Genomic DNA, 144,179 nt, shown 5'->3' with positions numbered 1-144,179 from the left:
CATCAGTACATTAGTACCGCATAACAAAATTGTATTAATTCATTCTGAAGCTAAATACGAAAACTACATAAACGGTACTTTTTTTGCGATCAACCTATCACCGAGCGCTCTAAACTCGTTTTCGGAGATACGCGAACACAAATAACTGTACTTTATAAATCGTTTAGCACTGTCCTGTTTTCGATGTTATGTTCAAGTTTAACAAATGTTATTGTTTGCCTTCTTCACTGGTGCGTCAGATATTTGGCACCTGCGTATTGGGTCTTGTAAGGCCCTCGACATATAAGTTGTAGTAGGTACGTAGAGATAATGCAATCGTATCCGTAACGACTTACGTCTGTAGTTGGTAACATTAAAACGTACTAGCGACATGGTGTTCAACTTGACAGTAGGTACAACGTTGTAAAGTTAAACTGTTTTGATAATAATACGACTAGATAGAACCGCTTGCTGTTAGACAACGCATGAGCATATATGTCACTTTGTTTTAGTGTTTGTGCGCATTGCTGAAAATAGAGGTTAACAGTTCGCCGCTATTTTATTTCGACGTGTTAACAGCTGTTATAGTCTATCTAGACCTATAAATGATCTAAGTTTTCATTCTTATTCTCACAAAATTCATAATTTTGTGAACTAAGTCACAGTTGTCGCTGTAACCATAGACCTCGAATATACTAGCGTATAGATAAACGAAGCGTCCGAGAGAGAGAGTAACATAATGACGAACAGAAAAAGAAAGCGAATATATTGTTACTGTAACCGATTTTATTTGACACACAATCCTCAGAGATGAGAACCGACCCCAGGGAGAGATAGCTCTAGACTCCTCGCCAGTGGGAATAGTCAGCATTCATCTACTAATATGTGTCTCTTTTATTCACAAGAAATCTACTGAACGTGTTTTGAGCGAGGAAATAGTACCTTACCGCTAGCCGGAGATGGGACAAGTGGCTTAGCTGGTTTTGTTAATATACATATTTTACTTATAACTATTTCCATAATCTTTAACTCATTTAATTATGAAAAGTTGCTGTATTATATTATGATAGGCATATTTTAACGTTAGATAAATATTATTTAGTTTTATTACATTCATTATTGATCGGTAATATAATAATTTCTGTCGTGAAGCGGTAATGTGTAAGCATTACTGTTTTTCGGTCTGAAGGGCGCCGTAGCTACTGAAATTGCTGGGCAAATGAGACTTATCATCTTGTCTCAAGGTGACAAGCGCAGTTGTAGTGCCGTTAAGAATGTTTGGGGTTTTTCAAGAATACTGAGCTGTAATGTAATGGGCAGGGCGTATCAATTACCACCAGCTAAATGTCCTGCTCGTCCCCTGTGTTCATTAAAAAAAATCAGGATGTTGGATGTAGATCCGTAATGTCTACTCCGCGTGGTTATAATAATGATGATGATACGCACGTCGATTCATCACAATTGTTGGTGGTAGCCAGTGTTATGAAACGCGTTATTCAATCATTCAGTTCCGCTTTCAGAGCTCTTTCTTCATCGTCTCTGGGCATTACGAAGTTGTTTTGTTACTTCTGAACAAGCATTTTCGACATAAATTCGGTATATCTTATAAACTTCGGGTATTGTGTCTGTTAGTCTGTTTATACATAAATATTCTCGTATTGTTTTATAAACTCTTTCAAAAATATTATTATAACTATCGTTTTGCATTTATCGCACAATTATTGTTAACGTCTATTCTATAAGTTCGTCCAATCCATTTTTTATTCCTCGTCCCTATAACAAGTTCTTAATTCCCCGTCTCGCCTGCATTTAGTCTCCTAACTGATCGATATTAGCGTACCTTCTCGCGAATTGAGTCTCTCCGTTATCAGATAAGTAGTTCAGTGACCTTAAACGATTGTTTATGTTCATTAGGTGTAAACATTAGCAGACATACAATTCTTGTTGTACGATAAACACTATCTTGAAATCTATAAAATATGTTCCTCATATCAAATTCACTAATTTACTCAAGTACATATAGGTATAATATATTGAGATGCAACAGTTAAAATATTTATTTCTTTACATTTTTCTCTAAATGATTGCTCAGGGGCTATAAAATGCGCGAATAGCCGTCTTCTGCAATACAAAGATGGTATTAGTATCGGCTGCACAGCCCCATAACAATATACCATAGGACATAGTATGTTAAGTCTGAATAGCCCACAAATAGTGCTTATAAAAGACGCAATCTTACCAAAAAATATCTCTAACTATAAACGCAGTATAATAATTTTAGCCGTATAGCTAACTGTATCAAAGAAACTAAATAATGATACATTTAATATATCGCGCACCGAATGAGTAGTTAACAGGTTGAAACAGAGTAGCGAATGATTACAGTTAAAAATAATGCAACGTCGAGAGCAAATCGTGGAGCTATGTGTAATGTGATGATAGCGAATGACGTCACCAGATGCAGATGCCTGCCGAAATATACCTACGCAGAATTAATCCGTTTAGCCACTTATTTATCGTGTAGAATACGAACTTAAATGAAAATTAATATTTATTTATTTTGTGTCGGTGCCGCAATAAGTACAATCTTTGACTCTGACCACGGTGCTGCCGGTTCGATCATCACCCGCCACGTACCAATGTCTTTTCGGATTTTGTTGTTTTCTCCTCTGGTGTTACAAGAATGTATGGGCTGCGGTGATCACAAACCATATGTATGCTCGTTTGTCCTCCTGTTCCATTAACAGTCATCTCATCATTTGTGGCGTTCGTCACAGTGCGGATTCAAGGAACTTTCGTCCATATTCACCCAATCTTTGTGCAGTATTTTCAAAAAACGCGTAGTCCTCTATATAATGTTAGTAACGCTTGAGATTCGACGATTCAACGATAGTCATTCTTTCAAACTTCTTTCTATCTGATGTTCCATGTAAAACTAACATTGCAAAAACCGAATTCCTATGTAAACCATCGCATACACGTCATGCGATAGTTTGTGTAAAGTAGGAGGTGAGTGTGTGTGCGTGCGTGCGAGCGTGTACTTATGGAACACGTCGGCCGTTCTGACTGTTTCATCGTCTCAATTTACTCCTTTGATGTTTCATTCTAAACTCTAATTACGGTTCTCTTCTTGTTTCAGAACTGCCCGCCGAAGAAGGTAAGCTATGGACATTCATACAATTTCATCATATGTAGAGATATTAAATAATTATGCAAATGATGTTATATTATATTAACATCTTATTATATTAGTAGGTAACGCTTTGGATAAGCACTTTTTAAAATATTCAAATAAGATTTGTAACATTGCAATTGATGACACAGAAACTGTGTCACGGACGTGCGCTATTTATCTAATTGTTATCACGTAGCTGGAAATAAATGTTAATCTTTGTTTACCTATTTTAAGATATTTACTCATGATTATTTTTGTTCTTATTCTCCCATAGGCAAAAGTATATGGCAGTTAGTTCTGGAACAATTCGATGATCTGTTAGTCAAGATTTTGCTGTTAGCCGCTATTATTTCGTTCGTAAGTAATGACTATAAAATGTCATATATGTATCTATGTATCATAATCAAGCAATGAGAGGTATAGTAATATATTTTTTTCTTTACAGGTTTTAGCTTTATTTGAGGAACACGAAGATGCCTTCTCAGCATTCGTCGAACCTTTTGTTATTTTACTAATTCTTATTGCTAACGCTGTAGTAGGAGTATGGCAGGTAAGTGTACAATTTTTCACACTTAATTCATTTATTTAAAATTTGATTATAAATTAACCTATTGTATTGACATTTTTAGGAAAGAAATGCAGAATCCGCCATCGAAGCTTTAAAAGAATACGAACCCGAAATGGGAAAAGTTGTGAGAGGAGATAAGGCCGGTGTACAGAAAGTTCGGGCGAAAGAGATTGTCCCCGGTGACATTGTTGAAGTGTCCGTCGGTGACAAAATTCCCGCCGATATCCGCCTTATTAAGATATTCTCTACAACCATCCGTATTGACCAATCTATCTTGACTGGTGAGTCGGTGTCTGTCATCAAACACACTGACCCAATCCCCGACCCCCGTGCTGTTAACCAAGACAAGAAGAACATCCTATTCTCCGGTACCAATGTTGCCGCTGGTAAAGCCCGTGGTATTGTTATCGGCACTGGTCTTAATACGGCCATTGGTAAGATCCGTACTGAAATGTCTGAGACTGAAGAAATTAAGACTCCCCTGCAACAGAAATTGGACGAGTTTGGTGAACAATTGTCTAAGGTTATCTCGGTCATCTGTGTTGCCGTATGGGCCATCAACATTGGACACTTCAACGACCCTGCTCACGGTGGCAGCTGGATCAAAGGTGCCGTGTACTACTTCAAGATTGCTGTGGCTCTAGCCGTCGCTGCCATTCCAGAAGGTTTACCCGCTGTCATTACCACTTGTCTCGCTCTCGGAACCAGGAGGATGGCTAAAAAGAACGCCATTGTTAGGTCACTGCCATCTGTAGAGACCCTTGGTTGCACATCTGTTATCTGCTCGGACAAGACTGGCACACTGACCACCAACCAAATGTCCGTCTCACGTATGTTTATCTTCGAAAAGATTGAGGGCGGAGACAGCAGCTTCTTGGAGTTCGAAATTACTGGTTCGACATACGAGCCTATTGGTGATGTTTACTTGAAGGGACAGAAAGTTAAGGCTGCCGAATTCGATGCTCTTCACGAGCTGGCAACTATCTGCGTTATGTGCAACGACTCCGCTATTGACTTTAACGAATTCAAGCAGGCTTTCGAGAAGGTTGGTGAAGCGACTGAGACGGCTCTTATCGTCCTCGCTGAGAAAATGAATCCCTTCAACGTACCAAAAACTGGCCTCGACCGCCGTTCATCCGCTATTGTCGTTCGCCAAGAAATTGAGACTAAGTGGAAGAAAGAGTTCACTCTTGAATTCTCCCGTGACAGGAAGTCCATGTCAACCTACTGTACTCCACTTAAGCCATCTCGTCTTGGAAACGGACCTAAGCTCTTCGTTAAGGGTGCACCAGAAGGTGTTCTGGACCGTTGTAGCCACGCCCGTGTCGGAACAAGCAAAGTTGCTCTCAACTCCACTCTTAAATCTCGCATCTTGGACCTCACTCGCCAATATGGTACCGGCCGTGACACACTTCGTTGCTTAGCCTTGGCGACTGCCGACAACCCAATGAAGCCTGATGAAATGGACCTCGGAGACTCCACCAAGTTCTACACTTATGAAGTCAACCTTACATTCGTCGGTGTCGTCGGAATGTTGGACCCGCCCCGTAAAGAAGTGTTCGACTCTATCGTCCGCTGCCGTGCCGCTGGTATCCGCGTCATTGTCATCACCGGCGACAACAAGGCCACTGCTGAAGCCATCTGCAGGTAAGTGGGGCTTCTATTTTACAGGATATTATCGTTCTTTTCTTACCGATTCATAAGATACCACCATATTAAACCATTTAAATATACATTCACGATTTAAAAGCCTACTTATTTAAATTTCAGACGTATCGGCGTGTTCACTGAAGACGAAGACACAACCGGAAAGTCTTACTCAGGTCGCGAGTTCGACGACCTGCCCGTGTCGGAACAGCGCGCCGCTTGCGCCAAGGCTCGTCTCTTCTCGCGTGTGGAACCCGCCCACAAATCCAAGATTGTTGAATACTTGCAGAGCATGAACGAGATCTCCGCTATGGTAACACAGATACATAATCTATTATTTACGGATGTTATTTTAAGTCCCTTTTATGGTTTTTTAACTGGGAGAGTATGGAGAAATCCTAATCCAGAAGTGTGATACAGAAAAATTGTCTAAGAAACCATTTGCTCTTTTGCTATGAAAACATTTTCGTCAAGCGAGAGTTGTCCATAAAAATGAGACAATTTGATGATGTTTTTTTTAATGCGGTTCGCCTCAATTTCATGTGAGGATCATTTCATTGTATGTATATGAATAAAATATTATCTCATAAATAATATAAGCCAGTTTGTGCAAAGTAACTGAATCACAGTCGATACTTATTGAGGAAGTCACCGTTATGAATATGTATTGTAACCATAATCATGGTGGTAATAATAGATAATAGCTGAAAAGGTACCAAACTGTTTTTGTTTTTTACAAAATCGTTGGTCACTGTGCGAAATTATTCGATGATGGACTATACGTAATATAATAAAGGCAGTTTCTAACTCAAGACTAAATCAAAAGTTTTCAAGATTACATATTATTAGTTAAGCTATTACAAGATCTAAATTAGTTACGGCTTGCGGCTATTGTATTCCAATTTAATTTATGAGCTAAACAATCGTGGAACAGTCCATGGAACTTTATTATTTATTACTCCACAAATAAAGCAATAAATTGTGAATTAATGTTTACAATTGTAATGGTAGAAGTGCCCACTGTTTACATAAACCATTTGCTATTTGTATAAACATTGATTCCAAGGGAGATATTACATTATAATAATCTCAATTAGATAAATGAAAAACACGCTTTACTATCGATTGTAATCGTTCTGTTTTTATACAATAGGCTCTTTGAAGTTTTAATACAGATTATTTATTAGTTTTGCTTGTTTTTCAAAGTGCCAAGAAAATGTATTTCTGGCCATTGAAGTAAAAATATACCTTTGTATTGTATTCGTTGAAATCTAAATAAGAAGGTAACAGAATTAATTTTATAAGTGATTAATATAGTCGTCGGATGCTGATGCGGAGCTGGATGACTCGCCTCTATATTGCTACGTACGCTTGTAACATGGCTCTTAAATCTTGGTATGTCTTCTTCAGCTCTAGGGTTGTGGCTCCATTTACAAGATCTACTTGACAGTTGATAACCCCAACTCCAAGATAGCATACTAGGAAATTGAGTTGAGATGTCGTTCTTTCCCTTATTTAGATTTGATGACAGGATGGTATGTTTGTTTAAAGACTGGTGATGGTGTGAACGACGCGCCAGCTTTGAAAAAGGCTGAGATCGGTATCGCTATGGGATCTGGTACCGCTGTAGCCAAATCTGCAGCTGAGATGGTACTGGCCGATGACAACTTCTCCTCCATTGTAGCCGCCGTTGAGGAAGGTTAGTACTACTAGTTTCCTGTGAAATTTATTACCTGTCTTGGGCACGTTTTACACTGAACCCAGAGGCAATTTGAGAGTGACAGGATATTTCTAACTAATTAAGGCTGCATTGCATCATATGAGCTGTTATAGTTAAGGTTTAAGATTAATGTTTAAGGTTAAAAGTAACACTGACTTTAACATAGTGTGCGAAATGTGTTGCACCATCGTTTTCCCCAACATAGTTAAAGTTAAAAAGCGAAACATCAAGTTAATATCGAATACTTCTTTGAAACTTTTAAAAGGTCGATTTTTAGCGATTTAACACAAGGTTGTACGGTTACAGATAACAGATAAAGTTATGAAGTCTTTTAAAAATTGTCAAACGGTGCTACACATTATTTGCTTAACCGGTACTTTAACATTTTTGTTATTGCTAAAGTTAGTTGGTGCAACCTAGTCATATATATTCTATTTCTAATTGTTTGTCATAATTTAAATGTACATCTTTATGCTATTATGGATTGGTACTCTGACAACAAAAATGTCAACTTAAATAAGTTATAGTGACCCTCTAATAAAATACTTAATAGAATGAGTTTAAATTCCAGGTCGTGCTATTTACAACAACATGAAACAATTCATCCGTTACTTGATCTCCTCCAACATCGGAGAGGTGGTTTCCATCTTCCTGACAGCCGCCCTGGGTCTGCCCGAGGCTCTGATCCCCGTCCAACTTCTCTGGGTCAACCTGGTCACTGACGGTCTCCCAGCCACTGCCCTCGGTTTCAACCCACCGGATCTCGACATCATGGACAAACCACCCCGCAAGGCTGATGAAGGTCTTATCTCTGGATGGCTATTCTTTAGGTGAGTTTTAATGACGAACGTATCATTCTATTGGCCATTGTTATTGAAGTAAAACTACTTTATCCACGCTTGAACTAGGGAGTAAGCTGGTGAATGCGTAACGAGAGCGTTACGAAGTGGCATAGTTACGGGAGAGGCGACCAGAAGTTGAGAGGGAGATATAAGTTAGTGAAGTTAGAAAGAGAGAGAGAGAGTTACGATTCGTATTTTATAGAATAAGATAAATATAACATTATTATTATTATTTGTTAAATATATGATATAATATTATTATTAAGTTAAATCGTTTCAGTGATCAGTGTCGCGATTTAAGTAAAACTTTTTGGAAGTTCAGGCCAAGAAGTATTACTTCAATCGCGCGTCAATATTACGCGCACACACATTTTATTAAATGAAGTATTGACACGTGCCGCGCTAGCTCCTTGAACTATGTATTAATATAGGCAGTATGGGGCGGGAGTTCTAGAAATTTATGTAATAGGTCAATTTAAATTATTGGTTGTATTAACCCAGATACATGGCTATCGGAGGCTACGTCGGTATGGCCACAGTGGGCGCCGCTTCATGGTGGTTCATGTACTCGCCCTACGGACCCCAGATGACCTATTGGCAGCTCACCCACCATCTGCAGTGCCTCGGAGGTGGAGATGACTTCAAGGTAACATGAACTTGTAGCAATTTGTAACACACTTGCAATTTTAGGATAAACAGATTTTTTTTTAAATAAAAGCTTCAAGGCAAAAACCTGGTAAACCAAAGAGACAATCTTTATTTATAGTGTTTCATCAGTTCAAGAGTTAAATAACGCATCGTACAGGCAGCTGTTTATTTGGTTTGGTTAATCACAATCTAACCTTCATCAATTTCAGGGTATTGACTGCAAGATCTTCACAGACCCCCACCCGATGACCATGGCTCTCTCTGTGCTTGTCACCATTGAGATGTTGAACGCTATGAACAGTCTGTCAGAAAACCAGTCTCTGGTCTCCATGCCTCCATGGTCTAACATGTGGCTCGTCGGATCCATGGCTCTCTCCTTCACACTCCACTTTGTCATCTTATATGTAGAGGTCCTGTCGGTAAGTACTTTTGACATGTTTGTTTTATGTATAAATGAATACCTAATTTTCTACAAGAGATTTTAATGAATTACACACAAGATATATTATATTCATTTGAAGTATAAAAATATGGATTGCTTTCTAAAATAATCACTAATTGTATTCATCATAATGACATGTCTCTTAACTTTTTAATTAATGTATTACACACATTGTCCAGGCTGTGTTCCAAGTGACCCCACTGTCTGTGGATGAATGGATGACTGTGATGAAGTTCTCGATCCCAGTGGTGTTGCTGGATGAAGTGCTCAAGTTCGTGGCGCGCAAGATCTCCGACGGTGAGAGCATCCTGAACGGCATGCAGTGGATTGTGCTCATGTGGGCCGTTTTCTTCGGTCTCATCCTCTACGGACCGATATAAGACGGCTTTCCCCCAACCATTCTAATACCCCCAGCAAATGTGATGCACACGATCAACTTTAGTAGACCAATAACAATTATTATATTTATTGTAAGTGTTATATACACAATTATTACTATAGATTGCTTTGAGTTGCACCATACTGGTATGACGGAGTGTTCCATTTTCCACTCTTGGACTCCCAATTGGCTGTTTGTGAGAGATTATATTGGTCTCACAGAAGACTGCACTCAGCAAAGATAACAAGCATTAGACCAAGCAAACATTCAAAGCAATCTATATCAACATAGCTCTCATAAATGTCAGTGTGACTGCTATATATTATCAGATCGTGTGTGTCTCACATTCCACTGTGGAAATAAATGGAACTATGAGCATTTGCTCACCACAGTACCTAACCATTTGGAATGCTAATCCAAGAGTGAAGTGCACGTGTGACTTTGAACCCCTTTGAGAATAATCTGCGGTGCTGCACGGTTAGAGTTCATCTCACGGTTTTAATGATGTGAAGTGATGTAGCCAACATCAATTGTAAACTGTTCAATATACATGACTATAATATATAAAAAATGTTTAGTCGTAATTAATACTATTTATAGAACTTACCATCCATTTTATCAATTGTTGCAAGAGGAAACACAAAATAATGTATTTAAGAATGTTCCAGTTTGCTGTAAAAATATCATCGGAATATAAAGGACTATCAGAATATTGAAATTACCACCAGCATTATTAATATTGTTTTTCAATTACGACGAATAATATATTACGGGTTAAAATGGATTAATATTAAAATTTCTGCGAGTGCTTTATTGGTTAAACATTGTATTTTTTGTGTAGGTGAATTATTATTGGAAGTTAAGTAGTCAGGACACAATATACTTATATAATGATAGTGAAACGTTTGATGCAAACTCATAATAAAATTATTATATTACTTAGGCTTTGTGTGGAATACTTGAGGGGTATCGAAATAAATTAATTATGCTGACGTCTGGGGTAACTAAAATCTATTGAGTCTGATGCTCGTCTTTAGATAAATAAAATTAAGTAGCTTCAAAACTGAGTGATTCTAAACACAGAAATGGTTATATTTGGTTGGCAGTTTGTAGGATTTCTTAAGATTAGTTATAGATTTAGGCCGCGTCAGATGAGTATTTCTCTAATATTTTCATGTGTATATTATAACATATACGTATCAGTGTATTTATACTTTTCAATACTAAATCAGAGCTGTAAGTCATTGTTGCACAGGCAAAAAAAAATCTAAATTTAAAGAAGAGTGTCACAAAATATGACCGGTTCTTTTTCCAACTTGTGGTACTGAGGAAAAAATGTTAACATTTGCTTTCTCTAGTTTTATTAATGAAGCAGACATTTGACGCGGCCCGACTACGAAGAGCGGCGGCCAAGCGCGCTCCTGTGATTGCGTTTCGCGTGCGAGACAATAAATATTTTAGCCCACTGCGGAGTCTCAAATAACAGTTTACAATAATTTTAGTCTAGTGGCTGTGAACATCCTAAATTCTACCCAATTAAATGATTTTCTACATGAATTTATAATGGTTGTACGTTTCGATTTTATAGCGATTTATTAAATAGTGTGTTAGAGCTCCGTTTTAATATCACATAACTCGCACAGCTTGATATCCGGACAGACATAGTGTACTTTTGAAGGTAAAGTGGATAGCATAGGATAATTTATTGTAAGTTAGGCTCGTCGTGATGTCGATATTGTTTACTCGATGTATTTGAAACTCTTCCTTCGTCTCACTTATGCTGCTTGCTAACAAACAAGCCCAATATTTAAGAGTTGAGGAGATGATGTACTTCCAGTCCAGGGGATGAAAATGTCCGATTGTTTATATTTTAACCAATCTTTTTTATTATGACATAGATTTACTTTACATACTATGTGGGTACATTGTATTGGATGTATATTGTCTGCTCAGCTCCTGACAGTAACTGACCAATAACCTGTACCTATGTTGTTGACAATTTCAAAGTACCCTCTTCGACTAATTTAAGTTATGGTTGTTTATTGATCAGTTATCCCTCCGTTATGTGTGTTTGTAACCCGAATAATATCATTTTACTAATTTATAGGTGTGTTTGATTTAACAATTGACCTTTATGTTTTAACCATCCAGTGTCTAGAATTTTGTTGATGGACTGTTAAAGTAACTTCTGATTTACCAAGCAATATTTTGTTTAATATTTAATTCATTTTATTAATTATTTATCGTAAGTATAATAATAATTAATTTGGTTTCGGTAATTACAATGTGTAATTCGTTAGTAAATAGATATTAGTTGTCAAGTTTATAACTTTTTGTGTTTATTAACTAAGAGACATAATACATTTGTTAATATATACATATATATAATTAAAAAGGGTTTACTAATGAAAATCTCTAGAAAATTCTAGGCCTAGATTTAGTGAATTTATTAATAATGTGTAATAATAAAATTGCATGGATGCATCGCATGTCTTTATTGAGTACAGTGTGTTGTGATTTTGCCTATTGCTGCATTTTAATTTGTAAAAACAACTGTTCAAATAAATTGTTAAAAATACGAGTCGTCCAATCTTCAAACTACACACAACTTCACACATTACTATACATATTGTGTGAGCGTAATCCACACACATACCCTTAACAACTACAACCTAAGCCCAACCTATAATGACTCCGGTATCATAACATCATTATAACGAGCACTGTCACAATCCTTCATACTTGCAACACAACTCCTTAGAAGTTAAAAATGAACTGTTGACGCCTCACTAACTAAATGTGCCTTGCGTGTCATACTCGAGTTTTGCAAGCTTCCAAAACCAATTGCTATTGGCTATTACAGTAAAATTATTGCTATCCGAAACCCCCTTGCGAAACGGACGTCACTTGGAAGTGACCGTTTCGCGTTTTACCAACGCTATTCCGGCGGACACTTAAATTCTTACGCGCTCAGTGCTCGCTCGATTTCGAACTTGTCTGATATATTTGAATAGAGCGATTGAACTCACATATATCTGACGTGTTCGTAACGAACGAGCGCGACAAGCGAGTGGGTTTGTGAGGCCTGCCAGGGCTGGCACCGGTGATCCTTCCCGCATGCACTAACGCAGTGTTGTCTTCCCCCAGCCCAACTGTCGTGGAAGGTGTAGCGCCGAGAGCAGCAGCCCTACTGCACGCTATTCCATGAACACTCATTGTTTGTTGTGATCCCGCAGTGAAACTACACATTAACCAGGACATGATGATCTCCGCACACACAGTAAGTTGGGACGGCCCTCGCACCTCTGCCACCAATTAACGCTACCGTTGTTTTGCAGTGAACGAGGTGGTCGTTGACAAGTGGTAATCTCCACCGACCCATAGTTCCCCACTCGCTTCTCTGCCTCCACCGCTCTGGTCTCAGTGTCCTAACCGATGCTATTAGATTTAGTCGCCGAATAGACCCGCGGGCCGTCGGATCGCCGAGGGCGCAGAGCTGTCTCCCACGTCCACTTAGCTACCAGAGAGGAAATGTTCATAATGTGTATATACAATAATGTTAGGAAGATTAATCAATTTGTTATATTATATACGTTATTATTATTATTAAAAAGACTACATGGTGCCCGTCGAATTAGCAGTGCGACAGATTTTGTGTACTTAAGTTGACCGCATGCTATTAATTTATTGTTATATTTCAATTGTATTTGTCTAGTTCGCTTCTCTAGAGCCTATGTCTTTGATTCTATTAGTACTGACACCTCGACGAGCAATATGGTGTCCGTAAGTGAAGGGTATAACATTATCCAGTTTGGGACCGAATCGTGTCCATTAATTTAAACATACCTGTACATTTTAATGTATTATTGTTTTGTACAATAAATCGTTATAAAATTATAACTGTTTCATTTCTAGTGCCATAGTTATCGATAGTAACGGTCAGGTAGTCTGGGCCCTAAACAAATATACTTATTAATAACATATTTAGTGGTTCAAGTACTTATGATATTATGTAAGGAGTTAGATGTTGCGGTTATTTTGAATAAAAAAAAAACATGGCGCGTGTCTCACAGTGAAACTCAATGACGTTCTATACATATGGACATATCATTCGCAGTCTGGCAATGGAACGGCAAAAGTGTGCTTAAAGACAATGTAAGCAAGTGTGCTATAAAAAGTGCATAAATAATACATTAACGACTCAAAAAAAGATTGTGTGACGTATCACCGGTAAGTGGATTTTATTTATATAAGATTGATATGCGTAAGTAATTAAATAAAAACGAATATTTTTTCATTAAATATGGTACAATATTATTGACAAGTCCCCAGACAAGACCCGCTTGTCAGAATGAGACAGATGAAAGGACACAGTCAGAAATAAAAACAAGTCTTTTTTTTTTAACCGACTTCAAAAAAGGTGGAGGTTCTCAATTCGGCGGTATGTTTTTTTATGTTTGACTTTCGACTGGGTGAACCGGTTTTGATAATTATTTTTTTATTTGAAAGCTGGCGCTTCCATGTTCTATATTAATAGTATTAGATCTATTAATTCGATTGTATAAAAATACGCAATTATTTTTATACTTTTAGTGTATATTATAATATCTATTGGTTTGGAATAAGTAGTGATTTTCAAGTCGGTTGTTTATTTGTAATTTTTTTTAAAGGCCTAGTGAACAGTGATTAGCAATTTTTAATTTTGTGTAATGTGAACGGCTTACAAGAACGTGAACGCTTACATGCTAGTGCTATTTACACATTATCACGGAAGTATCGTTACCTAGTGATAATTGATACATGTTTACATCGTAAATATGTAAAAGCTAATATTTTTCAGCTTACCTTTACACGAGATAATGAAAAAAAATTGGCACCAGTTGGTAGCAAGAGAGAGCTTTGAAGAAATTTATAAACTTATATTATAAATAAGCATATTTATATATCACCACTACGGGATTTAAGTTTTTTTGATTTAACTACATTTAAAATTTGACAAAATCTGTCATACAAACAAATGTTGATGTCCGCTTACGCTACATATACCAAAAAGATACCCTGGAAAAGATATCTAAGTCTAAACGACAAATTTAATTCAAGGAACTCTTCATTTAAATAACCAGTTTAAATAATTATTTTATGGAAATAAAAATATTATATTTGAGTATTAGTTTCTCTCATTAAACCTTACCTTAACTTATTAAATCCAAATCCCTTTAGAACGTAAAGAAGTAACAAAATATATAAACTCAAGCCAATAAATAAATACACAAACTTTCCCCTTATATATGAGTGTTATTTTTGATTAAAAACGTAAAAAACCTCCGAAAGATCAGATCTTGATCGGAAAATGAGACAGACTGACGAACGTAAAATCCACGTTTTTTGTCTGGGTTTAAAAAAAATACCAAACTGCTACTCCACATATGTCACTGTCCAAATCGGGTTCTAAATTCAAAATACGCAGCTGCAACTGAAATAGTGTTTACATTCCTGCCTATTGACCAATTATATTTTAAACAACTGGAGTAAGCGAAATGTATAGACATAGCAGGCGAAGGTTATTATGGTGTCTTTTGTGGCATGTGTCATATTTCAGCTCTGATTTTTTAAGAGGTGCATTGTCTATATATATAGAACGTCATTGGTGCTACTACTAACTACTCAAATGAGAGCTTCCAATATCCTACATACGAGAATTTAAAATACATACAGAATTGAATTGTTTGACTTTAACTTGTCGTTTCATTCGGCTTCAAATGTAAAGGATAGTATGGATATATTGAATACGACTTGCAGCTAACACAGCAGAAACAGCACACAGTATCTATGGTTGAGAGAGGATACGGTTTGAACACACCGTGCTTTTTTGCTTTAATCGCTTCCGTAAAGGAAACATCACAATGGCTGTCTCCAGATCAGACGCCATAATAATGCCCTAAAGGCTAAAGGGAAGCTTATCTACCATAATAATAAGCGATGCTAACAGCACTGCATGCTCTAATTAATGCACTAGAGGTTCCACAGATAAGGTCTAGCAAAAATAGCTTGTCCATGACAAAACTACCGATGAGATAGCCCCCATTCAACCTATATCTTTACCGTTATGACTCGTCCTTGAGTCCAAAATTAATATTTTTAGAAGAGGGTGCAAAAGGCTCACCTTATGGAACGTGGTGAGGCAACCGCCCATGGACATCTGCAACACCATATCACATAGAGTCATCAGACCATACGTTACCGACCTTTAAGTTGGGAGTATGGACTTTGCTTGAAGGTCCCTAAATTGTATCGATTAAAATTGCAGCCAGTAATTGATTCCACAAAATGGCTGAAACTTCTCGCAAAACGCGCGGTTGAAGAATGCTGTACGTCAACACTATGCGTGTGGAATTCGGCTGCTTGGCCTGCTGATTAACCAGAACAACTCTTCTGAGCACTCCCCGTGATGAACGAGGTAGAAGATGCAGAGAGAACGCACGTCTCTACAAAATACCAGAATCAAGCCGACCGGTAATGATCCGAACCGCTCTGCGTTGTATGCGATTAAATGGAAAAAGCTGGTGCTCCATGCGAGGCCGAATTTGCGCCTTATATAGTTGCAGACAGTAGTTTGTAGAGAAGTACCGTAGAAGAACTGTCTCGCCTTATTGAGCACACCAAGCTTTTTAGTGGCCAACTTGGCCTTCTCTTCCAAGTGGGCTTTGTAAAAATTTATTCTAATAGTTGGTACGGAACTGGTATTGAGTACTGGAAGCTCATAAAATTATTATATTTTATATAATAGCCAATAAAAGGCTCGCAAAATGTCTATTGCCTTTATTTACTTACAGTATGTCTCGATTGATGCATCTACTTTACTCAATAACTCTTGTGTATTTACGTATTAATTTGCATTTTTTTTGGTTACTCATGTAACGCATTTATTATTTGATGTTTGAGTATTTTATTGCATCACTTTGCATATTACACTGGCCTTCAAAAGTAAGTATCACACTTTTAAAATTGGGATAACGTTTTAAGTTCACAAGATATACTTTCGAAATAAAAAGGACTCCAAAGAGAATTTAATTTTGTACATAAAAACTTTATAGTCGGTAACCTTCTTGTAAGAATTGGCTGAAAAAAAAACTTCAAAAACAAAACCATTCCTTTTTCAAAGTGGACGTTTCCGAATTACAATTTTACCATCCACATTTTTCTTTCTGTTTTAAATTTTTTTCAAGATTGATGGGTCTTGTTTTAAAAATTTATGCTAAAAAGCACATAACATTTATTTATCATGCCTCTTTCAGTTAAAGAATGTGCTAGGATCATGGCTTTTCTGGAACTAGGCATCAGTATGCGTCGCACTGCAAGAATGGTGGGTGTGACGGTACGAACGGTCCAGAAGGTAAAGCGAAGGTACGAAGAGACTGGACGTGATCTGAGGAGACCTTGTAATGGCAGACGCAGGTGTACCAGTGCCCGAGAAGATCGTTATATTATTTCCACTGTGTTAAGAAATCGCCACCAAAATGCAGTTGAAGTCCAGCAACAGCTACTTCAGACCCGGAGGGACTACATTAGTGACAGTACAGTGAGAAGAAGACTTGCTGAAGCAAATTTGAAACCCCGAAGACCAGCGAGTTGCCCAAAACTCGAGAGACAGCATCGAGTAGCGAGACTGCGATACGCCTGTGAACACATGTAGTGGGATGAAGAAGAATGGTCAAGAATTTTGTTTGCAAATGAGTCTCGATTCTCCCTTTACACTTCTGATGGAAGGCGAAGTATTTACAGGTGACCTGGTGAGCGATACCTTCAAGCCTGCATCTCAGAAAGAGTCCAATACGGTGGAGGCAGTGTACATGTATGGGCTGGCATATCTTCAGAAGGTCGCACAGAGCTAGTAGCCATAGAAAATGGCACCCTCACTGGGCAAAGGTATGCTCAAGAGATTCTCAATGAGAATGCAGGGCCGTATTTAGCAAATATGGGTGATGGATCGATAGTGATGCATGATAATGCCCGGCCACACACGGCTCATATCGTACAAGAGTATATTCAGGAGGTCGGTATCAGCGTGATGGCTTGGCCATCAAGAAGTCCTGATCTCAACCCGATTGAACACGCCCAAGCTCATGCTTGGGAGGCTAGTCAGAAATCGCAGACCACCACTTACTACCCTCAGGGCACTAAAGCAGGCCCTGGTAGAAGAATGGGAGAATATTCCCCAACATCGACTCCGAAGCTGTAATCAGAGCTCGAGGAGGCTAACTAAGGAAACTAAAAATGACTATTTTCATTGTTTTATCTTTTTTAAGATAAAAATGTAACTAATGTATAATTTTAGTTTCTAAGAATTAAAGCCTATAAAATTTGCAACAAAACGTTTTTAATCTTAAATCTCTACCTTATATAGTTAAGAAAAAAAATTAATTTGAAAAGTGTGATACTTACTTTTGCAGGCCAGTGTATATTGTAATTTAAATGATTTGAAGGGTACAGGGGAAAAGTGATGAACGTCAATTCTACATTAATTAGAGAAAATTAAATTCTTAGGTTCATAGACTCACTGTATCTCTTTTACACAAATCTCGCACGAAATAAAATTCATGTTTATAGGTTTACATTTATTGGAATGGTTGAAATTGAAGGCAAATTTATTTCGATATAAAATTTATTTATAAAAAAAATGAAAAATTATTACCAATTATTAAATGGGAAAAATGATGAATGTCAATCAAAAAGTGATGAATGTCTCCAAAGAAACTGAAGTGGCAAGGCTCTAACTATGCTTGATTAATCATCATCTTCAATTATATTAGTATTAAGTAGGGCAAGAAAAAATTTTTTGCCTTCTGTGAGCAGAATTTTGACAAGTGCACTCAGTCATTGTATTTGGCTGCGGATATTTTTTTTTTACTTTATTCGACAAACCATCAATATTTATGCACAAATGTAAAAATATCAACAAGGAGACTTTAAACGAAAAGACACATAGAAAAAATATCAATAACTGGCATGTACAAAAGATTTAGAGACATACAGATTATTTAAAGTAGTGTAACAAAAATAATAGTAATTTCTACAAAGCTCCCTTACGCAGGGAGTCAATGACATTATGACGAAAGCAGGTTGATGTGGAATTAAATAAATTGAGTTGCTGATTATTTTGAGAAACTGTATTAAATTGGCGACAAATACGATTGATGCAGGAGTGATATGCTAGGTTAGTACGGCAACGATTATCTTTAAATATGTTGTTGGTACAAACTGTACGTTTAGGGATTTTACAATTGAAATTTATTTTTGGTAATAATGAAGTAACCGTTTGATTATTAACTATTTTATGAAGTAGCATCGTGTCAAGCAGCACACGACGCAAGCATAGAGGATCAAGTTTAAAATATTTAAGTTTATCTTCATAAGAGAAATTGACAAGTTTTCTGTTAAATTTCAATAAAAGTCTTCGCAGGAATCGTCTTTGGATAGACTCGATGGTGTCAGCGTAAGTTTTTTGGTAAGGGGACCAAACAGGAGAACCATATTCTAAGACGCTGTGAATAAGATATGTGTAAAGATGCATAAGGCTGAAAGGGTTCTTGAACCCTTTTGTAATACTGAAAATAAAACCCATTATCTGATTAGCTTTCGCAATAATGTTATTTATATGTGGAAACTTGTAATTGGCATTTAGAATTAAGTTTACTTGACCGATTTGTAAATGTTGCTGTAAGCTCCCCAAATAAAATAATAAAAAAATGTAAATTAAATGACAAGGATGTATAAAAAGTTATTCCAAGGTCTTTAGCATTAGTTTTACTTGCAAGTTTGTAATTATTGATTGTGTAGTCAAATTTAACTTTATTGCGCTTTTTAGTGAAAGTAAGCACAAAATATTTTCTCACATTTAAAAACATTGCATTTTCTTCACACCACAGTTGAACTGAGTTTAAATCTGTCTGAAGAGATACGCAATCTTCAACACTATTCATTTCGCAAAAGATTTTTAAGTCGTCTGCATAAAGGAGGCACTTATTTTTTATGACTGATATGATGTCATTAATAAAAATGACAAAGAGCAATGGACCAAGGTGTGATCCCTGAGGTACTCCCGATGGAACAGTTATAGGCTTAGAATAAAAACCATTAACAGCAACTATTTGAGATCTATTGGTAACATATGATATGACCCATCTTAATAAATCCCCATGAATTCCATACTTCTCTAGTTTCTGGAAAAGTAATTGATGATTCACTTTATCGAACGCCTTCTGGAAATCGGTATAAACCGCATCAACTTGCTTCTTATTGTCAAGACAGGTCACTATAAAATCTGAATATTCTATTAAATTTGTGACAGTTGATTTGTTTTTAACCAAACCATGTTGTTGTGAAGAGATTAATGGTTTAAATAAAAAGTAAATATGATCATAAACAATACTCTCAAATATCTTGGCAAAACAATTCAGTATACATATTGGGCGATAATTACTACATTCAGTTTTTGTACCTGCTTTGAATATGGGAAATACATTAGCTATTTTCCACAACTCTGGAAAGCACCCAGTGACTAGAGATTTATTGAATATCAACATCAAAGGCAGTGTAAGTTCTTTACCACAAAATTTAATAAAAAATGAGGGTATCCCATCTGGTCCAGGGCCTTTGTTCGAATCTAGATTCTTGATCTTTTTCAAAATGTCGTTTTCAGACAGTGTTAACTTGCTTAAAACTGTTTGAGGAACCATCTGGAAAGCAAGACTTTGATGATGTATTTTGGTTATCCAGAACGTACACCGATGCAAAATAATCAGAAAATAGCTGGCAAATTTCAAACCCAGATATTGCAACTTGATTATTATAACTTACGGTCAGTGGCATTTCATTACATTTTCGTTTTGATTTGGTGAAATTCCAAAACAATTTATTGCTACAAGCCATGAGAGACATTTCGACATTGTTAGTATAACCATTGTAACATTCATCCATCAATCTCCTGGCTCTAGATCTAAGGAGAGAAAAAGTGTCGTAATCTCTAGGATTATGATACATTTTATATTTAGTGTGCATTTTCTGCTTTTCTTTTAAACATTTAACTAATGACTGACCAAGCAGGTTGTTTTTCGTTATTAATTTTTTTGTATGGTGTATCGTTTTTTATAATTAAAAAGAGGTTATCATAGAAGATATTAAGAATTTCATTTACATTAACTGATGGAAGTAATGTATACCAATTAGTATTCTTTAATTCTCTCTTGGTTGATATAAAATCGCATTTTTTAAAATTAAAAACCGGATTAGAATTGTTTTTTTTTTTTCAAGTAATTAGTGACGCTAAGTTTAATATCGACTTCGAAAGGGGGATGATATTTATCCTCCTTATATAATGCTAGGGCTGGTACAAGTTTCACACCCGAGATGTTAGTAAGGAAAATATCAAGAGTTCTTTTGTTATTATTTTTTAAATAATTGTACTGACTCACTCCACCTAGATTTATGAGCTGCAGCAATAACCGTGATTTCAGATCATAAGAAACACAATAAGGAGTCACTGCTTTCGTCATATCACCATTTCAGTTAATTGAGGGTGTATTAAAATCACCAAGTATAATAACAGATCCATCATGTTCAGAAATAAAATCATTAGACTTATCATAGAATCTATGTAACCGATCAATAGCAATGTCTGGAGGTAAGTATACTAAGCACAGGGTTATGCGTTTTCCTGGGTTCAAAGACAACCATATACATTCGGAGTCGCTCTCCAAATGAAAAAGTCTAAGTGCTGAAATATTTTTCCTAACCGCCACTAGGATGCCACCCCCATATTGTTTATGACTATTTACAGAATCCCTATCAGGTCTAAAAATGATATAGCGACTATCTAAGAATTCAGTATCGCTAACTGAGCTATCTAAGTTAATCTCAGTTAGACAAATAATATCGTAATCACAGTTTAATACATTAAGGTAAAATTCACTTAATTTGGTACGAAATCTATTAACATTTTGATAAAAAAGCAACATTTAAAATTCACTAAAATTATTTACAATATATATCTCATATTTGTAAATAATTGGTGATAACATTGTATACCCATGCACCATTATGAGTCTCGGTGAAAAATCAATTTTGGTTTTTCTATGCATACTCTAATCTCTTTGATAGTGCATGTTGGGATGGGACATTTTGGTTTAAACATGGGCTTTAAATAATCTGCCCAATTCCTGAAGAGGTCCTGTTTACATTGTTTAACAATGAACGGAGATGGCTTAGACCTAGCCACTGCTATCTGTTCTGCCCATTCGGAGGGTAGCTCAATATTAGCCTTTTGATTTATTAAAGCCATGTTTCTATCGCATTCCATGTAAGAATGCCCTCTGACAGGGAACACAAATTTTATTTCATCTAATTTTTGCCGAATGTGCACAATGTAAAAAATAAATCTGATTATCAGATAGTTTTTATTTTGGCCCCCACATGAATCACAAAAAATTGTTAATTAACTTCTTATTAACATCGGTAACTCTTCGGTGTGTAGGTCTTTTCTTGGTTTGTTTTTTTAGCAAATTAGTGTAGGATTCATCTTCATTGCAAGAAACTTCCATTTTAGCAACTAAAAAACACAGGTTGCTAGAAAATAAAATCGCTTTGTCGAACTTTGACACAGACAGTGACAGTTAAAAGGACCATAAACACCTCCATCATTTTTTTACTGACATCCAGTATTTTTCGCCAGAAATCGAAAACTTTCATCGTATAGGCTAAAAGCCTGCACCTAAATTTTTAACGGATTATTTGATGACAACTAGCATTACTTGCCTGTATTTCGATGAAAACGAAACTGTTTTCGAAGGACTTTCATATGTTGCCAATATAAAAAAAAAATTACATCCATCATTATCCCTGTACCCTTCATTTGTTAACTCAATAGGAAATAAGAACTTATAATAACTAGTCTGTTTGGAAAAGAGCAACCTAAGAGTTTCTTGCTCGTTCTTCTCTAACTCCTCGTTTACACCAAGGTACATTACTGATGTTTGCGGTAGAATATAAAAGTATTTAAAGAATTTCTTAATATAAGCCAATTTAAAAAGCTAATAACGTTCTTTGACCACACCATTCTTCTTCTTTTCCACTAGTAAAAAAAAATGCGGTCCGTCCGTTGAAAGTTTACAACTTTATCCATCATGCATTGATAGAGTATAAAACTTGTTTGAAATAAATTTTATACATAAATTTCAATAAAATGTAGAATAGGTACTTGTTAAAATCACGTATGTTTTGTTGGTTTGTACGCTGTGCATGTATCAGTTTCTCTGATCTCTATGTGATATATTTATTCATTCAGGTCAGGTCAGGTCAGACTGGATCAAAGCATGTCATAGCCCTGTACTTTCCCCGCGGCGTAAAAAGAATAGGGGAGTCCCAGGCCCATGGGTGTCGGAAGAGGCGACTAAGGGCTTTTTAGAAGCGGGAGAGTCACGCTGCCGTCTTTTGACGTCAGCACAATCGGGCCAGACTCGTCCGGATAATTACCACACTCGCACAGAATACCGGCGTGAAGTAGCGGCCTAGTGCCGCTATGTTAAGTTTTATTAATTTTTTTACGAAATATGTTTTTCAATGATAGTATTGTTATAACTTTATTTGTTCATTACTCTGTCGCATTAGGTTAAACCTGTAATGATGGATGTAGTGTGGTTATAGAAATAAATAAATAAATGTTTCGCATAGGTTAGTGTCGACGACCGGTGGCCATAATCCTAGTGGCCATAGACCTATCCACTCTCTGGCTCCACGTAGATTTAGAGGACCGCGTCCGAATCTATGCGTGTGTCTACAGGTCCCATAGTGGTAACGCAGAAACCGATCATCTCATGGGCTGCGTTCAAGCGTCAATTGACGACGTGCGTGCAAAGATCCCCTCCGCTGAAATTGTAGTCTTGGATGATTTCAACGGGCACAATGCCGAATGGCTTGGATCACGTACCACAGACTACGCAGGGCGATCTGTGCATAATTTTGCATTGGCGTATGGTCTGTCCCAATTGGTTGAGTCGCCAACGCGGCTCCCGGATGTGGATAGCCACATGCCGTCCTTATTGGATCTTCTGCTGACTACACATCCCGATGGTTACCAGGTCTTTGTCGACGCCCCTCTCGGAACCATTGCCTGGTCAGGAGTGTAGTGCCTATCCGACGCCAACGTCGCAGACCACCAGCGCGTTTGGCACTACAAGTCAGCAGATCGGGATAGGATGCGTTCCTTTTTTGCATCCTACCCTTGGGGCAGGGTTTGTTTCCCTTCGGATGATCCTAGTGCCTGCGCCGTTGCAGTAGCCGATGTGATACTGCAGGGCATGGATATTTTTATACCAAGCTCTGTAGTACCGATCGGTGGCAGATCACAGCCCTGGTTCGATGCGTCAGTTAAAGCAGCATCTGCCTGCAAAAAACAGGCGTATCGAACTTGGGTTGCGGCGCTGGGCACAAAGGATCTGAACTGCATAGTTCTTAAGAGGAAATACAACCGTGCCTCCAGATTTTTCAAGCGGTGAATCGCCGGTGCAAAGTCAAAACTCGTCGTCAAAATCGGCGAGCAGCTTTCCAGTTACCCGACCGGAACACAAAACTTATGGTCGTCAGCTCGAATTATCGACAAAGCTGCTCTTGGTAACTTCAGCCAGCCGTCCATGCTGCCGTTGCACATGAGGAATGACACCCTGGCCCATACAGCAAAAGAGAAAGCCGATCTCTTGTACGCTCTTTTCGCCTCCAACTCGACTCTTGACGACAACGGAAAAACACCGCCGAGCATCCCGCGGTGTCAGAGCTCTATGCCTGAAGTACAGTTCAGACAGAAAACTGTTAGGCGAGCTCTGTTTTCGTTGGACGTCAGGAAGTCAAGCGGGCCGGATGGCATTTCTCCAATCGTGCTTAGAACGTGTGCCCCTGAGTTGACGCCGGTGCTAACGCGTTTACTCCGGCACTCTTATTCAAAAGGCGTAGTCCCTGACTCATGGAAGTCAGCCCTTGTCCATCCGATCCAAAAAAAAGGAGACAGTTCGGATCCGGCAAACTACAGGCCTATTGCTATTACCTCCCTGCTCTCCAAAATCATGGAGAGCATAATTAGCCGTTAGCTCTTGGTATACCTAGAGGGTCACCAGTTGATCAACGACCGACAATACGGGTTTCGCCATGGTCGGTCGGCAGGTGATCTTCTGGTATACCTAACACATAGATGGGCTGCGGCTATTGAAAGCAAGGGGGAAGGCCTGGCAGTTAGCCTGGATATAGCGAAGGCCTTTGATCTTGTATGGCACAAGGCGCTCGTCTCAAAACTTCCAATATTTGGGCTCCCCGAGAGCTTGTGCAAGTGGACCTTCAGCTTCCTCACTGGGCGCAGCATTCAGGTCATTGTCGACGGATATTGCTCGAACTCTCGCTCGAACTCGCTGTGTGCTATCTCCATCATTCATTGCTATGCAGACGACAGCACTGGTGATGTACCGTATACATGGACCATGCAGGTCTCTCTCGGGAAATCGTCGACCAGTGCCGGGAGAAACTTGTGTTTTCTATCGAGTCCTCTCTTGACAAGGTCGCGAAATGGGGTAAATTGAACTTTGTCCAATTTAACCCCCAGAAGACTCAAGTTTGCGCGTTTACCACTAAAAAAAACCCCATTTGTCGTATCACCGCTCTTCAAATCTTCTTCGCTTTTCTTCTGGGTCTCGAAATCTCGAGCTATTGCCAATTTCGTGGTCATCTGGAGGGCAAAGCCAAATTGGCTTCAAAGAAACTGGGCGTCATTAATAGAGCACGGCAATACTTCAAGCCGGCCCACATACTAGCGCTCTACAAAGCGCAGGTCCGGCCACACATGGAGTATTGCTGTCATCTCTGGTCTGGCGCACCCCCAGTATCAGCTCGATGAACGGCTGGATCACTTGGCGTTGCGTAGAGACGTCGCTTCATTGTGTGTCTTCTACCGCATTTATCACGGGGAGTGTTCCGAAGAGCTGTTTAACCTGATTCCTGCCGCCGAATTCCACCTTCGCAAGACACGCCACAAGTTCGGTTATCATAATCACCATCTGGATGTGTGGCGGTCCTCCACAGTGCGGTATTCAAGGAGCTTTCTTCCACGTACTACAAAGCTGTGGAATGAACTTCCTTGTGCGGTGTTTCCGTGACGATACGACATGGGTACCTTCAAAAAAAGCGCGTACACCTTCCTTAAAGGCCGGCAACGCTCCTGTGATTCCTTGGTGTTGCAAGAGATTGTGGGCGGCGGTGATCACTTAACAAAAGGTGACCTGTACGCTCGTTTGTCCTCCGATTCCATAAAAAAAATGTAAACGCTATGTTACGAGGACGGCACTGAAAATTTCGGGAATCAAGGAAGTGACACAACATTACTATTTAAAAATGTATTTATTGCTTTTCGAAGTATTCTCCGCGAAATTCGACACATTTTTCAATACTATGGAACCAATCATTGAAACAACCATTCCATTCGGAAGTTGGGGTCTCCAAAATGGCCGTTTTGTAGGCGTCCACAGCTTCTTCAGGTGATGAAATCTCTGACCACGCAATTTATTCTTTATTTTAGGGAAAGTATAGAAATCATTAGGGCTTAGTTCGGGGCTGTACGGCGGATGTTCTAATAATTCTATGTTTTCGTGCTCTAAAAACTTTTTTGTTCTGTGCGCGGTGTGAGAACTCGCATTGTCGTGATGGAGGATGATGCGGCGGTTGAAGTTCTCTTACCGGAACTTCAGAAACGACCTGTGGCAAAAAAATGCTAGTATACCATTCTGCATTAACCATTCTTTGTCCCTCAAGAGGAATAGTCGCAACATGGCCGGTTTTGGAGACAAACGTGGCCACCATTTTTTTTGCAACACACCGTGAACGAACAATTTTTGTTGGCTTTAACTCATTTTCGAACACCCAAACTCGTGACTGGTTTTTTGATTCGGGTTCGTACGCGTATATCCAGGATTCGTCACCTGATATATCGACGTTGTATTACAGCATTTGAGGATCCTGCGTGGAATCTTTCGAGAGTTCTGACGCACCAAGTAACGCGAGCCGCTTTTTGCTCTTCACAGAGCAAATGCGGTATCCATCGGGAAAAAAAAACTTTTTTCACCTGATTGTTCGTGCAAGATTATTTGTATTTGACTCATGCCAATGTCAAAAGTTGCCTGAATTTGGCGGTATGTCACATGTCGATCTTCCTCAATCAGCCGACTGATGTTTTGACTGCAGTTTTTGGACGACCTTGACGGGGATCATCACTGAGCTTGACACGTCCACGTTGAAATTCAGCAAACCAGCGATAAATTGTGGTTTTGGATGGGCCTTCATCACCAAATGCAGAAATCATCCGGTCAACACTGTTTTTGTGTTAAACCATAATCGAAAGTCATAATAAATCATCGCTCTAGAATTTTCTCGAGTCAATTCCATTTTCTCAACGACTAAACAAGTTTGAGAAGACCTTGTGACAAGACCGCGAATCTTTTTTTAAATAAATAATAATAAAATGGTATTCGATTTTAAAAGTTTTTAATTAAAAAAATTTTAATATGACAGGAACAGTGGAAATATTCCATTCCCGATTCTTTTAGTGCAGCCCTCGTATGCTGGTCTAAAGACTTGTCGGCAACACTGTGTGAAAGAAAGTACCTACGTACCAAACAATTACACTAAGAGGATGTTTAGAAGAAATATTATGTTTTGACAAGTATTCTACAAGTTTTGTATAAAACTAGTATGTTACTTGTTTCTTGGTGTAAAAGAGGGTTAAGGAATTCTGCCTTCCGAATGAGCTGTATGAAAAAATTACATATTTCAACTGTAATGTTATTTACCTTTATTTTTTGATTTGAATCATAATTTTAAGTATTAAAAATTGACTTGTCGTATTTCGAAGCGCAAACTCATCGAGCACTTGATTCTTTGGAACTTATGAAAATCGGAAAACATAAGAATTGCATTATGTACTTCTTACGGTAAAATTTCGTAATTTTTAAATTGACTTTTGAAAATCGGAACATCGAAATTCAGAATAAAAATTTCGGAGTATTTGGGTGTTCCCAAAAATTTTAGTACCTATCAACTTCGTTTATTCAGTGGATAGCCAGTGCAGCTGCAGATTTTTTTAATTGCTGCCTTTTCTCATTATAAGGTACATAAAAGCCAGACCCTTCTTCTGAAGCTATAGTTAGACGACGTAGCTTAGCCTAAGTACCTACCTCTTTCAGTTTGTGACGTTATGTAGTTTACTAGTTTGAAGCTTCTAACTTCAAACAGCAGTCAGCACTACATTCGACCAAAGAGAATTTAAACACAACGTTCACATTCGAAAGTGACTACTCTTTAGGACTATAGTATTTACCAAAGAGAATTTAAACACTACGTTCCGTATTTATTTCACACAGCAGTCAGCACTACACACACACTAATCATTAGTGAAGTGATACTAGTCTGTAGAACCATAGTAGTTACAATTTACATCCTCTTTGTGTAGAACTAGAAATAGGGTTGGTAGTTGGTACTTACGTAGATGGGTAGGTTTGTGTAAACACTACAGTGTAACTTAAAAAATTGATTTTGAAGAAACTTCAACGGACTCTTCGAAATAGATTACATTCAAAGAAACATTGTAGAATAAATATGAATGAAAATATAAATTTGCAGTGAAAGGGAAATATAATAATTTGAATCTCTAGGTTTTGGTCACCAAACTAGTCAAATGGAGCCTGAAAAGTGAGTTGGATATCAGTTTTTTTTTACATTAATTTTAATATAATTTTTTTATTGTTTTGTTACAATATAACTAACTAAAATTACAGAACTGATACTGATTTGCCAGTAAAATTCGCAAACCTAGATTTAATGGAGACTGGCGACTCAATCGCTAAAAAAAACGTGACCGAATTAAACTCCAGGGTATTAAGAAAAAGAAAGCAATCATCACCTGAAGCCAATAAAACAATGAATCGTAGAGTTAGCATGCGACCGCGCAAAAATAATATCCTCACAGAAAATACAAATCCAAAGCAAATTGAAGCATTATACCTCAATAAGAAAATTAAAAATGTAAGTCAAACCTTAGAAACTATATATGAGGAACCTAAATCAAGCAGTTCTAACTCAAAGAACACTGGAAGGAAAGTGAAAAGACTGCTAACATTTCAAAGCCAATACTCAAAAGAGAAGATTAAGAAGCGAAGAGCTAAAATAAAGAAGTTATTGGGTAATAAAACATTCCTTAATAGAAAGAAGATTTCTATGAAAGTTTTCCTAAAAAATATTGAATGTTTGGAACTTGATGAAGTTACACATTCAGAAAATCAGGTCTTAGAAAATGGTGCAGTATGATACATAATTGTATTCACATGTTTAAGAAAATAAGCCATATATATTTTATTGATTTATTAACTGATGCTCAAATTGGCAATACACATAATATCAAGTTAGCATTCTATCCCAATTAATGAAGTATTAAGTAATTTATTATTATTCTAGACATTCCGAAACAAGTATTTTAGTATAATTAATTTTTATTTGTAGTTTAAGTAATAACTTAGACTAAAAATCCATTATTTGATTATAGCTTATAAATATAATTGAAAGAATTTTTAAACATTCTTTGAGATTCCCTACTACAAAATTTATTTTAAAATGCAACACTGCTTACATAATTTTAATACTTATCTATGTGTAGAATTAAAAAAATCCAATTTGACAAGGTAAAGCTTAAATAATAAATACAATTCTAAACTAAACATCAAGTAATATGCATTGATGTGAGTCTGCTTGGCATTTATTATATTGTTTTATCATGTTTGTGTTCTGATCTTCCTTGACACATATACATTTTGGCTTAGAAGAACCTGGAGTATACAACTGTCGTGGATAGCCAACCCACTCCCGGGAAACACCTCCACTAAAAAAAGTTTTTAATTTTAATGAGAACAAATGAAAGTGAGGTTGAAGCAGGGCTCATAAATCAAATTTAGGATGCTAACTTGGAAGAAATAGAGTAGGTATATCTGATTTCAAAGGAGGTAAGTTCAGAGTATGGGCTTTGAAAAAAGAGTATCACTTATTTTTAAAAAGCTTTAGTTACTTTATGCCTTGCCATAACAACTTTTCATGGTTTTTAAAAGAATTATGTAAAATGAGTACTTTGGCATACTCTATTAGTGTTCTAGATTAATACTCTATTGTTTCTACTTCTTCTTATGTAGTTCATAATTGTATGTAATATTCATTTTATATAATTATTGTTTTACACAAACCTTAACTTTGAACACCACACTCTTGTACCCTCTGTTTCACTCCAACCCACATTACAGGGCGGGTAAAGAATATCTTGTTGTTTGGATTTTTCCTTCTCTATCCTGCAATCTTTGAGTCTGGTTTTAAATTTTAACATATACTGTGTCTCTGTCCCATCCTTATTATAATACCTTCCCTCTAACTTTCCTGAAATAAAATAAAACAATTTTGGACTGGAGAATCAAAAATCATAAGACAAAAATAAGATTGAGATGTTTGCAACTTCTGAAACAAAAACACAACATAAGAATTTATTTGTAGGTGTGTGAAGGTTTTCTCACTTCCTTTAACACAAGGGTATCAAATTAATGTACCTACATTTTATTTATGTACGAGGAGGACAACTGATGTTAGGTGATCACACCACTCACATTCTCAGGCAATTCCAGAGGAATCACAGAAGCATTGTTGGTCTTCTAAAAAGCTGTACTTGCTGGCTGTAAATAATGTCACTGCAAAAGACCATTATGGAGTCTATATATATATATATAGGGTTACAGTGGCTTTGGCAGGTTAACGGTACTATAATAACAGTAAAATACCAAACTAACTACATCAAATAATAATAAAAGTGTGATTTTTCGGTAGTTATTGTTCCTTCAGAATATTATTAAAAATCACATTATTAATTGCCAGACATCCTTAATGGTCATAAAATTTTAATTTTACTTAGTTTCATCATAGTATATAAGCTGATTTATATACATAATACTTGGGTAATAAGTAAATTGTGTTTCGTCATTAGCCAGACACTTTTGTTACTTCCAACCCCTTGGCAGACAAGCATGTAGGGTGTAATGGATGTAGGAGAGCGGAGGCAGTATGCATATTTATTTATTTATTTATTAAAGATACAATGTAACATTACAGATTAAATATAAAGCGTTACAAAGATATAATACTAAAGAAAAAACAAACAATGAAAATTATAAACTAGTTATCTTATTTTATAGAGCTTACAGGCATCATACTCTCAAATTGTTTCTTACATTCTTTGACTAAACATTCCATCGAGCTGGCAAATAGATCACACTGTGGTGCTACCTCAAGTACAGAATTTAGAAGACAGATGGCTCGTATTACAGGCGGGTGCTTATGCGCTTGAGTGCGTGCAGGTGGCTGCGCTAATAGTGCGTGTCGCCGCGCGCGTACGGGACGAGGTCGGTACATAGAAACGCAACAAACGTTGTAATAGGTATATGCAGTCCACTCTGCCCCGAATTATTTTGAGAACAAACTTAGTAAGAGCTATGTACCTATGTAACTGCAGTGAATCAAAGATCCTTGTAAAAAGAGTGTTGGGTACATAAATGGATAGTATCCATATTGCCTCTTATACAAATGTCTAAGGAATTGTTTTTGGACTAAAGTATATTTGCTCTCATGTGGGTTCCAAACAACTGAGTTGCACTCAAGAATACTACGGACTAGCGCCATATAAAGGATACAAAGTGCTTGGTTTGTCAAATGAGATGCATTAGTAGAACAAATTCAAGCCGTCGGTTAACAGCCTCAACAATAGTCTCCACATGTGAGTGAAACATGAGTTTAGGATCGAATATAACCCCAAGATCTCGTACTTCCTGTACTCACATCACCAATTAAATAATTGAACTCTTGCACGACAGAGGAGCGTGAGAATGTCATGAATTCACATTTTGACAGGTTAAAAAACAGCTTATTATCAACACTCCACTTGTAAACCCGATCTAAGTTGTTTTATAGAGATAAGGATGGATCATATGGGTGAGTGCGAGTGAGTTGGCGAGTTAAGTCTACCGTGGTTCCTTACTGCGCAGTTATTTCTACTGTGCATGTACTGTTTAGTACTGAGTACTTATCTACATCAGCTAAAATAATATAATATACTATGTTCCAGTAATATTAATTTAATATTCATTATTAATTAACAATAGATTATATGTTTACAATTTGCTTAGTAAATAAAATTGATTTTGTTTTAAAATACAAGTCATGGATGATACATTAATTTGTGTTATTTTCAACAAAAGCAGTGATAAAATAACATTATTTTCTGATGAAACAATAAAAAAAATTTGAATTAATTTTAAAATAATATCTAATGTCATCAATCTATTTTTTTATCCTTAATAATGTATTACATATCAACTTGCACCATAAACAAATTTTTAATAAATTTTTTGAGGAATATTTTGCTTTTTTTTTATTTATTGACAGAATAAATTAACAATTTAAGGTAGTTGTAGCATCAAATGTCTCTTCTTAGAATGTTTTCAAAATTTACATAGACTATCAGTTATATAAGTCTGTGCCAAAAAGTTTATTTGCATAAGTCATTTTTATCACAAATCTTACAATTTACAATGTTTGTCTGGCAAGGGGTTAGAACTATCAAAAGTGTCAAGCACATGAGGAAACATCATCTACATATTACCAAGTATTATATATAAAAATCAGCTTTTATACTATAACATAAGTTAAATAATAATTTCATGAACATTAAGGGTCTGGCAAGGGGTTGCAACGATGTTAAGTGTCTGGCAATGAATAACGTGATTTTTTTTGCATCCGCAATACAATCTTACAAATTCACAGACAAATTCAGATCCATCTTGGTCAATCGCATCAACATCAGCTGTCACCGCTAAGGATATAGCTGAATTTGATGATGACGATAATGAACCTCTTTCATCATTTCATCTATTTCTGAGACAAGCAAGAGTATTTCGCTGCAAGACGAACTTCAGGCAACACTGACTGCTGTGTTCAAAGAACCTAAAGGTTAAGGCAGAAAACTTAACTACGAATTCTCTGGAGGCATTAATCAAGGAAATGAATTTATATGAGTCCGGGGGGTCTAAAGGCGAACTTTTACAGTTTGTGGATAACTGCCTGAGATCTGTGGTTCCAACTAGTGTTGAATCCAAAAGGGCCTTCTCAGTGGCTGGTTATCTGGCCAACAAAATAAGAAGCCGTTAAGCAGACAATTCTTTGGACATTTTGTGCTTCTTAAGGAGCTACTTCCAAAATAATTCGTAATAATGGCTTGTGATTTAAACTGAACAAATCTTTCATTTGATTGGTATATTTTGTTAATTAATCTGTAATATCTAATAATAATCTACCAAGTAGATATAGTTTTATTAAATTGATAATAATATTTAAGTTTTATAGTCAACTCAACTTAGATAATAAGTTTCATTATTTTTACTTCTCGTTCTTTTGTTTGTTACAAAAAGTCTCCCATTCTCATAATTGGGGGATGACACCAAGTTCTTTGGGAACCCTATACATCAACAGGGTGAAATACAACAAAATTTAAAATCTATTGAATACTGGACAAAGGAATGGTTACTTTCACTCTATGTCAACAAATCCACTGTTCTACATATTGGCAAAAAGAATCCCCGAGTATCATATTGGTTAGACAATCAGCAACTAAAAGCGGTAGATACACAAAAAGACCTAGGAGTGATCATAAGCAATGATCTGAAATGGGAAGCACACATTGTGGCTACTGTGAACAAAGCCAACTCAATCCTGTACCTAATCAGAAAAGGATTCTTCAACATCACCAAGAAAACATTTTAAAAAATCTATAAAACTTATGTCAGACCATTACTGGAGTATTCGTTTCAGGTCTGGAATCCATATTTTGGTAATAAATAAATATCTAATAGTTGGAAAGGGTACAGAGTGGAGCCACTAAGTTGCCTAGGGAACTGAAAAATCTTACATATGAACAAAGACTTACAAAGCTTCGACTCAACAGAATCAAAAGCAGGCGAGAAAAAGATGATCTAATTGAAACATACAAAATACTAAACAATTAAGTATTATAATGTCCCAAATTTTGAGAGCATGTTTCCAAGAAGGAGCAATCAAGACTAAGGGGACATGATACGAAGCTAGAATATCAATTAGCATCATCAAATCCATTAAAACACTTCCTGAACAACAGAGTTGTTCATATATGGAATAGATTGCCCAAAGATGTGGTTATATCAAAATCTATTGATCAGTTTAAGAATAGCCTGGACAAAATTTGAATAGATATGCCAAATGATATAGAATCATGAGCGAAAGCTACTTAGTCTATGATAAATAATAATATTCTCATAAACAGCTCACAGCTGGTGTTACACAATTTCTCACCTCACTCACAGGGAGTTTGATGTATTAGGTGTGATCAAACAGCAAGTGAGGCCCTTGCTGTTACAACTTAAACTGTTAAACTTACCCACATACAGATATTTTTTTCGGAATGTCTGTTTCCAATTAATGATTGCAAATAAATCATCACATTTTAAATCAAGAATATGGTCTCTTTTTTCACTTGAATCCTGGAAATCACCAGTAACAAGAGACCTAGTTGCATCTTTACCTAACAAAAAAAAACAAAGACATTGTCAGTTTTTTAATATTATACATATTAAATGTACAATTCTATAATGTTCGCAGATTTAATCTTCTATTTACCTACAAAGAAGTGGTACGAACGTCCTTTTTCATAATGACTTTTGCTTTTTGTAACGTTAAAAATTGAACCAATTACAGCTAAATACAATTCTTTGTTTTGAATACCATTAAACTGAGATAGTTTAGTCTGAGGTATCGTTCTTACATTATGATTTTGTGTAAAATAATATTCTACTAGATATGACGACACAAGCACTGAAACAGGCGCAGCAGCTATAAGTACGCATTTTACATAAACGAATAATGTTGGTTGTGACATTTTCAGCACTGAAAAACGTATTTAAATTTTACATTGTAAATATTAAATAAAAAACAATATTTTTGTAATTACTGTTGGACAGTGGACTAATGAGTAATCACCACAGAACACTATTATGACTATTGCGTATTGACTATTGACTAATTCAATTCAATTTTTGTGATATGGCGTGTGGCTGCACTAGTCGGGCGCAAATTATTTCGCCAATGTCGAATGGAATTGAAGAGACACGTTATGAATGGAAATTTTGTATGAATTTAATTTGGATAATTTATATGTGGCAGGTTTTTTGAGTATAGCGTTATTTTATATGGTTAGTTTCTAGCCCGGAACAACACAATATTATACAAAATACACTCTACATATTTACAGCTTAATATTATTATATTTAATCACATATTTACCTAAAAAATTACAATATGGACTAAATACAGACGTTAACAAACATTCAACGTTTACTGGACGGGGAAATTTCGGTGGAAGAACGCCATAAAGGGGATGAAGAAGTTTAGGACAGGAAAATACTATATGAGATACAGTACCGTCGTCCAAACCACATTAACACAAGGAGTGATCTCTAACTCTGATCTTGTGCAGGTGGACAGGTGTGCTGGAATGACCAAAACGTAGGCGACATATTGTGGAGGTAACCCATCTGTCTGCATATGTAATAGAAAAAAACCACGCCTTGGTATATCTGGTTGGACCGAGGCATAGAATTTACCTTAAACCAATTTTGATTCATTCTAGTATGTATTCCAGGACTTGTCGAGATAAGTTTTAGAAAGTGCACTCAAATCTTGGGAACTACTTTTAAAATGTTCATAAGAACCCATTTGTATAGCAGATTTAGCACAAGAGTCTGCTGTTTCATTGCCTGCAATGCCAGAATGACCTGGAATCCAGACAACTGTTAAGTCTATTCCATTTTGATGACAGGAAAATAGAGCCTCCCTAATCTGAAGAATAATTGGATGTCTTGACCTAATCCGGAATGGGTTTTCCTTGATGGATGATAAACAACTAAGGGAGTCAGTAAAAACAACAGTTTGATTCAGGTTATGGGAGTGGGTAAACAGGATTGCTTCTAATAAGGCAACGGCCTCCCCTGTAAACACTGAAGACTCAGGAGGACATTTGAAATGTAAAATGACTTTAAAGCTGCGCCAACACAACTATGCTGAGATATCTTTGAAGCATCAGGGTATATAAGAAGGTGATTTGACCAATTCTGATGAACTAAGCATTGAAATTTCGAATTAGTATCGGGGGCTCCTTTGACCAAACCAAGATCAGTAATGACGGAGGAATTGAAAACCAGGACTTTACATGATGTGGAGAATAGAGGAGTCATCGATAAAGATAACAAGGGATGAGGTAGATTGGTAAACTTACGGAAACTATCCAATAGATAAGAAGAGGGATTGCGTGTGCTAAGGACTTGAGATAGCTGGTCCAATTTGGTCCACAATGGGTGGGAGGAAAGCTGTAACATTTTGCTGACAAACCGGTCACATAGGTATTGCTGTCGGAGATGTAAAGGAGGATCAACACATTCGACTTGTAGAGCGTTAGTGGGGGAAGACTTCATTGGACCCAGAATAATTCTGAGGCAACGATATTGAATTTTATTTAGCTTCTCAGACACTGTTTTTTTTAAAACAAATGAACAGTAATAATAATATAGCTACGAACTAAAGCATTATATAAGAGTTTGAGGGAGTAGGCATGAGCACCCCACCAGACTCCTGCTACTGCGCGTAGAACATTGATGCCCTTTTCACATATTTTATTAATTACATATTCGGTATGAGCCAATCCATTCAGTCGGTAATCAAGGATAACTCCAAGAAACTTTGCCTTATCTTCCAAGTTGATGAGTTGGTCCCCACAGTAAAATCTAAAGGTAGGGATAGATCTCTTCCTCGTAAACACAACTGCCTGACAAAGATAGGCCGTGGTCGGAGAGCCATTGCCCTAAATAGTACAAAGCAGAGTTGAGGCATTGGGATATTTCCTCTACAGAGCCTTAGCTATGATAAAGGACAATATCATCAGCATACTTCAAGATGTTACAAAAATTATTAACGGACAATTCCAGATCCTGAGTATATTTGCTGTATAGCAAAGGACTGAGAACAGAGCCTTGGGAAGACCTTTCCTAGTGGATCTGGGTGGGATACTGGAAGACTGGTGTTTTAGTATAGCTGACCTGCCACAAAGCAGGTTACATATGAAATGTGTTATCCTCGGCGGTACACTCAGCTGGTGCAGTTTTTTCACGAGCAACGGAAGAAGTACATTATCATATACAGAGGCTACATCGATAAAAACAACCACAAGGTATTCACCCTTACCAAAGGCAGTTCGAATGTCTGTCGGAAACTGAACTGCGAAGGGGCTAGCAGTCCTCTCTCTTCCATAATCCACTCTAGTCGGTTCTTGAGGAGTATCTCCGTAACTTTTGCTAAGGTGGACGACAGTGCAATAGGTCTGTATGCATTGGGATCTGATGCTTTTTTTCCAGGCTTGAGAAGAGGGATCACTTGAGACTTCCAGGAATCTGGAATTATTCCTTTTTCAAAAAAAATCATTAATCAAATTAAGAAAGGAATATTTAGATTTGTTATTTAAATTTACCAAGAAAGAGCAGGGCACACCATCTTCTCCAGGGGATGAATCTTTTAGACCTCCAAGAGCAATCTGAAGATCAGAAAAAGAAAAGGGAGCATCCATTTCGCACATTATGGGTTCTGGCGTAGAAATAGGGAAATCGTCCGGATGGGGAACATACGGTGGAGCAAGTTTGTCAGCAAAAGTACTAAGCCACTCAGATGGATTGTTGGAGTTTGGATCGAAGTAGTTAAGGGTTCTGCGAAATCTTTTTATGTTTAGCCAAACAATAGAAGAAGGCGATCTGGGGTTAATTGATTCACAGAACTTAGTCCAGCCAAGCTTTTTCTTTTTTGATAACATCCTTTTAGTTTTAGCATCAATACGTTTATATTTCATGAAGTTCTCTTCTGTCATTTGGGCTGCGTACTCTTATTCTGCTGCCACTCTTCTTCTTTCTTTTTCTTCATGTATGTTTTCCTGGTAATGGGAAAGGTTTTTCTTTACAATAACGGCACTACCACCTCTTGCTATATTATCGGGATGGTAGGCATGGTAGATTTTGTAGCCTATGAATTTAATCAATGAGTGCGTCGTAAAATGTGTTTCGGATATTAGACACACATCAATATTTTCCATATCGAGGATTACCTGCAATTCATTTTGATGTTTAAGTAATCCATTTGCATTCCACACCATTATTTTAAGCGGCGTATTCATTTGTTTTGCTTGAGTATAGCTTTCATAGTGCTATTTTAATTTTTTTTCAGCCTTTTATTAACGATAACATAAGTTTTAATATGTTATCAAGTTTATCATCTGATTTAGGAGATGGGTGGGGTACCTCGGGTTTTTTTATTATATTTGCAGTAACCTTGGCATACGTCTAATTCATACTGTATTCATATTTATTGTAGCCTTATAATTAGACTTTTGCACTTCACTCCTGTCGTTTTGTTGTCTAGCCATAGAAGGTCTTTGAGTATTTTTTGTTTCCTAGCTGCTAGATTTCCTTAGCAATTGCACATCCTCTTTGGTTTCTCAGTCTTGGGTGCGATGTTTTCCAGTGCATTTAACACACCTAGGCTCTTTAGAGCAGTATTTTTGAGTATGTCCATATGCCTGACGTCTTTTGCACTGTGGGATTAATTTAGTGCTCTTTAATGGCTGTATTTCAATAGCACAACCCAAAATAATTTTTATATTCTAAATTTTATTTATGTCTTCGCTATTGGCGAATGTTAGCATGAACATGTTTAGTGGCTCTTTCGTTTTCCAACTAAGCTTATTCACTGCTTCAGTGATTTTAAAACCTTTTATTTGTAGCTCCTCGACTATTCTAGCTGGCTTGCACGTATGATGCAACTTTTTCGCCATTACCTACTCTTACTGGCCTCTCTTGTTTGTTTTTATAAGAATGCCAAAGACAAGTATTTGCAGCAAGCTGTTGGTTAGTAATCAGCATGACTCACCATCTACAGCATTAATCTTTACTGCACATGATCTTGATGCTAAATTTGTCAACGTTCGGACTTTCTGACAAAAATCAAAGGTTATAAGGTGGCTGTGGTGTTTTCTTTGGTCTTTCTGAAGTGTTTTTGTTTTTTTCTTTGTTGAGCTTGACTTGATCGGGTGATTAGTTTAATTTTTCTTAAAGTCTTCTTCATCCGTACTATTGTAGTACATCATATTTCTATTTGCCTTTGTAAGTCATTAACAAGACTCTGGATTTTTTCTCGCCGGGCTCACTCTTCGGTAAAACTTCTGTAGAGTAAATGTTTTGTCTCAGTAGTGAGCCTTATACTAGAGCTCGTAGAATCTTTCTTTGATCTCGAATTCATTATTTTAATATAATTCAATAACCAACTTCACCTTAATAAAGTTGATAGCTCGTCATAAATTATTATATTGCATAGTCAATTAACTGGGTCATAGCGTGAAGGCCGTCGCCGGGCTGCGGCAGTGTTGTGATTGCGTTTGCACTTTACACTTCGCATTGTCGTGCGTGATCGCGAGCAACGCAACTGCTCTCAGAAGTCTCAAAAATTGAACGAAAACTACGTAGGTAATGAGATTTAAAAATCATAGAGACATACATACTTATACTAGCTTATAGACAAACAAAGCGTGCGAAAGAGAAGAACATTATAAACCTTAGAATATTAACGCTACAGAAGTAGCATCGGTAACTTCATTACAAATACAAAGGACAAGCGATATACAACTAAGGCTGAGATAGAACGGGACAAACTTATTGATCTTGCATCAATGCAGTCAACTTTGGGGCAAACAAAAAGAATACTAAATGAAGAAAAGGAATGTATTTTTTTTTAACTTATTGACATAAAGGTCTATCTTACCAGGTCATAAAATTAAAAAAATATACTAACTAACAGTGTTACAGTCCGTTCACAGTTATTTTACCTCTGACAGAAGTCATTATATGTTTTCTTTATGTTGGTGTTCCTGTCGAGTCGTTTTGTGAAGTTCCTAGCGTTTTTCTTTCATATTTGTGATATTTCATCTGTTAGCATGCCGAAAAGAATTCAAAGTAGCGGAAGAAATATTATACTATCGGTGCGTGATTTCTGTCAAAGAGAAAAAGAAAATAATGCTCCTTTAATTCCATTTGGAAATGTTAGTCAATGAGTTGCCGCTATGACGGGTATGTAAATTAGGGTTACCCATCTTTAGTATTTTTCCCAATTTTAGTGGAAACTTGATGTCCTAGCGTTATCGCCATCAGTGCATAATTTCTGTCGCGTCAACTTTGATTTTCTCTCACCATAAATGTTAGACTGCTTGTTGTTGTTCTTGCGAGTACAGTAACTATCTTGTGATGTTTTTTGTATGTTTTATTTTTATAGTAATATAATCAATCATTTGCTTCAATTTGATATATGTACAAGTTCAATGTCCTTTATATATGGCTTTTTAATATATTATATGATGTCATAATTTAATAGAGTAATCATTGTCAATTAGTATAAGTCGCCTTGTGTGGTTTTAATTTGAATAAATAAATAATATAAATGCCAAGTTGACCTCTATTTTTTTAGTTAGAACTATAATTTTCGTTTGGTAGCATTTAATACGATTAGATAAATGTGAATAGGAACATTATTGGTAAGAAATAGCTCTCTACATATATACACAGCTATTTTTAATTTAAAATAAAATAGGCTTTATATAATAAAACTATTTTCCTGTTTCAGGAATATCGGAAAAAACCGTAAGCACCATAACTAAAGAAGGCGAAGTTGCTGCGTCCACTTCTCAAAAAAATTCTAAGCCCAGAAAAAAACGCATCCAAGAAAAAAATATTGATCTTGTAATACTTGAAATGTATACCGTCAGAAAGGAGGTACCTACTTTGGGGAAACTCTTAGCAGAGTTAAAAATTGATATAAATTTTCGTGGAGGTCGTACTACATTATGGAAAATTATATCTACCTACGAAAAAATGCTGTGCGAAATTCTATTTTACTATTTCTTGTGAGAAAGTGATAGTCGTTTGATAGCTATGAATGACAGGTAGCCTAAAACGCAAATAGATTACTTTATTTCCGATTAAGATAATTATCCGGATGAATATATTGTGGTTATTACTGTGTAACTAACTAATACAATAACAAATGACAGCTTACAATTAATACACTAAACGTGCTTTCTTAAGATACAAAGTAGCAACTCATAAATGGGTTGGTAATTCTTTGGTACTAGTTAAATACTTTATTATGTTTTTTATTTTAAAATAATATTATTAGATAGGCATATTTTAAAATAATATTGTTAAAGATATATAAAGGTATAGTCTTACATTAAATAACAAAGCGAACGGAAATTAATATAATAAGATAGGTATAAATAATATTATAGGTATATTTTTATCATCGGAATCCGAATAATGAAACGATTATAATAACTTGTCGTATTATCTCTACTCTTCCACCCGATACTATTCATCCACTGCATAAAAACCATTAAGTTCAATCGTTCATGCGTACGATGATCCCCATCTGTACGAATTATCTCTTGGTACGAGCTGGTTCTCTGTACGCCACATTTGTTATCAAGTTAGGAAAAATAGACTATAATAATAAATATATCACACTGATGTAATTCTTATTGAATATTAACCTTTCCATAACAAAAATTAAAATTTGGTAAGCAAATTTCTGACTCCAAATATAAATTTAAATACGTTCAACCGTCCCGATAACAAAAGATCTTATTACAAACTTTACGTTCAAATCATTATGTTGTAAGAAAAAAAATATCATCAATACCGTAAAATTTTATTTGTCGTTTCAGGGAGGCATAGAAGCTAAATATGGCAATATAACGCTCAGTTAGCTAACCTAACGGCTAGAGGTAAAATAACTGTGAACGCACTGTACGTGTCCTTTTTAGTTTTAGTAGTGCGTAAATCAAAGAGTATAATAATATATAGGGAAAAGAGAGCCCTCTCTACGCATAATGACCTGTCTATTTGAAAACTAGCGCCATCTGGAGATTGGCCCCGAAAATAACTATATATAAGCTCAAAATTATAAAATTCATTTTTAATGTTCTGACGCAATTATATAATTAACTCTACTTTTTAATGAAGGTATTGCAGTTTTTTACCGTGTTGAAATTGCGCGTAGAGTTAATTAAACGTAAACAACATAGAACATAAAGTATAGATTTAGTAGTGTAAATATGCAAAATGGAACACGAGAGCTACATACATGCGCAAGTGCTAGACGTAGCCGCCATGTTATGACCAGTGGGCAGTTACACAATTAAAGAAAAGTTGAAAGGTTGTTTCAAAGCGAGTGACAGCTGCCAAAGCTTTCATTTTTGGGCCAACTAACAGATGGCACTACAGTCTTCTGAAAACGTCACTATAAGGCGTCTGTCCCACCCCTGGCTTAAATTCTCTTTGGTACTTGTCTAACACTAAACGACAAACGTAAACAAAGGCAATTAATAAAAATTATTTAGGGTTTAAGTTTATATATTTGTATTTAAAATGAGAAACGTAATTTCCAATGCATTATCCAGAAGAGTTGTCGTAACAGGCCTTGGCATAGTTTCGCCTTTAGGTGTAGGAAAAGAGATTGCTTGGAATAAATTAATACAGGGTCAATCTGGTATTGTTTCTTTGGGAGATGAATATTCCAAATTGCCTTGTAGAATAGCTGGTGTAATCCCTAAAAATGACAGTGTAGAAAAGTTTTTGTCAAAAGCAAACTTAAAACAAATGGCCCCTGCAACGTGCTTAGCTCTTAAGGCCACATCTGAGGCATTATCTGATGCAAAATGGTTACCACAGTCAGATTTAGACAGAGAAAATACAGGCGTTGCTCTTGGAATGGGAATGATTGATCTTAAAGATGTGTGTGATACAAATGTAGCCTTACAACTTGGATATAACAAAGTGAGCCCATTCTTTGTACCAAGAATATTACCAAATATGGCTGCAGGTCATATTAGTATAAAATATGGATTGAGAGGTCCTAATCATTCTGTATCTACTGCTTGTGCAACAGGTGCCCATTCAATAGGTGATGCATTTAGGTTTATAAGAAATGGAGATGCTGATGTTATGGTTTGTGGAGGTGCAGAGTCTTGCATTAGTCCATTAGCAATAGCTGGTTTTTGTCGACTAAGAGCTTTAAGTACATCTTTCAATGATAAACCTAGTAAAGCATCTAGACCATTTGACAAAAATAGAGATGGATTTGTTATGGGTGAAGGTTCTGCAGTGTTAGTTTTAGAAGAATATGAGCATGCACAAAGAAGAAATGCAAAAATATATGCTGAAATATTGGGATATGGCTTATCAGGTGATGCTTCTCACATAACAACACCTAGAGAAGATGGAAGTGGAGCAATTTTGTCAATGAGTAGAGCTTTAAAGGATGCAAATGTAGATAAAGATGTAATAACATATGTAAATGCCCATGCAACATCTACTCCAGTTGGAGATAATATTGAATCAACTGCTATAAGAACTTTGTTCAAAAAACATTGTGCGGAAGTAAATGTATCATCCACTAAAGGTGCCCACGGCCACTTACTAGGAGCTGCTGGGAATTTAGAAGTCGTATTTACAGTTTTATCAATATATCATGGCATATTACCTCCTACAATCAATTTAGAACATCCAATTGATGATTTAAATTATGTTGCAAATACACAGAGGATATGGAATAACACTAAGAGAGTGGCCTTAAAAAACTCATTTGGGTTTGGAGGAACAAACGCAACATTATGTATAGCTAACATAGAGGTTAAGAAATAAAATATTTTATTTGCATCATATTATATTTAAAACTGAATTACAAATGTATTTTCCTGATTTATAACAAAGGCAAAATGGCCAATTATTCAACATGCTATAAGCCTTTCTTAATGAAATTAAATCAGGGTTAACCACATCAAGTAAAAGCAATTAAAATAATATATTTTGATCAAAAATTGCTACTATATTTTATTACAAAGCTGTCTATTAATTTAATAGTAAATATTTGATAAATGCTGGTTTTTATCCAGTTAAGTTATGAGTAATATGATATAAACAATAATTGGAATCATTCAAACATGCACATGACTTAAAATAGCCATTTCAGTTCATATAATATGTATTTCACATTAGCCATTCTAGAAGCACCTTTGTCTTAACTATTAAACATCTCTATCAATTATTGTTCTCTAACAATTGTCAAATGTGATCAGGGTGTAAACACATAAAAAATTATATAAATGTTAAAAATAAATAAATATTGACAATAATGTTCTAATAATCACATTCATAGATATTTTCCATTGCATTACTCTCTCCTAGATGTGTTAGCTAGGAAAGCTTTTACCCAATTTTTAACCTCTTTTTCCACTTCCTTATCCATGTCCAATTTTTATACTTTGACACTGTTTACATTAGTTACAATTCTATGTATAATCTATCCATTTGGGCAACTTCTGACTGCACAGATTTACTAATAAGAATAGTTATGTTCTTTTTATAAATCATTCTTTCCTAATTTTGGTAACAAACTGAAGACAAATGTGTAATTTCAAAAAATGTCTGAGTAAATAAAATTTAAGATGGAATTTACTCTAATTGAAATAGCAACACTTGTTGGCAGTTTAGTAAACAGACATGCACCTATTAACACAATATGAAAAATTCTTGAAATCTAGGGTTGTATAGCATAAACTACTGAAGTGCTTATGATGAAACTTGGTGTGTAGATAACAGAAGATCCAGGGGCCACAATGAGTTGTATGGCCAAGGCGAACTGACAAAGTACCTATGATCCCAATCAACATCGGGTACAGTGGGCTCTTGGTGTCATTACTCAATAATACTACTTTCTCAATATCCTATTTAAAAGATTGGCACACACTTAAATTCTTTCACACACAAAATAAAATTTTACAAAATATAATGATGTAATCGAATTTTGATGACTAAAAAAAATACGAATAGTGCAGTTTGAATGTTCTTGTAAACTCTTATTATAATAACAGTTAATCTACTTTTTTTCCTGCTTTTGCAGTGTTTGAGGAGTATTAACACATAACTGAGCAAACTTTTGACGTAAATTTTGTCTCAACTCCTGCCTTTTCTCTGTTATATTTCTCCTTGATTTGAATTCCAATACTTCTTCTATTGGAATATAACTTGTGTCTTGTTCTTCATCTGTAGAACAGGTGTCCTGTAATATTAAGAAATAATTATTTTATTGGACAGACTTATGTCTAGTACAATCATGGCACCATGTGCCAATAAGTGTACAAACACATATAATGCTGTATTTTCATACTTTTATATATATACCCATAATGTTTGAAATAAAAAAAAAACTATTCAAGTGGGATATGATCCCACATACACAAGAGTGCCATTTTTGTTTCCTTTCATAATGTGGTAATAATGAGCTGTGCTCTTAATGGCTCTGAAAAAGCTTAGCTTTAGCATAGACCTGTTGTCATATAACTATTTTAATAATATTATATATTATGATATACTATTCTATCTAATATTGTTATTAAGGACTTTGACTAGTACAGAAAAGGAAAAGAATATATATTATTGATATGCTGCAACAAAATTCAATTATAAGAGATGCCACATTCAGCTGTCAATTTACATAAATTGAAATGTAATTGATTAATTAAGGACTCACCAGCATTTCTTGAAGCGATAATGTAAACCCAGTACATAACAGTTTGTCATTCTTGCTCAAATCTATGCAATCTCCTCCCTCATGGTTACAGAAACCTTCTGAACAAGCTACTTCTGAGCCTTCCGGAGAACTCAATAGCGATGATGCACCTGACATTGTCTCACAACATCCTCCATTGTTTCCTGAAGAGTATCCACAGTCTTGTGAGTGATCATTTGGTGACTGATTGCCTTTTTTCGATCGTTTTTTAACAGTTTTCTTAGGCGAGTGTTCAATGAAATCATCTTGGCATGAATCACAACCATTGGCATTTGTTTGCATTACTTCGTAACAATGGCTATAGGTTGATGGTGCTAGTAAGTTGGTAGGTATATCCAAATCTTCTTGTAAACATTCATCACATTGGCACTTCTCTTCTGGTTCTTCAGAATCAACCTCCTGTAAAATATAAGCATTATTTCCTTTGAATCATTTAAATACACATTTATAATACAGCCAACCAAATATATAAAGTAACACATTATCTGAAAAATTGGTTTATAGGAAAGATCATGCCTGTCATCCAGAGAGGTAGGCAGAGTAGGATTATGGAAACCCTGCACCATCATTGTAGCATAGTCGCCTGGCTTTTTCCACCTCTTCAAACCTTTGCCCATTTTCCTCTACATGACCAAAACACAACAACATTTTCATATCAATAGCAGTCACAAACTCTTTAAGTCCAAATCACACTTTAATGTAACTGTTTTGTACAATTTGTAATTACATAAGTTTTTATTTTAAAATATTTGTTCTTGTATTCTCATCAGTACTGATCAGCTTTTTTCAAAGGAGACTGCTAGCACCTGATGGTAAGATAAACGTGGAGAGCTTTTGATGCATGATGATGTAGCCTGATACTTGGAAAAATAAATGATAAATTGGTAAAAATTCACAGAACACATATTATATAACCAATGCAGAGCAACACTTCATATAGAACCAAGGGCCTGGTAATTAATATGACTAGCTGCATGTGGGTGTACACCAATGGTTCTCGGGTCCGAAATCCAGGGTTCACCAGACCCGAGATGTTTATATGAGAATAAACTCAAAAATGTGAGCCAATTTTGCCTTCCTGCCAAAGTATCACAGTACCGACTTAAGAGAAATCTCAAGATGGGGGATGATGGTGGGGCACAGATGAAAGGATACTCAAAGAATGGTGATGTGATTACTGCCGTAATATTAGTCATTTAAAATATCTTAGTTACTCTTAGTCATTTAAAATATCTTAGTTACATGAGTAACTAGGATTGCATGCATATTTTAAATGCATGGAGGCAAAAGAAATGCCACAGCGCGTTAGACTTCATGAGCGATGCCGAAAAACGGACACAAATCCTCCGATCTCCGGCATCACTCCCTTAGTAAGCCCAAGTTTGAAAAGCCTGCTGGAACAGCCTGGTCTGATTAATGTAAGAAGATTGACTGACACGCACAATTACCCAATGACCTCTTCATTCAGTGCGTAAAAAGCGCAGTCAAACTACTATACAATGAGTAGGTACTTACTTTACACTTGTTTTCTATTGACTGCCTCTCTTTCTTCTTGCGCCGTTTCAGTTTCTTCTGCTCTTTCCTTTGCTGTCTAGATAGTTCTTCTTGGGTTATCTCGTCATACAATAATTGTAATTTAGAAACACCACTTTTAAGTTCAACAGCTGTTTCAAATTTTCGATACAGTGCTTCAACACTTATAGCGGCTAATGTTTGACACATGCCTTCTTCTTCGCGTAACCTTAGTGAAATGCGTTGTAATCTTTCGTATATACATATACCAAGGCAAATAAGGACCTGAAAGAGAACAACATTTTAAAGTATTGTTTTTTATTACGATTTTCTTATATTAAGAGAGCCCTTCCAGTTCACCTATTGTCAACACAAACATGGTCTAAAAGCATGTTGTTAATGTGATCACTAATTATCAGGTGATCTGAATTGTTCTAATTAAAAATATGATTTATAACAAAACTAAAAGTACAAATTACCTCTTCCTGTGCAATTTCTAGTGTTTTAGCATGTCTCTCACGATGGTTGCCCATTAGTTCAGGTTCAGCTCTAGCTATTAGATGTGCAATGTAATCTGTCTTGGCTTGGAGATGGAGATGTTTATCAAGTAGACATCTTTTAATACCGCCATATAATGCACCTACATAACCCTTTTCCTTTTGGGGTTCTTTTTCTTCAACAAGCAGTTGGTAGGCCCTCAGGACCTGAATGAAACAAAATAAAAAAAACTAAAGATTTTTCTAAAAACAATATCATATCATAGTTATACATGCATAAGTACATACATCTATTTTTTTATAGATCTATGGATCTCTTTGGTATAAAATCTTAGATAATTTATATGTCCAGATAGATTATATGTATCATAGGTACCGGATTTGAATCATGGTACCTATCGTTTACAATCATTTATATGATGAAAATTTCATGTTTGTTTCCTGAGTCATGGATGTTTATATGTATTTATGTAACACCTGGTTTTATCTTGTGGCATAATCTTACCCCAAAATTTTCATCTGAGCAGAAATTTAGGCTAATCATTAGCAACAAGACAACTGTGATACCATTATAAACCAAGATAGTCATACAATAAAGTGGTACACGGATGCCTCCAGGACTGAAGCTGATACCGGTGTTGGAGTTTTCGGCCCAGCAATCAATTACCATGAAGCCTTAGGTAAGGCAGCAACGATATACCAAGCGGAAGTATATGCACTAGACAGCTGCCTACAAATGAACCTTGACAGGAATTACCAGAGAAGGAACATTGCTATAATGTCAGATGGTCAAGCAACTGTCAAGGCATTGACATCCTACACAATAACTTCACGGTTAATATGGGAATGCAGAAGAAAACGGAATATCTTCTGCCAGAGCAACAAAGTTATACTGAATTCCGGGGCACAAAGGTATGGTAGGTAATGAGATAGCTGACCGGCTAGCTAAGAATGGAGCCTCATCTCCTTTTATAGGTTTTGAACCCTTTTGTGGAACTGGAAAATCTCTTATCCGCAATGTCCTAAGGAATCAAGAAATGCTGGAAGCAGCCAGTCTCTGGTCCTCGATACTAGGCCATCGGCAAGGTAAGCTGCTCCTAGGCAACTATCAACATAAGCATGCCAAACAATGCACAAGCTTGGACATTAGACAACTGAGAGCCCTCAAAGGGGTTCCTCTCCAGCCATTGCAAGCTGAATCCTAGCCAGAATAGGTCTCAGTGAATAAAACCTGTGCAGATTCTGTTGCGAAGCCGCTGAAGACTCCAAACACATACTTCTGAAATGCGAAACCAGAATTGCCAGAATCAGGCTGGGGTGTCTAAAAATACCTTCACTCAAAGCAGAGGATGAGCCCTGCCTAAACACTCTGAGGATCCTATGCCTCTTAAAAGTAAGTCATGAAGATATAATTTAAATTTCGACACAGTAACACTTTTCCTAGTTACTAGCCTCAATTCTTTTCCTAATCTCAATGTTAGACACAGGAGTTGAAGGCAGGTGCGCTAGCGCAATCAGGGGGCACAATAGATCCTAAGATTTAAGTGTATTTTGATCCCCAAATTATAATAATAATAAACTATCGCGAGTACACACTCATGTAATAAACCTGGCCTGTTGTCAGGGGTAGCCTAACAGATTCTATCTAGAAATATTAATAGGTAAAAATGATCTATAGGTAAAACATTTATTTCCGAGAAAACATACCTTTGTTTTACAATCAGCACAGAAGCGATGTTTTCTAAGATAGTTATGGAGTGTATCATGAAGTGTGGTAAAGTGGACTAGTGTGACATGTTCTCTGGCAGAGGTCCTCATGGCATCCCAAGCGGCCCTCCACGCGGCTCGGCCGCCCCACCCACATGATCCCCAACCCCAGGCAAAGCCTGGAGACACGGCCCAACCTCTCGCAGATCCTGCTTCCAGAGAATGAAGTGCACACCTTTGAGACTTCTTCCAACGAGGCTGACTGAGAATTAGACACTCTAATCCTGTACTGCAATATAATAAGATTGGTAAAATAATTGTAATAAGTATATAAAGTTTGAAAGCAACTGTTTTGAGTTTGTTTGTACAAATATTATATAATTAATTCTGTTTAATGTCATATTGATAAATAAATTTCCTAAGTAAATGTGAATTCACTTGATTTTGTGTGTATTCAAAATGTCATGGATGTTAGGTTTCTTATAAATAAATAAATGTTTACATCAGAAGTATCCATCCATAGATTGTATCTTAGTAATAAAATTATGTTTAAAGTATTTGTGGCACATGACATGGGCTTTGTTTCGTTGCCTTAAATATTAGTATTTTAGTGATATTAATATGCAGTGATGTTTCACTTCACTCTAGAGAATTGAATTGCTGCAATAGTACTACACAAAATAGACATGGAGCAATTCCAGTTTTTGAAACGCTGCAATCTCTCATTTCAACAAACCTTTCAGTTCCTGCTATTGCTATATATATATTTTATACAATTTTGTTATGTTTTTAATGTGATAACCCTCACTTGGGGGATTAATTTGTTTTATATATATATATAAGAGGAGGCAAACGGGATGGGGAGAGTTGAGGCAACCGCCTAGGAGATCCGATCAGGTGTCAAGAGATGTGCTGCCGGCCTTTACGGTGGTTGTGGAATGTCAGACGTCAACATGATGCGGGTGGTACTATGCACGTAATATGCGGTGGTGAAATTCAGCCACTGGAATCCGAACAGCTCCTCTGAGCACTCCCAGTGATAAATGCGGTAGAAGATGCAGAGAGAACCCGAATCTTTACGCTACGCCAAAGAATTAAGCCCATCGGAGATGACTTGAACGTCGATGATTCGAGCCGCTCTTCGTTGTATGCGGTCAAATGGAAGAGAGAACGCACGTCTCTATAAAATGCCAGAATCAAGGCGACCGGGATTGATCCCAACCGCTCTGCGTTGTATGCGATTAAATGAAAAAAGCTGGTACTCCATGTGAGGGCGAATTTGCGCCTTATATAGTTGCAGGTGTTGGCTTATAGTGAAGTATTGTCTCGCCTTACTGAGTACACCAAGCTTTTTAGAGGCCAGTTTGGCCTGCTCTTCCAAGAGACCACGGAACTGAACGTCGCTCGATATATAGACGCCTAGTATGCCAATACAGGCTGTGGCAGTTAGAGGAGTGATCTCGAATCGAGGAGGTGCGACGAAGGGAGACTTTTTAGCGGTGAACGCACAAACGTCTTCTTAGGGTTGAATTGGATTAAGTTATGTCGGCCCCATTCCGAGACTTTGCAAAGCATAGTCTCGATTTCAGACACAAGTTTGTTTGATGAGAACCATCGACGTTGTGCTGATGTCTGCATAGCAATGAATACTGCTTATTTGCAGCATATCATTGATATGCAGTAGAAACAGTGTACGGGATAGCACGCAGCTTTGTGGGCGTTAATGGGTTTTAAGTCGCAGCATGCACCGTTGATAACAACCTTGATGCTGCGATCGGCCAAAATAATAATGACCCAGTTGCACAAGCTCTCGGGCTCGAAGGCTTTCGCTATGTCCAAATTTACCGCCAACGCCTCTCCCTTCGACTCAACCGCTTGCGCCCATTTATGGGTGAGGTTTGCAAGAAGATCACCGCAGAGCGACCCTGACGGAAACCGTGCACCAGCTGATCAGTAACTGATCTACTGACTAGGTATCCCAAGAGCTGGCGGTTGATGATCGACTCCATTACTTTGGAGAAAATGGAGGTAATGGCAATAGGTCGGTAGTTGGACAGATCCGAGCGTACACCTTTCTTAGCGATCGGGTATACTAAAGCCACCTTCCATAATTTCGGCACTACGCCTGATGATTAGCAGAGACGGAAGAGACGGGTAAGGACCGGTGCCAGTTCCGCAACACATGTCCGCAGCACTATCGGGGTTTACGCCATCGGGCCCACTCGATTTATGAATGTTCAAGGTGAGAAGCGCCTTAATCACGGCGCCATTCCGGATTTTTACCTATGATACGATACTCGAACGGTTGGCTCAGTTCGAGTCAAATCAAATCAAAATATTTTATTGCAAGTCACATTTTACAGCAGAGGTGGTAGGTACATTAATGGGTAGACAATATGTCCCACCCACATTGTTCATAAAATTTTGTTTTCAGTTTTATTTGTATTGCTATATATGTTCAATAAACTAGGTAAAATAGGCACTTTCCTCAAAAAGATCTAGCTGTCAACCTAGTTATGAGTACTAAAAAGGTGATCAAAGGAGTGAAGATAGAATACAAAGCAACTCTGTCCTTTTGGACCACCAAGACCCATATAACAAAATGTTAAAAAATGACTTAGGACATAGTCTTATAAGAGGGCAGTGGTCATTATTTAACCATAAATTTGAAAATGAAAAGTTTGGGCAAATCAAAACAACCTTTTAAGCTGTATTTAAAGTGAGCTCTCAGCCCACAAATTATTTTACAGTTACCTACTGTAAGCTCTTTAGCTTCTGAATTTGTCAGTAAACTAAAATATGTGTATATTGACATGATGGTGTGGTGTAGTGTTGGCTATCAAGGAGTTTTTTTTAAAAAGCGGTCACAATATATTAGCGCAGGTGTATGAAGATACATGAAGTTTGAGAAGGTTTGTTAAGCTTCAATACAATATAATGTTAGGTAGTAATAGTAGGATAATCAGAATGATTCTATCAGCAAGACTCAGTGGGGTCAAAACTTAATCCAAACAAGCATGATTCAAAACAAATATTTTTGACTGACATCACAGCTGACGACTGGCTGTCATCTAGTTAGTGCGGAAAACGGAGCAAAGTGTAGTGCAGTCACCTTTCATCAAGGAGGTACCCGGTTTGATCAATAACTGCCATGTACACTTGGTCAGTTTTCAAATTTAATATTTCTCAATTAAATAATTAATAAATTAATTATAATTGTATGTTAATATGTATGTTTATTTTTTATAAGGATATTAAAGGGTGTCTGTAAAATTTACCAACTTTCACTGGGACTACATGGTCTTGAACCTAGGGTGTTTTCATTGTAAGACATTGTGGACAATACAGCAATAAATATTTTAAGAAAAAAAAATTACTTCTAAACAACAATATGTATCATAAGACTAGGTATATTTTATACAACCCAACTTAATATTAACACCCTTATTCATAATGGTCTGCTAACTTTAAACAGCCGCTAAGGAGTGTTTTTTCTCATTCTTAGATCAAGGAAGGTCTTAGGTCAATAGAAGAAGGCAGAATGAGAGTTAGCAATGCTTTAAGTTAGCAGACTATTATGAATAATGGGGTAAATGTATAATATGTCAGATAAATTGTGGAGCATTGTAATATTATGAAACAAACCTAGCTATGCTATAACATAATATGTTAAGAATGTTGGTGTTACTTTTTTAAAGGATGTGTAGTAAGTGTGGATTTTATATTAACAAAAATATATTTACAAAAAAACTGTATTTAAATTATTTAAACCCATCTAAAAATATTTCTGTCGTAAAGCAGTAATGTGCAAGCATTTTTGTGTTTCAGTCTGGAAGGGCACAGTAGCTAGTGAAATTACTGAGCAAATGAGCTTAACATCTTATTTCTCAAGGTGATGAGCTCAAGAGTACCACTCAGCATTTTTGGGTTTTTCAAGAATCCTAAGTGGTACTTCATTATAATTGGCAGGGTGTATCTATAACCATCAGCTGAATGTCCTACTCATGTTGTCCCTTACTATCATAAAAAAATGCACAAATGCAGATTTTAATCTACTTGTACAAATAATAATTTATAAATATTATGTTGCACAATTATACATTATGAACCAATTAGAAAAAAGATAATGATAGAACTCAATATACCTGTGACCATTCAGTAAAGTTGCAAGTGACTGTGGATGCATTATTTTATCTTCCCTTATTGTCATAATTTCACTTGGAGTTAGGATTAATGGATCTAATGTCGGGTGTCCTGACTTACACAACTGGTAAAATAATCTTTCAACACTAAAACAAAATAATTATTGTAAGAAATAAAAACAAGAAGAATTAATTTTTTTTTGCTCCGATAATTGTGGTATATTATGTTGGTGCTATTGATAAGGAACTTTCTTGTACGTACAATTAATAGAACAAAATACTAATAATACCTTCTTCTACAGCCAACACAAGGAATGCTTTGATTTAAAACATTAAATATGTCTGAAGCATCTACTCTTAATGCCGACTTAAGCTCTTCAGTTGTGAGAATTCTATATTTTCGCATAAATTCTTCATATTCGCGACCTTTTACTTGCGGATTATCACATATCAATCCCATTATATTTAAATCCATAATCATCTGAAAAATAATATATGACATTTTTAACAAAGCAATACATATATAAATAATAATAAGGTCAACAAAAAGACGTCATTCTGAGGTCTACAAACATACAAACTATGCTTTATTTACAGAAGATACTAATTAGTAGGTAAGTTATAAGGCCTTTAATTGGTCTGTAAGTCTATTAAATATGTAATTTTAGGAGTTATTTATAAAAAGCACATGACTATATTACTATAACTGATATTAAAACTTATCTCCGTTAGAGGTAATGTCAACGATGAAAAAACACACTTACGGTTAGATTATCATAGATTGTTAAAGGTAATTGCCGCCTTTTTATTGTTGGTTCCTTTTCACTGTTATAAACATCGATCAATTGCGCCATTTTTTCTAATATTCACTTAAATCATCGACAAATTAAACAAATTATATTGGAAAATGCAATGACGACAGTTCACATCACAAAATACGGAAATCAGAATCACTCAAGTCAAATTAAATCAAAATACACGTCGTGACAAGTGACATCTGACTTAAGCTTCTGCCCAAGGAATATATATTTTGCTATATTCTGACTTTTTACCAAATCAATCTGCTGTCATCATTAGGGTACGTTAAGATGACAAGCGTTCAACGCGCGCAAATTTTTTGTATAGTGTTCACATGACACGCGCTTGCCAGGCGTTGAACGCGCGTTGCCGCGACCGCCATGGTTCAGTCAGTCGAGTTCTTAATTTGTCGAAGATGGACGTAGAAACAGTTTTAACGGTGATATTATACCGACGGTTGAAACGACGCGACAGAAGACGGAGATATTGGGTCCATCCAATTTTGTCAACCAGGCTGACTGAAAGCCAGTACATAATCTTGTATCCTAAATTAAGGCAATTCGGACCCAAATTTTTCAACTAATTCAGAATGTCCATCAAGTCATTTGATGACTTACTGGCTCTCACACACGACGAACTCGTAGCAGATGAAAACGCTGTGCGATATAGCATTTCACCAAAAGAAAAAGTCATAATTACATTGAGCTTACCTCTTTTTTATTAATCAACATATCTATATAGGAACTTTTTCTTAATGAACATATCTCTAAATCAATCAAATCAAATCAACTTGTTTAGGAAAGATTTTTTTTAAAGAATAAACAATAAGTTGTTACTCGCAGAATAAATCTAACTCCGATTCGTTGCTGGTATTAGTTGGTGCTGGCGATGGAGTGTGTGTTACTGGCGATTGAGAACCCATTTTTTTTTTATGGAATAGGAGGACAAACGAGCGTACGGGTCACCTGGTGTTAAGTGATCACCGCCGCCCACACTCTCTTGCAACACCAGAGGAATCACAGGAGCGTTGCCGGCCTTTAAGGAAGGTGTACGCGCTTTTTTTGAAGGTACCCATATCGTATCGTCCCGGAAACACCGCACAAGGAAGTTCATTCCACAGCTTTGTAGTACGTGGAAGAAAGCTCCTTGAATACCGCACTGTGGAGGACCGCCACACATCCAGATGGTGATTATGATAACCTAACTTGTGGCGTGTCGTGCGAAGGTGGAATTCGGCGGCAGGAATTAGGTAAAACAGCTCTTCGGAACACTCCCCGTGATAAATGCGGTAGAAGACACACAATGAAGCGACGTCTCTACGCAACGCCAAGTGATCCAGCCGTTCACAGAGTACTGGGTCCCCGACAATTCGAGCTGCTCTGCGTTGCACGCGGTCAAATGGATCGAGCTATTACTAGAGTGCGCCAGACCAGAGATGACAGCAATACTCCATGTGTGGCCGGACCTGCGCTTTGTACACCGCTAGAATGTGGGCCGGCTTGAAGTATTGCCGTGCTCTATTAATGACGCCCAGTTTCTTTGAAGCCAATTTGGCTTTGCCCTCCAGATGGCCACGGAATGGGCAATCGCTCGAGATTTCGAGACCCAGTATTCCGATACTAGGCGAGGCTTTTAGGGAAGTGTTGTCGAAGAGCGGTGATGCGACAAATGGGGTTTTTTTAGTGGTAAACGCGCAAACTTGAGTCTTCTGGGGGTTAAATTGGACAAGGTTCAATTTACCCCATTCCGCGACCTTCTCATGAGAGGACTCGATAGAAGACACAAGTTTCTCCCGGCACTTGTCGACGATTTCCCGAGAGAGACGTGCATGGCCCGTGTATACGGCATCACCAGTGCTGTCATCTGCATAGCAATGAACGTTGGAGGTGTCCAACATATCATTGATATGCAGAAGAAACAGCGTAGGAGATAGCACACAGCCTTGGGGCACTCCAGCATTCACGGGCTTCGGGTTCGAGCAATGTCCGTCGACAACGACCTGTATGCTGCGCCCAGTGAGGAAGCTGGAGGTCCACTTGCACAAGCTCTCGGGAAGCCCAAATGATGGAAGTTTAGAGAGGAGCGCCTTGTGCCATACACGATCAAAGGCCTTCGCTATATCCAGGCTAACTGCCAGGCCTTCCCCCTTGCTTTCAATAGCCGCAGCCCATCTATGTGTTAGGTATACCAGAAGATCACCTGCCGACCGACCAGTGCCGGAATAAACGCGTTAGCTCCGGCGTCAACTCAGGGGCACACGTTCTAAGCACGATTGGAGAAATGCCATCCGGCCCGCTCGACTTGCTGACGTCCAACGAAAACAGAGCTCGCCTAACAGTTTTCTGTCTGAACTGTACTTCAGGCATAGAGCTCTGACACCGCGGGATGGTCGGCGGTGTTTTTCCGTTTTCGTCAAGAGTCGAGTTGGAGGCGAAAAGAGCGCACAGGAGATCGGCTTTCTCTTTTGCCGTATGGGCCAGGGTGTTATTCCTCATGTGCAACGGTGGCATGGACGGCTGGCTGAAGTTACCAAGAGCAGCTTTCGACAACGACCAGAATATGCGTGTTCCGGTCGGGTAACTGGAAAGCTGCTCGCCGATTTTGACGACGTGTTTTGACTTTGCACGGGCGATTTGCCGCTTAAAAAATCTGGAAGCAAGGTTGTATTTCCTCTTAAGAACTATGCAGTTCGGATCCTTTGTGCCCAGCGACGCAACCCAAGTTCGATACGCCTGTTTTTTGCAGTCAGATTCTGCTTTAACTGACGCATCGAACCAGGGCTGTGATCTGCCACCGACCGGTACTACAGAGCTTGGTATAAAAATATCCATGCCCTGTAGTATCACATCGGCTACTGTAACGGCGCAGGCACTAGGATCATCCGAAGGGAAACAAACCCTGCTCCAATGGTAGGATGCAAAAAAGGAACGCATCCTATCCCAATCTGCTGACTTGTAGTGCCAAACGCGGCGGGTCGCTGGTGGTCTGCGACGAGGGCGTCGTATAGGCACTACACTCCTGACCAGGCAATGGACGGACGTTCCGAGAGGGGCGTCGACAATGACCTGGTAACCATCAGGATGTGTAGTCAGCAGAAGATCTAATAAGGACGGCATGTGGCTATCCACATCCGGGAGCCGCGTTGGCGACTCAACCAATTGGGACAGATCGTATGCCAATGCAAAATTATGCACAAATCGCCCTGCGTAGTCTGTGGTACGTGATCCAAGCCATTCGGCCTCCAAATGGCCTCCGGTCCTCGACATTACTGTAGTATAACCGTAATGCGCTAAATTATTTGGAACACCAGATTGCTGTGATCTAAAATCATAATATTGAAAGTCTTGATTACGCTGCTCTTGTGACGAATAATTTATACGTGGTGGTTGTGTCTGATGTTGCATTTCTTGAAAGACTTGGTTTTGCAAGATTAAATTATAAATGGCAGTTTTAATATGAAGTCGTTTATATTCCGGGATTTTTTTAATCTCTTTAACTAGTGACAAACAAAACAGCTTATCTTCATCGTCATCTTCTTTTGGATGCGAAACATTATTCTGTGCTAAACTCTGCTCTAATATGCTTGCAAATCTTTCGTCAGCAGGACTTATTTTTTGTCTTTTTCTTAAGGACTCTTAAAGGCAGAACTTCATTCTACTTCAGCAACTTCTGACGAAGCTGATGAAGCAGAAAAAAAACTATTTTCTGTATCTTTGTCGGCTATAGATGGCTGTAGAAATCGTAGTCTATTATAATGAATATATGATGAGATTTTGGAAGCTCCTGATCCAGATTTAACAGTCTTCATTTTCTTGACCTCTCTCATATAATTATCTCGTAAACTCTTCCATTTCTTTTGCAGAGATGACACTGAAAAAAAAACAGATTTTAGTAATATTTTGTGTTTTATTTTCAGATATTTGGCCACGGGATGTTCACTTGGGAGATTAAGCTACAGTTATAGAATTGGCAAATCTACTGTGGCTATAATAATACCACATGTATGTGAAACTATTTGGAGAAAATTGAAACCCATTGTTATGAGTGAACCAACGAAAGAAAAATGGTATGAAATATCGGAGATATTTGAAAAGAACTCAAAGTTTCCCAATTGTTTGGGAGCCTTGGACGGAAAGCATATACGGTTAATCCAGCCTGAACACACGGGTGAAACACGGGTTCTATGTATTATAACTATAAACATTTTTTTTCGCTAGTTTTATTGGCGCTAGCGGATGCAAACTATAGTTTTGTATGGGTTGACATAGGTGCCTACGGTAAAAACAGTGATTCGGGTATATTCAAGAATTCTTCATTGTACAAAAAGCTGACAGAAAGGTCATTAAACCTGCCTCAGCCAAAGACAATGTTAATACAAAATAGACAGACAGTGTTGCCATATGTGATAGTTGCTGATGAAGCTTTTGGTATGATGGAGAATTTAATGCGGCCCTACGGGGGAAGGTCACTTACCTATTCTAAAAAAATATTTAATAATCGTTTGACATTAGCACGCCGGTATGTTGAATGTACTTTTGGCATAATGTGCAATAAATGGCGCATTATATATAGGCCATTAGATGTTAACATTGGTTTTGCAGAAACGATCGTTAAAGCTATATGTACACTTCATAACTATGTCAGAATGAGGGATGGTTACAATTTTGACGATACACTGTATACTCCACAACTGGAAAATCTAGCCTCACATTATACTGGGCGTGCTGTGGCACAGGCGGATAATGTTCGAGAACATTTAAAAAATTATTTCATTAACGAAGGAAAACTTGATTGGCTGCATCACAATATTTAAATTGTAACACAAACTAATTGTAAATGTAAATAAATATATGTACTCACATAATAATTTCTTCTTTTCTTCGAAGGAAAACTTGATTGGCTGCATCACAATATTTAAATTGTAACACAAACTAATTGTAAATGTAAATAAATGTATGTACTCACATAATAATTTCTTCACTGCCACCTCCTTCACAGAATATGAGGACGAGTTCTTCCTAAGCCCGTCTCTTTGAATTCCTATCTGAATAATCGCTGCTTGTCATGTCCCATATCGCAGGACGATTCTCTATTTCGTCTATAAATAATTCCGTGTTAAAAGCTTCAGTTTCCATTTCGGACGACTTCTGGATGACCCGATGAACCCTAAAATACGTCCATCCGCGTCGAAAGCGCGCGCTCAACTGAACGGAAGTATGGAAAACCAATGATCTCAAAGCGCGCGTTGACGCGCGCTGACAACAGTCGAGCGCTAGCGCATCGTTCAACGCGCGTATTATTGAAACGCGCGTCAGCATGTGTACGGCCTGAATAAGTTGTTATGTAGTTGTAAACGCGCGTTATCAAAACGCGCGTTGAGCGCTTGTCATCTGAACAGGCTCTTAGATTTTATATACAATAAGATAACATTTTCTTTGCTTTCCGATATTTTAGCACATTTTGTCCACAATCAGTGTATATTCAAAATTTGTTTATACGTCATTTTGATTGCGTTTGTGTTCACGACTAAAACTATTAAATAGTTCACCATTTGCACAGTCAAAATTTTAACCGTTATTATTAACGAAATGACATCAAACTGCTGGTTTAGATCCGAAGAACTGGGGTTACGAATAATACGAGTAAATAGGTTTCTATACTAATACTGCCCTTCTAGCAGTTCAAAGAAACCTCACGCAAGCTAAAATGATATAATAAAATAGAATTATATTTATTGACCACAGGGAGTTACAATAACATAACACATTGTGACAACATGCGGTAAACATCATTAAGATACATCAGTTCGTGAAGGGGCTATAACACGGAGAGAAGAACTGATAAGAAACTCTCAGCGCTTCTTTTAAATCATTTAAGCAAAATTGCAGACAAGATCCGTGCATCATTATCATCTATAACATACTATACTAGACTATAGTAAGCCTTCTTTGTCAGAGAAGCTTTAATATATTTCTTGAACTTATGCTCAGCATATCCTAGTAGACTGTCTGGTATTTTATTGTAAAATTGAATGCTAAGACCTATGAAGTAGCCCGTAACTCTAGTTAATTTATTTTAAACTACACATACAATTTAATCTCTCTTCTTTCACGAATGAATTCAGATCACTATTAATAGTTCAGTGAGCATGTTCTACTTAATTGGTCTATTCTCGCTCGGCTGACAACAATAATCTCATCCGACACTCATGTGACAAACGTTAATCCATAAACAAGTCATTACAATGGAAATCAGACGCTTTGTTATTTAAAAAAAATGCGCAGTTCATACAGTTTACAGAATGGTATAATACATCATTTTGTTTAATACCACAACGAAGTTATTGCTATTGAGCTGCAAAAAGAGTTAATACGACGAAAGACAGAACATTGTAAAATGATATTTTATCTTGTCTTAAACGGTAACATTGACAATAGCGTTCCACAAATCGGTCCCTTTTTATTGTACTAGACATGGTTACTATTAACTACCTGAGCGTACCCATAGATGATTTTGTAGAGTATGAGCGAGTGAGAGAAAAGACTTTTTTTCGCTCGGTACACCGGTTTTGTCATTATCGGATGGGTTTCAGATACATAGCAAAGACATTTACTTAGTTTAGTTATTTACTGCGTCTCTCGATTTGTTCGGTATCGCATGTGTCCTTTCGCATCTCCGTGAGTTTGAATCAGTGTTATAACGACGATTTCTGGCTATTTATTGGACTACTCGTTTTGCTTACTGATTTGGACTTTGTTTGGTGATTTTACGACGACTGTGGCTTGTATTTGGACTGATTCAGTGAATCAAAATGCCGCGGATTCAATATACGGCACAAGAATACGCCAACATGCACTTCATCTATGGTGAGTGCAGGAGCAACGCAAGTGCTGCTGCAGCCCTTTATAGAGAAAGATATCCTAATGCACGTCATCCAGATTACCGTGTATTCGCGAGAGTCCACAGATGTTATTCGGAAGGCAGAATACCTGGCAGTGGCATTGGTTGTACGAGCTCCGGAAGACTAGCGAATATCAATACTCAAGACATTGTGCTTGACGAAATTCAGCAAGACCCGTCGATCGAACAATATCACGAGCGTACTGGAATATATTAAACGGGATAATTATTGGTCCTTTCGAACTGCCGGGAAATTTATCTTCTCATAGTTATTTAAATTTTTTGCAAAATGATCTCCCGAACTTAATGGAAGAAGTGTCTGAGGAGGTAAGGGGATCCCATTTGCTACAGAATGATGGCTGCCCTGCACATTATGGTACAAACGTCCGTGTTTATTTAAATGCCACGTATCCAAATAAATGGATTGGTCGTTTGGGTCCCATTTTGTGGCCTCCTCGATCCTCGGATTTAAACCCACTGGACTGTTTTTACTGAGGCTGTCTAAAGGAAAAAGTGTACTCGAAAACAATTTCAAGTTTAGAGGAATTACGCAGCCGTGTTCAAGAGGCCGATTCAAAAATAAATGAAGGACGCTATGCACGTTATCTTAGTAGAGCCTTTATTAGATGTCGAGCGTGTATTAGAGTCGGTGGCAGACAATTTGAACACCTGTTGTGAATAAAGCTCGATTTATGTACACCCGATGTTTTTATTATTATTTAAATTTATTAAGACTTATCATTTTTTTTAGTCGTATTTTCTCTTTTTGCATCTCAATAGCAATAACTTCGTAGTAGTATTAAATAAAATGATGTATTATATCATTTTGTAAACTGTATGAACTGCGCATTCTTTTAAAATAGTTACTTACATTTTAATACTTTTTTTTAACTAACTAAAAACTCAAGTTCTTATTTTGTTTATGAAAAAATTATCATAGATACTTATATTATTTAATGTATTTCTAGTAGTATAGTCTATCAGGAATAAGATGACACCAACAACGCCACAAATTTCATTACTTTGTGGGCTTTGTGCAGATGAATGTGAAGTAATGTAAAAAACGTATGTTTTTCTAAAAAAAAATCATATTTTGGGTATCACTTGGAACTATGTTTTTAGATATATTTTTTTCTGAGCGCTGGAAAGCTGTCCCGTGCAGGGTTCAAGGATAATCCATTCTTTCTGAGACACCCTGTATAATAATAACAAAAAAATATTTTTATAAATATGATAAAATTACGTGAAAACGGCATTATATTGTGATGTAACAAAGATACGAAAGTCGACATCTCTTTGCAGGTTTTGTACTTATTATAATGCTATGAAATTAAGATGCTAGTATTTGTTATAACTACTCTAGAATATTAACTATGTTACTACTGCAATATTTTGATATTTTTTAATTTTGTATAGTTATGCGTGTACTTAACATTCTGATACAACTAAGAATGATAAAGTCTGGTTTATGGCCACTGTCCCAGAACAACATTATACCTAACTAGTAGCTACGCAATGTGTATAAAATTATATAATCATGTACCTCTTATTAGTATTTTATTTAAAAGAAAACCTATGAAATATCTAACAGCAATAACACACAACATCCAGAGAATAACTCGTATTTATAGGGCGCAAAGACACACGTGCAACGGTAACTGCAATTCTATAGCTTGGTCTATGTTAAGAGTTATAACAGTTATTATACACTGCTACCCAGAAAAAAACATTAACAATGTTAATATTAAATGCTCTAAAGGAATAAATTTAACTTCAAAGTTTATTATAATTAAAGTGTGATCTGTGATCAGTGATATCTATTAAAAACCGATAAACACGAAAAATCATGTTAAGATGACTTTATACAACAGACGGAAGTTTTTGGACCTTTGCAGCTATTTTAAAATTATACACGGATCCTTATAATCATAGATTAATAACGCTCAGAACGATAGTTTCATTCATAGTTCCTGTCAATACAGAAGTAACATTATAATTAATGTGTATGTGAGCGCCACAAACTTACACTCGCCAACACGCCACACAGACAGCCAAATAATGTTGCAAGTTAATAAATATTTCCCTAAATCAGTAAATTGTAGATTTTATGTAATAAAGAAAGAAGAAATAAAATATAAATTAAGAATTTAATAAAAAGATCACGTATATAATTATTCTTGCAACAATTTTTGAAGTATAAGTAAAGAAGTTCTTTAGAATCGTTGTTTTTTTTGAAACTCGATGAAACGAAAAAGCGAGACGATAGAGGCGCGCTTTCCAGCTATATCCGAGGTTTTCTAGGATGCAGAGAAGGAATTTGGAATAATTTTTGAAATCCAAGATGGCCGCCGTGTAAAATTATGATTTCAACAATATGGATATCGTATCCGAGGCTCTCGAGGGTGCAGAGAACGAATTTGGAATCATTTGTTTGAAATCCAAGATGGTCGTCGTGCAAAATTATGATTTCAACAATATGGATATCGTATCCGAAGTTCTCGAGGGTGCAGAGAACGAATTTGAGATCATTTTTTAAATCCAAGATGGCCGCCGTGCAAAATTATGATTTTGATATCAATATTGTTGGTTATGAAAAAATTATGAGAGTGAAATTTTAAGATGGGCGCGCATCACTAATAATTATTGTCTTGTGTGCTAACTTCACGCTAACTTTATAACAGAGTACTAATCAATGGTCTCATGTCGTTGCCATGCGGTGTCCGCAGCAAACAGGTGGTGTAATTAATTCTCAAAGCCATCTTTGCAAAATGTTTACCAAACTGTTCTTTCTTAAAACGTAGTATAGAACGAGGAATAAATGATATTAATGATTTTTGCTTCGTTAGGCCAAAGAAGTATAACTTTGCGTGCATAAATGTACACACACATTTTTTGAAGTTATACTTCTGTAGGTGCGGTATTTTTAAATAGTTATTCTAGAAAATGTGAAAATTTTCGGACTTTTTAATAGAGTATCTATAACATTTATCGATATCAATGATAATGACCTTGAAGATTTTCACGACACGTTTAGGTAATGCGGGCTACACACCTTCAGTTTTAACTGTGCTATTTAACTGTACAGTCGAACTGTACAGTTAAAACGTAGGTCCATACAGCCTACACACGTTCAAGTAAAAATATATGATCTTTCAGTTTTTATCATCATGGCCTCCGGCCGCTTTAGCGATGGTAGGGCTAATGTATGTGTTAAAAGAAAATAGAAGAAAACGAAAAAAACGTGAATTGTGGTGTAAACACTGGCTTCTGTTGAGAAAATCGTATTCACACACATCCTTGATAAATGAATTGAGAATTACTCCAAAAGATTTCAATAATTATTTGAGAATGAATGAAGATACATATTTGCATCTGCTTTCATTAGTGACACCATTAATAAAAAGGCAAGACACCATATTGAGAAATGCTATAACACCTCATGAAAGATTAACGGCAACTTTAAGATTTTTAGCTACAAGGACCTCTTATGAATGTTTAAAATTTTCTACAATAATATCGCCACAAGCACTTTCCGCCATCATACCAGAAACCTGTGAAGCAATTTATAAGGTTTTACACAAGGACTACTTAAAGGTAAAAATAAAAAGACTCATGTTTTATTTATTTATTTTTTATTCAAATTTTAATCATTTGTAAATCGCGATACATATGACCCCGCTGTTTCGTCTGTCCAGTCCGGGATTGATAGTTGGACCGTAGTATCACCCATAGCATTTATTGCTTGTGTCTCTTGAATTTCTTGACCATAATATGAAGATGTATTTGTTTGTGATACTATATTTGTCATCTGAGGTGCTAGTGTGTCTGCTTGATAGTACTGAGGTTGATGCATGGGTGACTGATTTGAAGTACCTGTATATTGTAATGGTGATGGCATAGAGTTATGAGACGATGATGGCTAAGAGCTATGAGATGGTGATGGTATAGAAGTTGAACTACTTGACCATAATCGAAAATTATTTAGTATCATTGTTTTTGGAGCCCTTACTCTATGTGGCATTGTAAGATTTCCCATCTCAGCTTCGAATAAAGTTTCATTTATTATTTTTTCAGCCAACAGCTGTTGCTGTTTATTTTTAAAGTCTCGAAGTTTCAATGCTACCATTTTTCCGATAATGTCGTAGCGATCGTCTTGATATGTCGGCCGTTTAAAGTGGTCCTGAATGGATTGCAAAACGACTTTTGTTAAATCTTCATTCTTTTTCCGCTTTGTTTGCCGTTTAGATGCCGAACCATGAGCAGGTGAAAGCTGCAGGACTCTGAGCTGAAAAATTTTCAGTAACATCTAACTCTGAATGCACTGCTTCATTTTCAGACACTGATGTTGCACCCGATGATTCCATCACGTTAATCTGTAATATTTTCTTTGTTTCAGTTTCCACAAAGTTGCAGTGAATGGAAAGCAATTAGTGCATTATTTGAAGAAAGATGGAACTTTCCAAATCTACTTGGCGCAATAGATGCTTAACATATTGCTATTACTCCACCTAAAGGATGTGGATCGGAATTTTACAATTATAAAACACACCACAGCATGGTACTTATGGCTATTGTTGACGCTCAATATCAGTTTTTATTATGTGATTTCGGTACAAACGGGCGAGTTTCAGATGGAGGCGTATTACAAAATACGAAATTTTTTGAAATGCTCCGAAACAACCAATTGGAAATTCCAAGCGAAGAAGCAGTAAGAAATACTCAGAGACGTTTGCCATACGTTTTTGTTTCTGATGACCTCCGTTGAGACCTGATGATAAAACCTTTCAGACAAGCAGAATTGACTTCAACAGATAAAAAAATCTATAATTATCGTGTTTCGCGCGTACGACGAATTGTGGAAAATGCCTTTGGCATTCTGGCTTCACGTTTCAGAATCTTCCATACGGCTATAAATTTACATCCAAATAAAATTGAGTCCGTCGTTATGGCATGTTGTGCATTACATAATTATCTAATTAGAAAACTGCCAAATTTTTATACAAATCCAGATTGCTTTGATCGAGAAGACTATGATACCGGAACCATCATACCAGGATGTACAATAGATATTTCGACTATGGAACCTTTAGAAAGAAGAAATGAGTGAAACATAAGTCGGACACCCAAAATGATAAGAGAAGAATTTATGAACTATTTTAACAATGAAGGTCAGGTCCCTTGGCAAAATAATTTTATTTGATTTAACCCCTCAGGATTGGCAGATTTTTTTCAAAAAAAATAATCGTCAGCACTATCGCTAGACAGATAATGACGCGATGATGACGTCGGCAATACCGCGTTGTCTATAATTTATAATTACTTTACAACCAAACCATATTTTTTTATTCTGTAAACGGCAATGTACTTATTGATTTATTTCCTAACTATTATGCATGAAAATAAATTCATAATACAAGTATATTATTATGGCATTCATGTTCAAACTTTAGAAACTATATTGTGGGCGGCTATACGAAAAATAAATAAATACTCAAGTATAAACAAAAGAACAAGGATCTACTCTGCATATATATATATATATATATATATATATATATATATATAGCTCATAATGTTTACGTTTAGACCACTTGAAACTCGACGTCACGAACCATAAAAATAACTAGGGATGCCCTTGACCTTGTTATGATTTCATCGATAGTCGTTATTGTAATATATAACTTGTTATATATTAGGATAGTAACTATATTTGTAATGAAAAAATAAAAAAAAATACATATATATTTCTTATTCAAATAATAACGTGGCCACAAAATGTAAAAGAAAGTTTATTAGTTTCACATAAACAACATGCACTATAGTTAATCAAAACAGTTCTGATTCGTCATCACTGTCATCTTCAGTGTTGTCCTCCTCCTCCTCGTCATCTTCGTCCTTGGCATACAGGAGGTCGAGGATTTCCGCAGGTGGTCTCATCGCCGCCACGCCAAGTTGACATGCTTTATAACAAAAACGAGAATAATAAGTATTAATTTTATACCACCCGCACCTGCGATTTTACCCGCGTTGTACTCGTACCCGCTAGAATTTCGTGATAAAATGTTTCCCATTATGTTATACTGATGTATAATGTATATTACTGTAGTTTCAACCAAATCCATTCAGTAGTTTTTGCGTGAAAGAGTAACAAACATACATACACCCATTATCACAAACATTCGCATTTATAATTATAGTAGGATACATTTACTCGCAAAAATAAATAATCAAAAATAAAAATTCATTTACAAGATACTAGAGTAATTATCGACAATAACAAATCTAATCGCATAACTCGCGACACACTGCCCGTCCCTATCGACAAAAACGGTTTCCATAGGTGACAGACAAAATGTGCCTATAGCGATATACGTATAAAGACCAAAATGGCCTACGAGATTTTGTAAGACAAACCGCCATTATTCATGCTCTGAACATACAATTTGAATTGATTTTATTTCACAAATAAATAACTTATGCACTGTTTTATCGCTGTGACAACGATTGTTATTGCTTTTTATGCTCTTATTACTGTAAATACAAACAAATATCGTCATAAAATACTTGAAAATCGGTAACATACTACAGGTTTTTACTAAGACTATATTTCTAGTTTTTACAACGTATTTTATAAAACTAATTATCGAAATAGATTAATTCACTCATAATAAACAGTATTTACATAAACAAATCAGTACTAACCTGATATAAATCCAATGAATCACCAAACAAAGTTCCAAGAAACACGCACACAGCACTTCCGATACCGCGAATTGTAAACAGAACGAAATTAAAAACGGCCATAGATTATGTTATATTTTCTTAGTTTAGAATGATGGCAAATATATCAAAAAACGGAACTAACCAAACTTCTTCATACAAAAGTAGTCTGTAACATTATTAAAATACGGCGTAAAGTAGGTAGAGAGGTCGCGGTCGCCTGCAACCGCTTGGGGATTTAGCGTTTGTTGCTGTGACGTCACGCGCGCGGTCGCGTGCGACCGCTTGGGGATTGAAGAGAATTAGAAAACTGCCAAATTCTTATACAAATCCAGATTGCTTTGATCGAGAAGACTATGATACCGGAACCATCATACCAGGATGTACAACAGATATTTCGATATACTATGGAACCTTTATTTTATTTTATTTTATTTATTGGGAACAACAAACAACTATACATGACATCTTACTTAATAATTACAATTCTTACAATATAAATACATGTATAATCAACTACGTTATCCACAGATTACTTATTTGTGTTGGAGAAACAAATTCACTAAACTCACGTTATCCCAAAGGTTTTAATATACATACATATACACATACATAGAATCATAGAAATATATATATATATATATATATATATATATATATATATATATATATATATTAAAACTTATCCACATTATATAACAATATTAGTCACAAAGATTACGAAATTATTTTATGCAACTTGTTAAATATCAGTTTCTTAAAGTGCCCACTCTTGTTTCTAGTATGTCAATGTCAACTTACCTGTCCGGAAGTTGTGGTATAGTATACGGCTATGCGACCCCGGCTCCCCTAGCTATTACTGTCCTTATCCTTGCCCTCCTGGGCTGTAATATCCTACATTTCCTATTACCCACTTTAACTTACCAATCTTCCTTTCACACCACCTATCTTTCCCTTTCCCTATTCCTACCCTCTCCGCCAATCCAACGTCTGCCGCGCGGATGGATGCATGGCTAGGGGCAAGCCTAGTCGTTAGCGTGCCACACTGTCCTGGGAACGGGCGACCCAGAATCAGGCTAGCCTTACCCTGGCATGCGGGGCTCTGCTGGGGTGGACAAACCTTTCCCTTGCTATTCGTGGTAACGCAATGGAGACAAATAAAAATAGGTTATTTCACCAAAATGGCGGCGATGTGGTTCGCCACCCATCACGTCTCGTTTCTCGCGGGGGCGAAAAGCGGCCCATGGAGAGCCGCTTTGCTACGTTGAATGTAAGAGGAGGAGTGGATGATAAGGTAGATGAAGTATGTCAGATGATGGATGAACGATCCATAGATATTCTGTGCGTGAATGAAACGAAGAGGAAAGGATGTGATACCACGGTTCATGGTCCCTACACGGCATACTGGTCCGGAGTCCCCCAAACCAGCCGAGGCTGTCAGGGAGTTGGTGTGATTCTTTCCGCTCGAATAGTAGAATGTGTGATAGAGCATGAATGTGTTAGCCCAAGACTCCTCTGGATTAGGTTAAAAGTCGGACTCACTCGCTTGTTTATCCTTGGGGTCTATGCACCGACAGATCTGTGTGGAGGTGGGTCATTAAAAGCCAAAAAAGAGAGAGAGGAATTTTGGGACAGTATGGGTTGGAGTAAAGCGTGATGGCTATGAAGGAGTTCGTTTGGGGACGAGAGAGTGAATGAAAATGGAAAAAGCCTGCTTGAAGTATGCTTGGAATGGAATCTTTGCGTGGCCAACACAATGTTTAACCACAAAAAGATCCATTTGTATACAAGAGATGAGGGTGAGTCTAGAAGTATGATTGATTTTGTAATTGTAGATGAAAGACTGAGAAAGAAAGTACTAGATGCTCGGGCATACCGCGGTGTAGGTCTCGACACAGACCACTTCCTGGTCATAGCCCGAATGCGCGGCCTTTTTAAACGTTGGCGACACCGACGAGCTGAGCCTACGAGTGTTTTGGACAGAGTAAAAGTGGAAAATCTACAAGAAAAAGAAAGGAAAGACGAGTATGTAGAGAAACTGAAAGAAAGTTTTAAAGGCATAGAAGAGATAGGTGTGATTGAAGATTTGTGGTAGACATTTAAGAAAGGGGTCGTGAATGTTGCTGTTGAGGTATGCGGGGTAGCTAAAAGAAGGAAAGGAAGAAAGAACTATAATTTGTGGATGGATAAAGAGGTACAAATGGTGGTGCATGAAAAGAAGAAAGCTTGGTTGGATTGGTTAGCAACAAAAGCTAACCAAAAAGTACAAAAGGCAACGGATGACGAGATAAAGGAAGCAAGAACAAAGTATAAAAGATTGAAATCAGCAGCGAAAGCAGTTGTGTCTAGAAAGAAAGAAGAACGAAAGGATGATTTTGATAGGAGGCTCACTGAAGATTTCCAGTCAAACATTAAGTTCTTCAGGAAATCCATTAAAACAGCCAGAGGAAAAACGTCTACCTCGGAGCTCAGTATAATCAGGAGTCAAGATGGGAACATTATAAGAGGAGAAGAATGTGTGCTAAAGAGATGGAAAGAGTATTTTGAAAGTTTGTTTGAAAGAGAGGAAGTGCATGAACAACATCCGGCAGCTTCTATTGAAACTAATATAAATGTTGATGAAAGTGAGATAAGCATGGATGAAATAGTGAAAGCATTGAAAAGTATGAGATTAGGTAAAGCTGCAGGGTATGACAGGATTACCGTCGAGATGCTGAGGGCTGGTCAGGGCATAGTGGCTAGCCAGCTGTACCGCCTCTTCAATTTGTGCTGGCGAAATGGGCAAGTACCAGGAGACTGGTGCAAAGCTGTAATCGTGCCATTGTATAAGGGAAATGGGTCACGACAAGACTGCAGAAATTACCGCGGTATAAGCCTTCTCAGCGTCGTCGGTAAATTGTATGCAAAAGTGTTGATTGAAAGAGTTGTGAATGAAACAGACGAAAAAGTATGGGATGCACAAGCGGGATTTAGAAAGGGAATGGGATGTACGGATCAGGTCTTTTCCTTGCGGTGCATAGCCGAAAAGTTTTTGGCTAAAAACAAAAAGGTCTATTGCGCGTTCGTGGATCTAGAAAAGGCCTATGATAGAGTGGCGAGGAATGAATTGTGGTCAGCATTGTCCACGAGCGGTGTGAGCAGTGTCCTCATACGAGCATTGCAATCTCTTTATAGAGATTCTAGTGCTTGTGTAAGGATAAACGGGGCATACACTGAATGGTTTAATATCGAAAGAGGTGTTAGGCAGGGATGTGTAGCGTCACCGTGGCTGTTTAATCTGTTCGTGAACAATTGCTTGACAGGTTTAAAAGAGAATGACAGTGGTTTGAGAATGAATGAGTTACTCGTCAAATGTTTTCTCTATGCTGATGACCAAGTATTACTTGCATCTTCAGCTGAGGAGTTGCAAGAGATGGTAACTGCTATGAATGGAGCTTTTGGTAGGAAGGGAATGAAGATGAATGTAAAGAAGACGAAAGTGATGGTGCTTGAAAGAGATGAGGTAGTGACAGACTGCAATATCGTGATTGGAGATGAAAAAATTGAACAGGTGAATGAGTTTGTGTATCTGGGTTCTAAATTTACAAGAGATGGAAATTATGAGAGTGATATTGAAAGAAGAGTGAATGCAGGAAACATGGTGAATGGAGCTTTGCACTCCTTTATGAACAGTCAGAAGGTGTCTAATAAGGCTCGCTTGGCTGTGCATGAGAGGGTGTTGGTTCCAACACTCATGTACGGAAGTGAAAGTTGGGTGTGGCAGAAGAAACATGAAAGCAGAATAAATGCAGTTGAGATGAGAGCGTTGAGAAGTATGATAGGAGTTACACTGAGTGACAGGATAATAAATAGTGAGATAAGAAAACGTTGTGGTCTGAAAGAAGATGCTGTGACAAAAATTGAGAAAGGTATGCTGAGATGGTTTGGACATGTCGAGAGAATGAATGAAGAACGATTGACGAAGAAAGTGTATAAGGCCAGTGTGAATGAAAGTGTTGGAAGGGGTAGACCTAGGCGGACGTTTCAAGATCAAATCAGGGACGTCTTGAAAAAAGGCCAGGTCAAGAGTACCCTAAATCGGAGAGCATGTATGAAAGGAATAATGAAAGTGGACGAAGCGAAAGAAGTATGTAAGGATCGTAGCAAGTGGAAAGAAGTGGTCTCTGCCTACCCCTACGGGAAAGAGGCGTGATTTTATGTATGTATGTATGTAAGGAAGTTTTGGTTATAAGATGAGACCATCCTATGAATTGGAGAGCGCATGCCAGCATTTGTACGACACTTTTTTAAGGCAAAAAGTTGATGAGCGCGTGTAGCCCTAGAGAGATGACGCACAGGAACTCGGTAATACAGCTTGCGTGTTAGATCAATGCAATCATATTTATTATGGCATATATCATATAGAAGCATTACTTCAAGTTGTTCACGTCTGGCTTTTAAATCTAGAATATTGTATTTTTCAAGCAATTGATCATACGAAATATTGGCTCTTGTACACCTGTAATACATACTGCGTAAAAATCTTTTTTGTATTGATTCAAGATACTGTATGTATTTACTGTAAAGTGGGTTCCAAATAGAAACAGCATATTCAAGTTGTGATCGTACAAGCGTTTTGTATAAAAGTAACAACGTTGAGGGTTTCTTAAAATTACGCATAGTTCGCATAATAAAACCATACATTTTGTTCGCTTTATTACCTATCCTATCAATATGTGTATCAAGAATTAATTTACTGTCTAGACTTAGTCCCAAATCATGGACATTATCGACCTTAACAAGAGAAGTTCCACAAAGAGAGTAAGTAGAGTTAATAATGTTTTTTTTACGTGTGAAGGATATGTAGTTACATTTGTTTAAGTTAAGATCCAACTTATTTTTGTCACAGTAAACACTCAAACGGTCCAAGTCTTTTTGTAGTTGATGACTATCATCTAAGTTGCTAATGGAGTGATATATCTTAAGATCATCAGCATACAGAAGAAAGTTACTAAATTGAAAACATGCGCTGATGTCATTTATAAATAAAATGAAAAGAAGGGGACCAAGAATTGAACCTTGTGGAACTCCGGAGCTTATCAGAACTGTGTCCGACTCATATCCGTTAATGACAACCCTTTGAAAGCAATTGGTTATGTAAGATTTAAACCAATGCCAAAGATTTCCACAAATGCCATAAGATGAAAGCTTTTCTAGTAACAGTTTATGGTCCACTCTATCGAAAGCCTTTCGGAAGTCAGTGTATACACTGTCAGTTTGAGTGTTGTTGAAAATATTTTCAAAAAGCTCTGTAGTATACACTAACATATTTGTAACAGTAGAGCGTCTTTGAACAAAGCCATGCTGATAAGCACCTATGATATTATGCAAACTGGGATAAATAGCCGCATGTACTAATTTTTCAAAAAGCTTCGACAGAGTAGGTAAGATAGATATGGGTCGATAATTTTCAACATTTTTCTTAGATCCACTTTTGTGGACTGGTGTTATACGAGCTAACTTCCACACTGACGGGAAAAAATCTTCTTGTAAACATTCATTAAATATTAGGTGTATAGGTTTAAAAATGGATTGAGCAGTATTTTTCAAAAAAATTGGTGGAATATTATCTAACCCTGACCCTTTATTAATATCTAAGGACTTCAATTTCTTTTATGACATCATCTGTTGAGATAGTTATGCCACTCAGTACAAGACATTGTTTAATTCGTCACAATTTTTAAATTTAACATCATTTGTAATTTCAGAAGGTTCAAAAACTGAATAAAAGAAATTGGAAAATAAGTTACAGGATTCAAATGGATTGTTAGCTATTTTATCTTTATAACAAACATTGTCATTACTGTTTTTAAAACTAGATACATATTTCCAGAAATTTTTGACGTTATCTTTTATACTGTCCTCTATGAGATTCATGTACTCAGTATAACACTGGTGCGACACCTTTTTGAAACGCCTACGGTACATAGAAAACTCTTCGTAATCTATCCTGTTACCGTACTTTTTCCATTTGATCCAGGCTTTGTGTTTATTTTTAAAGATGTGTATCAAAGAAGAATTGAACCAACTGGGGTATTTTTTATTACTCAAAATTATGAGTATGAGTTGGAATATGATCTCGAATAAATCCATAGATAGTTTCATAAAATATATCAACAAAGACTACGGCTGAGTTATTCAACACTAGGCTATCCCAATCTGTTTTCAAAATTTTATTATTAATAATTGAGTAGTCTGCATTTTTAAAACAATAATTTGCCTTAGGCTTATGAGGTATATTGTGTAATCTGGAAAATGGCACAGTAACATAAAATGGAGGATGGTGTGTATCTGCTGGGACTAGTGCCATAGAAGCATTTGATACTACGCCCTCGCCGTCGTTTGATAAAAATAAGTCCAATATTCTATCATTTTTATTTTGTAAATTATTATATTGTACGATATTCATAATAGACATGAATTTAATTAAGGCATTACTTAATTGACATGAGCTGCAGCGTACAGGCTCCAGATAATTATTTCCATTATAAATTTTATTTACATTTAATCGTAGGAAGGTTAAAGTCACCAAATAGATAATAAGTGTAATTTTCAGTGTGTTGTAAAATGTCCTGTAAGTAATTAAAATAAGAGAAGTAAACCTCTTTACCTTGGTTAGGAGGAATGTAAGCATTAGAAATAATGTATCGACCCATATCTGTGCGTAATTCGAGCATGATGTGGTCAACAATAGCAGATACCGGTGACGGGGCGGCATTGCAAACGAACGGCCACGCGGCTGGCCCGGGAGGCACGTACGGCGCAGCGGAGTGTCCGGCGCACCGCCACTAGCACGCCGCTGCCGTCTCGCAACCCGGTCGCAGCCCGGTCCCTATCACTACGATATACGTTACATCTGTCGTCAATATATTCAGTATCTAAGATATCGGGATGAAGCCATGTCTCTGTAAGAATAATAACGTCATAGTCATGTAAAAGAATATTCATATACAAGGTGTGTAATTTAGTCCTAAGGCCACGACTGTTTTGGTAATATATAGACAACAGTTTATCCACCTTTGATTATAGTAATTTTAGATTTTACTTTAACGTTATATAGAACGTATCTGATATATATGACGTATGATAAGTAGTAATAAAGTCTTGTTACACATGTTGACCTGGCAAATGTTAGTATTACGTACGTTTATAAACATTACTAGATAAAAATTAATATGGATAAAATTATATAAAGATAAACACACTAAATAATATTTAATAAGCATAATTACATTGACTAAGTAATATTTTATTATTAGGTTGATATTAAACTTTTGAAAATCAAGAGACAATAATAATCTTAAAAAGTAACAAAGGTTAAGCAAGACTATTTCAAAAAAATTCAAAACATAAACATTCAAGGTACACATTAGGATGCAAGTTTTAACTACATAAAATAAACTAAAATGGTAGGTAAATTTCACGCTAAAACGGTACACTACAAACGGGCACAGCACAGTAGGGTATTTTATTTTATTTGATTTTTGTGATGTCCTGCTTACTACGTACTGCAACAACCGGTGACGTGTCGGATTTGCGTGCCAGTATAGTACCGTGTTTAATCCATACGTACTTGAATTGGTGGAGTTTTGCACGTTCACGGCACTCGCGAAATAACTGTTTATTATTTAATGTTAGATGTTCGTTTACAAATATCTTATGTGAGGAGCCAGTTATTGAGAGGTGTTCCGAAGTACCTAATGCCTTTTTTAACACGACAAGCTGCTATCATGTTATCTCGAAGTATTCTAGATGTTAATTTTGCTACAATATTTTTAGGTCGATTGTCTTTCGAAACAGCATGCGGGACACGATGAAGTGATATAATATTTGTAGTTGGTTGAATTTGAAAATTCACCGCTAATCCCAACGCTGTCATGATAGACATTAAGTTTTTCCCCCGCCTCTCAGGAACATTTGAGATCTCAATATTACACTCTCTTGCCTGCTGTTCGGAAGCTGCTAATTTATTCTCTAGCACTGATAACTGGTCAGGAAAGCTGTTAATATTTGAGGTGTGGCTTTCCAAGGATTTTAAGCGGGTATCAAAAGAGTCTTGGCGTGCATCCGAAAAGGTTAGACTTTTGTCCATTTCCAGTATTCGGTCCTTTACATCCTTCATCGAGTTCTGTAAAGTTGTGTAATCAGAACGTAGCCCTGTAATGGCTGTGTTGATCCCCGCTAAACTTTTAGTTATTTGGGAGAGCTCTGATGTCAGGACAGATTTAATTGATTGTGTTATTCTTTCGATAACAATTCTATCCATTTTGGAAGACCATTTTGCGAGATGCTCATCAATTTTACTGTCTATTACCGAGCAATTACAATTCTCCGGCTGTTTACGCTTCCGTATATTTACGAAAGTATCCATGATAGCTGAGGTAGGTATGTCCAAATCCGAAGCACTCTTTACAGCGTTGCTGCCTAGTTGACCGGGTGGTGTGCGTTGTAAAGCCATTTCTTATAATTGCAGCTTATAATTGCTTTAGAAAGAAGAAATGTGGGAAACATAAGTCGAACACCCAAAATGATAAGAGAAGAATTTATGAACTATTTTAACAATGAAGGTCAGGTCCCTTGGCAAAATAATTTTATTTTATTTAATAAAATTATACTTATTTAACAAAGATAAGTTTAACAAATTTTAATATATAATTTTCTTATTTAAGAAAGAATAAGTTTCATTTATTCACCTCATCTTCTTCATCCAAATTCGACCGACTAGGCCTCGGTATATTTTGATCGTCTAAGAAATGTAGTAGTGCGTAATACCAAAACTTTGGCTCATAAATATCTTCAGCGCCTGATCCAGATTTTGAGGCCATGACTTTTTTATGTTCCTTGTTATACGTACAGCGTAGGTTATTAATTTTCTTTAAAACAGCCTCTTTATTACTTTTAGAATCTATTTCACGTAGTTTTAAAATAAGCTTTTCATAAGCTGAATTTTTTATTACTCTATTATGATAATCCTTGCTCTTTATTTTCCATAACGAAGGCTCCGATTGGTATAGTAGTATAAACTCTTCCAGCCATTCGCGTTGAGCCATGGTCGATAAGTTTTCGCAAAGGCAGATAGCACGGTCGATACGTGTTCACTTCACGCTCGCTGTGACAAAACTGCGCAGTTTCGACTACACACTCTCAGTTTTAACTGTACAGTTATATCTGTACAGATTTATCTATTCATATTTTGATTAGATTCAGTTAAAACTGTACAGTTCAACTGTTTGTTCTTCACACCTATGTATAACTGTACAGTTAAATCGCACAGTTAAAACTGAAGGTGTGTAGCCCGCATAATATAGAAAAAAGTTTTAGAAAAAATTACGACCACGATAGACAATAGCTTGTTTTAGATTGTTAACTAGTTAACTACTTATCAATTATTCTTATTTTTATTTTTGTTATTTCATACTTATCTTAAGCTCACATTATATAATATCATATTAGAATTCATTTGAAAAAAATAAAATTAATGAATTATTTCTCTTCTTTAAATATTGAATGTACATAACCAGAATAAAGAACCAAGAACTAGTACGTAAGTGCAAATCAATTGTTAATGTTAAGTTGAGTTATTCTTGGTACATCTAATTAAATAAATAAAACCTATGTAGATTTTAGTACTCACCTAAATAAAATGTTGTGCTTATGTTAAAATATCAAATAAGTAGTGATGTATTACTATGCAATAACATAATATAACGATAGTTACTTTTATTTTTTTACAGTGTTTTAATATTTTACGTTAAAAGTTAACAATTTTAACGACTAATCCAACTCTGCCTAACGACTAATGCCCTCGCAAGGCGACTGTCAAGAATCAAGATCTAGACAGATGTCACGTCGACAGTTCATTCGCCCGATTAGTACCTTTTAAAAAATAAATAATTGTTTTGAAACTACGTCTTATAGATTCAATGCATGAGTTCAAATAAATAAATAAAAAGATGTCGAAAATATTTACACCTACAAATCAGATTCGTTTGACTAATGTTGCTATAGTTCGATTAAAAAAAGGTGGTAAAAGATTTGAAATAGCATGCTACCGAAATAAAGTAATATCGTGGCGAAACAAAGTGTGAGTTGATAACTTGATACTTTTTAATAATCTAATATTTCACCTTGTATGTGCTTATATTTCGGAATCTAAGACACCTCTTTGTATTTATTTAATATACCGAAAATTACATCCATTTATTAAAAAGTTATATGTGTGTGTTTAAAGAAGCTATATTAAATTTATTTTAATTATTACAATATAATATATATATATATATATATATATATATATATATAACATTATCATATCATCACATATATTAATATAAATATATATTAATAATAGCTTTCCCTTGCAGCGAAACAGATATTGATGAAGTATTGCAAACACATACTGTATTTACTAATGTATCTAAGGGGCAAGTAGCAAAGAAGGAAGATTTAATAAAAGTATTTGGAAAAGACAACCAAACGGAAATATGTAAGGAAATCCTGGAAAAGGGTGAATTGCAAGTATCAGATAAAGAGAGACACTCACAAATTGACTCTCTTTTGAAAGATATTGCCACAACTGTAGCTGACAAATGTGTTAATCCTGAAACAAAGTGTCCATACCCTGTTTCAATAATTGAGAAGGCTATGAAAGATATACATTTTTCAGTAAATGTTAACAAGAATGCTAAGCAACAGGCTCTTGATGTAATACAACTGGTCAAAAAAGAGTTACCATTGGAAAGAGCCCAAATGAGGGTAAGAATCCTATTGAGTGGAAAAGAAGCTCGCAAAGTGAGAGACAAGGCTGTTAAGTTGACAACTACAGTTGAAGAAGAAACTTGGGATGCAGGTACCGCTAACATAATATGCCTCATAGATCCTGGAAGTTTCAGAAGTTTAGATGATATGATAAGATCAGAAACAAAAGGAAGTGGCCAGTTTGAACTTCTAAGTTTAAAAGAGACTATTGAAGGAGAACAAAGTCTGTAAAGATATAGTTACAGCTATAATTACTATACTATTCATACCCATAGTATCTTAATTTCCGACTATTTGATAAATTAAGTTCACTTTATGTCACAAGTACTAGAAGAGAAACTGCATATATGTTGCAGCTATATGTAAGGAATTTCTTCATGGAGTATGTATAACTTTTTCTTATCAGTAGTATGAGAAGCTTTTGAAAAGCTACTACTTTTAAAACCTTTAAATACACATTTCTTGACCTGTGAGGTCAATACAAAAAAATATGTCTGATATAACATTTAGTGCAGGTCTCATTGATGGAAACAAATTGGATGAGAAAAATTTGAGCAATTTGTAATTTTTTAAGAAAACAATGTTAATTGAAAAACTTAAATGTGTTATTTATTAATATTAAAAACAACTATTATTTTTAAACAAACTATTGCTTATTTTTTTTCATCATTAAACTTAGTGATACATTGTCTGCATTAAACAAAAGGTCAGTGTTTCCCAAACATTATTCCTTTTGGCCCAGTAATTTTTTCACATGGACATAACTGATTTTGTGATTTAATAATATTGGTGAGTGATTATAAACCTCATAGTTACGATAAATATCTGAGTACCTATATACCTAATTTATTGTTATCTTTGTGGTATTATTGTTTGGGATTCCATATTTCTGGGTAGTTCTGATAAAGTTCTATGAATTTAAATGTTTCTTCATTTGACCACCCAGTAGTCATTGTATCTTATCTTGTATATAAAAGGTAAACAAAACAACGCCGCGACGACGTTAGGAATTACTTACAGCTTCTCTCACCGTCCAGTGTCCTCCAGTGAATGAATGATCGGCGATGGTGTGCACACAACTACACACGAATTCCCTTTCACCGATGGCCGCGATCACTATGACGACTATAGACAATGATCGGCGACTAGAAACGAATAAGCCCTAACACGATCGTGTTCGCGTGTAGTCGCCGATTGTGAAGAGGTGCCATTATAATTTAAAACCCAAACTGGTTCTATTAGTAAAATAATAATCATCCATTAGGTATAATACATTTAAAATTGGTATCGCTTATGTAACTATTTTATTGCAATGTATGGAGCTCCTGCTTATATTCTACTAAAGCATCCAAGTTCGCGAAAATGACGAAAGTTTTATCCTTTCGCCTTTTTTTTAAAAACAAGACGGGAATGTTGCGACCCGGTATTTCAATTTGATAACCCAGTACCGGGTCGCGACCCTGTAAATGGGAAACGCTCATCTACGTGACTGTCGCCTGATATATTCATCATATACTGTAAGGGAACTTATACAATGTAAAGGAGAGTATGAAAATTAAAGATTCTTTCATTCTGCTTTATGTTCAAAAATTATCCAGTATAATATACTTCAACTGCCTGCAGTTAATGAGTGGTGGTGATCACTTAAAATCAGGTGATCCATACACTAGTTTCTCCTCCTCTTCCATAAAAATAGAATAACAACATGATGATTAAACCCCATAGCTTAATATATGGCAATATGTCTAGATCGGTTTTAGTGTGGTTTTCATAAAATTATTATTGTTTTCGCACCGGGGAAGCAGACGACTTGCACGTCTTGTCACATAAAAAGAATAGGGGAGTCCCAAGCCCAAGGCTGTCGAAAGAGACGACTAAGGGCTTTTTGAAATAGGAGAGTCACGCTGACGTCTTATCACACTCGCGCAGAATAGCGGCGTGAAGTAGCAGCCTCGTGCCGCTATGTTACGCATAGGTTAGTGTCGAGGACCGGCGCCCTCTCGTAACGTTCGACCATTGCCTGGTCAGGAGTGTAGTGCCTATCCGACGCCCACGTTATACCATATACAAGACCACCAGCGACCCGCCGCGTTTGGCTATCAAAATCGGCGAGCAGCTTTAGCTTTAGACTGACCCGACTGGAACACGCAAGTTCTGGTGGTTGTCGCAACCAACCCTCCATGCCGCCGTTGCACATGAGGAATGACACCATACGGAATACTGGCCCATACGGAAAAAGAGAGACGCGATCTTCTCTCTTCTTCTTTTCTCCTCCAACTCGACTCTATGCCTGAAGTACAGTTCAGACAGAAAACTGTTTGGCGAGCTCTGTTTTCGTTGGAGGTTGGGAAGTCGAGCGGGCCAGATGATGTTTCTTCAATCGTGCTTAGAATGTGTGCCCCTGAGTTGACGCCGGTGCTAACGCGCTTATTCCGACTCATGCAAGTCAGCCCTTGTCCATCCGATGCCTGCTCTTGGTATACATAGAGTTGTTGCCACTTGGTGAATTTAACAAATATCAAACGTCACGATAAATGCCATGGTTACCTTTCATCAAATCACTTTGACACTGCATTAGTGTAAAATATTATCAAACAGTCAAATAAAAATTAACGTGTCCTTGCAAAACATATCTAATTGGTTCAGAGTAAAATAATTTATCACTTAAAAAAGGCATAAAAAGGCATTTATTTTCTCAAAATTGATCCCTTTAGAATTCTTTTTGATGTCATTTCTAATAACTACTATATACTACTACCGCTTCGAAAACAAATGGCGCTCTGAGAGAGAAGAAGCGGCGCAAGAAACTCCCAGCATTCTTTTATTTGAGCTCTTTCCAATAAAAATATATACAATATTGTAGTGATTTCTATCGCTATAAAGAAATCATAATCTAGTCCCACGCTGTCCGATCATTAAGATATTCAGCAGCGGAATAATAGGATTTACGACAGAGCCATTTCTTTATAAAACATTTAAATTTATTTATAGATAATGCCTGAACAGTGGCTGATAATGCCTGAACAGTGGCTGATAATGCCTGAACGGTGGCTGATAATGCCTAAACAGTGGTTGGACTTAACACGAGAAAAACAAAATGAATTAGTACATGAGCTCAAACGAATTTCAAAACGCAAATGAACTTAAATTAAAACCAAGTGCAGGCTCGTTATATCGTGTTTATCTGTTCTTTTAATGAAATAATATCGCAGCAGAACTATCAAACTGTGCAACAAAATTCGAAACTTAATCTCATGGAATTGTTCATACAGAAATTAAATTTGAAATCAAAAAATATTTAGGGTCACAAATCGAAATAAAAACTATCCTATCTCTCAAGTTGGAACAATTATCGCACACAGTGTAAAAAAAATATTAAAATCAACAGCATGCAGAAGAGGCATATCTATTGTTGGACTTGAACTTGATCGTCGAATCGTCGATGCGTCGAATACAGACAAAGACAAAACGTAGGCTGAAAGGTGAACGCATAAAAAAAAAATAAGCATATATTCACTGAGGCTGAAAGACTTGTACGCTCGAACGCAATCTAGAATGGTCTTGTCCACGCTTATTGCCGGACTTGCCGAGTTATTCATTTTGTACGAACTTGTGCATACTTATCGACGAGTTTTTTAAAAGTAGGTACACTGACACTTTGGTATAACTATAATATAATTCCTATAACAAGTTGGTTTAGTAACAAAACTAATAATAATAATCATTTATTTTAGGCATAACCCACACAAAATACAATTGAAATCAAAATTACAATTAAATTACCACTAATAAATCAAATTAACTAACCACTAATTTTACAAAAAAGTAAATTAAATAAATCACAATTACTTACTTATATTAAATAACTCATTTTCTATTTTTATCAAGATGGATGTCCATCCATCTTTTGAAAATATCGTTATTATATATACAACGTGAACCAGAAAGGGTATAACATCCCTTCAATGGTACGTTATTTGGGTCATATGCAATAGTATGGTGATGTTTAAGTTTTAATAAATAAATAAAAAAAAAGAAGACTTTCCTACGAAATAAAAATATTATTTTTCAATTTATTTTCTTAGACAACCCTAAATTTAATGAGACTGCCAGTTTTAGGCGGGGCCTTTGTTTATAAACAGATGAGGTCACCTACCTATGCACTTAAACATAAACAATAATCTATGATTAAGGACACTACATGAAATGTGGCTTGTGTCTTTGGTATTATTCATTCATTTTTTACTTCCTGTTATTGAAACAAATAAACAAAATAAGAAATTACATAACATTACACAGTTTCACGTCTGTATTCCTGAAGGGTTTTTCCACCCACGTTTCACTATGTTTAATTCCCACGAAATTTCCTACGAAAAACTCAATAACTGCCCCATTCCATACCCAGGCCGGGTACAAAACCCGGTCCGGGAATGGAGTACATATTATTAATACGAGGATGGTCAAAGATATCCATATTTGACAAAAAAAAATCCGTGAAGAACAATTTCTTAATAGGAGTCTATTAGAATTATCTTTATTGGATAAAACATTTTTGAATTAAAATGTCAAGACTCATTTGCCCAGTAATAAGAACAGCTACAGTGCCATTCAGACCAAACCATAATAATGCTTACACAATTTTGCTTCACGGCAGAAAAAGGTGCCGTTGTGGTACCCATAATCTACAATTACAAATTTGGAATTATTTTCAATATAACTTGAAGAAAACTTCAAATAATTCTACATTGAAGTATGTGTATATGTCTTTAGAATAGACATTTACACACACACAGAGCAGTAAATATCGGGTTTCAAAGCACAATTCAAAGAGTATTAACGTAGACAGGCTGATCTTTTCAACCTAACATATTTAAAAAAACTCAAAATGTAAAAACACAGTTACAATTACACTAGTTTTTATCTTTTAAACGTGTTTTATTTAAATTTGTAACACTCGCGGAAATCAGAGTAAATACTAACATAACATAGTTTCATAATAAGATTAGAATTAAAAAAATCTTTATTGGGTAATACATAACTACAGTAAATACAAATTTAGAAGTATTTTCAATGTCAGCTAAAGCAAATGCACATACAAAATAACTTTGTCTTCATGTCAAAATGAGAACACAAATTGCTTCACAGCTGCAATGAATCGTAGGCATTTTACTATTATCTGATATTATGTCACATCTACGTTTTTCATCTGTTTAAGGTCAAAGAGAGTTCAAAAAAACAGCTGATTAGGGTTGAGGGAATCATACTTTTTGCGAAAACTTAGCACTTTAAATATTGTATTAAATTATAATGCTAATTCATTTCTGACTTCACGTAGTCATTAGAGATGACCTAAGGAATGTCTGGTTCAAAGCATAGTATACCCATTTAGTTTCACCTTGTATTGCTAGAGACAGTCATCAGAATTCCGTTGCTGGAGCGTCTCATCCGATCCCAAAAACAGGCAATTCTTGTGCGAATTATTGTGAAGAAGTCGGGCACTCTCGAAAACATACTTGCAGCACTGCAATACCCAGGAAGTTTCATAAGAGCTCGATACGAATCATTATATTGCACTCTTAGTGAACTTAAAGTCTTGTTTGAATAATTACACAACAGTTGGCAGGTCTACATACACAGGCAATAAGTTTTAAACAGAGTTGTTTTCAATTCATTGCTGCACTTTGCAAACCCTCGTGCTATCATGTTGCTACGTACCGAGAGCGCCCTTCGCTCCCTCTCAATATCGCAGTCGTCTTTCAGATATTCCGTTAAGATATGACCTAAATATTTGAATTGATTTACAACTCTTAAGATGGCCACCGGTCCTCGACACTAACCTATGCGAAACATAGCGGGACTAGGCCGCCACTTCACGCCGGTAGTCTGTGCGAGTGTGGTAATTAACCCGGACGAGTCTGGCCCGATTGTGCTGACGTCAAAAGACGGCAGCGTGACTCTCCCACTTCTAAAAAGCCTTTAGTCGACTCTTACGACACCCATGGGCCCGGGACTCCCCTATTCTTTTTACGCCCCGGGAAAAGTACAGGGCATATACTCCCGGGTGTCGTCTGCCGAGGTCGATTTATTTACTCGAGACACATACACTGCCGATGTTAAATCCGCCACTCTTAATTTGCTAGAAATCTGAGCTGTAGGTACCTACCTACCACTTGAGTTAACGAGCTTCTATCTTTTTCTAAATTCCACCAGAACAAAGTTGTCATTTTAGGGCTTGGAAATATAACTTGGCTTTTTAAAATTCGTATTCACCGTTATATCCCTATACGATCATGTATTAGTAGGGGTATCCAATGCCTTCATGGCGGTCACACTTGGATCGGAGTACGAATCCCTCAGTGTACTCTCCACACATATAGTGCTATTGGTTTTTATTATCCGGCGCACATGGAGAAACCAAATGAATACTAGAAGCCTTAACAGATTCCTTAGAAACTGGATCTTGCGAGCTGTTGTTGTTGATTATTAGGGTCGCTATCATTGCGTTGAGAACGTTCACAGCTACTTTGTTCAGTTTGCAAGTTAAATTGCAACATACGTTTTACTTGTTAAATTTCTCGTTTCAAGTATTCAAAATCAGAATTTGATGTAAACTTGTCGCTATTCAAAGATCTCGCCTTAATATTGGCTACCTCACTTTTTAATATTGACAGATCTTTTAAAAATGTAGTCACATCTATGTGAATTGTGATCAAAAGTAATTGGTGGTAGCATGTAAGATTTTTTGCCACAAATGTAGGCAAGCAATCCGGATCGTATTCTTTTAATAGTTTTATTATATCCTGTAGGCCCTTTTGCTCCAAGCCATCTCTTCTCCGCATGAATTTTTTTGTCTGTGCTACTAATTTGTATGCTATCAATCGCGCAGACTCGATCTCATCACAACTGTATGCACTTAAACTTATTTGTATGATACCCGTTTCTGGTAAAGTATCTATTTTATTACTCACAAAAGCCAATAGTTCATTCACCACTAATTTACGTGTTATCACTTCGCGACTCGCGGTATTGCGGGTAGGTGAACGAAACATTGGACTGGATATAAAGTACCTTGAAAGTCAAAAGTAATAATCATCTTAATTATTATGGGTCAATTTTTAGACCTATGTACAGTGTCGACGGCGATTATAGTGAGATTTAGTCTATAGGGAAACTAGGTAATAAAATTCTAGTTTAATATAAAAGCATTTATTTTAAAACAATGTAGGTAATATATTTTCTGATTCTTGGCAAAACAGTCTCACATAAGCAAGTCAACATTTGGCCTCTCTTAATATTAACATAAAACTATAAACATGCGCTGCCACATCTTGCAAAAGAAAACGGTAAAATATTAGATAAATAACGGTATAAAAGATCGTAGATTATACAATCTGTGTGCTTACTTCTACATACAGTGTAGGTAGTATTGCGACAGTTGAGCAACATGACCAACTTGTGTTATGTAAATAACTCTAAAACAACATAACATTACTTGAAATTGACTCACAACTATCATTTATAAAAATCGCCTCCGCAATATGTTTATAATACTATTGAGGCGCAGACAATACAGTCCACAATGGGTTTGCGGATATCGTAATAATTGTTCATAAAATTTGAGAATAAATGCACAATAAAAATATAATTAGAGTTGCATTTGTCTTTTACATTTACAAAAATATTTTTATAACAATTTAGAAATAATAACAGTATTCTTATAAACAATTTGGAATAGTATTGCACGAGCTCAAGGCTAAATTATTATGTGCATCTTTATAAATATATCAACAAACCAACACAGTCCCACTCCGATACTCATCTCATCTCGACTCCATCAGTCTCCTTGCCAACCGTTTATATAACCTAGACTATTCCTCTTCTGGATATCACCCAAGTATAAAAGTCACGTAGAAAGACATCCTTACGCACAATATCAACAAACCCTGTGATGTCACCCAAACCCTCGCCCGATGTACTCGCTCCATACTTCGTCTTAGGCAATCGTCTACAATAATATTTACACGTTGTTAACAATATAAATCAACTACTATTAACATTAAAATCAATTTATCTAATAATCTTTTGGAAGATAAACATTATATTAATATTTTTATAAAAATTTCCTAGTTCCTATCAATTAGATAATATCTATCGAGCTATACATGTTGTTGGAGCGATTACATCGCACGTATCATATCACAATAGTGTTGATTTGTTACAAAATACAATAATTATAATATATATTCACAGCACAGGAACAAACACATTCTGGACTAAATAAAATCTGAAAAATGATAACAACAATCTTTTAAGACTAGCACTTAATTTTGGCACAACACACTCCATGTTGTTGTTCACAGAAACACAGTTCACAGAATTATTGCTCAATGACAATCTTAATATATACTTTATAACAAGGGTTCCATAAATTATATTTTCATAATTCTCGTGTTTTTCATAGTAATGAAGTTTATTTATAAGCAATAAGCAAGTGTTTACAATATTTGTGCCCAATGTTATGTTCGATGTATCGTTGCTGGATAATTCATGAAACCCTGAACAGTGTTTGATTAAATCACACACTGTTAAAATGGACAGCTGCCATTACAATTATTGTAAAATGCAAAATAAAGTAAAATATTAATTTAATAAAAAAACTATCATAAATAATAAAATTAATTGAGTAAATAAATTCTCTTGTTCCATTGCTCATTCAGTGCTTTACAAACAGGATGTAAAAATAATGGCGCACAAACCAACTCTGAGACCTTTTACTTGAAGTTAACTGTCTGATCAAATATGTCTAGATTATAGGTGACAGTCATAAACACAGCAAGAGCAATATGGGCACAAATAAATGTGTGGCCTCTACTTGTGTTTAGTATGGTCGAGTCACAGCTCATGTGTGGACACCCTAAAATGCTTCAGTATGATTTAAAGAACTGCGAAACTTACCAATATAACAATCAAATACAGAAGTTACTTTCTTTCGATAAGAACATGTCAGTTTCTATTTTACGATTCATAAAAATCATTGAAAAAATTTGTCGTTTGGCCTATGTTAATGCAACATGTGAGCCCTCCACACACTCTAAATCAGTATAGCGGAGCAACAAGTCCGAAGATCTTTATTTCACTCTATTAGAAACTAAACCTTATAACACAGTAATAAGGACTACTAAGAAAATATGAAATGCCAATACTTTTACATTTCCATTGAGGGTACAAGTTTTTTATGAAACTTACACGTGACTTATTTCTTCACTCTGATGGATATGAAACCTGAATCTAGTACATATTTGAACAAACTCAACTTTATTCTTCTTATTAATGTTAAAGTGAGCCGCCTGTTATCGTAGATCTGTTTCTAATAGGATATTGGTAGACTAGATTGTCATTATCAGAAAACAGTATTTAAACAATTTTTACATCCTGCGGCATTGAGTATTATACTGCAACCACATCCTTATATCCAAACAATAGTACATATCTAACACTTTCCCTGTATAAATACAATTAGTAAATAGTCTTCTAAAAAGAAACCATCAGAACCTCACAGGCCGAGTAAAAGTACTCAAGAAATCACGCAAGGTTTAGGATACGACATATTGCTATCAGTTAACTTATCATTTGGCACTAACATAACATATAACATGTCGAGCATTCCTCGCTTACATATATTTAAACAATTAATTAATTAAATAAAAAGTTATCAACCTTCTATGATGACTATCAAGCCAAAATTATGTATTAAAATGAACATTGAAAAAAAAAAATGTGACATCCATATTTGAGCAATTATCTGGCGTCCTCTTGTCTAAATAAAATTAGAATATAACAACAAGTTGTAACGGCAAGTTAAATTTGGCAATATTGAGCATTGAGACTTTAAATTGGCATCGAGTATAAATTCTTTTTCTACATAGCTTCGATACCACTAGCATATTCTGCTACTCTGGTAACTGTTACTTAGATACACCAATAACTTAGTGACGATCAATAGATATGTGCATTTATATGATTGAGTATTGTATTGTAGAAACAGACAAACACAGTTTACATAAAATTGTATTATTTAGTACAAAACAAAAGCAGTAGCAATGATTAGAAAGTTGATGGCAGTGCTAACTCAATCTATATAACAATATAATTTGATTATGTAACGAATAGGTATAAATTGCCGAATATTCCGTTGTTCTTATTGATTTTCGAATATTGCAACTGCAAACTTTTGTATATATATCTTAAGCACTATAGGTAACAAACCAAGCATAAGTGAAACTAACTAATAACATTCCTGAACGATATAATATTAACCTACAATAATCTAAGGAGATCAAAATTCTTGTGAAAATTTAAACATAACAATTTGGCTAATAACTTAAAATATTCAAAGTTTTAATTGCAAATCATTTATCTGTTTCTACAACACGCGATATGTTCATTAACTATTAGAATAGAAATTTTATTAAAATAAAATGATATGACTGTGTACTATTTATTATGAGGACTGATCACTGTTCAAAAGAACTATATATAAATGATCGTGGACTTTAAGACAATTCAGTTATTTACTATCTATTCTTTATAACAACTTGGTTAAAATAGTATTTTGATGAAATTTAAAAAAAAACGTTATATTAATATAAAATTACCTTTTATAGTTATTGCTTATTTGATATGCTAATAACATCCCTGTGCAGATGTTTAAAGTGCTGTTTTTATTGACAGCAATTGACGAATTCGCCAAATGACAAGTGGCTTAGTGATATCTTGTTATTTACATATACAATGAGAGCCCAACTCGCGCTGTTGTGATTGTTTTAAAAAATACTTTGAAATACTAAGGGTTCAACTTTCACTTCAACACTAATCAAGTACATATTACATACTGTATTATAAATTGTATTAAAAAAAGGCGCAAAAAAGAATACTGTGAGTGCGAGGGTTTCTTGCGACTTTTTTTATCTCTCAGAGCGCCTTTTGTTTGCAAAACGGTGGTAGTGCTTTGATTGCCATCAAAAGTATTCAAAATAAATCTATTTTGAGAAAAAGACAATATGTTCATTATTCAATGAACTCTTGAATTAAGATAAGAACAAAAAAAATCACAACATTGCTTGTTGGTTATGGATACTGCACAGTGATTGATATAAATCACATGCAGATATTTAGAAATTACTATTTGTTTTAAAAAATAGATGCTCTTGTCTATAAAATCTAAACTTAAACATTTCTTATTCCGATTTTAATCAAAAGTGATAAATAAAAAATTATTGCTTTTTAACGAACAAACAGGTGTCATTTGTGTGAATGTATACATTTAGTTTATATTGCAGGCGTATATATAATGTAAGTGATACGTAGATATATCACACCACGTCAATTCGACTTACGTTACTTCTAATTAAAAAATATGACTCCATTATATAACCGACTCAATCACAGCACTCCGAGAACATCACTTCTTCCCAATCCCACCGACTCACTCCAAAATAAATTCATTCATTTAAATTTACACATACAAAAGAGAAATGACTAATATACCTATGTTAGCCCTAAAATTATGCCATTGTCTATCATATTAACTTTGCGATTGCAACGGTCCCTCGTTCAGCAATAAATGCCTCAGTAAATATTTTACGTAATCGATCCGACTACATTTCGTCAAACAAGGGAGGTGAATTTAACTTAACGAGTAATTTAGATATAAGCGGCAGTGTTTCGCGAAGAATTCGTGCAAATAGAACCTAACTACGAAAACATGTCTTAGGAACCTCATAAATTATTGCTAATGAATCGACGAGCGACTTTTAGTAGCCAATAGAAAGCGTGACGCCGACGAACGCGCCTCCTTTACACAACACGACACAACAAATTGTCTGACTAAACGCCACACTACTTCGACATTTTATTTTGGCACGCCAAGAATTTATAACAAGTCTGTCTGATATCATGTGACAACAACTTTTGATGCTTATTTTTTTCTAAGATTCTATACGTCTTATGCATCTGTAGGTACATCATATTATGAATAAAAAACAGTAGTTTTGTATTGGTGTGAGTGCTTGCTGATTCGAATTGCACAATATACTTAGGTCTTTTAAATATAAAACAATTCAGCCCGTAAAAGACTGCCGTTGTAGGTGCCAGCGAGGACCGAATGAAAGAACTGTACGATCTTTGTGACTGCTGGACAAGATTGCTGAGAGTTGACTGTGACCTCAATGGGAAGCGATCTTTCGGAACAGATAGTACCCCAAGTACCGTCGGCAAATTAGCATTACACGTTTTATTGACGTGTTTTTATGTAAGCAGTGACGAGACTAGCTAGACGTTCACTTGATAGTGAGTAAGTGGACTACCCCTATGATTTTTGAAAACCCAAAATTTGAGTTTTGGATACCTGAGCAGCCTAGTTATTTCACGAGGTAATACGCCCTTAAACCAACTCACAAGCCTTCCACTATCCTCACGTATTTATGTCAGTCTTGTAAATTATATTTACAGCATCTTTATTAACGCTACTTCACTAAAAGTTGTCATTTTTTATTGAGGTTGACATAGTTTGTCCCTTTCTAACGGTGTCTAGATATGAAACAGCCGCATCCCAGTGTAATCGCGCGCGAGTTCCAGTCCGTACAGGGCGCACCAATGGCACGCACGCGGCTCGACTAGTTGACACATCACATCATGTCATAGATCTCCTTTTTTCGTAATATACGTCGTGAATACTCAACGAAGATACAATTGTAGTGAATTAGTTTAAGAGCCAGTGCTAGTAGTTGTGGTCGCAGGGTTCGCTCCTCGCCGGCCGCCCGCTCTCTGTCCCGTGGTGGGCTCAGTGTCCCTCCCCCGGCCCCTGTCCCTCCCCCGGCCCCACACAGCCCGCTCCGCTCGTACTGCCTCCGCCTCCTTTCGATTCACTGGAATCAAAATTCAACATTATTGTCTACAAACATAAGAATTTGCACAAGATGCGAGCTAGATACATACAAAACTGTATGTTTATAATAAATAAAAAAGAAACATTGCGTGCGTACAAAGTACACAGGTCAGAAGTGAAACCTACATGGTGCATGAACCTCTAAACTGCATATGAATTCCTAGTACGTGTTGCTAGGATGACACATGATTTCAACCGCTATGAAAAACATTCCTACCACCACTAATATATATAATAATATGTTCTCCTGGTGTATATGTAGTATTACGTGGTGCGCTTGGAGTCAGAATATATAAAAGTATACTCGCGCCATACTTTAGACAATCTCGTCTTTAACTATGATCGCCTGGTACCAAAACATTGTATTATGCTTCCTATCTCATTATCTCCCAATATTATATGAATTAATGTGACTGCTCTTTTTACTGTCGCTTTTTCGTTTTATCGACTTTCAAATCACAACGATGATAAAGAAATTTTCAATTCAATAGTATGCATATTTCTGTCTCATTCTTTGTCGACAGGACGGCTCCATCGGTTACGGTCGATTCAGCCTATCCGTCTTTCCCCGTCAGCAATGTGCCCAAAATATTTCAGGATTCTTTGGTGGCAGACCTGAGACAACCGCGGATCTTTTTGAATCCTGAGCCCTTGTAAGACAGAGACATGTGTGCGGTGAGCAATAAGTAAATAAAATTGGTTAATTTGCAAAACTGCCATTTTTTATGAGCCAACTTCGTTTACAGTGTTAAGCTCAGCCCCGCAGGCTGATAACAGATCAATATACATACAAGTTGGAGTAGGAAGGCCTGGTCGTGGTCGGGTGATGCGGCGCCGGGGGCGGAGGCCCGTCGTCGCAGGGCGGAGCCCGGCCCGCCGCGCTCAGCAGGTAGTTGCTGGACTCGCTGAAACAGTTCGAGAGCCTACTTCAAATTGTATTACTGCCTCGAGTGTGCCGGTGCGCGGCTGTTCAGAATATAGACTTATCGGTCCATTACAGACATATTATGCCGTGTCCACAGCAAATGTATCTTTTATATAAGTATTTATAAGAGAAAGATAAAATTAACGAATGAGAAAGTTGCTGGCTTTCATTCGCCTTTATTCTTATGCTAGTAGGATATAATCCTACTAATATCTTCCTTTTCTTGGCGTGCGTCCGTGCAGAATGGGATGTCGCTATGCCAACCTAATGGCTGACAGGCTTGCCCTGCATGTTTCAGTATGACAACTCTCTCTGTTATCCCTACTACATTTTATTGAGATAAAACTTTTAGTTACGAATGCAACGGGCAACCACTAGTTTATCAATAAATCAATAAAAGAGTCAATATAGAGAGAGAGAGAGAGAGAGAGACAGAGAGCGTAACTTTACAAGACAAAGCTATTGCCATTACATACCACTACTAGTATGTTACTGAATTATTATTGTTATTGAGCACCCGCGACTTCGTCCGCTTTAATTTATCTCTTGTGTGTGAATCGATGAGAATGTTACGGAGAGCTTGCCACAAAGCATCACTTGGAAACCGCGTACAAATCAGTCTAGCCGTTACTGAGATAATAATGATAAATAAACAAATAGACCTGCGCATCAACAAACAGTCATACAAGCTACAGACACGGCACGTTTACTTGACTTTACATATTCTGGTAATTATTTTTTTTAATTTGATTAATTCTACAAAATAATCCTGTCGCTGGCAAGAATCAATGGAGCTCCTTGAAGTCATGCGACAAAGTTCTCTTCTAATCTATCTTTGTTTACGCCTATTTTTTCGTCCATGGCCTTTATTTCGCTATCGGCAATGTCACTCGGGGCACTGCCTCCCATAATATTATCTCAACCTCGGCAATGATCGTGACTCGTGAGCAAACCCCATTGCATCACGGCTATGATAACCTCATAACCATTGATTATATTCATGTCTCGATGGAACTTCGCTTAGGAATTAATATTCGACAATTTTACTTATTATATTTTTTTTAATGAAAAAAGTGACACGACGGGCATAACGTTAACCCGATCGATTGTACATTCTGAGCGAGAAACGATATTTTATTTATTTATTGGTCTACCAGCGATTTTACATAAAAAATATATCTTAAACAATTAACAATTTAAATTACATGCAAAGAGTATGCAAAATCATTTAAAAGTAAATACTGGATGCTAATTACACTTATCATTACTTTATAAAGGTGAGTTAAAAACCAGAGAAAAAGAATTATACAAAATTAATTTGAAAGTCTTCAATAACCAATCGACAATTGTTTAAAGATAGGGAAAAAAATAATAAGGTTTTAATTATATCGTAGGACTTATAGTCATACTCCTTTTTGCACAGTTGTACACTCATTAGAGTTATCTCATTATCATTCATTCATCATTACAGAACGTAATGTTTACTTGATCTTTGCTGCCTCTCATCACAAATATAAGCTTTTCTTTACGCATATCGCGCACGACATCGTGTCGTTTCCGTTATCGTCCAATGTGAAAACAGCCAATAGGGGAGTTCAGCCCATTATGGACCCCCTATATCTTCGCCGTGGATAAATTAGAAGCCTATGCAAGCAGATATTGTACAAACACTGTATATTTAATTTTTATCAAAATTGCCCTGTCCAAATTGGAGAAAATCCGCTCCAAATGCTTATGAATCATAGTTGGTGCTACGAAATATTTCCCTGTCAACGCTCTCCAAGTGGAGTGTGTCTTCTTCACCGTCGGAACCTAGCTGATAGATTCCTTACTAGCGTGTTCCAACTTGACGCACACCGCCTTCTAGATATTCTACCCTCTCTGTCTCAGACTATTCAAACTTTATCATATTGCAGGTCTCATAAAGATGGTGGATCCGTTATTAATTTTTGCGCTAAATTCAAAGTCTTTCCAGCTCCTATTTTCCAATCAGCCTTATGTCCACTCTTTGAAGAAGAATATCCAACAATTGCGGTGTTGGTTCTATAGTTTGGATCCCTAAGTTCCACATAATTTTAAATTACAAATGTCCTCCGCAGAACTTTTTTTCTGCCGAATTAATTGCCCTGACAGAGGCGGTGTCGTTATGTTGAATCACATAAGAGTAATATGGCATTAATCCTCTCTAAATCATTAAGCCGCTTGATGCTAGCAAGAAACCTTTTAAATCTTCAAACAACTTCATAATTAATTTAAGAACAAAGGCGTCCCAGTACAGATGATACACAATAGGAATTGAAGTTGCATAAAATTGGATACCTAGCCACGTAGGAATTACTGGCAATGAATCGTGCGCTAAAGACGCGTATCAGTCTGGAATGTTAAAACTCTCTAGATCTACGCACTATGTGTAAACACTTACACGAATAAAATTGGAAAATAAATTTTTATGAACGATGCGGGGCTCGAACCCACGATCTCTGGCGTTCCGTGCCAGTGCTTTGCCAACTGAAGTAACCGTAAACACGTTCTGACTGAATCATGGCATGCTTTATGTCAAACCACAAAAGAAACTTAAGGTAAATTCTAAGGTTCTATCCAATCCTTTATCCACTTAAAGCACTGGTTCTTCCATAAAAAAAAATACCAAAATAAATTGTCCACTTCCGTCATTATACGACTTCGCTTGGCATTTTCTATTCTCCAATCTTTTTGGCCAAGATCCGGGTAAGGGCCCATTCTACATGTGAATGTGGCGTTGAGGAAGGTACTCTTGAACATATTTTTTTTTGATTGCCCCAAATTGGCCCTTATACTAATATTCCCTTTTACTTATTTAGCAATATGGCTTTACTCACGATTTATCGGTGTGGGTACCGACTAGTTTCGGAATTTTCGGAGGTCCTTCATCAGGGTGAGTGTAGTGGGTTCGCTATAACATCCCGTCTCTTACTGCAGACTTGTGCTGATCTTAGCTGAGTGTGGTAATATGCGAAATTGACTTTTGCATTGGGCTTAGCTTATGTCTGAGCTTAAGCATAAATGAATGAATAAAAGCATAAAGTCAAATGACTATAAAAACGAAATCAACGAATTTGCTAAGCTTACAGTCAACTAAGTTTTACATAAGTAAAGTCTAAGTACGCTCTTAGATCTCAGTGTTAGAGTCACTCAAGATTTGATTACCTTACGAGATAATTTTATCAGGCTCTGATTAATTAATGTATTACATAACTTTACATTCACGACGTATCTTTTATTACCAAATATCATAATGGGTAGAGCCATTAATTTTAATGGATATGGACTACTTTCGGCTTGACGTGCTGTGTGATACGATTTGATATACTCCAAGTTTAAAATCACTTCTCCCTGTCATGTTATTCTGTAGTGACAAAGGTAAGATAAAAACAAAAAGAATTGAATTTTGAATAAATTTACTTCGCGTTTATTAATGTGAGGGTTTCGTTATTATTATAAGAAATTAATAAAAAACGAAACCCTAATCGTAAGAGTTTCCAAGCTACAAACCGAAACAAAACATCGCCGCAGTGGAAAAAAAATTTGAAGAGCAATCCATAGTAGATAAAACTCCGTAAATTATAGCCTTGTTGCCAACTCCATACTTAATAACTGTCCTATGCTAACAAAACAATAATAAAATATGTTATTTATAATGAAATGTTTGCATTATGGGTTTGATAACACCATTTGTATTATATCGCGACCTTCGAGAAATGGTCAATTACCCCGTGACTCATTTCTCCTACAACTCGTGTCAGTCATAACAAACACCATGTATTCATTTATTACGAGTTACATGCTAGCTCTGCCCCGCGTGTTTACCACGTTATAGCTAAAACTAAGGTAAGATTAGGACAATAAGTTTACAATTTGTGATAACTTGTCTTCGCGAAACCAAGGATTTTCAATTATTATTGTTTGCATGAATTCTGTGGCTTTCTTTAAAAGCTATGTTAAAATTTATTATAAAAGATCTGTCGATGGCAATATTTTTCGTAGTAAGTCTTTTGAATGGCGATTAGTCAGTGCAAGTCTATCATACACTTTTCTACTTTATAAGAATTTTGTATGTATGTGGAGTGTTGTCTGGAGGGCGACACACGCGCGCACGTGAGGCTGTTCAGACTTCAGAGATGCTGGCAGAAAGTCTCTTAGGAAAGGGGGGTCTCTTAATCCAGAAAAATCAAGGTTGAATGTACCTTTTGATTTCTCTTGCAAATACGTCAAGACAATTTTGAGATCTACAATTTTATTTGAATATTTTTTTGATATCCTTTTGTATTTTCAAGATATTTTCGAAAAAGTTATTTTGGGGATGGTTTTATTTTATTCTACCCCCTAAACAATTATAAGAATCCTGAGTGGCACTGCATTATAAAAGGCAAGGCGTATCAATTACCATCAGTTGAACGTTCTGCTTGTCTCGTCCCTTATTTTCATAAAAAAATAATGCCATGGCTGACCCTAGGTGAAACGCTACAACAGTGTCATAAACCGAGGGTCTCAGCATGGTGTGGTCTCTCAGGTGTTATTCATTATAGCTTCTCCGATCTGGTCAAGCAATAACGGCAGATGTCTATTGTGCCGAATTCCGTACAATGATAGCAAAACTAGCAGTGAAACAGCCCCGACTCATTAATCGATCTTCACCATTATTGCTCCATGATAACGCGAGACCTCATATACCATGAGAAACCGTGTTAACTCTACAGGAACTGCAATTAGAAACTATTCGTCACCCCTGCCAAGCCTTGCTCCAACGGACGACCGTGAACTTCACTATCTTCTACGTGATAAAAAGTTTACTTCTCTGGAGGCAGTCCAAAATGCTTTCACCCCATTTCTCTTTAAAAGGCATAAATGACTTTCCAAAAAGATGGCAGCAATGTATAGATAATAATGGTAATTATTTTGATTAAATTAATATTAAGTATGTTAAATTAAATAAAAAACGAGTTTCAATTTTTCAGTACAAATCGGCACTTTCATACTTTAACCACGGACGAGTAAAAAAAGAAGGACTTCGCGCCGTGATACTAGCATGTGAAGCATCGTTTTGCTAGTGTGTGTGCGGTTACGGAGAATACCAGTTACACAAATTTTTTCCCTTAAATATCATATATGGAAACAAATAATTTTATAGTATTGTTTTTAAACTTTTTCACAACGAACGACGAAATTTTTAAAACATATTATTGCGACTCAAACTGATCTGTCACAGATGATGGCAAATCTCATAATGGCGGCCGATCGGCTTGTACTAGAAGTGTGTGCGTGGGGCTATGTATTACACGTTTACCGGCTTGTTTTGGTGCTTCATTGTTTTGTAAGGTGACACGGAGTCCTTATTTTTTTACTCGTCCGTGTCTTTAAGCCCTAATATATATAACTTTGACATTTCAAAGTATTATTATTGAATTACACAAAAAAGATGCCTTCCAATGATTTGAATAATGGCAAATGGCGTAAAAAGTGGTATTCGTGCGTAAATTTTAGATGCAAACTTAAAAAGCAGAAGTTAAAGTTAGAGAAACACAAAATCTCTTTTCGAATATTCTTCTCCTATCCTTCCATGCAATGTTCCATTATCTAACGCTCCGTTATCTTTATACTATATAACACGCAATGCCCTGTACAAATTCGCTATCATCGAGTGCGAGACAACGTTCACCATAAATAGGACAAACAAGCCATAGGTATATGTCTCCGCTTATCAGCTACTATATAAAGTACAACTAATAACAACTAAGATACAATTTGCGCAATCTGTTACTATGTACTTTAATATTCATATTTTTGTAGAAATAGACAAGGCAAAAATATTATTTTCTTCTGTTGCAAGCAAATACGAATTTGAATTGGGGTGCAAAAAGGCAAACCAAGAGATATGATTATTAAATTTTTTAATACATTATCTATTTATGTTTTTTGTGATTGTTTTGTTGCTATGCAAGTCGCTCCTATGTTCAGAACGACCATTGTTGTCTTGAGTCAATGACACATACTACTACTACTACGACTTCTAGTGACGCCCCGTTCGTCTCTCGTATTTCTGCTGCCCGTGTATGCATGCCTGGTTAAGCATAATATGAAATAGCAAAAATTAAAACTAACTGTATGGGAAATGTTTGAACCTGAATAGCTTTAGATACCGGCCATTTATAAACCTAAATTCAACAAACAAACATTTCTCATCAAGACCCTTTCAACGGTCAATATTATGGAGTTCTTTACTAACTGTAGTTGCTGAGGCCGTCTTTGTGCTTTGTTTATATTAACTTCAGAGTCAAATGTTTAAAACATCGCAAATGTTCCAATTGAAACAATCTTCAGATATATATCCAAACATCAATTTTCTTTGACAAAAAGTTGCAATTCTCTCAAGTGCAGAAAGAGTTGCGTCAACCCAACGATAACTTTGCAAACCGAGAGAAGGCTGTGAACGCACCTTTGTTTAAGCCTTACACGATTATTAAGATGGTAGTTATACCGCAAAGGAACACGTATCCAATAAGTTTTATTGCTGCTTAATTATTTTAATATGGGGTGGAATGAGTATTACCTGGCCGTCCTCATCCTCAGCGCTGCGCAGTTCTCTTTGCACTTGTAGGCCAGCACCTGCTTGATGCGGCTGACCTCGACCTCGGGGAACTGCCTGCTGACGTACGAGATGAGCGCGTGCACCCGGCGCCGGTCCAGCGGCGGCTTGGTGGGCCGCGACTCCTGCCCCGCGCGCGACCAGCGCTGGCCCGTCACGGAGCACGTGGCCAGCTCGATGGGCGAGAACAGCGCGGCCGCCAGCCCCCGCGTCACCTTCCTGTAGTCGCCCCACTTCACTCCCCGCAGCAGGTCCTCGCGTATCTCGACCCCCTCGCCGAGCGTTATCTAAACACGTCCAACACCATGCTGTCATTCCATGATAATTCAACAGATAACCGTAACGATAATGTTTCATGCCAGCGATAATCCTTTATCAATTATAAATTCAGTTAAAAATTCAAATTTCAAAATTCGAAACACCTATTCGGCTATAATTTTTACTGTTCGCGTGACAACGTCCAAAACTTCTTGATGACTCATTCTTTCTTCTTATTCTTCTTGAGGATACGTACTCTAAATTGAATTTAAATATTGACAAAATTCAAAATGGCACAAATACTTATTACATGGTAAGGCCACAATTTACTGTTTGATCGAAAAACCCTCGATAACTTTTGTAATAAGTGAAATGGTCAGATTACAAACTCTGAGAGGCTGCACTTAATATGTGTTTGAAATACAAATTTAATAAAAAAATGAATATGGATATGACGAAGTTATAATTTAATTATTCGTACTGATTCACAAAAATTATTTGAAGGCATTTAGTTGTACCTTCGTCTTGTTATTCAGTATTAAAGAGCAAATGGCTTCATTTAATAATGATTTTAAAAAAAATCTAACGACCTAGTCTATGTATCTAGGTATCCTATACATACTAAGAATGCCATACAATTACTGTTTTTATTTAAATTAATTTAATTTAAAAAAATAGGGTCAGTGGGGGCCGTAAAACTATTCTGGCGCCATTTCGTATAGAAACGCCCCAAATCCAAAACATTATTTTATTTCACTAATCACACAAACGTAAGCGTATAAATAAACCTTAACTGGTTTTGGCCGAAACATTAACAAATTGAGTGCTTCCAAGAAAACGGTCAACACGTGTCCAATCTTAACTTGTCTCGTGTTTTCGTATCTAGTTTTAATAGCAAAGATATTTAATATCCAAAAGTATTATAAACGATGAGCCGATATATCCAAATAATGTGATTTTTTGAACCTCTTACCGGAAACACTATTTCTAACACGGTGTCCGTCTGTTAACGGGCTCTATCTCATAAAAAGCAATGTTCAGACACCTCAAACTTTGACAGTGTGTGTATTAAACTTACCGCTACAAGAATAATAAAAAACAGAAATGACGAATTCCAAAATAATTGTGTTATCTTGTTACTGTTATTAAAATACAATGTTATATATATCTTGTAGAATTATAATCCCCTGAAAAACCAGTTTTATTGGTTTGGAAATATTTGTAGTTTACTTATCCATATTCATATAAAAACTTAACTACCACTCTGATTTGTTATGAGGTCGCGAATATTAAGTAATATTAAAGTTGTTTCTACATTGAAGCCAAAATTGCATTCGCTCGCAGCCATTACATAATATAAACTAATTTAATTCACTGCATCGAATGTGTGCATCGAGTAACGACTAAACCTTCCATGCCGAGATTAGTATTAAACATAACTACAAAAACCTGCAGCATCACTATCTTTTATATGGTAGAGGAGGACAAACGAGCGTACTTTATCATTATTAGTGCTTTAATGTCAGTGCTTGTGGCGGCGACAAGGGTCGGGTCGTTCCCTTCTCTAAAAAATGGTCGAGGGACAATACCTATGGCTGGCCCATGCGTCATGATCGTGAACGGGTGCTACTGTATTGTTTTCTATCGTGCCGTGTTGAATACAAAACAAACAACAAAAGAAAACTAAACATACCTTCGAAAAAAAAAATGCGTGAGGCTACAGCCCCAACGAGTCAGCTACTGACAATTGGCATGCCCGTAGCTGTCGCGCCCCACAAAAGACTTACTAACTCGACTTAGCCGATTAGTAGGCATTACAAATTCTATCTAGATGTATCTATCTACAAGCTTATGGTTGTTAACATTAAAAGGACAAATGAAACTCACAAGCCTAGGGGCGGCAACTCGTTCATTTTCCCTCTTGAGCACGAATGGTAACGCCCGCCGATGTTGCTCCAACCACACCGCGTCTGGCACCGGCCTGTTCCTCCTGCTGTCCCATCGACCTGCGCAATGCAACTCAATTATTCAATCAGCGATATTTTTGCCACATCATCTCACAAATCTGTGCCAAAATAAAAATCACAGAAGGTAGTTTTTAGATTAGATAGTTATCACTCAGATAACTTCGATTCTAGGAGTCTCAAGTCACACAGCCTGTACATTTTTCTGTTTTGTCTTCAAAACAGAGGCATGGGGCTCACTGGTGGTACACACCAGCCTACCGACTCTTCTCTGTTGTTATTATTTATGGGAATTATAAGCAATGAAACGAGCAGAATGCCAGCCTGATGATAACCGGAGACAAAATAATCTAGTAATATCACACTAACGCATAGCATAGCCCGTTATTATCACAATGCACTGGGATATCCTAAGGCTTAATATATAATATCTATATATATAAAAATGAATTGCTGTTTGATAGTCTCGCTAAAACTCGAGAACCGCTGGACCGATTTGGCAAATTTAGCTCTTGAATTATTTGTGGAAGTCCAGAGAAGGTTTAAAAGGTGAATAAATAGAAAAATGCTGCTAAATTAAATAAAAACAACAAATTTGTTTTTCCTTTCATGTGTCCATACATAATTTCTATGAGAGAATTTATTGACGCACGGTTTGACAGTTCTGCTGTGAAACAATTTCATTACGACAGCAGGGTGCATATTTCACGAAGTAATTTTTGATGTTATGATATATTGACAAATTCATATAAAAACATTATTTTATTTATTATATACAGAACAACGTCTGTCGGGTCAGCCAGTGTCGAATAAATGTGTCAAGTACACATTCATCACATCTAAGAATACGCAGGGGTTGTCACAGAAACTTGCTGTAAGATGTCGACGTATAGCCACAAACGGTTCACACGAAGTGAATCAGAATAACTAAGATAATTTATATTATTAAGACAAAAATAAAAAAAGATCAATTTATGGGTTTTTATTTAGTATAGACTTCAGGGGAGCGTACTTAGACTTTGCTCAGACTTTACATACGTAAAACTCAGCTGAGTGTGATAAAACGTGAACTTGACTTTGGACTTGGCTAAAGTTCAGCATAATTTCATCTGTCAAATGACTATAAAAATGAAATCAAAGATTATGGGTAAGCTAAGTTTTGCGTAAGTATAACTCTAAGCAAAGTCTAAGTACGCTATATAGATCACAGCCTTATATTGCGAGCATCTATGTGCTTCTGAGGGAATTACCTTTTCACAGGATAACCATACTTAAAGGCCTGTAGTAAACATCATATTTTTTGAAACATCGCCAAAATACGTAAAAAGAAATTTTATACAAAAATTTTGTGTTTTAACAAAATAATTAGTTGGTAAGTAACTATTTAATAGTATATTTTACAATACAATTCCAAGAATTTTACAGTGACAATAGTATGGTTATACTTAGTCATTTTGCCTTTGTGATAGAACTCTGGTGACCTAGACTCATCAAGTAGGTGGAAGGCATTTTGTATTCTCCTACCTTAGAAGAAAATTTTCATCCATATAAATAATTGTTCAATGAAATGGTAGTCGGTTGGAGCCAGGTCTGGTGAGTATGGAGGATGTCGCAGGGTTATTTATAATTTTGTATTAATTAACATTTACTTTTTTGACATACTCGTGTAAAGCATTGACTATTTGACGTTTGGGTATTTTTCCTGCATCACTTTAAATATTATATTGTAATTCAAATGTTTTGTAAAACGATGAAGGTGTAAATGTTGATTTAAAATAGTGACAATGAATTTCTTGCAACTTCCTTTCATTAAAATTTTATAAGAAAAGTAAACTTGAAATTAATAAGTGTCATTTCTGTGACCTACAAGAATAAAGTGATTTTGATTTGATTATGTAGGAGTTGAAACGGTTTCTAGGGCCGTGTGAGGTCTTGGGTTATCATGGAGCAATAACGGTGAACATCGGTTGACGAGTGTTACCGGGTGGTTCGCCATTTCTGTTCGAAATTCAATCTGCTGTCATTGCTTGGCGGGATCTGAGGAAGCTGTAGTGAATGAAGTGACCAACCATTGAGTCAGACATTGCGATGATCGTTTGCATGTATTACAACATCTTGTAATGCGCGCTGCTAATCATGGGGCATCCATTTTTCAAGCATTCTTTTATCCGATTTGATTTAAATGGGTCAACATTATGAGTATGCTAATATATCAATATAATCCAACGCTGCCATCTGGTAGTTTCCTTCTTCTTCCCCGGGGATGACTATTCACGTAGAAGTTCCCTCTACGGGTGCAATTAAACCAAAAACACATGGCGCGTTCATCAGCCGTACCCTCTCGGAACACATCGTTGATATTCCAAGCTGTTTCTACTCTTGCTGAGTTGTATTGAAACATTACTCTTAATTTTTCCATCTATCTTTACTTTTAAAGCCAAATAAACTAACAATCCAATGAGACATCAGCAAAAGCAGAGGTCAAAGGATGCGTTAACTGCCTTTTGAACCTTGCTAAAAAGTCAAACAAACTAAATGTTGCAGTAATATGAAAAATATTTACTCTAAAACAAGGATAAAGGATAGGATTTTTAGTTTTATTCGATTCAATAGTAGCCAGTGCGCCAAAACGGATTTTTTGTACTAAAGCCCATATTACTTACAAGCTATATTAGAGGAAACCCTTTAAACAAGCTTAGCTATATATTTTATCTGTTCAGTAGCATGCCTAAGATTATTTTGAATCTTTTAAAACTTTAGAGTACATATCGGCGTATTTACAAAACAATCTTAACAAAGACAGAGTTTAAAAAAATATAATTTATTAAGCACAAAAAAAGTCAACACCTTTTTTATGCGCAGTGACGCACTATAAGATAAAAAGAATATGTTAAGTAAAAAAAGTTTATGAGAAGTTTTGATTTTATTTTGTATAGTGGCGCCTTATAAATAAATTCAAAATAATATTCATAAATTTACAATATTATATTTTATTTCGTATAAAATTACAATGATCTATGTACATGATTAGATATATTTTGCAAGAAGCAACTGCATAATTGATGTAATAAATAATATATGTATATAGTAGGTCACTCTACTAACAACGAAATAGAAACGAATATATATATATTATTGCTCAGTGTATATTGTAGAGGAAATACTTAAAATTGACGTCTGTTGCATAAAAATAACACTTGGTCATATAAAAACACTAATCAATTCACTAAGTATTATGATTTGCATAACATGTGTGTACTATTGCACCAATCTATTGCATTCAGGTATCATTTGGTAGTCAATAAAGAGAACTATGTAAAATCCGCAGAAATTAACAAGACACCTCGCTCCTATGACGTCACAGTGAAGCACTAATGGTATTATCCACAAACTTGAACCGTGACCCACCTTAATGTCATTTTCGTACAGTCATAATAAACAAGTAGGTCGAAAGAGGCTTGAACGTACATTTCCTAAGTAACTGTTATCATTTTATTGGACACTAAAAGTCCAACAATTGTCATATAATCATATTCGTTGAAATATAAACCTGTTTTAATAATTTAAAAGAATTATCAGCAGCACAGTGGGTGATTTTGTCGATGGTACTTCCAAACGGGCAAAGTTTTACTGCAACTGCATTTAGCTACGTCATTGCCAATTTTGTCCAGTCAGCTACACATGTTTGAATTCATGACAAATATAATAAATTAGCATCATGTCGATGTCTGTCATTCTACAACCGCGCGTTGTTGAATAAAGGTTTTGCCACAGACACTTTGTGGAATCAATTAACAGTTGTTTTCCCGAACCGACACGACTTAGGGACGATCGAGATTAGAGAGCATATTCCAACTTAACGCCTGGTGTAGCGAATGTCCATGCGCAGTTGCCCGTTTGTCTCCTCTTATATATAAAAAATTGCTGATGTGTTTTCAATGGTTGCCTGATGATAGTTGCCGTTGAAAATACTGCAATACTGGCCAGTCAGCTCAGCGTAATTTAAGTGGACTGTGATTCTGCGCTGTCTACGACACAAAAGTGTATAAATTTATTTTTGTACCAAAAATTATGAACGATGCGATCTGCGCCTCTTAGATACATCCCAGCGCTCTAACGAACTAAGCCAATCGTCCGCATGACGCATGATCAAATTCAAATATTTTTTATTCAAAATCACTTATTGAACGTCAAAAACTACCCCCCATTCAAAATGGACTGCCTCAGATCTGAGAAGAACAGGCGCAATACTCAGCGGGCTTTTTTTATATTAAAATATGGATTGCAATGTAATATCGTACAATCGTTCGCTTCATTCCCAGTCTGTGTCATTAAGATGTGGATTCATATATCTTGGTATTACTCTCAGGTTGTGGCTCTATCTACAGGATCCACTTTACAGTTGATACCCTGCTCAACCCCAATAAACAAACTGTTTAGACACGTAAGTGCTCTACTACGGTTTAGTTAAATTTAGCTATATAGGTAGTTTACAATATTGTCACCAAATATTGCTGTAAAGGTATAGCATGCTTAGAAGCCTGTGAAGAAGATGTGCATGGCGCGCTGTTGTCGAAAGTGCCAAGTTAATTTCTGCGTATTGTGTGATTGATAGGCATAATAAATTTTAGATCAGATAATTGTAAATATTGTAACGCTAACGAACATACGTATTTATAATACGAAACGAGACAAAAAATATGTAAAAGTAGCATGTCATCAATTCAAGCATTAATATTTAATTACTATAAGAGAATATTTTTGTTTAAATTTACATCCAAATACATCGTATTGATTGTGGACTTCATAGTAGTGACATATCCAACTTGTTAAAAGCATGAGATTCTGGTCACACCTCAAACCTGCGTTTCTAGATGTATCTATTAATACTCGTTTAATAATTTAATCCAACGCAATCGTCGTTAAATAAATGCAATAATTTTGAGATCATGTTAATTTAAGAGTGAGATCTTATTCGGAATCAATATGACTCAACACTCACATGTTGAGACGAATCAAGATTTAAACTGGGCTTATAAGCAATCAGAGTTGAATGAAATAAACTCAGTTTAAATTTCAATAGAATTCCGAGTCAAATTTTATAATAAACTAATATTGTAATTCACAACCCTATTCCTCAATACCTTCCGTCTTGCTAAATGCTTGTCCTACTTAAAATGACTAGATACATTATCTCATGGCGATCGTATTTGAAACTTAAAAATTAAACGTTACATAACCCTATAAAAATAGATACGGGTTGTTTATTTATAAAATAATGACTAACTTAAAATCATACTTACTATCGCAATCTGCTAACACTGGAATTATCAAAAATGGCAACATTCTAACTAGTGTTTCGTTCAATAACAATATATTAAAGTGGCATTATAACAAAGATTATGAGAGTATAGATATTGCATCTGATCAATAATAATTATTGTTAACATGTTAGCTATACGAACTACGACCGGGAGCCTTCGCATTACTCAACAATATAACATAAGTATATGTAAAGATAAAACTATTATATATAAAAATATCACTATTGCTAATTTGTTGTCGATCACGGGATTATATAAAATGTTTGAGTCTATACATAAAACGGATAGGCTTGGCCCTAACCAACGTGTTCAGTGTAAAAAATACTGTTTCTATTCTATGAAAATACATATTTGCTTGAGTCGTCGGAAAGGACCGAGCCTCGGGTCAACGTGTAAAGTGTAGGCATTATGTACAATGTGTTACCTGTAAATAATCTATGTTAAAAATGAGCACCGGTTGCAACAAATGCTATAACAATTATCAGTCTATTGTCAGTAGAAAAAAAATATTCTCAATAACGAGTCCCGTGTCACACCACTAATAGATAACTGTATAACTAACATTAAAATATAATTATGTAACATTACTTATATCGGGCGCAGCTTTACTTATATCATTATCAATAACTGTTTATAGGGTCTGTGGTTGAAATGGGTCTCGTTAAAGTATTTGTATGTGGTATACAGTATGCTACGAAAGGCACGCAACAAGCGGATAGGTGTGCGAGTAGACAGGCCCCCGGCGTCACTGATCACAGACTAGACACCTACTGACAGTCTTAGTTATACCAATAAGCCACATCACATCATGTTACTCAACCTAGACCACTACCCATAGCCCTGCAAAATACTTTTTACATCTACCCTCTTTTTACTTTACCAAAATATGCTTAGATACATATTTTTTACTATTATTATTGTTGTCGAACGCCAAATCAAAAAATGATTATTATGAAAGATAAGAAACGCGAGACAAAGCGAAAATTTTCATTGGTTGACTGATCAACGTTAGGTACACTTCATAATAAGTGCGTTTTAATAGTGCGACAAGAGTTAACTTTCTACAAAAATCGTTGAGATAAAAAGTAATTAAAGATCCGTCCAAATCCAATTAAGAGTTACTAATTAACACGTTATTAAGAGCATTTTAAACTTTATACTTTCTAATTTATAAGCTATTTATCGTCGACGCCTTTTAAAAATGTCGTTTGAATATTAATAAATAGCTGTTGAGCTCATTTTGGCTTTATGTACTCAATAATTTAATGAAATTGGAGACAAAATAAATATGCGAGCAGGGCGTGTGATGACATAAAAGCATCGCCGCCCATGCTTCCATGAAATTTTAAAGAATTAACAATAATGTTGAGTGGAGCTAATGGTTGATTAAAAGAAAGAGTAGACACTGGAAGTCCAATTAAAGAACAAAATCATTAGAAAAAGGTAAATTAAACCCACGCTGATGGAGCGAAGATGGAGGGTAAAAGTAGAAAACCTAGCTTCTCAGTCTAGCATTTGCTAATCGAAGTCGGCTTGAATCGATGTACAAATCGATGCCCGAATATTCGGTCAAAAGTTGTCACTTTCGATCCTGGATCGAACAATAGGAAGATGCCGTGTCGGACGGCCGAGACACAACTGGGCGGGCGAAGTTCATAAACGTTTTTGTGCACTTGGAGGCGTTGTTAGTATCCGAAGCCAATGTCCACTTTGAGCCGGTGATGTACTAAGTGATTTGTAATTGTTTTAATATATATACGTGGTAACGCGCTCAACGGATGTCCGTTCTCAACAGTTGAAGCATGTGCGGGGCTACGGGTGAGCGAGTAGAGAGCGCGAGCGGTCAGCGGTGCGCGGGCAGCGGCGGCTTGAGGCGGGGCGGGTGCTGCGCGAGCGTGTGGCGCCGCAGGTACAGCGGCGTCTTGAAGCAGCGGCCGCACGTGGCGCACGCGACGGGCTGCGCCTCGTGGATGAGCCGCACGTGCTGCCGCAGGTTGGACGCGTTGGAGTAGCGCCGGCCGCACTGCACGCAGCGCACTCCGCTGGCGCCCGCACCGCTCGCTGCCAACAACATCACGTTCTACACGCCCGCACCGGCGCCGCACTGACGCCGCCCGCGCCCGGTGTGGCACCCTCTTATAACAGCTAGTGATACCACGGCCATTACAAGAGCTAGCCTTTGAGGAGGGAGTACGCGGCTTTTACCGGGAAATACCACTATGACTACACCATCACCGACAAAACAGAGTGCAAACTAACTCACTACTTTATTGTTATAAAATTATTTACACTGGGTGAGAATCGAGCCTACCTTAATAATTGGCCTTTTATTGAAATCGGTAACTTAATTATTGAATCGATTTTGCACGCTCTGCTAATCTGATAAATCTTTAAATTTAATAGTTTTCTTTTTGGTCTATATCTATTGAATCTATTTAAAAATTGGTTAGTTTGTCCGAGGCTATGCGAGTTAATAGCGGGGCGGGGCGCAGTGCGGGCGGTGAATGGCGTTCGGCGCAATAGGACGCACACGCAGTCGCCCGGTCGCCCCAGTACGAGCTTACAGATAACATTAACTCTAATTAGCTCTAATTCCAAAGCAAATGTTCACAATGTAATAATAAAAATATCTCGTACTAGGGGCACTGACACCCGCGCGCCTAGCACCTTAATCGATACGAGATCGCGCGCGCTCTCTGTACGCTTGTTCAGATTTATTTACATTATTGTGATAACAGAGGTTCGCCGGGGGCGCGGCTGTCCGAGTCGACTTGTGCATGTCAATGAACAGATCTAATACAATCAATAAAGCCTTACCTTCAGCGTTCTCGTTTAGGTCCGAGTTCATCCCTGCCATAAGATCCACACTACCTGCATCAAAAAATATGTAATAATTATTCAATAAAAAATTAAAACTTTTGTAATCTAGATGGTAGCGTATATTACTTACCTTGTAAAGTCGCAAAAGGATTCGCAAGTGAATTATTATCATTGTAATACATTTGCTGTAAACTTGATCTTTCCTCATCGCTTGCTTCTTGTTCCATGACTTCCATTTTTGGTTCCAATAAATCTGTCACAGTGAAGTCTTGGCACTTGCTTTCTCTCTCTGCATCGCCGGGGTCCATAAGAATATCACTTTCATCATTATTAACATCTGTCACTTCGAGATCAGTTTTCACCCTTAAAGTGGGATAGTTACAAGTTTGGCTATAGTCTTCGTTATTAGGCCTCGTTTGACTAGAACTTTGAAATGGAGCATCTTCGCTGAGATTATTTCTGGGCACTTCGGGAGAATTCCTAGCAGAACGATTCGTGTTCTTTTCTTGATCATCAACAGTAGATTCCACATTTTGGCTTGCGGCTTTGGAAGAAGAGGTAGAATGTGACGGCTTAGCGCTCAGTAAATTACGTAGCTGTGAAGGTGGAGATTTGCGGCTTGTTTTCTGTAAGTAAATAATCAGTTAATTTGTTGGCAACAATCAATGTTCTTTCATTCAACAATCAATATCATTTTCATTCGTTTCAAAACAGTTATCTATAAGAAATTCATTGAAACTACTTACTAACCTACTATTACATGACAGAGAAAATATATATTCTGCATGTTTACATTATACTACCTTTACTGTTACTGAATATAAATTATGGTCTTTATTTCGAACTTTATAGAATATTACACATTATAGAAATATAAATGTGTGTTTAATAGTGGGGTCTTGATAGAACAACATTAGTTACTAATAATTTGGACACAATAATAAAATATTACATACTTTATCGTTGTGTTGTGAGCAGTCTGTTAAACCACGAATTTGTAGAGCATCAGCTGTCCTCAGGAAGGCACTGAGTTGTGCCTGTGCAATGTTCACCTGGCCAACATACATGAACTGAAGCAGAGCACGCACATGTGACACCTCGCAGTCCCGCATAAATATTATTGGATGAGGGCATGGGTTGTTCTGCAAAATAAAAACCTTATATGTATAGCATTGTTTAACATTTAATTTCATTAAAAACCAGAGTGAAACATAATAAGCGAATTTTTTGTTTAGTTTATATTTGGGTCGGATAAAGTTTTGCTATTCATGGATGGGTAGGGTTGTCACCTTCTCTAAGAGCTTCCTTACCTTCAGATCCAACTTTGATCAGCACTACAACTTATAACAATAGCTTATAATAAGCAACACATTTGATTAAATGTGTTGCTTATTTCTTTAGGTAAACTAGGTGTTTATGACTAATTTGACTATAACTATCATTGTAGGAATATAGTATAATATAACATTAGTAGTCCAAGGTAAGAAATAAGTAATACTATAACACATAAGAGCTAATAATATAATGCCCAACTATTGTCTGTTGTTGAATATTGAAGTCATGATTTACATAATTTTTTATTTAGTGATGCTTTTCCATCAATAACTTTCCTGGTAGTTTGTTGTCCAGTTTTTTTTCTACTGTGGTGGTAGGGCTTTATTTGACATCAAAAATATTTCTAAACAAATAGATTTTGAGTGAATATTTAATAATGGAAGATTGATGCTTCTGTATTATCATAGATTATCAGGATATCTCCTGATGGGAAATATTTACATATATTGATTATTACTTTTGTGTAAATTGGTTTAATAATAGGTTTTTTTCATTATTCATTATCATTATTATTAAGGTACATGATAAACAACAACAGGTATTTGTAACGAACAAAACTGGATTATTTAATTTCAATTATCTCATGAATTGAAGTCCAAGTGCGGGTAAGTTACAGACTTCATTTAAATAATTACGTTTTAGCCATTAAGTATAAGCAACCTTTAAAATAGTATTTCATTTTATCATACATGTTAAGGAAAATGCTGCATAAGGAGTAATATAGTATAAAGGTACTTATATCAGTAATATCTCTATCTTGATACTAGTAACAAAACATATGACAAAACCCTAAATAATTTATAGATCTAGATAGAATGTGACAGCTGTGAACACATTAAAAAAATACAGTCAACTGTTGCTGCTATTTTTAGCAACTCATGCACATTAAAACAAAGTGGCTGATGTATTGCAGGTGTAAGATGCAGCCATGACGGCTGCACTTCGCACGGCACATTAATATTGAACCTGACCTACTGTATGCATTTCCTAACAGCAAGAGGCTCTATTTGGACATATAAATTCTCTAAGGACAAAACAGCGGTTGCTATATTTCTTTATGATTGACAAGCAAAAAAATAGTTACTTATTAGACCACCAAAGTAATTGTTAATAAGTGTTATCAAATGACTTCTTTCTTATCATGTTACACATAACATGTCTTTAACAGATGAGATAATATGATGATTTAGTCATAAACATCAGTTCATGTCTATTAACAATACAAGTTGAATTTCATAGTATAATATCTAATAAAAAGACAGTGTTATCTGAACAAACTTAGGTAATGTTTATTTTTTATAGAATTATCTCTAAAGTCACTTAATCTTTGGAGCATATTTTTTTATTATAAATATAACCTATGATATATTTGATATACTCACAGAGCTAGTGAAAAATGTGTGTTCCATTTTATATTTGGTACTTTATCAGTGGAAAGACTACAGAAATAGGGCCGCAACTAGGGCCTTTTAAGTTCTACTGTAACATATTGTGTTTTCCTTTTAGTATATTTAATATCAATGCATATAACTTTAACTAACTAACTTTTAAGGTCTTATGACTTGACATGACAGAAGAAAATAAATCCAAATATATAAAGACCTGATGTCAGACATTATTTTTAAAAATTATCTAATATCAAACTGTAAAGTTTAATATGACAGAAAAAAATACCTGAAATTGTTTAAAAAAAAATACAAATCTTTTATATAGAATTGCAGGTTTTGTTTAATTAATTTACATGGTGATCTTTTTAAATAGTTAATCCATTAAAAACAAGTTTTTAAACAGAATTACTGGTAAAGTCATACATATTTTCTAATAACAATGATTGGGCAGGCTCAATGGTATTGAATTAATTAGAAATTGTGAAACAGAATACTAAAGTAGGTACAAATAAATGAAATCACGAATACTTAACCGGAACGCGAGACATGGCATTTGTAAGTAGATCAAGTGTTTTATACATAACAACTTTCACTAGAGTCATTGTAATGGTGACACATCAAAGTGTGGGGAGTGAAAGATAGTGATTATACTTACTTTAAATAGTTCCTTGAAATAAGGGCTACACGCTGATAATACCACTTTATGAGCTTCTAGCCTGTGTCCCTCGCATGCCAGGGTGACATCCACGAAATCCTCATCATCGCGCAGTGCCTCGAATTGAGATGTTATATTCGCTTGAAAATTGTTCCATCTCAAACAAAATTGCTGGTCGCCACCCAGTTCCGTTCCTTCCATTACTTATAGACATAACTCGATATCCCTGATCATTTAATATCTTGATAAGAAAAGTTAATTATTGAAAATAAATATATCACAGAAACTTGCAATTTCAATCGCCGTCTGGCCGAAAATCTTGAAAGAAAACAATCAATAAAATCTCGTACCAATATAAGAAAAATAAAACTTTTTTTTGTAATTCATTCGCTGATGGGTACATTCACTTGACGTTCCAAACCACGTAGCAATTATTACTTTCGAATCGCACTAAAAATAAACTCATTAGTTATATAAAAGACATCAAAACATGTTTACACTTTGTTTTATACGGAACGCAATAATAACATTATTTTTTAAGCTATTTAACTAATATAATCATAATAAAGTTCATAAATATTCCGAACAATATTTGTTATTCGGCTATCACACTGTATTCACTAAACGTCTGTGGACTGCGACCGGAAGCCGCTCTATAAAACAACGGATGTCATAACTGTCATTGTCAAACTATCGCATTCTCATGAATTACTCTTGGTTTCTTTCTTCTTTAAATATTTATACAAATTATGTGGTAACAAATTACAACACCTACACTACTAAAACTAGTAACTACCTATAATCTCTACTGACTACTCACTATAACGAATATTTACAAAAGACATTTATATTAATTCACAATACATAGTTGATTGGAGTATGGCTGAAGAAGTGGAGAATTAGAGCAAGATGAGTCCATAAAACTTTTACACTTAGAAGACTGCCCACCTGTTACACTTGACGAAATTGTATTGCGACTACAAGCTTAGAGACATGTCCTGGCCCGTAGATAGAAAATCAGAGTATTGGAAATGTATCATAAAACCGGTGTAGACATTATTAAGGAATACAACTGTGGAGATCAGCGATTCACTCAATTCACTTCTCTAGCGCTAGCAGAATAAAGTACTAAAGTCCTTGAGCAATGCGCCATCGTTTATAAGGACCTCGGAAGTTTATGATTACCTGAAAATCCCAACAATTAAAGAAGAAATAGAATAGACTTTTGTGGCCTGTAATAAACAAAGACTTGAGGAACGTCAAAATTTTCTGGTTACAAATCTTAGGAATATACAAGATAGCACATTTCGGCAGAAAAGAACGTGACTTGCCTCAATCTAAACACACTTCGAAGTGCATCATATAAATAATCTGTTACATCACTGGATGTGCACTCCCAAAACCTTAGCCCAAAACATATTGTATTAAAAAATAAAACTTATATTTGAAACAATTTAACAAAGATAATACAAACAAGTAAAAACGATGATACTCGTAGCTGCAAAAGTATAAACTGCAGCGCAGCTAACAACGCCCTTCTCCGAATACAATAAGGAATGATGTTCCATGCATAAAGATCTAAATAGTAAACAGAATACGGTTATTAATAACAAGACATCAAAAAATAGTACGGTACATATGATTTAAAATATATAAATTATTAATATAATATTATGTGTTTAGTTTTGGGTGAAGTGTGGGGGAGTGTTAGAGATATGTATATAATGATTGTGAAGTTTGGTACATTTGTGCTGTGTGTGGTTTTCTTAGGTGTGTCAGGGAGTGATGAATATTTTACACATCCACAAGTTTCTCTGTATCTTCATAATCTAGTGTTTTCAACCAGGAGTCAAGTTTTGCTTTACATTTCCTCTTGGTCAGTGGACAGATGTTTACGCTTTTGTTGATTTTGTTATAAATTTTAGAGCTTATGTGTATGTAATGTTACATACCCTATTTGAGCGGCTTGTGATACAGCATTTAGGGTCAAAGGTAATTTCGGAGTGTTTGCGAAGAGCAGTTTGAAATATAGCTGTCTAACTGAGAGGACCTGGCAAAGGGTATACAGATCGGTTGTCGGATATCAGATTGGTTTCCTAGCAAGCACTTTTAGGACTGCTCTCTGCGCATGCTCGACCCTTAGCTTGGCTGTTTTACCGGCACCACCCCATACCGTAAGGCAATACCCCAGAACAGACTGGGCAAGCGCAGAGTACACAGTTATTAAACAGCTGAAATAGGCTGCGGCTCTAAGCTTTTTAAATATGTATATTAGTTTTCTTATACGAGCTACAGTTAAATCAATATGTTGCTTCCATTTCAGATTGCTATCAAGAGTAACTCCAAGATATTTAATAGTAGCAGTGTTTTCTATTTTTTGACAACCACAGTTCCTGTGTCGGTTTGGATCGGTGTAGAAGGCTGACTAGATTTTGTATTAGAAAAAGTGATAAATTTGGTTTTATTGACGTTTAGAGTAAAGAGATTTTTGGTCAGCCACCTCATTACCTTGGCATACTCAGAGTTGAGGCAAGTATCAGTCCAGTCCCTAACATGAACAATTAGAGCTGTGTCATCGGCATAAGCTATAATTTTGCAGTTGGGCAAGGATAACTGACACAGCTCATTTATGTATACAAGAAAAAGTGGGGGACCCAAGATACTGCCCTGGTCACTCTGGTAACTTTCAAGCTTTGCTATTTATTTGCGACCTGTAAGATAACTCCTGAAGAGACTGTGGGCCGTTCCACGAATACCAAGATGTTCTAGCTTTGAGAGAAGAATGGGAATGGAAACAGTGTCGAAGGCTTTGGATAGGTCTAAAAATATGCCTAGTGTTTTGTATTTATGTTCCCAGTTGCTAATAACCGTATTAGTAAGTTCCAGTACAGCATCTTCAGTGGATTTTAGTGAAACTTCTAAATCCATACTGATTATTAGAAAGAAGCTGAAATTTATTTAGGTATTTGGTGAGTCTATGGTTTATCACTTTTTCGAATATCTTTGAGAGGGTACTCAACACTGAAATGGGTTTGTAATCAGTGACTTTGTTCTTGTTTCCCGACTTATAGATAGGGTGGATAACTGAAGTTTTGAAAACATCAGGAAAAATTCCTATTGAAAAAGACAGATTAAAGATGAAAACGAGAATAGGAATAAGAGTGTGCCGAGTCGCCTTCACTATTGATCAATAAATCTGATCTAAGCTGTTGAGGCTGATTGCAGTTGCATAAAATATATATTATGTGCAAAAAAAAATTATGTAATTAGCAATATATTTGCGATTTGCGATCACTAACAACACCACCACCAGTGGGAGGCTCCTTTGCACAGAATGCCTGCTAGATTATGGATACCACAACGGTGCCTATTTCTGCCATGAAGCAGTAATGTGTAAACATTATTGTGTTTCGGTCTAAAGGGCGCCGTAGCTAGTGAAATTACTGGGTAAATGAGACTTACCATCTCGTCTCAAGGTGACGAGCGCAATTGTTGTGCCGCTCAGAATTTTTGGGTTTTCAAGAATCCTGAACGGCACTCCATTGTAATGGGCAGGGCGTATCAATTACCATCAGCTGAACGTACTGCTCGTCTCGTCCCTTATTTTCGTAAAAAAAAAATTTGGCAACAAAGAGTAGTTAACTAGTTAGAGTAATTATAATATTCTTTGAGAGTAGTTCCCGTTACAGTAAATCTTTCAGCCTAGCGAAAAATCTGGATTCACTCGATTGTATGAAACCTGCAGTCATTGATAAAGTCAAAGTCACATGCATCATGATATATTGACATATGACGGCTATACTCTTATACGTGGTTAGCGATCCTACCTACTAAGCTAGAGATCCCGGGTTCGAATCCCGGTAGATGCAAGCATTTATATGATGAATATGGAAGTATGTTTCCGAGTCATGGATGTTTAAATGTATTTATGTATGTTTAAGTAAGTATATTGTATTAAATATATCGTTCTCTTGCAACACATAAAACAGGCTATATATGCCTAATTTGGGGCAAGATAATTTGTGTAAAAAGTGTGTCAATATTATATTCTTGTAAAAACGGAGGTAGCTGAAATTATCCACTACGTTTTAAGCAACTGTTCGCATTCAAACTTAGCCGGATTATACTTCGTCGCCAATCGCCATACGACTATTTCAAACTTTTGTCAAATCACTGCACGTTTCATACTAAACCAAATTTAAATTTTAGTGAGGCAGTGCCGCCTCTTATTACGTAGTATGTACATCCTCTTTGGTAATATAGTGGCAAAATTTTCTTTGCAGTAAGAGTAAAAATCACACAGAACAATTTTGTAATTGTAAATATTGAAATAAATTCCTTGGCGTAAATTTATGTCATTCAATAAAATATTTTTTGAAGAAAAATAAATTTACTTAAAAGCACTAACAAACTGGAATCCGCAATCCGCATGTTTATTTATTGAATTAACATCGTATATATGCATCAATTGTAGTAAAGTGTAATAGTTATTAGATGGCGTTTCCACAACCAAATGCACAAAGAGGTTAATTTTATATCAATACTTTTTTTGTTGAATAACTATTGAAGTCGATGATAAACCATGTAAAAACTACGCGTTTAAATTATTTTTCAGGCCGATTCTGTACTTCCTAGCGTTGCAAGCCTCGGTAATCACTCACTATCAGAAGACCTAAACCTTTTATTTTATAATTTTTGTTTCAGAGTTGACCAATAGAAAGATCCTAGAAGAACTTCAACTTAAAAAGCAAATGTTATTAAAACAAGGTGCTGTTGCTCCGTTAACTACTACTACTATATCATTGACTCAACCTAACCCTGTTAGTCAGCTACCTATGTGCTCGATCCCACCTCTATCAGCCACTGCTGTGAGTAGAATATTCATTATAAAATTATGTACATTATACCATGTGCACCCCCAATTGATAAGTTAGACAGTTGTCGCAAAAGCAGCCCAACCCAAATATTTTGTTTTATTACTTAATAAAAGTAAAATAAATTCTTATCTGAAAATAAATGAAAACAGAAATATCTGAAAATATCTGGTTTCTGTGGGTTACAACAATTTTGTGCTGACTGCCTTAAATGGTTAGAGAACCACTTGCATGGTCACACAAACCTGTTATATAAAGAACAAGTGCTGAACCAGCAAACATTGTTTTGCCATATAAATTAACTACCCTGAGCCCACTCTTTGTTTGTGATGTCATATGTAATGAAATGAAGAAAAAAACTGGCTCTCCGTTTATTAGCATTGACATGCTTTTAACCCTTAATTAGTTGAAATACCAATAATAATTATTGTTATCAAAATTTATAAAGTACTTATGACTATTGTGTGTATGTGTCTTTTTTATTTCTATTGTTATAACAATTTAATTATTATTGCCTAGGGATTTCCACAACTACCAGAAGCGAACATTGTAAACACCAGCCATAGAGCTGCATTGCAACACGCCAACGCTACCTCTTGTGGTTATTTTGTTTCACAAGACTCCTCTTTTGGAAATCAAATATTACCAGTGTTACCAAGATTTGATAACAAATGAAGTGATGAGTGCTGTTATGAAGTTGAAGGTGATAGAAGGACATTTGGGTTCACTTTCTGGATTCTCTAAGCCCAAAATTAAATATGAACAATATGAAACACCAGCTCATATTGCTGCAATTGCACTTTATACAATACAGGTATATATGTTATTTAAGGGTTATAAGAGGCGTATCATCATTTCAGCTGGAAGATGTCCACTCCTAGAAAAAGGCCTCCCCCAAAGGTTGCCATGACAATCACTCCTGTGCTGCCCTCATCCATATATTCCGGCGATATTGACCAGATCGTTGGTCCATCTTGTGGGGGGGCCTACCAACACTATGTCTTCCGGTATGTGGTTGCCATATGCAGACTTTACTGCCCCAATGCTCATCTGTCCGTAAAAGGTTATATATGTTGTCATAATTAATATGCTATGTTTGCAATTACTTCCTGTAACATTTAATGTTATACTAAAGTTCTAACCACACTTCAATAGTGAAATAGCATAATAGAAATTGAATGCGAAAACTCCTATAATATTATTTTATTATATAATATCCTATATACACAGGAGTAAAATAATATATTATAATCCTTTATTTTCATGTATTTTACAGATTTACGTAATTGAATATATTATAACCTACTAAAAAATTAGAGCATAGATAAGAAATAAAATATCCTGTTAATGTTGAAATAAAATTTTCAGACTCAATTTGAGTCCCTGGAAAATAAGCTAGTATTGGATGCAGGTTGCGGACCTGGTATGCTTTCTGTGGGGGTGTCTCTCCTTGGAGCTGCTGCCGTTATTGCAGTAGATATTGATTATGAAGCTCTTCAAATTCTGAACCAAAATATTGAAGAAACAGAAACCACCAATATAGATGCTATTCAATGTGATTTTCTTGATTCTGAGATGTATAGGTATGTGTTTTAAAAATTTATAAAGATTACTAGCTATAAGCATTCTATAAACTCATCTAAGTACTCACTTACAGCATTAATTTTCATGTTGGATTTGAGACAACAAGCAAATAGAGTGAGCCCACAGGCTGTAGGCAAACTGATGTGTTTCTTAGTAATAACCTGTCTTTTAAGCCCATAGTTGTGAATCTTGCCAAAAATAGCTTAGTTTATCACATTGACTTCCTCATCTCTATTTTTCTTTTCTCTTTGTTCTAGACTTATAGTTTCTTTTATTACTTACCACTGAATAATTCAATGGGGAAGTTGCATACTTTAGTAGTCTTGCCATGAATACTGAAAAAAAGAGAAAAAAAAAAACAGTTTTCTATTGCAAATAACATTTATTACTTTTACAGTGTGTTAGTTCAATACATAAATATAAAACAATTTTAAATATAAAAAGCTTATTTGAAGTGGTCTCCATTGGCTGCAATACAGTCCTTTAAATGTTGACACTAGTTATCAATAGAAGCACACACTCTTTCCATTGGAAAGTTCTTCACTACCAATCATACAGATTGTGTTAGGGACTCCAAATTATCATGGCGTTTAGAGCAAGCCATACTCTCTAAAACTGACCATAAAGCATAATCCAGCGGAATAAGATCGGGACTAGACGACCGCCAGTGTTCAGCTCTGATGAAGTCCAAAATGTTCGTTTTCAACCAAGAATGCGAGACCAAGCTTTATGACCCGGCGCGGGCGCCGAGACTGGAAGGAGCATTCTTGGTTATTGAACGTGAATCAAACCATCACATAAGTTGGATAGCGCCCTCGTTGCGCTCTGTCAACTAATTGGGAAGCTTCCTTAGAGCATTGAGCACAAATGTAAAAATCTCATTCGCAAACAAATTTTTTCTGTGACCTCCCTTTCCGTACCGTTTCAGTATCTAGTTGTTTCGATTTTACCTCCCTATTCTTTTTTGTAATTATTATCAGTAAAGGAATGATCAGTATGTCTCTTATAGACTGCAAGTCCTAAGTCATCTTTTAAAATACGCGACATGGTTCTAGGTGCTATCTTCATCTCCTGAGATAAAATCTTTGCTTTAGGACAGGATTTCTTCGAATTCTTTCCCTTACTGCTTTGGCCACCTTTTTACTACGAACACTACGTGGACGGCCAGATCTTTTCTGTCACAAACAGAGAAGGTCTCATTGTACCTACTAAAAGCCTGGTACAAACACATTTTACTAATACCAAGCGTATGGAGAGTTTTACAAATTGCATTTGGCTCCATACCTACTTTGTCTAATGCAATCACTCGGTTCGGTGCTTTTTACCACTCCATTTTAATATCGCAAAATATTGTAAAATGTATTGGCGCCAAAATGAGAAAACTCAATGAACAACTATAATATAAAAATGACAGATTCCAAATTCAAATGTAATATTTTGTTTATTCTTAATTGTAGATATTTTTATGGCCAGACTAAGTTTAGCTTAAAAATGAGGGATATTAGTAATCTTGAGAGATCTATACTTTTCATAAACAATTTTGGTATTTTTTGTTGATATAAAAAGGTAATAATTTTAATTTCAACAGCACAGTAGCTTGACATAAATATTTTCTCTACAGATTTATTTCTCTGACTGACACGAAATTTTCTCAAGAATAAAATAATTTAATGGTTTGGTAGTCTCTCACAGCTGAAAAAGCTTTGGTGTGTGAGTCATACATACAATAATTGTCTACTCTATAATAAATCAAAAGCTAAATAATGTGTTTACACCATTTACACTTTACATTGTATTAAGAAACTTTGACGCAACAAAACAAAAATCCGTAAACAAATTATTCTTTGTGCTATTTTACGTTTGTAGAAAGAAAATATTGTTATAAAGAAGGTATTAAATACAACCAATGAAAATATTATAAGGCCACATAATTAAGCTAAGTATCATTTATTTAAATATTTTTATATAATTACTAGCTGACCCGACAGACGTTGTTCTGTCAATAAACGGTTCGAGAGATATGGTAAATGCGTGGGTGAGTGCGTGGGTGGGATCGCGACACGACAAACTATATATGTAAACCTTCCTTGAGCTTCAACGAATCTATTACAAAAGATTTCAACATACAAACATACATTCTCTTTTATATAATATATAGATTAGCCCTATCTATCTTATCACATATAAGGAATTGTGATATGCTTTGAGAAAACGGAAAAAGTATAAGAATACTAATGTTACCACATATTTTATACATTGTTACATACTCCAACTCCAATAATTAATATTTTTATTTATTAAAAACTAGCTGACCCGGCAAACGTTGTTTTGTCATATAAAGTATAATTCACGCGATAGTTTTATAAGTATTAAAATATTGCCTATATTATAGCCTGTACATCATTTTGTTCTATTGTCAATAGTTTTTGCAGCGCACGCAAAAATAGGTTTTCGATTTTACACCTTGTGTTACAAAATAGCAATTTTATTACGGATCCCTAATTTTGAAAAAAAAAATACATACATACAACATAGCCTATAGCCTTCCTCGATAAATGGACTACCCAACACTGAAAGAATCATTCAAATCGGACCAGTAGTAGAGATTAGCGCGTTCAAACAAACAAACACTGCAGCTTTATAATATTAATATATATATATATTAGTTAGATAAAGGAGTTTTTTACAACTTATACATATTGAAATTTATTTAATTCTCATTCATTGGTTGTTGTTTAGTAAACATATCTGTGACCAGTCTTATGGTAGCTCAAGTATGATACAAGTGATCTAGTTGACCAAATAACATCAGGGTGTCTCTGTGCACGCAGATCGTAAAAATTCACTCTGATAATTTTTCCCCAATGTGCCCACAGAGTATAAATTCAAAAATAGTATCCTTAGATTGATTTTTTTTTTTGTATTGCAGGTGGAATAATTGTTTCGACACTGTTGTAATGAATCCTCCATTTGGTACAAAGAACAATGCAGGAATGGATATGAAGTTTTTGAAAATGGGTCTCAACCTAAGTTCTGATTGTGTTTACTCACTACACAAATCGTCCACCAGGTATATAAGTGTGTTATTATTGCACAGGTAATAGTATTGACTGGCATCTCTTCTGTAGAGCTTGAATGTTGTATTATACTTGTTCAATGGGTTTAATATAATACTTAAGTCGATCAGTAGCATATTTATAAGTATTTGAACAGGTAGGTATATAGTCATGTCATAGAGTTACTGTACTGTCATTTCATGTAAAGCTGCAAATACCATTTGTAACACTGTAAGGTTTTTTAGAGGACTTTTGTAGCTAAAATTGTTTAAATTGAGTCAGTCCTTTTAAAACGATTAAAGAAGTATAATGTATACTTATACAGCCTTTAGCAATAAAGTTTTTTACAGCCTTTGAATCGCTGTATGATAAGGATAGGCCTTTCAGTCACAGTAGACATATGTAACAGTATGTAAACTAAACCTTGTTACATACTTTCTAGATATCCAAGATGGTGGATTTGACTTTTTCAAAAAAATCTGTTGGTATGGGTATTATTTTCGGGAGTGTTAGTTATAAATGTAAACAAAATTTCAAATTCAGTGTTGTTAGCTCAGCAGAAATAATTAAAACTTTCAGATCCTTAGAAATGAAAAAAACTGCTGATATATGGGGCATATCTGTAAAAATAATAAGTTCTGTTATTGACGTCATAGCACCATATCTAGCACTAGTTTTTAATAGCTGTATTGAACATGGCGTGTTTCCTGACCTTCTGAAGTATAGTAAAAATACACCAATATTTAAATCGGGACTCACTTCTGACCCGAATAACTATCGCCCTGTTTCGGTGTTGCCGACTCTTAGTAAAATTTTTGAAAAAATTATTTTAAGCCAAATGCTTACTCACTTTAACACTTATAAGTTACTTCATATAAAACAATTTGGCTTTACTAGGGGACGCTCGACTACGGATGCAGGTGTTGAACTCATCAGGAATATTTTTGAGGCCTGGGAGGAATCACAGAATGCACTTGGTATCTTCTGTGATTTATCTAAGGCTTTTGATTGTGTTCAACATTCAATGCTGGTCAGGAAGCTATGCCACTATGGTATAAGAGGATTCTGATCTCATATTTAAATAATAGGATTCAGTGGGTCGAGGTGAATGGCAGGAGATCTCCTGGGACTCCTCTCGGTATGGGGGTACCACAAGGGTCTATTCTTGGACCCTTCCTCTTCCTAATTTATATAAATGATCTACCTAACCTTGTAGAAAAAAAACACAAGGTGGTATTGTTTGCGGATGACACTTCACTTATATTCAAAGTGAAACGAAGCCAAGTTTTATATGACGAAGTAAACAATGCTCTATCTGACATCGTGTACTGGTTTAGCGGCAGTAACTTATTGTTAAATAATCATAAAACCAAATATATTAAATTCACCGCGCCAAATGTCAAAAATGTAGATGCGAATATTTTATTAAATGGAGAGGTGGTAAAACCAGTGGAATCTGCTATATTTCTTGGCATTACTCTTGATTCCAAATTGCAGTGGGGCCCCCATATTGAAGGATTGGCGAATAGGCTTAGTTCTGCAGCATATGCGGTTAAGAAAATCAGACGGTTAACTGACATAGATACGGCGAGATTAGTATACTTTAGTTATTTTCATAGTATTATGTCCTATGGTATATTGTTATGGGGCAGTGCGGCCGATATTAATACTATCTTTGTGCTGCAGAAGAGGGCTATTCGCGCGATTTATAACCTAGGTCCTAAAGAATCATTAAGAGAAAAATTTAAAGAAATAAACATTTTGACTGTTGCTTCTCAATACATTTTTGATAATGTTTTGTATGTTCATAAGCACATTGAGGAATTTTCTAGAAACTGTGACATTCATAATGTTAACACAAGGAACAAACATAAACTTGTTATGCCTACTACTCGGTTGGGTCGAGTTAGTAAGTCTTTTGTTGGGCGATGTATATGCTTCTACAATATGATCCCAGAAAATGTACAAAACAAATGTGTTACGAAATTTAAAAGAATTGTTAAAAAACGTTTGTGTGGGAAAGGTTATTATAGCATAAACGATTTTCTTAATGACACCACGGACTGGGATTAAAGCGAACACCCTCAGGCTCTTTAATTATTAATGTTTATGGTACGATATTACATTGTAATCTATATTTTATATAAAAAAAAAGCCCGCTGAGTTTCTTGCGCCCATTCTTCTCAGGTCTGAGGCAGTCTCTTTTGAATGGGTGGTAGATTTTGACGTTCAATAAGTGATTATAAATCCTATTTTGAATAAAAATATTTGAATTTGAAATATGACACCCATTTCGAGATCCAAGATGGCGGAAATGACTTTAAAACGAAGCCATTGCGAAAGTCTGAAAAACAATATATTCCTTAGGCATTTTCAGCTGAAAAGGTGTTGGTTTGCATAAAAAAAAGTTCTATCTTGTCTTTACTTCTTACAACTCGGATGACGGTGAACACAAAATTTTATTTCAAAAGTCCAGCAGTATGAGCTCGGCTCTCAGAAAATATACATGAACGTTTTGTGTAAAATCTTCAATGAAAGTAATAAAATATTTCATACTTCCAAATGAAGAACTTTCCATGGGTCCACATAATTGGAATGTATAAGTTCTAGTGGTCTTGTTGCTCTAAATTCTAGAACCTATATTATTGCTTAAAAAAAAATATTTCTTTTAATATTCTCTCATGTAATAACTGTATTCGTTTTTCTACACTGGATATTAGGTTAGGTTACAAATTGTAATAAACTTGGTTATACCTCTATGTGACACATTAAAATTGTCTGTTGCAGGTCTCACATAGAAAAAAAAGTTAGAGAATGGGGTGTTAAAGGCGAGGTGATAGCAGAGCTCCGATACAATCTAGAATCTTCTTACAAGTTCCACAAACATAAGTCTAAGGACATAGCTGTTGACTTATGGCGACTTTTTCACCCATCATGATGTTGTATAAAAAACTATTAATATATGTATAGATAAATTTAAAAAAGTCTGTACATTTACGGTCGTTTTTAGTAACCTATCTATTCTTAGTTTAACCTATTACTTAGAGGTAAACAAATCTATCCTTTAACACTTACATTTCAATAACCTATAATAAAGCATTAGACTATAACTATATTGGACATAACTATGGATAGATAAGATCTTGTCATTAAACGGTGACAGCAATGTATCCGTAACTAGAGACACGTTATTGAAAACCGTTAAATGATCGGGGGTGTTTCTCGTCTATGGGCAGGAAAATTTCTGAGTTTTGTTATAATAAAACCAAATGAAAAAGTATAATTTATTGATAATGTTATTTTTAATTTCAAATTCAATTATCAGTCTTATAAATAGTAAATTCATTATTGAAGTCTTATAAGCAGGTATTATATATGGATATTTTTTTTGTCAGAAGGATTCTTAAAAAGAAAGAATATCTATCACAAATCTTGTTGTCATTCTTTTTTTAGAGCTATCAGACTTGTAAATTTTGGTATATTTAAATTATAATATTTTTTCTTAAAGTTTTGTGAACATTGACAGTACTTTGTTTAGTGTTACCAGATGGATATTTGTTTATAAATTATTCATCTCCAAATTTAATATTCTGTGCAAGGGTGATAGTGGAGGAGTAGTTGATCGTGACTGTAGATCTTCGCATGTAACTCTTCCAAGCGTCGGAGCCGCACTCGCGGCCTCCTCCCGTCGCCTTCTCTCCCCCGAAGGCGCCCCCGACCTCGGCGCCATTAGTGGGGATGTTCACATTGACGATACCGCAGTCCGAGCCATGGGGGCCCATCCACTGTATACACACACGATATTAATGTACTATTATATAGAACAATTAGTTTTTTCCATAACTGCCGTTTGTTGGTTGTACCATGGTAGGTATAATAATAATAATACTCCGCCTGGCGTTCTCTTCCTATGATGGCCTAAGACTACGTCACGATAAATGTTACCATTATGCAGGAATCCAATTTTTTTCTTTTCCGCTAACGAATGAGAAACTGCGGCCACAGGTAAGTAGAAAGAGACATAAATATATTACAAACCTTAAATATACTGGCCAAGTTCTCCGTGAAGAGACTCGAAGAGAGTCCCTGCTCGACCTCGTTGTTGTACTGGATGCCGGTGTCCAGGTCTGGGATCTCAATGCAGTAGACGATGGGCGCAAAACATTCTGTCTTCACAAACGGCGAGTCGTGGGCCAGCCCGGTAACGATGGTCGGCTCCACAAAGTAACCCTCGCGTTCTATAACCTGCAAAAATAATGATTTATTAGCGAGACCATTGTAGTTTTTTTTATCCAACCATAACATAGTCGTTGGTAATTTTTTATGGGAGAGGATGACAAACGAGCGCACGGGTCACCTTATGTTAAGTGATCACTGCCGCCCACATTGTCTTTCAACACCAGAGGAATCACAGGAGTGTTACCTGCCTAAAGGCGGTTAAAGGAAGGTACGCACTTTTTGGAAACACCGCAGCAGGAAGCTGATTTCACGGCTAAAATTTTAAACATGTGCAAACCAAAAGTGGAAACACTCCATTAACACCGATGTTGAAAATTTAAGTATCTACATGAATTAAGTATTTAACATTTCAATTATTTCTAAACTTGGTTAGATTGAACTCATTGAGTCTTAAATAGGTAGAGACCAAATTTTGAGCGTCGCGTTGGTAGCTGTGCAGTTTAAAAGAAATTTGTTTATCTATCTTATGTCAATGTATACTTTGATATCTATATACGGCCGTTTTCAATAGGTAACCTATCTATCCTTAGTTTAACTTACCAGGGGTAAACAAATCTATACTACGCTTACTTACATTTCAATAACCTATCGACAAAAGCATTGGAACATAACTATATTGGAAATAACATTGGTCATTAAACGGTGACAGCAATGTATCCGTAACTAGAGATACGTTATTGAAAACGGCCGAAAATGTAATGGACATTAAAAAATTATTTTCTCAAAATTGATTCCTTTATTTTCGATGTCAGTTCAAACACTACCACTGTTTCGGAAACCAATGACGCTCTGAGAGAGAACAAATGGCGTAGGAAACTTCTAGCATTTTTTGCGTTCTTTTTAATAAAATATACAATATTGTAGTCATCGGTATTGCTATAAAATAATCATAATGTAGTCCCAGGCTGTTCTATCGCTTAGATATTCAACTGTGAAGTTGTAAGATATACGACAGCATTTTTTTTCATAAAACATTTAAATTTAGGTATATAGACATAATGCCTGAATAGCCACTTTATTATAAAAGTTTACCCTTAAAGCTATTATGTATCTTATGAAGCCTACTAGAACTAGTTACAAGCAATCTCTGATTTCTAGTGTTTTAATAGTGGTGAAAAAGGTGACGATTTTTATGAACGTACCTATATATGAAATTTTCATAAAATATGTGCTGACAATAAACAGTCCTAATAAGTATTTATTTCTCTAAATTTTTCTTTGAGTGACTGTTTATAACCAAGATAGAATATAGCAAGAACAGGTCTCTTTTGCAGAGCAAACACTAAATCAGCTGCATGACCCCACAGCAAAATACCGTACGTCATGATGCTATGAAAATAACTGAAGCACATTAGTCTAGCAGTAGCAACATTCGTGTGCTCTCTAATCTTTCTAATTATGTAAATCAAGTTATAGAACCTTTCCACCAAATTCGATTTTCCCGCCTTGTTTGACAATTTCAGCAACGGTCTTCTTGTACGCTTCAAGCGCGGCGAGAGTATGTAGGGGGCCAATCAGCGTGTCCGCTAGCAGTGGGTCACCAATTCTAGTTAAAAGTCCTCCGAAAGCCTTCGTTAAACGGAAGACCACTTCCTTGTATACCTGACGACGAAATGTAAAAATTAGTCAAATATCAAAATAATTGGAATGGAACTGATTTTAGAGATTCGTATTCTCCTTGGTTTCGAAACCGAACGTCACAAGCGCAGTCAGGCATAGATAGATATAAGTATATCGCAGGCTTAGCTTTTTGGATTTTTTTCCAAACACTAATAATTATTGTTGGTGACTTTAACATCTACAATCAGTTGTACCGAGTTAGTTTAGTTAATTAAAATTTAAAAAAAATTGAGAAGTTACGTAGATCCAAAGTTTATTAACAAGAGGGTGGGACAAAATTTTTGCCGTTTATAGGGTCCGCGCGGACGACGCCGCAGGCAGCAGCTAGTATAAAAATAATTGCGGCTATGCTCCATTAAGTAGGTAACTACTAAAGCACGTATTGTTAGAGAAACTTAGGAAAAATCTTCGAGGACCAGACTTCTTGAATCGTAAATTCTGACAATCTCGTTAACTAAGAGGTTCAACCCCACAGGATGATAAAAAACAATTCTGGTGATATTTTAATTATAATTCGGTAAGTATAAATACAAGATAAAACACGGCCCTCTAATATATTAAAGTAACCTACCTATACACCTGTACCTACCTAACTACATAGTCAAGGTAACTTATCAATATTCAAGTCTGCTAAACGTAAGAGAGACAGTAAAATGTCAGACATTATTTGTTACACATTCATGTTAGGCCCTTTTCATACGTTCTTATTACTGTGAACCCAATTTCTCCAATGTATGAGCATGTTAGCTCTTATAGCCTAAACACATGGTCGCATGTGGTACGGCCGGACCATCAGGCGCGGTCTGGTCTGGATCAAATTGGAAGGCTTGTCGCAGTGTCGTACGCGATATATGAGCTATATATGTAATACGTGAATGTGTCGAAGCGAACACATATAAACGACAGTCGGTACCGGGGTATCGTCAATTGAGTCGTTTCAAGTACTCACTTTGGTATGTATGAGTAATCTTCTGGTGGTTGTGCAGCGTTGCCCAGCTGTGCCCGCGCACGCGAATATAGCCGCGTTCAGCAAGAGCTCCAGATTAGCATCCTCGTTGACGACGATGGCGTTGTTTCCGCCCAGCTCCAGCAGGTGGCGCCCGAAACGTCTCTGTACCTCTAGGCCCACCTACACAATAAAGTTTAATTACAACCCAAATAAATGCAATTTCATTATTAATTTCTTGAAATATTATTAAAACTCGTAATAACCATAACCCCCTTTTTTAGTATAATACCAGCTAAAATTATAGAATCTGAAATCAGAGCTTCAATATGAGCTTTCTGTAATAGGCAATCATAATAATTGAACAAAATATATAGGTATTTTTACTAAAAAAGCTATAACCGTTTCTAGATATGAAGTAATGTAATCCCCCTTTAAAAATTTATACATGTATAATAATAACGCTCAGAATGATAGTTTCATTCATAAATCCTGTCAATATAGAAATAACATTATAATTAAAATGTGCGTGAGCGTCACATACTTAAATTCGCCAACACGCACACAGACAGCCAGATAATGTTGCAAGTGAATAGACATTTCCCTAAATCAGTAAATTGTAATTAGCAAGAAAGAAGAAATAAAATATAAATTAAGAATTTAATAAAAACATCACGTATTCAATTATTGTTGCAACAATTTTTGAAGTGTAAGTAAAGAAGTTCTTTAGAATCGTTGTTATTTGAAACTCGGTGAAACGAAAAAGCGAGACGATAGAGATGCCGTTCCCAGCTATATCCGAGGTTTTCTAGGGTGCAGAGAACGAATTTGGGATAATTTTTAAAATCCAAGATGGCCGCCGTGCAAAATTATGATTTCAACAATATGGATATCGTATCCAAGGTTCTCGGGGGTGCAGAAAACGAATTTGGGATCATTTTTGAAATCCAAGATGGCCACCGCGCAAATTTATGATTTCAACAATATGGATACCGTACCCTGGAAGGACCATTCTTGGTTATAGAACATGGTGTTGTTAAGGTGCTTCACTACCTTCGCAATAATGGTATCTTGATACAATTTGCCGATGTTTGATACACTTTCAGTCAGCCTCACCTTCATTCTCATAGTTAATCCCCACCAAAACCATCACTGAAGTCGGATAGTGCCCACGTTGCACTCTGTCGACTAATTGGGAAGCTTCCTTAGAGCTTTGAGCATAAATGCGTCCATTTTATTTGTTGAAATGTTGCTCAATAGTATAAAATTTCTCATCATTAAACATAAAGTTTCTGTGACCTCCCTTTGCGTACCTACCGCTTCAGTAGTTGTTTCGATGCATTGGCGCCAAAATGAGAAAACTCAATTATCTCATATAAAAATGACAGACTACAAATACAAATGTAATATTTTGTGTATTTTTAATTGTAACAGTATTTACGGCCAGTATTTATCATAATTATTGTTTTTATCTTATTAAAATCCTAGAAGTAAAGGTAAAGAAACAAATAAAATTTAAAGATAATACTACAATCACACTTACTCGAATACAGAGATATTGAAGTTCATCGACCTTTTCTAAATGTTCATAAATAAAGCTATATAACTGCATACATTCAAAAACAGATATACTAGCCGGTCCAGCAAACGTTGTATTGACATATAAATTAAAAAAAATTGCAATTAAAATGTTTTGGGTATAAGAAATTAATGTTGACCGATTCTCAGACCTATCCGATATGTACACAAAAATTCATACAAATCGGATCAAGCATTTCGGAGGACTTAGGTAACAAACACTGCGACACGAGAATTATAATTTATTAGATTGGAGCAAGTTATCTCCATAAACTGAATATTGAATATCTTGTCTGAATTGTTTGCATTGCTTTTACAGCATGATCCCAGAAAATGTACAAAACAAATGTGTTACCAAATCCAAAAGAATTGTTAAAAACGTTTGTGTGGTTAAGGGTTAATATAACACAAAACATTATTTTTTTAATGATACCACAGACTGGGAATGGAGCGAACGCCCTCAGGCTATTTAATTATAAATTTTATTGTATTATACCTATACTACATAATATATTGTAACTTTAAAAAAAAGCCCGCTGAGTTTCTTGCGCCCTTTCTTCTCAGGTCTGAATTCAATTCAAATTCAAATATTTTTATTCGAATTAGGATGTAACATCACTTAATGAAACTCAAAAAAAAACTACTACTACCCATTCCAAAAAGAATGCCTCAGACCTAAGAAGAATGGGCGCAACAAACTCAGCGGGCCTTTTTCTTTTCATCAAAAAAATATGTTTACAAAGTAAAATTGTACAATTATTAAACTTATTATTTAATAGCCTGAGGGCGGTCGGTCCATCCCCAATGTGTGGCATCATTAAGAAAGTCATGTTAAAGTTATGTTATAGTTACCTCTATCACAAACGTTTTTAACAATTCTTTTGTATAACGTAATACTTTTGTTTTGAACATTTTCTGGGATCTTGTTGTAAAAGCATATACATCGCCCCACAAAATTCATACTAACTCGACTTAGCCGAGTAGTAGGCATTATAAGCTTATGTCTGTTCCTTGTGTTAACATTATGGTTATGACAGTTTCTAGCAAATTCACTTATGTGCCTATGTACATAACATTATCAAGAATATAATGAGAAACAACAGTCAAGATTTTAATTTCTTTGAATTTTGCTCTCAATGATTCTTTAGGACCTAGGTTATAAATAGCGCGAATAGCCCTCTTCTGCAGCACAAATATTGCATTAATATCGGCAGCGTTGCCCCATAGCAATATACCATAGAACATAATACTATGGAAATAACTAAGGTACAGCTACTACCACCGTATCTATGTCAGTTAATCACTAACCTGTATAAATAACACTGGACAGACTGTTCCATATGTTTGACAGCAAATTTTTTGTGCCTATTTAAAGCACCACTCGCGAGTGTCCAGAAAACTAATTTTGACGCATAATACTGCTGCAAAGGAACCTACAATACTCTGAAGTTTTTTTGCATTTTGAATTAATTTCGTTCGTTTTCCGTGTTATTTAAACTTCAAGAATCAACGTAATAAAGTACACAATTTTTTTTTTTGGTTAATAGTTTACCACCATTTATTGATGTTTGCTGAGATTGTCATCACTAGTTTTAGTACCGCAGACTCTCGCTACATGGCCAACAGCGCCAAAATGGCGAATATCAAACAGGCACAAAAGAACTTTGACATCCGCCAGTCCAGTGGTATATAGTAGAAGTCAGTGCAGTTAATTGTCAAATCTTTTTAACCGCGTATGCTGCAGAATTAAGTCTGTTTGCCAATCCTTCAATATGGGGGCCCCATTGTAATTTGAGGCATACTATTTCGAATGGGTTTATGAGGTTCAATCATTAGTGATTTTAAATCTAATGTTGAAAAAAATATATTTGATTTTGAAATATTAGGCGTTAACTGTATTGCAACGTCGATCGGCTCTAATTTATAAACGCTGTCGTTACCTGTTGTCCCACAGCTGTGCTACCAGTAAAGGAGACCAGTTTGACTCTGGGATCTTGCACGATCTGCTGTCCGACATCCTTGCCGCCCACGCAGAGCGAGGCAATAGCGCCTGGAACGTTGTTCTTAGCCAAAACGCTCTCGACTATCTTGGTGACAGCCACGGCAACTAGCGGCGTAGTTTCTGATGGCTTCCATACACTTACATCTCCGCATACCTTTAACATAATACAATAATTTTATTATCTTTTAGCCTGCCACGGCGCACGCAGAGGCTACGCACGTGTGCGCTTCACTTTACACGAAATTGTATGTGATTGAGTCCACTGCAGCACACGGACACGCTAAGCATCAATTGACATCATTGATACATGCGTGGCATGCTCGAATACGCGCTTACATACTCAACGCTGTCAATGCTATAGTCGTACATAGTCGTGAGTGCATATTCCTGTACTTAGAATAATAACGCTTATTCTAAGATCCTGTATAGTGTGTGGCGCAGTGGAAACGCAAACCTACGTTGTCAAACAATTTAATCCACGCAGCAAAGATATACTATAGGACTGTATGAACTTAGTGTTTAAATTCTCTTTGGGACTGTAGCCTTCCCAATTAGAGGTTTCTATCGCAATGTTTTCTTTACTTTTACAATTTATGAGCACGTAATTTAAAGCCAAAGTTGATTAAGTACACAAACTGCAACAAAAAATTATCTCTAGCTACATACCATAGCAATAGCACTATTCCATCCGAAGACAGCAACGGGAAAATTGAACGCTGTGATAATTCCAATAAGCCCTAAAGGATTCCACTTCTCAATGAGCACGTGGCCCGGTCGCTCTGAAGGGAAAATAGTTCCCGGCAGCGTGCGGGAGAGGCCCAAAGCAAGATCACACACGTGGATGTATTCAACTACCTCGCCGATCGCCTCGGGCAATATCTTGCCTGAAAATACAGTGTTCTTAAGCTTAATACAGGTCCGTCAATAGTTTTCAGTATAAAGAAGGTCGGGCTATGTAATTAGAGAAATCGCAATGTTCGTCAGTTAGTAAGGTAGACTCAACTTTTAGGTAGATTAAAAAATGTGGTGAAGATTATCAATTTACAGATTTGATTTATATTATTAAATTCGGGAGGTAATTACGAAATTAATTTTGTTTATTTTTAACAATAGTGGGTTGTTAAAATTGACTAGACCTTTGTTTAAAAATGCTTATGTATAGGAATATAATATACATAATTAAGCAATAAATATCTGATTCACTAACCAAATTATTAATCTATGTCAATTTACCGCACGATATAAATTTTGTGATGAACGTTCAATGGCAACATAATAGCAAAGTCTTAATACCCATTTCCAAGGACACTAATTGTCCAAGGGGCTGTAGCTTCTCCCTGAGAGCATCACCAATTTGCCTCACGATTTCCCCGCGAGCTGGTGGTGGCATCTCTCCCCACATGTGCCAGGCATCTTGGGCTGCCTTCGCGCAAGACTCGTAGTCCGACGGCGACCCGCTTTGAACCTCCGCTATTACTTTTCCACTCGCGGGGCTCAACGACGGTATTATCTATAGAACAAAATATAAAATAATTATTTGCTTGACTCCTGCTGCTGCTGCCCATCTTACAACATACCATCTGGATGCTTGGTGATTATCCACTTACTTATTATTTTAATTGCAGATGTCTTTTTGAATTCATGGAAAATTATAACGAGATAAACACAACACGGCGAAAAATAGACGTGTAACAAGGGATATCGGTTGGCTGTCTAAACTATTGGTACCTAGTTTCTTTAAGTAGGTAAGTAACTTTGTGATGAGCTGATGCCATTATTCGTATTACCAACTATTTTACCAAAGTTTCGCGTTAAAACCACTTTCAAATACAGGTGCGATGAGCCGATGCAGGTCAGTTTAGGTACCTAAACTGACCTGCATCGGAATTATTAATCATTAAAAGTTGATGGTAGGCCTGCTGGTAGGAACCCTCGATGGAATATTTGGAATAAGCATTATACATAATTACCTAAGCATGATTAAAAAACTATTTACACTGAAACTTAAGAAATGTTTCTATTAAATATTATTATTATTGATAGTTACCAAGTTACCTATCTGGTAATGGCTAATCGGGTCTTATCGTATCCATAATCATTAGATAAATAATAGAGGTAATAATATGCTTTACGCCTACTTTGTCCTCATTGTCAAGGTGTTAATCGATTTCGAAAACATTGCGTAAGTTCAAATTAAATTATGTACAGATAACTCCTAATTAGTAAATTATTTGGGCAACTAAATCACGATTCACGAATCTACCTTTTATGACAATTCCATTAGGGCTGGGATCTATAGTGCTTATGTTTTTGCTCAGACTTTACTTACGTAAAACTTAAGACTTAGTTGAGCGTAATAAAACGCGAATTTGTTTTTTTTTGCATTGGACTGTCTTAGCTTAAGCTCAGCTTAATTTCAGGTGTCAATTAATGACTATACAAACGAAATCAAAGTTAGTAACGTCTGAGAAAAATCTAAGTATGCTCTATGGATGTCAGACTTTTTCTTTTGTTATTATTTAATAATATGTAATGAAAGTATGCAATAAGTCTTTCTAACAGTGCACTTACGTTACTGTCATTGGGAGCCTTCTTTGAAGAGGATGCCAATAAGGTGGTTACCTACCTTCTACATCAACAGTACCTACGTGTTGCTCGTGTCGTCAATAAAAGCTAATTATACGTATACGTTAACGAATTAATAATATCATACCTATCGATAAAATTGGCAGTTTAAAAACCTAAAAGTATTTTTAGCTTTTATAAACTATTAAGTACCTACCTATCATTTTCTTTAGAAACAACTAAGTACAAGATTATAAGACTCAATTTATTCTACTATCATATTGTGTTATATTATTATGATGAAAATGTGAAGCAACAGCATTTACGCCACCGTTGCCCCAACCTAACTAAATTTGGGAGAAATTAATATTACTTACTTACTAGTGGGCTAAGTGTTTTATTAAGGGTTAGTGACATCATCAATCATATAAGCGTACTTGTTATTATTAAAATTATAGTTATTTTATTTAAGTTATCGTAATTATGACTAGTGACGACGGTTTGAAGAGAAATAATAACATAAAATTTCATAGGACTCGATAACAGCGCCATCTAGTTATGGCTGCTGTTATAAACCAAAATCATTAAAAATTTCAGGGACCATCATTTTTGCGTGCAATACACAATATTTCATCAGAAAGTTCAGAATCTAGACTAAGTTAGGTACACCACAGTTAATAATAATTAGGGCCCTACCGGCGCAAGGCGTGGGACTCATTATTACTAATCATTATCACAACCATATCCATAACGATAAATGTATGTACATATAAAGGTATAATATGTCTGTTTACTTACTTGTCCATTAGCCTGCCATTTGCCGTTGAACACTCCAGTGTTGGTTTTTTCCAGACCCAAGTCCTTTAAAAAGGAGTATTTCGGGTCGTCAATAAGATAGCTGGATGCCTGTCGAGACATTTCTACGCCTTTGTTTCGTGTAAGCACGACGCGTAGAGGACGAAACAGAACGCGATTCATGAGTTATATGCACACAGTGGCAGCTGGCAATCACCCGACTGAACAGCATAGATAAAACTGTCTTATTTGTTAATAATTATACGCACCCAGTGTCTTATCGTATTGATACTGATAGCATCGTTGCTAGGTCAGTTCCAATAATTGCTGAATTTGTTAATATACCTACGACATGATTTCATTGGGCGCCTCATGAAGCTAAGTATAGTATAATGTTAGAGCACATACAAAACAAATTTACACGTTACCTGTACATGAGGCTCTACGGGGTTTACCCTTTTTATCCGCTTATGTACCCAACATTATTTATTTCACGTATGGTAGGATATAGCGAGCTGAGGGTAAGAAGGGACCTGGCGCTGATATCATATCTATTTAAAGTCTTAAGAGGGAAGGTGCATAATGCGGATATATTGGGCAGACTGCATTTTGCTGTTCCGGATAGGTACGTATGGCGCCGGCGTCGGCCGCCGTTGCTGATGGTGCCGTACGCGCGCACCAACTTGTTAAGCTGGGCAGCGGTGACTCGTGCTTTTCGTACAGTTAACGAAATAGCCTCACAGACGGATTTATTTTGTTGCACTCAGGGTGAATTCACGAAAGTAGCATTATTTATAATATGTTATAAAATTTAAATATAAAAATGTAAAATGTATGTACCTATCGCATTGGAATATTCTGTAATGATAGTGTGTATTTTGATAAAATAAATAAATTTATAAGTAAAGGATTCAAATTCAAATATTTTTATTAAAAAAGGATTTAAAATCACTTATTGTCCGTCAAATCTACCACAATGTATGCCTCCAGAGCCGGACAGCAGGGGTTACAGCCCGGGGCCTACACAAAGAGACTTCGGAAAAAAATTTGAAATTTAGACTAGAATTTGGTTTTGCTGTATGAAAATGCACTGGAGAGCGCTCATTTTCAAAGATAAAAATGATAAAAAATAGGTATCGAACCAAATCGGTTGAGCTAATGAGAAGAAGTAGCAAGAAACTCATTGCCACTCTTTTATATCAAGATTTACATTTTCATCGATTTGCAAATCATTTCAATTACAATATAATATGTAAAGTGATGCAATAAACACACTCAAACGTCAAATAGTCAACGCGAGTCAAAAAAGTAAATGTAAATGAATACAAAAGTTATTGAGTACAGTAGCGGCATCATCCACACACACCGTAGATAAATAGGTATTCTGTGAGCATTTTATAAGCGATTATAAAGAAATATATATATATATATATATATATACAACAGGATGATCCTGCCACCACAAGGCAGCGCCCTTTCACGATCATGACGCATGAGCCAGCCATCGCCTCCCTCAACCATATTTTAGGAAAGGGGATGACCCGTCCCATGTCGCCGCCACAAGCAGTGACATTCAAATTCAAATATTTTTATTAAAAATAGAATGTGACATCACTTATTGAAAGTCAGAAACTACCACCCATTCCAAAATGAATGCCTCATTTAAGCGAGCATGACGAAACCGTTGGTTAACCTAAAAATTTAATTTCAGTTAATTCTTGTATCAGATTTTATTTTTGTTTGTTAAATAATAGTACTCCATTGAAAAAAAAATCCATTTCATTTGGAGCCATTTGGCTTCCACTCCTTTGTTGCCTCGGGGGCTCCAGACTTCTAAATCGGGTATTATATGCCTCAGAACTGAGAAGAACGGGCGCAAGAAACTTAGCGGGCTTCTTTTAAGAAACTTCATCACATTATAAAATTATACAATAATATTTATTACGAGGGCTGCACTAAAAGTATCGGGAATCAAGGAAGTGACACAACATTACTATTTAAAAATGTATTTATTGCTTTTCGAAGTATTCTCCACGAAATTTGACACATTTTTCCATACGATGGAACCAATCATTAAAGCAACCAATCCATTCGGAAGTTGGGGTCTGCAAAATGGCCGTTTTGTAGGCGTCCACAGCTTCTTCAGGCGATGAAAATCTCTGACCACGCAATTTATTCTTTATTTTAGGGAAAGTATAGAAATCATTAGGGCATAGGTCGGGGCTGTACGGCGGATGGTCTAATAATTCTATGCTTTCTTGCTCTAAAAACTCTTTTGTTCTGTGCGCGGTGTGAGAACTCCCATTGTCGTGATGGAGGATGATGCGGCGGTTGCAGTTCTCTATACAGAGTTCAGAAACGACCTGTGGCAAACAAATGCTAGCATCTGCATTAACCGTTCTTTGTCCCTCAAGAGGAATAGTCGCAACATGGCCGGTTTTGGAGACAAACGTGGCCACCATTTTTTTTGCAATACTCCGTGAAAGAACAATTTTTGTTGGCTTTAACTCATTTTCGAACACCCAAACTCATGACTGGTTTTTTGTTTCGGGTTCGTACGCGTATATCCAGGATTCGTCACCTGATACGATGTTGTATACAGCATTCTAGGATCCTGCGTGGAATCTTTCGAGAGTTCTGTCGTACCAAGTAAGTCGAGCCACTTTTTGCTCTTCACAGAGCAAATGCGGTATCCAACGGGAAAACAACTTTTTTACACCTAATTGTTCATGCAAGATTATTTGTATTTGACACGTCCACGTTGAAATTCAGCAAACCAGCGATAAATTGTGGTTTTGGATGGGGCTTCATCACCAAATGCAGAAATCATCCGGTTTTTGTGTTAAACCACTTCTAAAGTCATAATAAATCATCGCTCTAGAATTTTCTCGAGTCAAAACCATTTTCTCAACGACTAAACAAGTTTGAAAAGACCTTGTGACATGACCGAGAATCTATTTTTAAATAAATAAATGGTATTCGATTTTTAAAACCAAGGAGTTTTCAATTAAAAAGATTTTAATATGACAGGAACAGTGGAAATATTCCATTCCCGATACTTTTAGTGCAGCCCTCGTATTACATAGCTTGAGGGCTTGCGCTCCATTCCCAATCTGTGGTATCATTTAAGAAAGTCATTTATGTTATAAACTTCACCACACAAAAGTTTGGTAATAATTCTTATGAATTTCGTAACAGATTTGTTTTCCATCTTCTAGGATCATATTGTTAAACCATTACATCGCCTCGAAGCATCGATATTTTTTAACTTTTGAAGCGGCTGTTATACATGCGCGTACACCTTCCTTAAAGGCCGGCAACGCTCCTGTGATTCCTCTGGTGTTGCAAGATATTGTGGGCGGCGGTGATCACTTAACAACAGGTGACCCGTACGCTCGTTTGTTCTCCTATTCCATACAAACTGTTAATCATGATTACGACAAGACCGTTGTACCTATTCAATTATTGTGGAACTGATAACAGATATCAAAGACTGTTCGTTTGCATTCGATCATAGCGTTCGTGGTACATTACGTACCACGAATTGATTAGAAACATTATTAAATTTACTTTTAATATTTGGTGAATACAATAAACATCAAATTCTATAAATAGAACATCTTGGTACCCATTGTATTTTAAAATCATACCTAATAGGAACTTTGAAATTTTAATCTGCCTATTAATCAATTCTCAATTATTTTGCAATAGGTAAGTTAAATTTCTTAATATACGACATGACGACCCATTTAGTGACTACTGAGTTAGAGGTCCCATGTTCGAATCCCGGTAGGTGCAAACATCTATATGGTGACAGATAGATCAAAATAATCTACTACAGTACACCTTCTATTCTATTCTTCCTACTGTGGCTTCTGTGGAAGATATACCACAGATTTGCCAGAATCACGTTAGATTAGACTACCAAGCTTTGAGTATGTGTCTTCTAAGTTTAACGGTAATAATCGGTGTTCAGATTACATAAAGTTTAATTTTCTAATAATATCTGAAACAAATAATATACATGCTTGTAAGACTATAAATGACATACACAAATAGAAATACTTAAATAATTAATTAATATAAGTACTAAATAATATTTACAACTTAATCTTATTTATTTTAATATATTTACACAAAATATTTACAAAAGGAGTGTAAACTAGGGAGAGGAGACATTTAACGGAGGTTGGACGGGGGACTTCAGCGGGTATATAATTGTGCAGAGAAGATCGCATTAAGGGACAACTAAAGAATAAATGATCCATGTTTCCCTCATCAAGGCCACAATCACATAGAGAATGATCCCTAATTCTAAGTTTTGCTAGAAAGACTGGAGTGCAGGCATGGTTTAAACGTAAGCGGCATATAGTTGAGATTATTGTTTTATTATGAATCCTACATTTTGAGAACCAAGGTTTTTGAGGAATTTCTGGTTGGAGTTCTCCATAAAATTTGCCTTTTAAAGTTTTGGAAACTTGCCAAATGTTTGACCAACTCTCATACATCTTGGGTTTCAGGGTAGAGCACAAGTCATGAGTGAATATTTCTGAATACTGAAAGGAACCTGAATGAGCAGCTGATCTAGCACAGGCATCTGCATTTTCATTACCAGAGATGCCCATGTGACCTGGAATCCAAGCTAAAACTATGTTAATTTTGAGTTCATAGCACTCTTTCAAAGTTTCTCTTATTTTGAGAATGATGGGAAACTGACTTTTTGTCTTAAACGGATTTGAGAGAATTGATTGGAGGCAACTTTTAGAGTCTGAAAGGATAATAGAATTGTTCATGTTGTGAGACTTAACAAATAGAATAGCTTCAAGAATGGCGATTGATTCCCCTGTAAACACAGAAGTGGTGGGTGGGCAGCTATAACTCAGTATAATTCTTGTTGAGGGAATCCATACTGCAGCCCCAACCGGACTCATGTCTGTTTTTGAAGCATCCGCGTAGATTTTATACCAATGTCGAAAATCTGAGTCCATTATATGAGAAAAAGTTTTATTTGCTTCTATAGAAAACTTATCAACACCTAAGTCTAAAATTACTGAGGGTTGGAAAGTAAGAGCATTGAAAGGCATAGAAAATAAAGGCAATTTAGAATATTGAAAGAGAGGGTTAGAGAGCTGAGAAAATAAAAGGTAACTATTTATAACGCAAGGTCTTTTGTCTTCAGGTACAATATTATTATCATTGTATAAAACAGCTAATTGTTCTGATTTTTGGAGTAAGGGATGAGCTCGGCAGCCAGCTAGTTTAAAGAAAAATTTATTGGCAAGGAATTGTCTACGTAGTGAGAGGGGAGGATCCACACATTCTACTTGCATTGCATTAATAGGGCTGGATTTCATAGCTCCCAATACTAAACGTAAACATTTAGCCTGAATTCTGTCCAATTTATTTAGACCTGCTTTGTTTGCTGGGATTAAGAACATAGTGCCATAATCTAAATGAGTGCGAATTATGGCATTGTATAGTAATTTTTGAGTGACGGGGTGAGCTCCCCACCAGACACCAGACAATGAGCGAAGAATATTAATATTTTTCTCACATTTCTGTGAGACATAATCAAAATGCTTGACGCCAGATAATTTGTGATCCAACCAAATACCCAAAAACTTAACATTATTAACAATTGGTAGATCAACATCATAAATTTTAATTTTAATAGGTGGAAGAATTCTTTTATTTGTAAATAAAACTACCTTACTTTTAGATGTTGATAGAGACAGTCCATGTTGTGTTAAATATTCAGAAAGATAATCAAGAGCATTATTTAAATGATTAGATGAATCTTGTATAGACTTGTCAGAAGAATACAGGACAATGTCATCTGCATATTGCAGTATCTGACAGAAAGGTGTAACGGTACTGTTGAGGTCATGGGTATACAGATTATAAAGAAGGGGACTAAGGACTGAGCCTTGAGGTAAACCTTTCCAAACTGACTTAGGAGGGAGGTAAGAGGATGGACCTTTAATAGTGATGGATCTCTCCATTAACATGTTACATATGAAACGGGATAACTTCACGGGGATACTCAGCTGGTTGAGTTTACTCCTGAGTAGGGGAAGTGAAACATTATCATATGCAGATTCTATATTAAGAAAAACTCCCACAAGGTGTTCTTTTCTGAGGAGTGCTATTCTAATGTCAGTTGTAAGGATACCTAAGCTATCTAAGGAGCTCTTGCCCTTTCTGAAACCGTACTGGGAGTTGGAAAGGAGATTATTGGTTTCAACAAACCACTCAAGTCTTTGTTTAATCATGATTTCAGAAACTTTTGCAAGAGCAGAAGAGAGGGCAATTGGCCTATAGCTGGTAGCTTCAGATGGATTCTGACCAGGTTTAAGTAATGGAATAATTACCTGATTTTTCCAAGGTGGAGGGATGGAACCAAGATCAAAAAGGTTATTGATTATGCTAAGATAATATTCCTTGGTTGTAGATGATGAATTTTTAATGAAAGAGTATGGGATTCCATCTGCCCAAGGAGCAGAGTCAACTAGGCCATCCAGAGCAAGAAGAAGTTCAGAGAATGAGAAGGGGGACTCTAAACTGTGAGTTGAGGCAAGAGGGATTGGGGGGGATGGAAAATAGTCCATATTTGGAACTGAAGGGGGGGACATCCTATCTGAAAAGGAATCAAGCCATACAGAAGGATCCACATTAAAATCACACACCTGATCACAAAATGAACCTCTAAATTTTTTAATTTGTTTCCAGACAGTTGAGGATGGAGTGCTTGGTTTTAAATTCTGGCAAAAATTAATCCAACCTTGTTTTTTCTTTTTTCTGAATAAATGGGTAGCCTTCGCCGCCACTTTTTTATAATAAATAAAGTTTGACATGGACATGTTTCTATTGTAATTTAATTCAGCTAATTTCCTTTCTTTAGCAGCAGCAGTGCACTCAGAGTCCCACCAAGGAGTTGAAATCTTATTTGAAACAGGTTTTTTTAAAGGGAAGTTGTTGTCAGCACATGTAATCATGGCATTAGCTAATTTATTATAATTATCTACTGCATTAAAATGGTTAGTGACTGGAAAGTCAGCAATTTTTTTATCAAGACAAGAAGAATATTTAGGCCAATTTGCTTCTATTAATCTATATTTAAGAGTTGGGGAAAAATTTTGGGGTGGAATTACTTTGTCAGGGATAGAAATTATTATAGGAAAATGGTCACTACCATGGGAATTATGTAAGATGTTCCAAGAAAGGAGAGGAGCCAGACACGGAGAACATAAGGTGAGATCAACTGCACTTTTGGGATTTTGAGAAGGAGAAACCCTTCGGGTTGGAGAGCCATCATTGATAATGCAGAGATTGATTTCATCAAATACATCCAACAGGGAAAGGGCAAAATAGTCAGTGTGACTTGAACCCCATGAGGGATGATGGGCATTAAAGTCTCCCATAATAATAATAGGAGGGGGATAGGATAGACGATAACAAAAGGAGAATAGCTGCAATCATAGTTGATTGCGGATGGGGCACATAGATTGATACTAAGGAGAAGTTCATTACCTTTGCTGCAACAATGTTTATACCAGGATGGGGATTAGGAAGGATAATTGGGGAAAAGGGAAGGGTGCGTCTTATAACTAAGGCGCAACCCGCACCAACACTTTCTGCTCTATCATCCCTAAGGCACATATAGCCGGGGACCCTGAAGTGAGTTCCAGGGACCAGCCATGTCTCAGAGATGGCGATGGCAGAAGGAAGATATTTATTAATTAGGTGTATAAGGCTGGGTTTTTTAGGACGTAGGCTTCTGGTGTTCCATTGAAGAATGGACACTGGGGCCATGAATTTTACCAATAGATAAGATTTGTGATAGTTGATGGGCAACGTTGGACGGTAGGCTAAGATTGTTCTTGGTAATCAAAGATAGTAAGATTGACAGGAGGGCCTCCAAGAGGTTATCATCCTGTGTTGATGAAGAAGAAGAAACTTGGTGGTTTAGGGCAGAGCCATTTGGGAAGGCTGAAGGTACATCAGCAATGATAGCTTGGTGAGCAGCTCGATCATAAGGTTTACTCAATAAGGGTTTGGAACATGGAGAAGAAAATACAGTTTTCTTATAGCTGACTGTGGGAGAAGGAGTGGGTGTCTGGCTCATGTGTGCTGAGGAGTAGTTATGGGATACAGAGGGGTTACGGAGAATTTCTGAGTATGGCCTCATCACCTTTGGGCAACGATTTGAGGCCTCCTCATAGGAAATGTTCTCTTGGGACATAATAATTTTAATTGTTTTTTGTCTGCCCAGTTCAGGGCATTCCTTGTTTGTGGCAAAGTGTTGT

The 144,179-nt window shown here is 36.2% G+C and overlaps 12 protein-coding genes, 3 long non-coding RNA genes and 1 pseudogene across 20 annotated transcripts in view; 9 read left to right on the top strand and 7 right to left on the bottom strand.

Annotated features, from left to right (window-relative positions):
* LOC126969104 (calcium-transporting ATPase sarcoplasmic/endoplasmic reticulum type) overlaps positions 1-13,300 on the top strand; it is a 37,679-nt gene extending 24,379 nt beyond the window's left edge. For 2 of the 4 annotated variants that reach the window (XM_050814409.1, XM_050814408.1), the window contains exons 3-12: positions 3,119-3,136; positions 3,429-3,511; positions 3,600-3,704; positions 3,784-5,369; positions 5,493-5,682; positions 6,921-7,068; positions 7,661-7,919; positions 8,433-8,577; positions 8,789-8,998; positions 9,201-11,504. In XM_050814409.1, the coding sequence (XP_050670366.1) occupies positions 3,119-3,136; positions 3,429-3,511; positions 3,600-3,704; positions 3,784-5,369; positions 5,493-5,682; positions 6,921-7,068; positions 7,661-7,919; positions 8,433-8,577; positions 8,789-8,998; positions 9,201-9,401 (2,945 nt within the window). In that variant the 3' untranslated portion in view covers positions 9,402-11,504. Of the gene's footprint in view, positions 1-3,118; positions 3,137-3,428; positions 3,512-3,599; positions 3,705-3,783; positions 5,370-5,492; positions 5,683-6,920; positions 7,069-7,660; positions 7,920-8,432; positions 8,578-8,788; positions 8,999-9,200; positions 11,505-12,547 lie in introns of those variants that run through there. The other 2 variants (XM_050814410.1, XM_050814411.1) reach the window with 2 other exon arrangements.
* A 14,627-nt stretch (positions 13,301-27,927) lies between these two features.
* Positions 27,928-29,054, top strand: LOC126969189 (uncharacterized). Its single transcript, XM_050814506.1, has 2 exons — positions 27,928-28,174; positions 28,261-29,054. Exons 1-2 carry the CDS (start codon positions 28,161-28,163, stop codon positions 28,787-28,789), a joined length of 543 nt encoding a protein of 180 aa, XP_050670463.1. The 5' UTR covers positions 27,928-28,160; the 3' UTR covers positions 28,790-29,054.
* Positions 28,829-34,594, bottom strand: LOC126969188 (neuferricin homolog). The gene is made up of 4 exons (XM_050814505.1): positions 34,214-34,594; positions 33,975-34,118; positions 29,713-29,899; positions 28,829-29,357 (listed from the first exon to the last, which is right to left on the bottom strand). Exons 1-4 carry the CDS (start codon positions 34,470-34,472, stop codon positions 29,192-29,194), a joined length of 756 nt encoding a protein of 251 aa, XP_050670462.1. The 5' UTR covers positions 34,473-34,594; the 3' UTR covers positions 28,829-29,191.
* Positions 34,595-39,494: 4,900 nt separating this feature from the next.
* On the top strand, positions 39,495-41,202 carry LOC126969087 (uncharacterized). Its single transcript, XR_007730343.1, has 2 exons — positions 39,495-39,750; positions 40,301-41,202. It is a non-coding gene; the product is annotated as an uncharacterized LOC126969087 (long non-coding RNA).
* Positions 41,203-41,807: 605 nt separating this feature from the next.
* On the top strand, positions 41,808-43,884 carry LOC126969073 (3-oxoacyl-[acyl-carrier-protein] synthase, mitochondrial). The gene has a single exon (XM_050814375.1). It carries the CDS (start codon positions 42,103-42,105, stop codon positions 43,375-43,377), a length of 1,275 nt encoding a protein of 424 aa, XP_050670332.1. The 5' UTR covers positions 41,808-42,102; the 3' UTR covers positions 43,378-43,884.
* LOC126969068 (gametogenetin-binding protein 2-like) lies at positions 43,382-54,116 on the bottom strand. The gene is made up of 8 exons (XM_050814371.1): positions 53,927-54,116; positions 53,453-53,643; positions 53,166-53,309; positions 49,021-49,309; positions 47,296-47,520; positions 46,820-47,101; positions 45,266-45,703; positions 43,382-44,794 (listed from the first exon to the last, which is right to left on the bottom strand). Exons 1-8 carry the CDS (start codon positions 54,014-54,016, stop codon positions 44,612-44,614), a joined length of 1,842 nt encoding a protein of 613 aa, XP_050670328.1. The 5' UTR covers positions 54,017-54,116; the 3' UTR covers positions 43,382-44,611.
* A 9,921-nt stretch (positions 54,117-64,037) lies between these two features.
* LOC126969078 (uncharacterized) lies at positions 64,038-66,244 on the top strand. The gene is made up of 2 exons (XM_050814382.1): positions 64,038-64,454; positions 65,257-66,244. The coding sequence occupies exons 1-2, from the start codon at positions 64,050-64,052 to the stop codon at positions 65,347-65,349; spliced, it is 498 nt and encodes a 165-aa protein (XP_050670339.1). The 5' UTR covers positions 64,038-64,049; the 3' UTR covers positions 65,350-66,244.
* Positions 66,245-66,633: 389 nt separating this feature from the next.
* LOC126969084 (uncharacterized) lies at positions 66,634-67,802 on the bottom strand. Its single transcript, XR_007730339.1, has 2 exons — positions 67,563-67,802; positions 66,634-66,820 (listed from the first exon to the last, which is right to left on the bottom strand). It is a non-coding gene; the product is annotated as an uncharacterized LOC126969084 (long non-coding RNA).
* Positions 67,803-74,838: 7,036 nt separating this feature from the next.
* Positions 74,839-75,885, bottom strand: LOC126969151 (uncharacterized; annotated as a pseudogene).
* Positions 75,886-77,486: 1,601 nt separating this feature from the next.
* On the top strand, positions 77,487-79,023 carry LOC126969074 (ribosome maturation protein SBDS). Its single transcript, XM_050814377.1, has 2 exons — positions 77,487-77,703; positions 77,984-79,023. The coding sequence occupies exons 1-2, from the start codon at positions 77,573-77,575 to the stop codon at positions 78,606-78,608; spliced, it is 756 nt and encodes a 251-aa protein (XP_050670334.1). The 5' UTR covers positions 77,487-77,572; the 3' UTR covers positions 78,609-79,023.
* A 12,355-nt stretch (positions 79,024-91,378) lies between these two features.
* Positions 91,379-113,148, bottom strand: LOC126969072 (protein tramtrack, beta isoform-like). The gene is made up of 7 exons (XM_050814374.1): positions 112,615-113,148; positions 110,193-110,378; positions 109,367-109,862; positions 109,234-109,287; positions 101,016-101,134; positions 98,835-99,157; positions 91,379-92,228 (listed from the first exon to the last, which is right to left on the bottom strand). Exons 1-7 carry the CDS (start codon positions 112,813-112,815, stop codon positions 92,102-92,104), a joined length of 1,506 nt encoding a protein of 501 aa, XP_050670331.1. The 5' UTR covers positions 112,816-113,148; the 3' UTR covers positions 91,379-92,101.
* Positions 113,149-116,876: 3,728 nt separating this feature from the next.
* Positions 116,877-118,163, top strand: LOC126969083 (SOSS complex subunit C homolog B). Its single transcript, XM_050814384.1, has 3 exons — positions 116,877-117,139; positions 117,319-117,482; positions 118,008-118,163. The coding sequence occupies exons 1-3, from the start codon at positions 117,109-117,111 to the stop codon at positions 118,161-118,163; spliced, it is 351 nt and encodes a 116-aa protein (XP_050670341.1). The 5' UTR covers positions 116,877-117,108.
* LOC126969075 (rRNA N6-adenosine-methyltransferase METTL5) lies at positions 118,160-125,422 on the top strand. 2 transcript variants are annotated; one of them, XM_050814379.1, is made up of 4 exons: positions 118,160-118,302; positions 118,857-119,071; positions 122,002-122,142; positions 124,916-125,422. In XM_050814379.1, exons 1-4 carry the CDS (start codon positions 118,168-118,170, stop codon positions 125,064-125,066), a joined length of 642 nt encoding a protein of 213 aa, XP_050670336.1. In that variant the 5' UTR covers positions 118,160-118,167; the 3' UTR covers positions 125,067-125,422. The 2 variants fall into 2 exon arrangements, with proteins under 2 accessions (XP_050670336.1, XP_050670335.1); XM_050814378.1 differs by having other exon boundaries at positions 122,002-122,169.
* Positions 125,399-136,117, bottom strand: LOC126969069 (putative aldehyde dehydrogenase family 7 member A1 homolog). Its single transcript, XM_050814372.1, has 8 exons — positions 135,877-136,117; positions 133,807-134,023; positions 133,180-133,397; positions 132,452-132,667; positions 128,937-129,116; positions 127,787-127,969; positions 126,167-126,373; positions 125,399-125,913 (listed from the first exon to the last, which is right to left on the bottom strand). The coding sequence occupies exons 1-8, from the start codon at positions 136,054-136,056 to the stop codon at positions 125,695-125,697; spliced, it is 1,620 nt and encodes a 539-aa protein (XP_050670329.1). The 5' UTR covers positions 136,057-136,117; the 3' UTR covers positions 125,399-125,694.
* Positions 136,118-139,736: 3,619 nt separating this feature from the next.
* LOC126969067 (uncharacterized) lies at positions 139,737-142,145 on the bottom strand. Its single transcript, XM_050814370.1, has 2 exons — positions 139,978-142,145; positions 139,737-139,879 (listed from the first exon to the last, which is right to left on the bottom strand). The coding sequence occupies exons 1-2, from the start codon at positions 142,143-142,145 to the stop codon at positions 139,870-139,872; spliced, it is 2,178 nt and encodes a 725-aa protein (XP_050670327.1). The 3' UTR covers positions 139,737-139,869.
* LOC126969085 (uncharacterized) lies at positions 140,869-142,735 on the top strand. 2 transcript variants are annotated; one of them, XR_007730340.1, is made up of 2 exons: positions 140,869-141,017; positions 142,154-142,735. It is a non-coding gene; the product is annotated as an uncharacterized LOC126969085 (long non-coding RNA). The 2 variants fall into 2 exon arrangements; XR_007730341.1 differs by having other exon boundaries at positions 140,881-141,017; positions 141,593-142,735.
* Positions 142,736-144,179: the final 1,444 nt, after the last annotated feature.

This window comes from Leptidea sinapis, chromosome 17 (assembly GCF_905404315.1).
Source record: "Leptidea sinapis chromosome 17, ilLepSina1.1, whole genome shotgun sequence".
Taxonomy (NCBI): Eukaryota; Metazoa; Arthropoda; class Insecta; order Lepidoptera; family Pieridae; genus Leptidea; species Leptidea sinapis.
The sequence above is the reverse complement of the archived record's forward strand: the minus strand, read 5'-3'. Positions and strand labels throughout refer to the sequence as shown.

Excerpts from the sequence above, each read along its gene's own strand:
- LOC126969068 (XM_050814371.1), bottom strand. The coding sequence starts at position 54,016 with ATGGCGCAATTGATCGATGTTTATAACAGTGAAAAGGAACCAACAATA. Across the intron at positions 53,644-53,926 it reads CAATCTATGATAATCTAACC|ATGATTATGGATTTAAATAT; the intron begins GTAAGTGTGTTT and ends ATTATTTTTCAG. Across the intron at positions 47,102-47,295 it reads TAGAAATTGCACAGGAAGAG|GTCCTTATTTGCCTTGGTAT; the intron begins GTAATTTGTACT and ends GTTCTCTTTCAG.
- LOC126969072 (XM_050814374.1), bottom strand. The coding sequence starts at position 112,815 with ATGGAAGGAACGGAACTGGGTGGCGACCAGCAATTTTGTTTGAGATGG. Across the intron at positions 101,135-109,233 it reads CCTAAACGAGAACGCTGAAG|GTCGATGGGACAGCAGGAGG; the intron begins GTAAGGCTTTAT and ends TGCATTGCGCAG. Across the intron at positions 99,158-101,015 it reads GAGTTGCCGCCCCTAGGCTT|ATAACGCTCGGCGAGGGGGT; the intron begins GTGAGTTTCATT and ends GGACGTGTTTAG.
- LOC126969188 (XM_050814505.1), bottom strand. The coding sequence starts at position 34,472 with ATGTCACAACCAACATTATTCGTTTATGTAAAATGCGTACTTATAGCT. Across the intron at positions 34,119-34,213 it reads TTCGTACCACTTCTTTGTAG|GTAAAGATGCAACTAGGTCT; the intron begins GTAAATAGAAGA and ends TTTTTTTGTTAG. Across the intron at positions 29,358-29,712 it reads GTGTGGTGTTCAAAGTTAAG|TGGAGGTGTTTCCCGGGAGT; the intron begins GTTTGTGTAAAA and ends AACTTTTTTTAG.
- LOC126969067 (XM_050814370.1), bottom strand. The coding sequence starts at position 142,145 with ATGATTAAACAAAGACTTGAGTGGTTTGTTGAAACCAATAATCTCCTT.
- LOC126969074 (XM_050814377.1), top strand. The coding sequence starts at position 77,573 with ATGTCGAAAATATTTACACCTACAAATCAGATTCGTTTGACTAATGTT. Across the intron at positions 77,704-77,983 it reads ATATCGTGGCGAAACAAAGT|CGAAACAGATATTGATGAAG; the intron begins GTGAGTTGATAA and ends TTTCCCTTGCAG.
- LOC126969083 (XM_050814384.1), top strand. The coding sequence starts at position 117,109 with ATGGCGTTTCCACAACCAAATGCACAAAGAG. Across the intron at positions 117,140-117,318 it reads ACAACCAAATGCACAAAGAG|AGTTGACCAATAGAAAGATC; the intron begins GTTAATTTTATA and ends TTTTTGTTTCAG. Across the intron at positions 117,483-118,007 it reads CACCTCTATCAGCCACTGCT|GGATTTCCACAACTACCAGA; the intron begins GTGAGTAGAATA and ends ATTATTGCCTAG.
- LOC126969069 (XM_050814372.1), bottom strand. The coding sequence starts at position 136,056 with ATGAATCGCGTTCTGTTTCGTCCTCTACGCGTCGTGCTTACACGAAAC. Across the intron at positions 126,374-127,786 it reads AAATCGAATTTGGTGGAAAG|GTTATAGAACGCGAGGGTTA; the intron begins GTTCTATAACTT and ends TTATTTTTGCAG. Across the intron at positions 125,914-126,166 it reads ACTTGGCCAGTATATTTAAG|TGGATGGGCCCCCATGGCTC; the intron begins GTTTGTAATATA and ends GTGTGTATACAG.
- LOC126969075 (XM_050814378.1), top strand. The coding sequence starts at position 118,168 with ATGAGTGCTGTTATGAAGTTGAAGGTGATAGAAGGACATTTGGGTTCA. Across the intron at positions 119,072-122,001 it reads CTTGATTCTGAGATGTATAG|GTGGAATAATTGTTTCGACA; the intron begins GTATGTGTTTTA and ends TTTGTATTGCAG. Across the intron at positions 122,170-124,915 it reads AGTGTGTTATTATTGCACAG|GTCTCACATAGAAAAAAAAG; the intron begins GTAATAGTATTG and ends TGTCTGTTGCAG.
- LOC126969073 (XM_050814375.1), top strand. The coding sequence starts at position 42,103 with ATGAGAAACGTAATTTCCAATGCATTATCCAGAAGAGTTGTCGTAACA.
- LOC126969078 (XM_050814382.1), top strand. The coding sequence starts at position 64,050 with ATGGTAGGGCTAATGTATGTGTTAAAAGAAAATAGAAGAAAACGAAAA. Across the intron at positions 64,455-65,256 it reads TACACAAGGACTACTTAAAG|TTTCCACAAAGTTGCAGTGA; the intron begins GTAAAAATAAAA and ends TCTTTGTTTCAG.